Below are 118,046 nucleotides of genomic sequence, written 5' to 3' on the forward strand. Positions count from 1 at the left end.
GGCTGGGCGGGGGGGGGCTCTGTCCCCCCCTCCCCGCAGTGGGGGAGCAAGGCGGGGGCGGGCCGGCGCCCGGCGGGTGCCCGCGCCGGAGGGGGGCTCGCAGCGCCCGGGGCCGAGCGGCGGGCGCTGCCCAGCGTCCTGAGCCGGGCCCCGGGCAGGCCGCTGGCCCCGGTGCTGAAGCCCCGCCCCGCCGCGCGGCGCTGACGTGGCCGGGCGAGCAGCCCAGCCCGCCGCCCGCCGCTCCCGGGCCAGGCAGAGGCGGCGTGTGGCCGGCGGCGGCGGGTCTGCGGCGATGCGAGCGGGCTGCGCTCGGCTCCGCTCCCCGCCAAGCCGCCCCGGCCGAGTATGGGCTGCATCGGCTCCAAAGGCACCCTCGGTAAGCGCGGCCGGGCCCCGCGGGATGCCCCTAGCGCAGCAGCCGGGGCGGGGGGGCCCGCGGCCGCGGGATGCAGCGGGGAGGGGGCCGCGCCGCAGCCGGGGGGGTCGCGGGCCGGCGGGAGCCGGCGCGGTTAGCATGCAGCCGGCAGGGCCGTTGCCCCGGCGCCAGTCTCCTTAGGAGACCTTCAGCACCCGCGATCCGCTCCCGGAGGGAGGGAGGAAGCGGCCGCGGCTGCGGACGCCGGGGCGGGCCGGTGGGGAGCGATTCCCCGCCTCGGTGGAGCGCGGCCGGGCCCGCAGCTTCTCCTGGCCGGGCTGCGGGAGGGGGCTGGCGGGGACGCGGCGCGGAAGGACCAGGGGCAGGGTCAGCCCGGCCCGGCTCGGCTCGGCGCTGGTTCGGAGCGGGCTGGCCGGTGGCAGCGGGGCGGGACGCGCTGGGAGTCGCTGTGCCCCGTTGGCCGGAGTGCGGGGCTGGGGGGCCCCGGGGTGCTGCGCTGCGTCAGCCCCAGGGCCCCCATCCTGAGCTTGCACCGCTCGCTGAGTTGCTCGAAGTTGCTAGGAGGGAGGTGGGCCGGCCCCAGCGCTCTGCCTTGGCCGCTGCGGGGAGAAGGCCCCCGGCCTGGATGTGATTGACCCACCCCCCTTCCCCAGCGCGCAGCCCCGGAGCTCGCTCTCCCTTCCCTGCTTACCCGGCTCCCAGCAGCGGCTCTGCCAGACCCACACCCCAGTTGCTGGGCAGGGATGGTCCTGGTGCTACTGGGGCCTGCCGTGTTGCTCTCTGGCCAGCTCGTCCCTTCTCCAGGGGGCAGCTCCGGGGCCCCTTGCTGTGGGGGTGAATCTCCTGGGCCCTGGGATTGCGGGGAGCCCTTCCCCAGACAGGGCCAGTCCCCCAAGGGGAGAGATTCCATCAGGTGGGCCGGCCAAGGCCATGGGGAAATGCCCCTGAGCCCCCACAGCACAGGGGGCTTGTTAGCCAAGGCCAGCCCCAGCCATGAGGGCGGGCAGAGGGCGGCTGGGGCCTGTCTCTATATGGACACCCTGTACTGCAGCCCCTTCAAAACTCATCTGCCTCTGCGGCCTGGCGATCCTAGTCCCGGGTTAAACCACAATGGTTCCCAACGTCCTGGCCAGCCGGGCTCAGCTTCTGCCGGGGTTGGGTGTACTCCCCTGGGGGGAGGGGACCAGTCCCAGGGTCTCTTACCATGTCAGCATCCTTGGTGCTGCACAAGCCTCTGTCCCTGTGCAGACGCACCCAGACACCCCACTTCCTCCTCCCTGCTCTCTGAGACCCCGTCCCAAGAGTGATAGGGACTCGTGTTACTGGTGGGTTAACGGCTGCTGTGGACTGGTCGGGCACCATTACTGCCCCGGGGAACCCCACTAGTACCCCTGAGCAGCAGCTGTTCAGGGAGACTTTGTCTCCTCTCGCCGAGCCTGTTTTTGAGAGGAAGGATGGTCTTGTGGATAAAACCCTGGACTCAGACTCATGCCCGTAAGGGCCTGAGTGGGGCTTACGTGATGCCTAGGCCTCGTCCAGCTCTTTGCAAGGGTCGTCCCCCCCTGCCACTGCGTACCTGGTGCCTCTACTTTGTCTCCTGCAGAGCCCTAGCCTGGGCCCAGCAGTCCCTGCGCTCCAGCTTCCCCAGCTCAACTTCCTGCTTCGAGGGCACTGTCCTGTGGACACCTGCATCGGCGGGGGGGTTTCTGCCAATGTAGTTAATGCGCCTCTCCGGGAGTCGGTAGCCAGCTGGCTGGAAGGATTCTTCTGTTGCGTTAGCTGCAGGGGTTAGGTCTGCACTTGGGGTGCGGAGAGCTTCACAGCCCTGAGGGGGTCCCTAAGCCAATCTGTTTCCTAAGTGGAGACCAGGCCTGAGTTTCTCTCATTCTCTTTGGAGGCCTCGCTGATTTGCCACCCCATGTGCCTCCAGCCCACCAGTATCCCCATCGCTCAGTGTCCCACAGCCTGAGGCACAAAGTCTGGGCTGCCCTTCTTCACCATCCCATTTTGTCACCCCCTGGACAGCCTAGGGCCCCACAATACCCTATGCAACCGCTTCACGCCGAATGCATCCCCACCTCTTTGGATATATCTAGCTCTGATGACCTGTCCTTCGGCTTCTCACTGCCTTTTCTGGGCCTTTGTTTTGATCCCACTTAAATCAATGTGGGTTTTTGTCCAGTGACGTCAATGGAAGCAGGATCGGACCTTTTCTTTCCAGTGCGCATCCAGCCTGCACTGGCTCGGGCTGTTAGGAAGGATCCCTGCTTTGGAAAGGCCCAGCATGCTCCTGTGTCTCTCAGTTTAACTCTCTGCCTTGCTGTTTGCTTTGCTCCGAGGTCTAGGCAACCAGCTGTGCCTCTAATCCAAGGTTTGAGGTAGCCTCCAGCCTGACCCTGTGTGGTGAGCTCACAACTCAGCCTAGCAGCCGGCTCCTTCACTGGCTTTAAAATCTGCCCCTTTAAAATCAACCCTGTTTAAACACCCACCTCTTACACCAGACCTCCGGGCCTGATCCTGCACGATCCTGAGCCCCCTCCGCTCCTGTTGACTTGGGTCGCCATTGCGGGTGCACTGCAGGATGAGGTCCTAATTATATCTCTGGTGCTCAGTGGGTCTCCAACGCTTCCATCGAAGGCTGGTTGCGGTCCCCTTTGTCGGCTCCCAAACAAAAGCTGCTCTCACCAGTCATCGTCCAGTCATTTTCCCTGCTGTGCCATTCAGCCGGGTAATAGCAGGGTCATTACAATTGCCGGTGAGTCTGACTGTCCCCCTGGCTTTTGCTGCTTGGACGCTCTGAGTCCCAGGGCTTGACCCCTACCGGACCGGGAGGGTGCCTGTTACCTAGCAACTTGTAACCAAACTGTGTCGGCTTTGGTAAGCTTAGGCTGTGTAACTAGCTCCCCTCCCCATCTGTTGGTTTGTTTCACTTGTTGCATTGGGTCTGAAACCAAAGAGATAAGCTCCTCCAGGGAAGGGAATCTCTTCTACTTAGGGAGTACAGCTCCGAGCACGGTCGGGCCTGGAGCGCGCAGCTGTCCCCACCGTGGGATAATCTTTGGGTTCCTTGTTAGGTAGCGAGCGATTACCCCACCAGCCTCCCCCATGCTGATGTAACGTTTCCTTCCTGTCAAGTTTGGAGTCGTCACCGTAGCCAGTTGATTTTTATCATCTCACCACGCAGCGGAGGCATGAGTGATGAGCTTTGCTCCCCCCGGCAAGCATTCCAGCTAAGCCTTTTTTTGGCCTTAAGCTTTTACTCCAGCATTAGCATCAAGCCGGTTGTCACTCCTTGCTATGAGCTCCGTTTAGCTGACAGCCGGCTTTCGCTTGGCACAGGGCCATGCCTCACCGTGTGCTCTTAGCCTGGCCACTGGAAATGTCACGCTTCCCCACACAAGGCAGCGTGCGCTGGGAGTGACACACGGCTGGCTGGGTGGAGTCTGAGGGCTGGGGCCTGATTCTGCTCCCACTGAAGTCAACGGTACAACTCCCAGGGACTTCAGGTGGAGAGCAGTATCCAGCCTGATGTGGGAGCTAGACACCTCATCTAGGGGGACCTCCAGCTGGGGCTTGGGTCGGGAAACTCCAGCTAGGGCATGGACCTTACTGGACAGGCTGTTCTGAGAGAAGGAGGCTGCTCCTTTCTCGTCTCCCTGTCCCACGACTGACCCAGCCCCTAACGCAGAAATGCTGAAACCCCCCGACTGGCCCAGCCCCTGCCTACGTCATGACATCCGTATAGTGTGTGCTCACACATGCCACACTCAGCCACGCTCACTAGCATGACACACTTACTGTACCCCCAGTTAGGTCAAATCCACATTCGCTAACGTAGCAGCAGCCTGGATACCCGCCGGGGGTCATGGATACATGGCTGTGTCCAGGCAGTGTTAGTCATAGTGGGTGTCCCATCCTGGGTCTTTGGCAGCTATTGGACTGGCACTGTAGTGCCAGGTCTGAGACAGGAAAGGATCCCACCTCATGTACCGGATCTGTCCCCAGCCCTGGTGCCCGTGGGTTTCGTCCACACCATCAAGGTTGCAGTTTTGTAGTCCCAGAGCAGTGACCAAGGCAGGTGGGTCCTCTGATGTGGCATGGAGACAGAGCTGTGCCTCTCCCTGGCTGAGAGACGCTCCTGGCCAGGATCACGTTCTGTATGCTTGGGGCAGTGCTGGGGGGGTCCCGGGGACAGTGCCTCCCTGCGCTCTGTCCCTCTGCCCGCCCCCTCCCCAGCATCCTGGCTCTGATATACCATCTTGGGGGCGGGGAAGGAAACCTTCCCCGTCCTCGGTCCATTCTGTGCCTCTCTTCTCCTCCCCCGGTGTTAGCAGCGGGAGGTCACCTTTGCAGGGTGCTGGGGGTCAGCCCCTGGCCCTCTCTGCTCTCCACCCTGCGTGATTCCAGCGCCGGCTGACGCACGTTGCCTCTCCCTGACCCTGCTCCAGCTGGCCACACGTGCCCAGAATCTCTGATGCTGGGGCTGTCCGTGCTGTGCCAGCGGGGGGAGCCTGTCCCGGGAGGAGGCGTGTGGGAACTGGCACCCGGCTGGCTCATGCCCGACACTGGGCAGGAGGCTGTCTCCTGTCCCAGCCCTGACGTGTGTTCATCAGAAAAACTCACTGTGCCAGAAGCACCGTCTCCCCCCTGGAATATTAATGGCTCCATGGTGGGAACATTGTGTCCCTCGAATGGAGCAGGCTGTAGCAGAATGCACGTTCCTTGGAAGGAATCTTGGCTGGAAGGCACATTTCCCACCCCCCATGCAGTGGGGCTGCCCCTCACCCCCGACCTGCGGGGCCCACAGCCTCCTTCCAGCCCCCACTGCCTTCTCCTTGCCCCACCCCACAGGGCTGTGTCTTGTCACCCCCCACCAGAGTTCAGTGCCTTCTCCCCCCCTCCCCCACTCCACACCCCCCCTCCCCCCCTCTGCCACATGGCTCAGTGCCTCCTGCCCTCCATGGCCTGCAGGGCTCGGGACCTCTCTCCTCATTCCTGCTGCCCATAGTGTTTGGTGCCTCCCCCCGCGCCTCCCCTGCATGGCCTGCAGGGCTCAGACCCTCTCCTGGAGGGAATGAACAGGTGGTTCAGGGCGCAGGATTGTCTAGGATCAAGCACACGACAAATCAAGCCCTGTCCCCAGAACTTATGCCGAAAACACCCAGCTCCCTGCGCCCCGCTCCCCTCCCTGCCATGGCAACCCCGTCTCTCTAGCCCCTAGCATCCCAGCCAGCATTCACACCCCGTGTCACGGAGTCCCCAGGCGATGCTCTGGAACTGCTCCCTATGCAGCCAGGCAGGACTCTGGGGAAGTCTCCTCTCTGGGAGCAGGGCAAGCAGCTCACCCGGCTTCCACCTTCCTGGGTCTGACCTTGGAGCATTCAGCCTCCTCTGCTCCTCTGTGCACAGCCAGTCCGCCCAGGTGGGGTCCTGGGGAAGCCAGAGGGTCCTGCCCCCCAACTTCGCAGTCAGACGTGACTCTCAGCCAGCCAGTAAAACAGAAGGTTTATTAGATGACAGGAACATGGTCTAAAACAGAGCTTGTAGGTACAGAGAACAGCACCCCTCAGCCGGGTCCATTTTGGTGGGCAGGGAGCCGGACAACCACGTCTACACTTCACTCGTCCCCAGCCAGCCCCCAACTGACTCATCCTCCACCCCCTCCTCCTCTGGGCTTTGTCCCTTTCCCTGGCCAGGAGGTCACCTGATTCCTTTGTTCTCCAACCCTTCAGCTCTCACCTTGCAGGGGGGAAGGGCCCAGGCCATCCGTTGCCAGGAGACAGAGTTTTGGCCATTTATGTACCCCGGCCCTTTGTCCTTCAACAATTACACCCCCTTATCCCACCACCTAGAGACTTAAGAAATGCATAGGGGAAACTGAGGCACCCCTACAATATTCAGAGGAAACATTAAGAACAGTCCTGCTTTGTCACACCCAATCACTAGTGTAATGCAACCACTGCTGGGGTGGAACAGGGGACGTGAAGAAGAATCCTGTATCCTGAGGCAGACAGGCTATCCTTACGCAAGCTGGGAGTTGGCCGGGTCTGTGGAGATACTGCCCCAATGCGTGTAACAATGACCACGGTCCATTGGGTTTACATCGCCTGTCCAGCGAGCCAGGGCCTCCTAGCACCGTGCTGGGGCACTGACTGAATGCTGACACAGATGGAAGGGTGCCCTTTGCTGAGTCACCCCTCCCTGTTTCTGCAGCTGGCTGGTCCTTGGAGGTCTCCCATCCAAACTTCAACAAGGCCTGCCGCTGCTTAGTGCAGATGGGCTCCTGGTGGTTTGGCTCTGTGCCTTCCTTCCTTTCTTTTGGGCCACGAGCCCTGTGCACTGCCAGCCGCCACGGCACCTGCCCAGGGTCCTCGGCTCTGCTCCTGATTTGCCACGGTAGCACAGAGCGGTTATGCCCCATGGGGAAAAAATACGCCAGCCACGGCCATCCGTGCCCAAAGGTCACCTGCCAGGCGGCCAGAAACTGCAGCAGAACCCAAGCCGCAAGCCCTTTGCTGCTCCTGTGGGATGCAGCCAAGCTTCTGGGAAAGGGGGAAGCACCTGGCTCTGGCTAGTGCAATTCCACCTTCCCAGCTTCCAGGCACCTCTGCTCTTCCCCGCTCTAGTACAGCAGCTCCCCAGCGGTGGGTCCTGGCCCCTCTGGGGATCGTGGGAAGAGTGGCGGTGGGTCGTGCGTGCCCCAGAGGCGCTCTCCCCCTCTGCCCCGTGCTCTCACTTGCCCTGGTGCAGCAGCAGCCCTGCAGAGGAAGTGTCCGGAGCCAGGGAGTGGACAGTCAGCAGCCTGGCAGTGATCCTGACCCAGCTGGGGGCATGGCTGAGGAGAGCCAAACACGGGGGCTTGGGCTGAGAAGGGGAGTGAGGAGCAGGGGGTTGGAGAGTGGGGGAGGGGAGTGGAGAAGGGGGTCAGGGGGCTGGAGGGCCCCCACTTTAAAGGCACTCTGCAGCCTGGTGTGACAGCTCCTAGCAAGCCCGAGTTGTTTTCTCTCTCACTGTCTCTGTATATGTCACGGGGGATCCCTCAAAAGACACAGTGCGGCTGGTGGGTCACCTTAGTAAAAAGTTTGGCAACTTCTGCTCTAAGAGGCAGCGCTGTCTAGTGGTTTGAGCACAGGACTGGAATCGGCTCCTGCTTATGCCTGGGTAACTGGGGCGTGACCCCACTGGTGTCAATGCGAGGAGCCAAGCCTGGGGAAAGAGGAAGGGTTAATAACATGGACAGAAGCAAGTCAGTGCTTGTGGGAGAAGTGGGCAAATCTGGGCATGAAGGTGGAATTGCTGGCAAAATGGAAGGGGCTGGGGTCTCGCCTCCAGCGTAGAGGGTGGCCTGTAAAGATGGGCCCGGGAGGAGAATCTTCCTCTTGCTATGCTTGGCCTGTGGGCCTAAACCCACAGTGAGGGGTGCACCTGGCTGGACAAAGAGAAAGCATTGCATGCTGGGAAATGCAGTCCCTGGGTTACAGCTCCCCATGCACACTGAGCTCTGTCATGGGCCCCGTTGGAGTACGGTGTGGGCTGCAGCTGGTCCGATGCAGCGTTCTGGGTCTCTAAGCAAGACAGGCCCAGAGCGGGAAATAGCTAGATTTTCCTTTTTCAATGTGTGCGTTGTGCCTGCCACTGGGAACTGCTGTGGTATAAAGCCAGGCCTTTGCCTCTTGGGTGGAAGATGTTCCACGCTAGCACCTCCCCAATGATTTCATTGACTGCGGGGCTGGCTTTGTGGGAGCATCGAAAGCTCTGGCCAGGATCAGCGACGCTCTGGCCAGAATCAGGGCCCCATGGTGCTGGGTGCTGCACAGACACACCGGCCCTGCCCTGACGAATTTACAACCCGGTGAAAAGCTGGAGGCAGTGACTGTGTTAAGCAAGAGGAGAGAGGAAGGGTGAGAGGGTCAGCGGGGCGTAGTGAGCTCCTGGAGTAGATCAGAGAAGGCGTTAACCTGGGCTGAATTAACACTAGGAAAACCAGACTGGTCTTCTCAGCCATGCATTGACAGGCCGTGGGGCAGGTTAACCTCCCATGGCTCATGCCTGCCATTTCTATGCCTTTCACAGGGTGTAGGTCTCTTTTTGTGGCTGCAGGGTGAAATGCACCCCTGACCCGGAGGGGAGGCACAAGGCCTAGGCACCGCTTATGACTTGTGCTGGCCCCTGTGCACCGGGTGAATTACTCCCCGAAAGAACCTGGCCTGGTTTGCAGCAAACAGCTACAATTTTCCCGGCACTTCTCCAGGGAGGGAAGCTCTGCTTGTGCTTTGGGGGCTCTGTGCTTTACATAGTGACCCAAGCAGCTTTGTAAACGAAGGCACAAAATTGTCCCCACCAGCAGAATCCACATGACGCTAAGATGCAGCAGGCCGAGGCAAAGGGCTGCTCTCGGTGCTGCCTAGGGAAGCCTCATGCTGGGATTCTGCTCCATTCCCTACCTGTGCAGGACTGGGACTTTCCCACTGAGCGGAGCTGGGAGGGAACGCGACCCATCAATCCCATCCTCCTTTACTGACCTGCCAAGTCCTTGTGTTCTGGACCCCCAGGGGTTTTCCTGCCACCTGTGAGGACATCCGCAGCCTATGCTGGAGGCTTCCCCTGGTTCATTTGAGGGGGTCTGGGTCAGCTCTTGCAGGGGAACCCAGAGCCCTTCTAGTCAGGTCTTGGCAGGTACGTAGAGAGGACATGGGTTTTTCAGCCCTTTTGTTCCGCAGTGTAACAGATGCCTTGAGAATGGGGATATTAAAATCCCCTCCCTAGGCCATGAGCAGGAACCTGTTCAAGTCACTGGCAACATTCTTAATGGGAGCAGAATCAGGGCCTTAAACTGCTAAAAAAACCAATTCCAAACCGCCCCTGTAAATAAGAGAATGTAGTAGTGTCCCCTGGTGGGAGCCCAGCATCTGACCTTGTGTGTGTGTGGGGGGGGGCAGCAGCCCAGCCCCACCCCAAACTTCATGCCTTTTTAACAAACAGCCATGAGTGTGAGGATCAGGCCTTTGGCATTTCACACTTACAATGAGTTTTGGATGGTCTCAGACACACACTAGGGAGAATCCTGGTGTCACGGAGTGTGGGGGAGTCCAGGCCCTGCACCCCTCTTCCTGGGATTCACTGAGACTCTCAGCCAGCCAGTAAAACAGAAGGTTTATTGGACAACAGGAACACAGTCCAAAACAGAGCTTGTGGGTACACCCAGGACCCCTCAGTCAAGTCCTTCTGGGGGGCAGGGAGCTTAGACCCCAGCCCTGGGGTTCCCTGCCTTCCTCCACCCAGCCCCAAACTGAAACTAAACCCACCGAGCAGGTTCCCTGCTGCAGCCTCCATCCACATTCCTGGGCAGAGGTGTCACCTCCCCCTCCCCCTCCTGGCTCAGGTGACAGGCTCTCAGGTCTCCCGTCCCCAGGGCACATTCCCAGGTCAACACTCCCCCCTCCCTGCTGCGTCACATCGTCACATCTCTCCCCCCTTCGAGACTGAACTGAGCGGGGTCACTGTGACCAGTGACCTGGGGAAGTTCGGGGCCCCCTCTCCGGGACAGCGCATCCGCTATCAGGTTGGCACTTCCCTTCACATGGACCACGTCCATGTCGTAATCCTGCAGGAGCAGGCTCCACCTCAGGAGCTTGGCGTTGGCTCCTTTCATCTGGTGCAGCCAGGTCAGGGGAGAGTGGTCGGTGTACACGGTGAAGTGTCGCCCGAAGAGATAGGGCTCTAGTTTCTTGAGGGCCCACACCATGGCCAGGCACTCCTTCTCGATGGCCGCGTAGTGTCGCTCCCGGGGTAGCAACTTCTTGCTCAGGTACACGATGGGGTGTCTCTCCCCCTTTTCATCCTCCTGCATTAACACCGCCCCCAGTCCCGTGTCGGAGGCGTCGGTGAACACCACAAAGGGCTTGTCAAAGTCTGGGTTTGCTAGAACTGGGCCACTGACCAGAGCCTCCTTCAGCGCCCGGAAAGCCTCCTGGCACTGCTCGGTCCAGACCACCTTGTCTGGCTTCCCCTTCTTGCATAGCTCAGTGATGGGGGTGGCTATGGCGCTAAAGTGGGGCACAAATCTTCGGTAGTATCCTGCCATCCCAATAAAGGCTTGGACCTGCTTTTTGGTGTGGGGAGCGGGCCAGTCTCTGATCACCTCCACCTTGGCCGGTTCTGGCTTTAGGCGGCCGCTCCCCACCCGATGGCCCAGGTAAGATACTTCAGCCATCCCCACCTTGCACTTCTCCGCTTTGACAGTCAGCCCAGCCCCCTGGAGTCGGTCCAGCACTTGTCTAACCTGGGACACGTGGTCCTCCCAGGTCTGGCTAAAGACACAGATGTCGTCAATATACGCCACGGCAAAACTCTCCATCCCCCTCAGGAGCTGGTCCACCAGGCGCTGGAAGGTGGCCGGCGCTCCCTTGAGGCCGAAAGGCAGGGTCAGAAACTCATAGAGCCCCAGAGGGGTGATAAAGGCCGATTTCAGCCGGGCATCTGCATCCAGCGGCACCTGCCAGTAACCCTTTGTAAGGTCCATGGTGGTAAGGTACCGAGCTCCTCCCAGCTTGTCTAGGAGCTCGTCCGGCCTGGGCATGGGGTAGGCATCCGATACAGTGATGGCATTGAGCTTCCGATAGTCCACACAGAACCGGACTGACCCATCCTTTTTGGGGACCAGCACCACCGGCGAGGCCCAAGGGCTGGCCGATGGCTGGATCACCCCCAAAGCCAGCATGTCCCGGACCTCTCTTTCCAGGTCCTGAGCAGTTTTCCCTGTGACTCGGAAGGGGGAGCATCTTATCGGCGGGTGCGACCCTGTCTGCACCCGGTGGACAGTCAGATTAGTGCGTCCAGGCTGGTTGGAAAAGAGCTGTCGGTACGGATGCAGCACCCCCCTGACCTCAGCTTGCTGGGCAGGGGTGAGCTGATCCGAGAGGGGGATTGTTTCCAGGGGGGAACCAGCTCTGGTCCCAGGGAATAGATCTACTAAAGGGTCATCTCCCTGCTCCTCCCACTGACCACACACAGCTAACACCACATTCCCCCTGGCATAATATGGCTTCATCATATTCACATGGTACACCCGGCGGTGGTGGGCCCGGTTCGACAGCTCCACCACATAGTTTACCTCATTGAGCTGCTTGACGACCTTGAACGGGCCCTCCCAGGCGGCCTGTAGTTTGTTCTTTCTCACGGGGATGAGAACCATCACCTGATCCCCGGTGGCGTAGGCACGGGCCCGCGCCGTGCGGTCATACCAGACCTTCTGCTTCCTCTGGGCTCTGGCCAGATTCTCCCTGGCCAGGCCCATGAGTTCAGCCAGTCTCTCTCGGAAGGTCAGGACATACTCCACCACTGACTCTCCATCGGGAGTGGCCTTCCCCTCCCACTCGTCTCTCATCAGGTCCAGGGGGCCCCTCACCCTCCTTCCATATAACAGTTCGAAAGGCGAAAATCCGGTAGACTCCTGGGGCACCTCCCTGTACGCGAACAGCAGGTGAGGTAAGTACTTGTCCCAATCCTGCGGGTGCTGGTTCATAAAGGTTTTCAGCATCATCTTTAGCGTCCCGTTAAACCTCTCCACCAGCCCATTGGACTGGGGGTGATACGCTGAGGCCCAGTCATGCCGGACCCCACATTTGTCCCACAAGCACCGGAGCAGGGCCGACATGAAGTTGGAGCCTTGGTCTGTCAAGACTTCCCTGGGGAACCCCACTCGGCTGAAAATGGTCAGGAGCGCATCTGCCACGGTGTCTGCTTCAATGGAAGCTAAGGGCACTGCCTCGGGGTAGCGGGTGGCGAAATCTACCACCACCAGAATGTATTTCTTCCCCGACCGGGTCGTCTTGCTGAGAGGCCCCACGATGTCCATGGCCACCTTCTGGAAAGGCTCCTCTATGATGGGCAAAGGTCTCAACGCCGCTTTCCCCTTGTCCCGGGCCTTCCCCACCCTCTGACAGGGGTCACAGGATCGGCAATACTGCCGGACGGTGGTAAAGACCCCGGGCCAGTAAAAGTTCTGTAGCAACCTCTGCCGGGTGCGCCGGATTCCTTGGTGCCCTGCGAGGGGGATGTCATGGGACAGGGACAGGAGCTTGCGGCGGTACTTCTGGGGGACCACCAGCTGCCTCCTGATCCCACAGGATTCCCCTTCCCCTGGGGGAGCCCATTCTCGGTACAGGAACCCCTTCTCCCACAGGAACCTCTCCTGGCAGCCTCTCCTCATGGTCCGTCCCTCACTGAGGTCGGCCAGGTCCCTGAGCTTCTGCAAGGAGGGATCTTTCCTCAACTCGGCCTGGAACTCAGCGGCTGGGGAAGGGATGGGGCCCGGTTCCCCCTCCGTGGCCAGGTCTGAGGCCGCAGCCTCTCTGAGCCGTGCCCCTCGGCGCTCCCTCCCCACCCGAGTAGGGTCTCGCGCCTCCAGTGTGGTACCCTCCCCAGGGTCAGGTCGCAGTGCCCCTCGCCGGCTCTGGCTACGGGTCACAACCAGGGCGGTCTGGGGGTCGCTTGGCCAGTCCTCTAGGTCCCCCCCATCAAAACTTCAGTGGGCAAATGGTGGTGTACCCCCACATCCTTGGGGCCCTCCTTGGTCCCTCATTTCAGGTGTACCCTTGCCACGGGCACCTTAAATGGGGTCCCGCCCACCCCCGTCAGGGTCAGGTAGGTGTTGGGCACCACCCGATCTGGGGCCACCACCTCGGGCCGGGCCAGCGTCACCTCCGCGCCCGTATCCCAGTATCCATTGACCTTCCTCCCATCCACCTCCAGGGGAACAAGGCACTCTCTCCGGAGGGACAGCCCCGCACCCACCCTGTAAACCGAGCACCCTGAGTCCAGAGCCTCCAGCCCTCTGGCGGGGCTGGCTGGGGGTACTCTTCCCTCCTGAGCAGGTGGCAAACTGGTAGCCCCCCTTTCCTGGGTCGCCTGCCCCTCGTCCAGCTGAGTCCCTACCCAGTTAACCCTGGGTAGGTTGGGTCTGCTCAGTTTGTCCCTGAGCCCGGGGCACTGGGCCCGTACGTGGCCTCTCTGGCCACAGTGATAGCAGCTCAGGTCACGTTGGTCCCCTCGAACGGGTCGGAGGGGCCCGACACCAGGCGTTCCCCTTTGGAGGGGGTTCTCCCTATTTCCCCGCTGGGAGGCCCCATGGTGACTCTCTCTCTGCATCGGGGGGGGCCTGTTCTTTTGGGACTCCTCCCGGCTACCCCCTGACCGACTGTTCACAAACTCGTCGGCCAGCTGCCCTGCATGCTGGGGGTTCGCGAGCTTTTTGTCCACCAGCCACAGCCTCAGGTCGGAAGGGCACTGTTCATACAGGTGCTCCAGTACAAACAGGTCAAGCAGGTCCTCTTTAGCTTGGGCCCCCGCTGTCCACTTGCGGGCATATCCCTGCATCCTGTTGACCAGTTGTAGGTAGGTGACCTCAGGCGTTTTACGCTGACTCCGGAACCTTCTCCGGTACATCTCAGGGGTCAGCCCAAACTCACGGAGCAGGGCCTGTTTGAACAGTTCATAGTCCCCTGCCTCTGCCCCTGTCATCCGGCTGTAGACCTCCACGGCTTTGGGGTCCAGTAAGGGGGTGAGGAACTGGAGCCTGTCTGCAGGGTCAACCCTGTGCAGCTCGCAGGCATTCTCAAAGGCCGTCAGGAAGCTATCCATGTCCTCCCCCTCCTCCCGCTGGGCCAGGAAGCACTTATCAAAGCTCCTTGCAGTCTTGGGTCCCCCCTCACTCACCGCAGCCGGGGCCCCACTGCTCCTCAGCCTGGCCAGCTCCAGCTCATGCTGTCTTTGTTTCTCCTTCTCCTGCTGCTCATGTTGACGTTCCCTCTCCTTCTCCTGACGTTCCCTCTCCTTCTCCTGACGCTCCCTCTCCTTCTCCTCCTGCTCATGTTGACGTTGTTTCTCCTTCTCCTCCTGCTCATGTTGACGTTGTTTCTCCTCATGTTGACGTTGTTTTTCATGATCCTCCAGCTCCCTCATTTTCCTCTCCCTTTCCCATTCCAGCTGCATCCGCTCCAGGGATGGGGAGCTCCGCCAGGAGGATCCCCTGCTGGCTGCTGGGGTCAGGGGGCCCTCGGTATTCGCTGGGCTTCCCACAACCCCTCCCCCAGGCATAGGTAGGAAGGGTCTCGGGGTGTCCTGGGCAGCAGTCTGACCCCTCCCAGCCTGGTCAGGCCCCAGGGCCCACGCTGCGTCCGCCGGGCGGCTTCCCTCAGGGACAGGGATCGGGTCATCCAAGCGATCCCTCTCCTCCAGCTGGGCAATCAGCTGTTCCTTGGTGGACCTCCCGACGCGCAGCCCCCTCTGCCTGCACAGCTCCACCAGGTCGCTCTTAAGGCGTTTAGCGTACATCTCCCGGCTGGCCACTCGCAGGCCGGGCAGCTGTCCACGGTTTCCAGGAAAAGCCCCTAGTGTGCCAGTCCTTCTTGAGGTCACCACCTCTTTGCCAGGGTCGAGCTGCAGACTCCTCCGCCCCTGGGACCGCTCGCTGCAATCCCCCGGGGGACCCTGTTACTGCAAAAGTCCTTCTCTCTGGTCACACACTCCCAGGGGTTAACCGCCCCCTGAAACCGTCTCTCTCTGAATCTTCAGCACGCCTGGTCCCCGTCAATCCCCCTTCGTTTTACTGTTCCCCAGTCACTTACTGCAGGAAGCGCCGTTCACGGGGTGCAGTAGATCCCACCGCTGCCACCAGTTGTCACGGAGTGTGGGGGAGTCCAGGCCCTGCACCCCTCTTCCTGGGATTCACTGAGACTCTCAGCCAGCCAGTAAAACAGAAGGTTTATTGGACAACAGGAACACAGTCCAAAACAGAGCTTGTGGGTACACCCAGGACCCCTCAGTCAAGTCCTTCTGGCGGGCAGGGAGCTTAGACCCCAGCCCTGGGGTTCCCTGCCTTCCTCCACCCAGCCCCAAACTGAAACTAAACCCACCGAGCAGGTTCCCTGCTGCAGCCTCCGTCCACATTCCTGGGCAGAGGTGTCACCTCCCCCTCCCCCTCCTGGCTCAGGTGACAGGCTCTCAGGTCTCCCGTCCCCAGGGCACATTCCCAGGTCAACACTCCCCCCTCCCTGCTGCGTCACATCGTCACACCTGGCTCCCAGGATTGCCCTAACTAGTGAGATTTCACAGCGTGCCGAGTATGGCATTCCAGTCCATCCTGACTCTGGTGGTGCCTTGTCTCCCATTGATGTGGCCACAGCTCGGAGACAGAACCCCCACCCCCCAACCAAAACCACAGCGCCTCTGAAAGGGTTCCAAGCAAGCCACATGAGGATGTGGCCGGGATGGCAGGGTGACAGAGTCTCTGCTGGAATAGCATGCTGAGGACGGGCCTGGCTCACAGGCCCTGGGGAGACATTCACCCTGAGGCAGAGGGCCAGCAAACTGCCTATTCATCACTTACGCCCTGTGGCCTAGTAGAGCGAAGTTCAGACCTGCCCCTCCTGAGATAGAAATGCACGTGACCCACTGGTGGGTGAGTGTGTGGTCAGTCCCTTTTCGTGCCTGATCCACAAAGAATGGGATCCTGTTCCAGCCGCTGCCGGGGAGCCTGGAATCCAGTTGTGTGTGTAGCTTTGGGGGTCCCAGTTGGACCCCTGGTGTTTTGACCAGGATGGCAGCTGTCACAAATGCCTTCTATGATAAGTATTACAGTAGGGCGTAGGGGCCCCAATCCCACTGCGCTAGGCACGATGCAAACATATAACAAAGGGAGGGTCCCTGCCCCCGAAAGCATGCCGAACTAAGCAGAAGAGACAACAGGTAGATGCAATAGACAGACGGACAGGGGAACAATGAGACGATTGGGATCAGCGGCGCACCAGCTGCCGATCGTTTATGTTCCATCCGGCTGAGACAAGAGAGAACAGCACAGTTAGTGCCGACAGCGTGTCTGCTAGGAAATCCGGCAGCCCTGTTCGGGTGTGTCTGTGCACGGTAGCCCGTGTGCGCGTGTGTGTGCATTTGCACGTGTAGGGCCTTTATGCTGTTCTCTTTTGCTAGAAGAGTGCAATTCGCTCCCTCTGCGTGGCAGGTTTGTTCAAGGTTCCACACACACCACCTCCCGCCGTGTGGAGGGTTTGCTGCCCTGGGGTTTACATGGCACTGCGTTGGGGTGGACTTCACTGGACGGACTCACAAAATCCAGGGGGATAGCCCTGGGGAAATGCAAAAGATTGGCCTTGGATTCCGTGCTGCAAATACTAGTGCAAAATCCCACCCCCTTTCAACACGGGGGCTGAAACCCACAGGGAGGTCCGCGCACCGAGGTCCCTCTTTGAAGTTGGATTGACATAGCTGCGTTGGCTGGAGGTCTGTGAAGAAACCACACCTCTGATGACACGTTTATACTGACCTAAGCCCCAGGGTAGATGCAGCTCTGTTAATGGAAGAAGGAAGGCTTCCATCGATTGAGGCTCTGACGACAGGCTCTCGTGGTGCAGCTGTGCTACGGCCGCGGAGGGGGGTTCTTCGGTCCTTGCTGTAAATCCACCACTCCACGAGGTGGTAGCCAGGTTGATGGAAGAATTTTTTTTTATTTTAACCTAGGTGTGTCTACACCAGGGCTTAGGTCAGCTTTATTACATCCCATTTTTCACAGCCCTGAGCGTGAGAAGTGAAGCGGACCTATCTCGGCAGTGTAGATCAGCCCGTAGCGACGGTCATTCGGGGACGTGGTGTCCCTACACGGACAGAGAAACCCATCCCCCTTCCCCAGCGCTGTCTGCACTACAGGCTTATGCTGGCCTAGCTATGCCGCTGTCGTCTCCGGGTGTAGACACAGCTGGGCCTCCATGGTGCTTTAGTGCCTGTTAATACTTGGACGAAAACATTAAACCAGCCTCTCCTCTCCCCTTCTTATTGCTCCTGTTCCCCTGGGGAACAGAAAGTAATACCCCCTCTGTGCTTTTATGGTCCCGCTGGGATGACTAACGTTAACCCCTCGTTGTCACTGCCCGCCGCCTCCTGATGGCACTCGGAGATCTTAGAAAAGGCTTGCTGGTAACAACGGGGTGACGTTTACATTCAAAGTCTGGGATTCCTTAAAGGGAAGAATCAACCCCCGCCGTTGCCCAGAATCGGAGAGATCTGGTCCCAGCAGAAAGCGCAGAGCTGGAGTTTGGTGCAGAGCAGAGGGGACACAGCCAGTGTCCTGCCCATGGCAGTCACTTTCCTGGAGGGAGCAGTGCAGTTTAGAGTCCCCAGAGGGCCCCGCAGCAGGGCTAGGCTCTTGGGGGCTGACATTTCTCTGTGCTCTCCCCACAGTGGCTGTGGACACGACTTTGCATGTGGAGTGGAATGAGGTGAAGGCCCTGCCTGCCCTCTCGCCTTTGGGGAGCACCAGGACGTCGCTGGTCCACAGGCTGGTTCGGCAGAGCTCGGTGGACAGCCAGGACTCTCTCGAGGTGCCACGGTTCTCATCCCTCTGCCTTTGGGGACGGGGGGTGCTCCGTAGGTGAAATGAGCTATGAGTGGGCGTGTGGGTCTATGGGGCAGCTGTTTGGGGCAGGGGAAGATGGGGAGGAGGGCCATGTGCGTAGCTTCTCTGCCTTTCAAATTCAAGTGAAAGCCAGCTGCCGGTTATCTAGGGGTTCTGTTAAGGCCCCAGCTGCTGGAGTCAGGCCTAAGTCTCACTTCTGCCCTACTTACGTGACACGTAGGCCTTGTGCGATGAAAACAGCACCTGGGGTTTGGCCAGGGTTGCTGTCCTCCCTACCATCAGGATAGACCCACAATAGCAACACTTCCCCCTTTGCCAGTGCCTTGCAGCTGAAGATCCCAGAGTGCTTTGCAACCCAAGAATGAGCCTCACCTTGCAACCTTCCCCCGGGACACAGGTGGCAGCGGTAGGCCTATATTGGAGGAGGGGAAAGTGAGGCCCAGAGGGAGTACGGCCCCCGTTTTCCACCGTAGCATCCAAATATCAGTGGCTTGTTTTGCAATCGTGGATCTAAGAGACTTGCTCAAGGTCAGGTCCAGCATGGGCAGCTTTGCCAGCCCAACCCCATCTTGCACCAACCCACCCTGGCGTGGCGCTCAGATCCCACAGTAACTGTCGACTGTGTGATACGTCAGAAATCTTTATTGGCATGACAGGCAAGGGTAGAACCTTTGGGCAGGGAGGAGCTGGCTGCAGGGGGACATTACTGAATTCCAGTCATCTCCTCCCCTGGCCTTTCGTTTCAGGGTCTCCCACATCTCACGGCTGCCTGGTTTAACTTTCTGCCTAAGGCTGCTGTATCCCCGGGGCTTTCTGAGGTTGTGTCTACACTGCAAGTGAAGATGTGCTTATAGCACGGGTAGGCACCCCTGTGCTAGTTTTAACCTGGGCCACGATAGTAGTGGAGATGTCCATCCAAGGCCTCATGTTCGTACCCATCCCGCCGCTGTGACCAGCTCCAACCAGAAAACTGGCTGTCCCCTTTGCCCTTGTCTGGGCTAGAGTATTTTGCCACTGTGAGCACCACTGCAGCTCCCAAGCGCACTGTGCTCCAGGCTCACGTCACCGGGCAATTGCGAACGCCCTGGGGAGCAAAGCTGCCTCCGCGGCCATGTCCCTCGGCATCGTTGCAGGGCCAGCGTGCACAGGAATAACGCATTGGTGGTGCAGTCGGTCTTCCCGCTCTGTCTGTCTCCCTGCCCGGTGCTCTAGCTGTATCCCCAGCTCAGGGCTCTGCTCCCTGCAGCTGTGACGGGTTGGGGATCACTCACGTCCGTAAGCACCGCCCGTCTTGTAACTTAGGGTGCTGTACTGCTTTGCTGCTGTGGCTCAGAACCTTGACACCCATAGCTGGTCCTTGAGTATAAAGGTCACATCGTGGCTTCCACCGGCCTCGTTACACCTTGCAGCGTGACCCCAACAGCCCTTCTGGTCCCCAGATCCGTCTAACCTGAGTTCTTAATGACCAGCCACTCGGATTTTCCCCTCTGGCTCACCGGATCAGTTCGCTTTCGGGACACGTGCTCCAAACAGTTTGCACAAAGGAGAGGTGCTAGGCGTAAAAATAAAAAGTTTACTTAATAGAAAAATCCCAGGTTCAAAGATGAGCCAGTGAGGAAAAACAAACCCAGGCAAGTAACGCAGCGAATTAACAGACACACAACTCCAGGCTTCACACTTCTGTGTTAGTTAACTTGTATTAGAAAAGGGACATTGTCTATTGCCCCTGCACGGTTTCCCCGCATGCCCTTATGATAGAAGGGATCCAGCCTTTCCCCAGCTTCCCATTTAGAGGCTGTCCCTCACCCCCATCGTTTCTGGATAAAAACCCTCAGATGCAAGCGTGATTTTAAAAGGCTTTCCCCCCTCACCCCTCTCTTTCTCCTGGCATGATGGCTCTCAGTTATTCAGAGTAAACTCCTTCCTTAGGTTTCCAAGAATGGGGGTTTCTTGTCAGTTTCAATGTCTTTCCATTAACTTTAATGGTCCCCCATTGTCTGTTCCTGGCTGGACAATGGGTCATTGCTTGGAGCCAGTTTCATGGAAACATCTGGCTTGAGAGAAACCACCCCTTCTGGGCGGTGTGTGTGAAATCGTAGAACAAGTCATGAGTTTAGTACTTTATATACAGAGATTGATCACCACAATCTGTCTCCATATCTTATAATACCCATCACGCTCAGAACATCACAGGCTTTCATAAGAGACTTCACTCGCTGCACTTTTCTAGTACGATAACGTTGTGTGCAAGACATTGGTTCAGTTACTTGCTCCCTGGAGTTCAGCCCCCCTGGTTTCCCCTTGGAGTGTCTGGCCCCGGATTGTCACAGCAGCCTCTCTGTGGTTAGAGTGCTGGGGGACTACGGCTCCCCCAGGGGTAGAAATGGGTGCCCAAAATCAGGGGTGTCTGGGCCAAGCTAGGAGGCCAAGTGGGTCTGCACACACTCTTCCCCCTCCCCCCGCCCGCCCCCCGATGCTTACACCCTCAACGTACTTACACTGCCCGAGCCACCCGTGGACTGCCTCGGCCGTGTCCCCCGTGCTACTGAGACCTGAAAAAGTAAGAGCGGGGAAGGGTCCTTGTAAATCCACCTACACCCCATGTTGCTCCAGCACCCACTTGTCCTCCCCGTCACCCCGAGCAGCAATTTATCCCCCCAGACCCGAACTGCGCTAGGTCAGGGAAGGAAGGGAATGTCTCCTCTCCAGACCCAGCGAGTGCAGATGGATGCTCTGTAAAAATAGGACACGCAGTGTGACTGCTCTGCACTGCTGCAGCTTGCAGGGGCTGTGACTGGACCAGGGCTAGCAAAATCTGGGTGTCCTTGTTCTGCTCTGGTTTCTTCCTCCATGCAGCTCCCTACCCCTGATCCAGTCAGACCCACATGCCCCCCACTCTGCTCAAAACTCTCTCCTGATTTGACAATAAAGCCAGTCCCTTGCCTTGGAGTAATTCATCAATTCCCAGGCCAGAAGGGACCACTGTGATCATCTAGTGTGACCTCCTGTATCACCCAGGCCAGAGGACTTACCGCAATAATTCCTAGAGCAGATCTTTTGGAGAAAACATCCAATAGTGGTTTAACAATTGTCAGGGGTGAAGAATCCACCATGACCCTTGGTCAGTTTTTCTAGCGGTTAATTAGCCCCATTGTCAAAAATTTACACCTTGTTTCCAGGCTGAATTTGTCTAGCTTTAACTTCCAGCCGTTGGATTGTGTTGTACCTTTCTCTGCCAGACTGAGGAGCCCATTATTAAATGTTTGTTCCCCCTCATCAGTCTGGATTGTAGGTGGCTTTGTCCTCCCAAGTCCAGACCAGGCTCAGGGCTGTAGAGATGGTAGATAAAGTGAATGCCCAAGCTATGGGTGGGCCCCAGGGGCATTCTCTGCCGCTCATGAGCACCCTGCTTCGGCCACATAGGCGCTAACTCTGGGGGTGCTCCGGGGTTGGAGCACCGACGGCCGGCAGCCTCCCCATCAGCTCACCCCCCTCCCCCAGCGCCTGCTGGCGGGCCCTGCGGATCAGCGCCTCCCCACTCCCTCCCCACGCCTTTCACCCACTGTGATCAGCTGCTTTGCGGTGTGCAGGAGGCTGGGGAGGGACGAAGGGGGAGCAGTGAGGATTAGGTACGCTTGGGGAGGGAGTGGAACTGGGCGGAGCCGGGGTGGGGCCTTGGGGGAAGGGGTGGAATGGGGTGGGGCCTGGGGCAGAGCCAGGGGTCGAGCACCTCCGCCGCTTTGCTTTGGAAAGTCGGTGCCTGTGTCCTGCCAGGCTTCCTTTCTGAGCAGGGGAGAGACCTTGCTGAGCTCAGAACATGGGTCTAGCCCCGAGCTCTGCACCCAGCAACCCCCTGGTTCAGCCCTGGGGAAAGCAACCCTTTTGCTCTCCTGTGAGGAGCAGTGCACCCAACGGGGGCTGGGGCAAACGAGGCAGAGATATGTTGGGAGTGTGGAAGCAGTTGAAGTCTGTCTCTTTCCCCCTAGGTACAGCCTCCATGATCTTCAGTGGGATTGGGGGTGCTCAGCAGTGCTCATAATCTCCCGCTTTGATGCAGGGGCCTAAATACGGCTTTAGGAGCCAGCTCTGGGGTTCCAGGTTTGCCAGTGCGTGAAGCCCCCTCAGAGCAAGGCAGAGCCTTTTAATGGATGCCTCTGGGATGGCTCTCTGGGTACCCAGGGCAGTGAGTCCCCCTGTTCTCCCTCACGCTGGAGGCAGGGGGATACTTGCTTGTGCTTAGCTGGGTGTCAGCTACCTGACACCTCCAGCCTGGTAGCCCCCAAAAGCGCCCTCCTCGGGGCAACGCCAGCCCTCCCTTTGTCTTGCAGGCTAATGATAGGTGCACCCCGCTCCCGGAGCCCCTCTGCAGGGTGTCCTGTAGTGTCCAGCCCCTTATCCACTGAACGCCCCCAGAAACACCAGGTCTCCTGTCCCCAAGGGGCCAGTGCACACACCAGTTTGTAGGATTCAGCTCAGGATCGGCTCCTTGCTTAACATCACAGCTCTGAGATAGTCAGAGTGAGCCATGGAGATGTTTAATATCAAAGATTCAAGAGGGCATGGGAAAGGATGTTGGAAACAAACTCGTAATGTGCTTTCTGGGGGGCCAGGCTGAGCTACCGGCTAAAGCTGTTTACCTTACCCCCAAAGTCCTCTGCAGCATTTCAGACAAGGCTGGTTGTGGTCCCATTTTCATGCCTGTCCCCGCGCTGCCCGTTACTTCCAAAGTGCAGGCTGACGGGGTGTCGTCTTCCTCGGTTATTTGTGTCCTCAAAGTAACCAGGGAGCTAAGCAGGGGGCAGCATCCATTGTGTTCGCTGAGAGTGCTTAATTTACAGCTCAGCAGAGAGACAAGTGAGTAAACATCCCTTGGCTGACAGAAAACCTGTTTGTCAACTCGGCTTTGAGACGGAGTCGAAACCTTGTTTGCTGTACACATCATAACTCCTCGGGTAGTGTCTGTACCTACCATTCACACCACGAGTAATGACCAGTGTGAGCCCAGCTTTCATTTAAGACCTCCCAGTGACGTTCCTTGGTGAACCAGAACGGACACACCAGAATCAGGACGTGCCTGTAACCGCTCTAACCCATTGGCATTGAGGGATTCTTGGATTACAACCTCCCACGTGGTTTATGTGCTGGTGACTCCCTGGGCCTCTGGGCACTGGCATTCTGCAGCCGACTGAGAACGCAACTCCCCCCTCACTCCAGCACCCCACATACCCTGTCCCTACACCCACACCCTCCCTCCCCTCCTTTCCCCAATGCGCAGGCCACTCTGGCCCCCGTACACACATTGCCCCGTCCTTGCCCCTCTGGGGTGATGGGCTTGGAGGCTACAGAATGTGGGGAATAGGGGGATCCCAGTCCCAAGGGGATGAGCCTTCCAGTGCCCTGCTGATCAGGGCAGGACAGCCGTGGGTTAATCCCCAGTGTGGAGTCGCACCAGCATTCAAAGCCCAGAGGAGACTAAGGTCTCGGCACCTTTAGACTTCTTGGCATTCCTCCCCAGCAGTAGCCAAGCACCTTGGTCAGCCTTGCCCACTCATTTGGGTAACCAGAGCCCTTGCTCCTGGGCAGGTGGGGTGTCTGGGCTGAGCAGACATGGGCCTTTGCACTGGGGAAAGGGCAGGAACCATGGTGAGCCCCAGGGATTCCTGCTGGCACCATCCCCAGGGATTTGGACCATGTCCCTGGGGCTTGGTTGCCCTGGAGCTCTCAGGCATTCCTGGCATCACCGTTACCCCCCAGAAACCCAGCGCTTCTCTTGTGGCCATTCCCCAGGGCACTGCTGGTCCTGACACACCCTCTGCTGTCATGGACCTGGCTCCCGGAGCACCCCTGGGGTTGGGGCGGATCCAGCACTGGGCTCGATGGGGGGGGGGTCTGTGTCTAAACAAAGAGAGAATTCAGGGAACCCCCACAAATGTGCCGGGGATTGGCACCGGGCTGGGCTGGGCTCATAATCAACAGAGCGAGTCCTCGGCAGGCTGCAAAGGGCTTCTGGGCCCAAAGAGCCCAAGGGCGGCTTCTAGACCCCAGCATGAAACTGTCCTTTGGATCATCCTTGTTTGCTCTCTTATGGCTGCCTCTGAAACAAGCCTCCATCTTCTGCATCCCCCCATCAGTCCCCTCCCCCACCCTCTGCCACCCCTCCTCACTCAGTCTCCAGCCGGTGCACCCCTTTCCCCTGCTGTGCCCTTTGAAATGCAGCCTGGAATGCGGGACACGACTGGGAGCTCTTTAGGGCAGGGCCTGTCTCTTGCACACCCGTGCGTGGTGTGCCCAGTGCAATGGGCCTCTCTCACAGCTGCAGTGATACAAGTGCACAGAACACCAGAGACTGGTCCCAGGCAGGGGCAGCGAGCTGCTGAGTGGGCAGGTTAATTGCTCTGTTCGGTGCCCTGAGCCCGGGACGGTATTATTGGGTGCTCTTAGCTCAGTGCCCCCAGCCTGCTGGCCCCTGGATGAGACCCAAGTGCTGGGCGGTGAAGTGGGGTCTGGATATTGGAGAACCAAGGAGCAATTTAGCCTTATCTCAATGAACCGCAGAGCAGCAATAACTGCCTGGCCTGTGACAGCCCCTGCCCATAGCTCAGCCAGCAAGGGCTGGGCGCTTAGCATGTGCCCTGCACCGAGGGACCCGGGGGAGCCTGTGCAGTGTCTCTCCACTGACCTCCTCACCTCCTGGTCCCTGACTCCCTGCTGGCCCGGCTGGGGTATTGATACTCCCTGGTCCCTGACTCCCTGCTGGCCTGGCTCGGGTATCGATACTTCCTGGTCCCTGAGACCCCAGCCAGGCCAGCAGGGACTCAGGGACCTGGGAGTATCAATACCCCAGCCAGGCCAGCAGGGACCGGGGAGTATCGATACCCCAGCTAAGCCAGCAGGGACACAGGGACCAGGGAGTATCGATACCCCGACCAGGCCAGCAGGGACTTAGGGACCTGAGAGTATCAATTCCCTGATGGCCTGGCTGGGGTATGGATACTCCCTGGTCCCTGAGTCCCTTCACGTGCTCGGGCCAGGCTGGGTGTCAGGGCTGCAGGATCAGCGGGAGGGGAAAGCTCAGGGCTCACTTCACACTGACCACAGCCACGGAGGGCTCCTGGCGGCAGGGGCAGCAAGGAGAGGCCTTCCCAGCATCTGTGCGAGACAGATTCACCATCACGGCTCCAGCCTCAGAGGACGGGAATTTGAACATCAGCAATGAGGGAAGAGATGTGCCCCAGTCAGGACAGCAGGGAGTATCGATACCCCTGCCAGGCCAGCAGGGAATCGATACTCTCAGGTCCCTGTGTCCCTGCTGGCCTAGCTGGGGTATCGATACTCCCTGGTCCCTGCTGGCCTGGCTGGGGTATTGATACTCCCTGGTCCCTGACTCCCTGCTGGCCTGGCTCAGGTATCGATACTTCCTGGTCCTTGCTGGCCTGGCTGGGGTATTGATACTCCCTGGTCCCTGAGTCCCTGCTGGCCTGGCTTGGGTATCGATACTCCCAGGTCTCTGAGTCCCTGCTGGCCTGGCAGGGGTATCGATATTCCCTGCTGGCCTGACTGGGGCACATCTCTTCCCTCATTGCTGATGTTCAAATTCCCGTCCCCTGAGGCTGGAGCCGTGATGGTGAATCTGTCTCGCACAGATGCCGGGAAGGCCTCTCCTTGCTGCCCCTGCCACCAGGAGCCCTCCGTGGCTGTGGTCAGTGTGAAGTGAGCCCTGAGCTTTCCCCTCCCACTGGTCCTGCAGCCCTGACACCCAGCCTGGCCCGAGCACGTGAAGGTTTTCCCACGAGCTTCGCTGAGCCTGTCCTGTGCAGCCAGCAGCCTGTGAGCTCGGCTGGGGCCTGCCCCCTCCATCCCCCACTCTGCCCCCTTTCCCACGCCCTGCTGCAGCCCCAGCTCCCTGGTATCTTTTCCTGCCGCGCTACACTGACGTCAGTGCCAAGCCAGGCCTGTATCCTGGGAGAAATCAGTCCATGGTGACTGGTTGCCATGGAAATACACCTTGTTGCAAGCTACAAGTCCAGAGTCACTTCCTAGGAAGCCACTGGCTGTGAGCCACTGGGGCTGGGTCTAGGGCTGCTGCCAGGGAGGCAGGGGGCAGCTGGCAGTGCCAGGTAAGACCACGCGGAGGCTGCGCTTCTCCCGGGTGGTGCTGGGACTGTGCCCAGGGGCCATACACGGTGACAGGAGCGGAATTGGTTCCTACTGTCCCTGGCTGTGGGAAATGCATCCCCAGCTGCTGCAGTTCCTCTTCCTTGCCCTTGCTGGGATCTGACCGGCCGCTGGGACAGCACCTGCAGAGCATGTGCCTGAAGTCCCTCTCCCATGCCTGGCACCTGTTGCATGAGTGTTTGCAGAGGCCCCGAACTGCATGTGGCTCCCAGGGTCTGTCTACGCTGCACAATAAGCCCGGGCTCTGACTCAGGCTGGAGCTCAAGCCAGTCTGACTTAGGTCAGCAAGCACTCGGGGCCCGAGTCCTAGGATCCTGCTAGGGGGGTGGGTCGGAGCCTTGAGACCTGCTGAGACCTGGGGCCAAGCTGTGGCTGCAGCTCAAGCCGCAGAGCCGAGTCTCTGCGTAATGCAGTATGGCCTCGGTAGCACAGCCTTGAGGCCCGGGTCCAACGATGGCAAACCCAGGCTTGCACGGCCGTGCAGATACATCCATAGAGCTCTGCATGGTGGGTGCAGGTCTCAGGGGAGGGGGTTTAACTCCCTGGAGCTCGCCTGTGCTGGTCTCCCCAGGGTCCGCCGTGGGGGTTAGCAAGTCCAGCAGCTGCTGCCAGGTTCCAGGCCATGTGCAGCCCCCGTGCTTCTGTATTTAGGGTGAAGAGCAGGAGGCCCAGCCCTGTCCCGCGTCAGGGCTGTTCGCTACCTCGGCTGCTGGGGTGGCTTCTCCTCTCCTCTCCTGCAGAATGGCAGGCGCTTTCAGCAGGGGTGTGCGAAGCGCGCTTCCCCGGTCCCAGCGGGTGGCTAATTGCCAGGGCGGCTGCGGGGCGTTCATGACTGAAGCATTCGGAACCATTATCCATTATCTTGCTTTTATTTTCCCTCCTGTCACTCGCGATTGCTCTCCCGCACGCAGCCGATTTACTTGTTTTCTTAGTGGTGTTGATAAAATGATGACAACGCTGCTCCCCTGCAACCCTTTCCTAAAGCTCTGGGAGCTTTCCAGGCTGTCGCTCCGGGCCCAGGCCAGCCCCTGCAATCCTGCCATGGGCAAATCCACTCCAGGGCTTAGCGGGAACCCAAGAAAATATTTATCCCGAATGATGAAATAGTCTGCAAAGTTACAGGAGCAGCCAGCTATACTCAGTTAAACAGCGTAAGGCTATCAATGCTCTCCTTCAGCACCCCGCACGGCTTCCTGCTGGGGAGGAAGAGGCAGGCGTGTGCGTGCATGTGTTGTGTGTGTGTGTGTGAGAGAGAGAGAATGTACGTGTGTAGTGGCAGAATGTATGTAGGTGTATATACAGCATGAGTGTGTGTCTATATATATGTATAGTGGGAGAATGTGTGTGTATATAGTATGAGTGCATATATAGATAAAGATGCAGGTAACATAGGAGACTGTGTATACTGTCAGTATGTGTGTGTAATATATAGATACACACAGTGTGTACGGTGTGAGACTGCATGTGTATATTTAGTGTGCGTGTGTGTAGTGGGATAATGCGTGTATAAAATATACACGTATCTACACGCCTTTGGGCCTAAAAACAGACTCGCACCATTGTTGAATTATAGACGTCAGAGGTGGACAAGGCCTAGTGGTTATTCCCCAGTGGCCAAGGCAGGTTCTTTGTCTAGTCTGGTTTGAGCTGACTTGAACGAAAGGGTTTCCATCTTCGGTGTAAAGGGATGATGTTCAGGAAGGACACTGGGAAGAACTGCCTGAGTGTGACATCACCCTAGGCGCTGACTCTGTACTGAGGGTCGCTTTCCCCTCAAACCCCAATTGTATTTCCCCAAAAGGACTCTCTGGTGCTGTTGTTTCCTGCACACCCCCTCTCGTACTATTTCACAGTCATCTGATGTTTGCAACACCTCCGGGGTGAGTGTCATTGACAAGCAAAATCTACACGCTCTTTACCCATTCTTGCAAATCATTCACACACGCTCTATGTACTACAGACAATGACGGTAAAAGAATATTAAGGTTGCAAATTGCCCGTGCAAACTTAATTCAGCCCCCTTGTGTCTATGTTTTATGAAACAGTCTTTAATGACATGATCACATACATTTTTTCCCTGCCTCATTCAATATTTCTTTTTGTCCCCTCATTCACTGTTTGACCCCCGACCTTACTTATCACATGCTGTCCAAACCCTGCACTGAATACAAGACTGTTCATTTCCTCAGGGGTGTTTCTAAGGTGCTCTCATTATAGTATCCACATGCTTCACAAACATTGATGAATTTATCTTAACCGCCCCCCTCTCTTGGGGTTACTGTGATCCCCATCTTGCAGACGGGGAGCAGAGAGACAGAGTTTAAGGCCAACTGTCCACTATCTTTGGATGCCCGACTTGAGACAGCGAGGGCCTGACTGAGAACTTAGCAGTTTTATAACACTTGATACGGTCAGAGCACAGCTGTGATCAATTTCAGTTGCAGTTGTGAGCATGCTGCATTTCTGGACAGAAGAGCCCAGAGTCTCAAGTCAGAAAAAGAGGATCACGCAATTAGTGATTTGTGAAAAGGCTGGAGTACGTGATTTGCCCAGAATTACACAGGCAAAGGCAGGGATAGAATCCACTTCTCCAAGGTGACATTCAGCTGCCTTAACCAGGAGCCATCCTTTCTCATCCTTCAGTTCCCTCTCTCTGTCACTAGCCACCTTCCAATTACTGTGACAAACGAACCAGCGTCCCGGACAACAGCCTCATTCACTATACAACCATGATTCATCCCCGAGCAGATCTATCCCCTCCACTGAGTGAGGGGGAGGGGTCCAGTGGAGAAAAGGGTATGTGATCATGTAATGAAAGACTGTGTCAAAATAATGGAGTGGCTAATACAGGACTCAATTAATAAAGAACGAAAGGACAATAATATAATGAATGCCAATAAACATGGGTTTATGGACAGTCCAGCCTATCAAACTAACTTGATGTCTTTTTTTGATGGGATTACGAGTTTGGTTGATAAAGGTAATAGTGTGGATGTAATATGCTTAGCCTTCTGGAAGGCAGAGGACTTGGGACCACGCAACATTTTGATTAAAAAGCTAGAATGATACAAAATTAAAACGGCACACATTAAACGGATTAAAAACTAAGAGAACGGTCTAAAAATGTGATTGTAGTTGGCACTGATGTGACCGCTGCTGGAATCCTGTTTCCAGTTCTGTTGCCTACAGTTCAAGTTGTTGATAAATTGGAGAGGGATCAGAGAGGGGCCATGAGGAAGATTAAAGGATTAGAAAACATGCCTTATAGTGATAGCTCCCAAGAGCTCAGTCTAAACAAAGAGAAGGTGAAGGGGTGACTTGATTACAGTCTGTAAGTATCTACATGGGGAACAAAGATTTAATAATGGGCTCTTCAAGCTAGCAAAGAAAGGTACAACATGAGTCAATGGCTGGAAGTTGAAGCTAGACAAATTCAGACTGGAAATAAGCCGTAATTTTTTAACGGTGAGAGTAATTAACCATTGGAACAACGGACCCAGGGCCGTAGCAGATTCTCCATCCCTGACAATTTTTAAATCACTATTGGATGTTTTTCTAAAAGATCTTCTCTAGGAATTATTTTGGGGCAGTTCTCTGGCCTGTGTGATACAGGGGGTCGGACTGGATGATCACAAAGGTCTCTTTTGGCCTTGGAATCTGTGAATCTGTAACAAGATCCAATGGCTGGAAATTGAACGTAGGCAAATTCTGACTGGAATTAAGGCACAAATGTGTAATAGTGAGTGTAATTGACCAATTTACCCTGGGACATGGGGGACTCCATCACTGGGAATTTTAAAACTGGATGTTTTTCTCAAAGATGCACACTAATTCAGGGGAGTCCTATGGTCTGTGTTACACAGGATGCCAGACTGGATGATTACAATGGTCTCTTCTGGCCTTCTGCTCTGTGAATCAGTGAATAATGCATACGCACAAGAGGAGGCCGAATTAAGGTTGCACAGGTAACCTAAATTCTGGCATTTCCTAGCTTCTGAGTGCTTGCCTTTGCAACCTTATTCTTTGAACATTTTAAACATAATTTCCTAACATAAAAAGCAAACAAACTAAACCCCACCATCAAACCTGAAGAAGAAGAAAAAAAAAAAAGAAATTCCATCATGTGGAAACATGCTGACTCCAACTGGACACATCAGCAGGGTTCAGACCTTTAGATCCACAGCACAGACTGTGATGACTTATGCTCACAGAGTAACTGGTAGCAGCAGTAGGCTGTTATCCTCTGTCTACTAGAGGCGGGATGAGACACACTTTGCTGATGGGTTTTATAGCTATTTTCAGACAGCAGAGGAGACTCAGGACTCCTGGTTCCATTCCAGAGTATGTAGGGGAGTGTTCGCTAGTGCTTATAGACCCTTCTGACCCATGCCCCCAGCCTCTCCCTTTCCCCTCTGCTCCTATCTAGCCCTCCAGTTCCTGCAACCCCCTCCCTCATCCCCATCTGTTTTTCATCCCGCTGTATTCCAGTGCGGCTGCTACCTCCTTCTCCATCTCCTCTCTGACAGCTGCGGGAGCACTGAAAGCATAGGACAGACAATCTCCCTTCTCTCAGTTCTGGTCCCCAACAGAGAGAAGCAATGGCAGGGAAAGTCCTGCTCAGGCCCTGCCGTGCAGCCCCTGGCTGGAGTATGCTCAGTTGCTCTGCGGGGATGGTGTGTGCATGGTCTGGTCATACAGAAGAACCTCAGAGTTACGAGCACCTTGGGAATGGCGGTTGTTCATAACTCTGAAATGTTTGTAAGCGAACAAAACTTGATGGTGGTTTGTTCAGAAGTTTACAGCTGAACATTGACTTAATACAGCTCTGAAACTTTACTATGCAGAAGAAAAATGCTGCTTTCCCTTTGGATTTTTTTAGTAGTTTATGTTTAATACAGTACTGTACTGAATTGCTTTTTTTGCGTGTCTCTGCTGCGGCCTGATTGCGTATTTCCCTTTCCGAATGTGGTGTGTGGTTGACTGGTCCGTTCGTAACTCTGGTGTTTGTATCTCTGAGGTTCTGCTGTACTTAGGAGCTGTGAGGGGATAGAGCGTGCTCAGTGCAGATAGTCTCTTCAGAGAATTTAGTTGCCAAACTCTAACAAGTCTCGACTGAGCGTGTACACACAGATTTTTTCAGAGATGTATAACTTGGTCAAATTTTGGCGGATTTGCCTGGAAACAGGAAAAGCACATCTCTGATACCAGTGTTATGCCCCGGCCAAATGTTGTGACCCCCCTGCTCCAAAGGATGGGGGTGCTGGAGCTTCCAAAGAAAACAAGTTGTAAGAAATTTTAGCAAATGCAAAACAACATATTTTTTCCTAACCTTGCTCTTGGAAATAGCTGAATCATTTTAGCTGAAAATTTAAAATATATAAATATATTCAGCCTGAGGCAGACACCTCGCATGGAAAATTTCAACCCAAACAGTTAAAGTCTGGCAAGTTATAATCAGCTGAAAACAGGGACCTATAATGATAACTGTCAGGTAAACTTAACTATACACATCACTATCAGCTCCACCTATAATATATAGTGTAGATTTTTAAAGGCAAAATGATATTTAGGCACCTAGTTCCTACAGAACATCAATGAGTATCGAGCCATCGGTCTATCTGGCCTCTGTTGCCACTGCAAATATCTGAGCACCTATCAGGATGCTCTAAGTAATCTCTTGTCTACGTGGGCCATGCCATGTTCAAGCCAGTCTGTATTAATGTTTCAAGTGAGATTTCAGGCTGTATCAAACATTTTGGGAGAATGGGGTGTGTCTTTCAAGCCCCCTGCTGCGTTTCCCTCTAGTGCTTTTACACTGTAACTGATAAAGTGCAGTGGGGCAGAAGACAGAGAGAGGGTCCCTGTCCTGGACTCAGGGTGGAGCCTCTGAGGCAGCTGGACTCAGGGGTTCCTCTGTGGGGAAGGGGGTTAATTGAGTCAGGGAGTGTTGATTGATGGCTCTATCCCTCTCTCTCCATATGGGGTCTCTGTCTCAAGGGATAGCAAATGGCAGGTGCCCAGAGTGCTGGGGCGGGGACTTACCTACTTCTCTTCTGTGTTGAAGGTAAATGTTGAAGACACTGTCGAAATGTTACCCAAGTCCCGGCGAGCGCTCACAATCCAGGAGATCGCTGCCCTCGCCCGGTCCTCCCTGCACGGTAATGCCGGGGGGCCTCGTGTGCGTCTCTCAGAGGGGTGTGTCATGAGGGTGGAGTGGGACTGGGGTGTATCCTTCTAGGAGAGGGGCGTTTCATGGGATTTGGAGTGGGGGTGGGGATGTCTCATTGGGGTTTGTGTCACCTGTGGGACGAGCTTATGGGGACAGAGGGTGTCTCATGGGGGGGTGCCCCAGGGATATCTCATTAGGGGGTGGGGGTGTCCCATTGGGGGTGACATGGGGTGTCCCATTGGGTGGGTGCTGGGTTTCCATAGGTCCCCCTCCTGGAGCCCTGCCCGCTGCAGTCCCTGATGCTGCCCGGTGTGTTCAGGTATCTCGCAGGTGGTGAAGGACCATGTCACCAAGCCCACAGCCATGGCGCAGGGCAGGGTGGCGCACCTCATCGAGTGGAAAGGCTGGTGCAAGCCCACGGACTCCCCGGTGGCTCTGGAGAGTGCCTTCAACTCCTACTCGGACCTGAGCGAAGGGGAGCAGGAGGCCAGATTTGCAGCAGGTGGGAGCGGTGTGACGGGCCCGGGCACATGGACCCCAAGAGGCTCACTTGAGAGGGCGATGGAGGCGGGGTGTTCCCCACCCGGTTAGAGGAATGGTGGGAGGGTTATTGCCAGGCATGTCACAGAAATGGGGCCCTGCCTCACAGAGCTCCCCAGGGGGACCCAACAGAGAAGTGCGGGGAAGGAGAAACAAGGACTAAGCCCTCACTCTCGGTTTGGGCAAAGAGGGGGGTTAACCCCCCCCCGATGTTGGGGGAGTGGTGGGAGTTACCACCTAGTTGTGAAGCACCCCCGTGCGGTCCTCTGCAGAACCTGGAAGTGGTGGAGCTGAGCTCCGAACAGCGTCCCCTAGCCCCCGGTTGAGCACAGCTCCCTCCCCTGCTGTGGTAGAGATGGGCACGCCCTTCCCACCAGATCCGCCCTCATGGCCATTCGGGGCCACTCCCTTGCTGGTGGCGATCCCCATTGTCCCATCCCTGCTGCTCAGACCTGGGCCGGGGAACAGGGGACAGCAGGGTGGCGCTGTCGTGTAGGGCACCCCCTCTGCCCGCTGCGGGGGTTCGCCCTGACGCCTCAGTGAGGCCTCCACATGCGCTGTAGGGATGGACACAGCAGCCAGGCCACAGCCAGGCAACATGGAGAGCGTGTCTCCCCCCGGCCACGGTCTGCAGATGGCACAGACAATAGCCAAGGCTCTGCGCTGACCCCAAGCGCCCGTGTGGGCTTTGCTCACGAGCTCTTTGCCCAGCACTGTTTGCAAGTGGCTCTGTTTAGCTGCAGCCCACAGGGGATCCAGCCTGCCAGGGAGGGAGGTGAGGAAGGGCCTGTGTCCAGGTTATCGCTCTCTGTTCCCCTGGGCGGGCTCTTCTGAGCTGGCAGGGCCCGGCAGGCTCTGTCCTTGGAGATCCAGGCTGGGAGCTGAGTCACTGAGCGAGTGGGAAGGAGAGAACGGAGCCAGAGAGGGAATCATTAACCTGCCCCACCCCAGGTAGGCAGGGGCTGAGTTTAGTGCCACCCGTCTCAGCTGACCGCCAAGCGTCCCAGCCCCGCAGCACCACCCTGGCCGCTGCCCCGGGACAGGCGAGTGCCCGCTCAGCGGAGCCCTGTCATGTGATTGTCACCCAGGCAGCCAGCCAGCCCCGCGGGCTGCAGAATTCACTGGCAGAAAGAGGGAGTGGGGGCACAAGGACATGCATGTTGCCAGATTTGATCAGCTCATTGTCTAGCACACAGTCTAACCGCCTGCCCCTGGCAGCGGGAGAAGCCAGTACCCTATCGCTTCGCCAGGAGGGGAACCCCCTCACCTGGCTGGCAGTACATGGGAGTGCAGTGCAGTGCATGGGGGTGTGCATCCTTTGCGTTTATTAAGGGCCCCATCCAGGAGCTCTGCCTTTGCTTAATCTGCTAATCCCTGGGCTCTCAACCTGGGGGTCACAAACCAGTGTAAGGGAGACACAGTTACCCTGCCCTTCCCATATTGCTGCTATGTGGGAGGCTGGCTGCCCAGACGGAGAAGGTTGGGAGCCAGTGCACAAATTATACCGACGTCAGATAACCTGAGCTCCTAGCCAAATCCAGCCTCAGTCCACTCAGTAACAAGCCAGGACCCCCATTCCACTGCAGATCCTGATGATGGGGGTGGGGGAATGGGGGAGGGAAGCATTCCTTCCCAACCCCCACCATCGCCTTCCCTGCCCTGGCAGTCTGGCATTTGCTCACCCATCTAATGCTCCTCTCTAGAGAAATGTTCCTGGTGGCTATCAAATGATCTAGTCTCTTTAAAAGTCCAGGCACAGAGTCCGTCTGCACGGCCAGAGCATGCTGCTGCCTTGTGCTGAGACACAGACCAGACGGGGCTGGAGCCGCTGTCCAGCCCTTGCCTTTGCTGCTGTAAATCACCACCGGCTTCGTCCCCACCCATAGCACCAGCCGTCTGGAATGAGGCACAGCTGGCCTGGTCCCATCACCACCCTTCCCCCTCCCAATGTGGTCTTTCCCTCTTTTCTCTCTAGCGCCTCCTCCTGTGGGGGTCTCTCTGTAAGGAGGTCTCTGGTCTTCAGTGCAGTCCCTGGGGCTGTGGGGAAGGCAGATAGGCGGGTGAGACACGCAGGGCAGGGGGAGCAGGGGCTGAGGCAGCTGCTGGCCACTGGGAGGAGGCTGCAGGAGTGGCACCCCCTTGGGTTGGAGGCCAGGGTCAGGGTGAATACCCCACATGGGACGGGTGAAGGGTAGATTTTAACGAGCCCCTCACTGCCATGCAGGCTGCATTGCAAAGAACAGCAGGCAGGGCTAGGTGGGAGGCAGGTGGGGCTGGACTTGGGGAGCAGGGGGACCCTAAGTTGTGGAGAAAGACAAGATCTGAAGGAAGTGCCATAAGTAGCCAATGTGGGCCCCAAATCTTCCCCAGAGCCCTGGTTGCAGGGCCAAGGCGGGAGGCTGAGTCAAAGGCTGGGTCAAAGGCACATTCCTATAGTGGGCCCCACTGGCTCCGGAGGTCACACATTACTGGGGAGGGGCACAGGGCTGCTGGAGGGAGCAGGGAGTCACCTTGGGGTCCGTGTGGGGGCTGCATAGGTATGTTCATAGCTGCTGGGCATTTGCCTTTCTCTGAAGTATCAGGAACTGGCTGCTGTTTGTGGGAGGAGAGGTAGACACGCTGGAGGGTAGGGATAGGATACAGAGGGCCCTAGACAAATTAGAGGATTGGGCCAAAAGAAATCTGATGAGGTTCAACAAGGACAAGTGCAGAGTCCTGCACTTAGGACGGAAGAACCCCATGCACCGCTACAGACTAGGGACCGAATGGCTCGGCAGCAGTTCTGCAGAAAAGGACCTAGGGGTTACAGTGGACGAGAAGCTGGATATGAGTCAACAGTGTGCCCTTGTTGCCAAGAAGGCCAATGGCATTTTGGGATGTATACGTAGGGGCATTGCCAGCCGATTGAGGGACGTGATTGTTCCCCTCTATTCGACATTGGTGATGCCTCATCTGGAGTACTGTGTCCAGTTTTGCGCCCCACACTACAAGAAGGATGTGGAAAAATTGGAAAGAGTCCAGCGGAGGGCAACAAAAATGATTAGGGGACTGGAACACATGACTTATGAGGAGAGGCTGAGGGAACTGGGGTTATTTAGTCTGTGGAAGAGAAGAATGAGGGGGGATTTGATAGCTGCTTTCAACTACCTGAAAGGGGGTTCCAAAGAGGATGGATCTAGACTGTTCTCAGTGGTAACTGTTGACAGAAGGAGGAGCAATGGTCTCAAGTTGCAGTGGGGGAGGTTTAGGTTGGATATTAGGAAAACCTTTTTCACTAAGAAGGTGGTGAAGCACTGGAAGGCATTACCTAGGGAGGTGGTGGAATCTCCTTCCTTAGATATTTTTAAGGTCAGGCTTGACAAAGCCCTGGCTGGGCTGATTTAGTTGGGGATTGGTCCTGCTTTGAGCAGGGGGTTGGACTAGATGATCTCCTGAGGTCCCTTCCAACCCTGATATTCTGTGATTCTATGATTCACCCAGAGCCCTGTGTCTATGGGTCTGACGTGGCACCCCAGCCCCTGAGCCTGGGTCTCACCTGCCTCCCATGCCCCTTCCACTGAGCCTGGGTCTGTCTCAGCACCCAAGACCCTGCTCCCACAGCCTTCCCCACCCCCGCCAGCCCCACCACTGAGCCTAGGTATTTCTCCTGGCAGTGGACAGGGCTTTGCAGGCCAGGGACAGCTCAGCCGACCAGCCCTTCAGCTGCATTACCTGGGTGGATGCAGAGCCTAGAGCCCGGCAGAAGCTGCAGAGTTAAGCCTGGTTCCCGGGAGAGCTGGAGCATCCAGCAGGGAGCTGCCCCCTCCCTGGCATCTGGGGGAAGGTGACGCACAGAGGCAGCTGCAGCCCTGAATTAACCAAACAAGCGGCTCTTAACAACAGGGTTTGTTGTTCGCTGACAAGCAAAATTAGAAAGAGCGGGGCCGATCCTTCATGGTGCTGAGCCCCCATTGAAGCCGATGGGCTCGATCCTGCGCTGAGCCCCACCGCAGCCCCCATTGACTCCAGTGGGCCCGATCCGGCACGGTGGTGAGCCCCCACTGACTCCAATAGGCCCAGTCCTGCCTGGTGCTGAGCCCCCTGGGTCCCCACGACTGATGGCCACAATCATGCATGGTGCTGAGCCCTCTCTGCCCCACTGATTCCACCAGGCCGGTCACCCTGTGAAGTGCTATTGGTTCTCCTGGGCCCAGCTGCCCCCACCTGGGCTGCAGTGTCAGGCCCCCAGTGAGAACAGAGGGGTGCCCTGCCTTGTTCCCGGACCACCTGTGGTCTTCCTTCAGCTCTCCCATCGGGGGACACACAGTGGTGGGCTCCCTAGCCTGCCTTGGTAGGAGGCTTCTCCCAGCAGCGGGGAGCACCGGTGCTCTGCCCCGGCCAAGCCGGAAGCCATCTCTTAGCACAGGGCTGGGCCCAGGGGGCCGAGTGACACACGAGGATCCGGAGTTACGGCCTGTGGGACCAGTGCCTGCACAGGTTTCGGTGGACAGCGCAGGGCGTGCCGGTGGTGTGGGGTCCCCCCGCTCTGGGCCGTGTTGGTGACGGGGCTTCCTACGCACCTGCTCTGAGATTGAGGAGCCAGTGATCAGGAGTCCAGCCTGGGCTGTGGCTAGGTGGCCAGGGCATGTGGTGCTCAGTCTTGCTTCTCCTGGTGCAGCAGTACCCACCCTGAGGGGTCCCTGCCCCGCATCCTGGGACGGGACACCCAGTGTTACTCTGCAGCTGCGGAGGGCCAGCGTCTCCCCATGGGGCCCCTCCTGAGAGCTCATTGGTCTCCCTCCCTGCTTCCCCAGGTGTGGCCGAGCAGTTTGCCATTGCCGAAGCCAAGCTGAAGGCCTGGTCTTCCATGGACGGGGAAGACTCCAACGACGAATCCTACGACGAGGACTTTGGGACAAACACCAACAGCACCCAGCCAGCTGGTGAGTGAGCAGGAGGCATTGCCCACATCCGTGGGGACCCAAGGGCCCCCACCTACAGACTCTGGGGAGCAGGAGGCCCCATGCATGTCAGGCAATGGGGCAGGGGCTCCCCACCTGTGTCATGTGCCGGAGCAGGGCCTACCTCCCCTCCCCCCAGGGGAGACATGTGGGGGGGCTCTGGGGCCCCTGGGTGCCGAGCTGGACCGAGTAGATCTGTGTGGGTTAGTGCCAGACACCGTGGGGCCGACCCATGGCCAGTGGGTAACTAAATATAGATACCCCCTGTCATGGAGTGTGGGGGAGTCCAGGCCCTGCACCCCTCTCCTTGGGATTCACTGAGACTCTCAGCCAGCCAGTAAAACAGAAGGTTTATTGGACAACAGGAACACAGTCCAAAACAGAGCTTGTGGGTTCAACCAGGACCCCTCAGTCAAGTCCTTCTGCGGGAGCAGGGAGCTTAGACCCCAGCCCTGGGGTTCCCTGCGTTCCTCCACCCAGCCCCAAACTGAAACTAAACCCCCTCCAGCAGGCTCCCTCCTGCAGCCTCTGTTCACATTCCTGGGCAGAGGTGTTACCTCCCCCTTCCCCTCCTGGCTCAGGTTACAGGCTCTCAGGTCTCCCATCCCCAGGGCACATTCCCAGGTCAACACTCCCCCCTCCCTGCTGCGTCACACCCCCTCTACAGAGATGGGGAAACTGAGGCAGGGAGCCCAAGGCCTCGAGTCAGTGGCAAAATCAGGGATAGATCTCTACAACTCAGCTCCTGGGTCTTCACTCAGCCCCCAGCACCCGTTTCATACCCATAGACTGACCCTGCTATTTCCTAGACCAGGGGTGCCCCAGGGTCTGCTGGGTCTGCAGTGACCATAGCTTAACGCCTCATTCCCAGGGAGGGCGCACTGTACCGCTGGGGGCTCTTCCAATCGGCGCGCTTGGTGCTTTGCAGGCGAGCAGAGGGGATGGCGCTGAGCTGTGGCGGACCGAGCATGTCGTGCGTCATTCCCACTCGAATCGCCCTTGTGGCCTTGCAGAGTGTTTGTGAGCGGGAGCTGAGTAAAGCAGGGAGAGCTGGGTTGGGTGGGCATTCGGCACATGGGGAGCAAGGAGAAAAGCATGCAGGCAATGGGCCATGGAGGCCAGTCCCAGGGCTGGGTGCCGAAGGAGCCCCGTCCAGCCACACACCGGGCTTGTCTTATGGCCGGCTGCTGTGCACAGGGCAGGGGCTCATCGAACTGGCCAGGCGACGCCCAGGTCCCTCCCCTGAGAGCGCCAGGCGGTGCTGAGTGGTTCCCCTTCCAAAGCACCAGCGCTACGCGTGCCCTGCCAGGGCGCTGCCCGCTCTCCTGGCTCCGCCAGGGCCCGAAGACATTCTCCATAGCCTTCTGCAGCTGGCTAGATACGTGTGTCTCCCCGGCCCATGTAGCTGCCTCACTGCTCCCCCCTTTTCCAGGTCATTCATTCAAGCCTGGTCCCCCTGCAAACCTTGGGCCATGCTGCAAGTTGGCCATTGACTCCTCTTTGCCTTCTGCCCCACCGCTTGTGTCTCTCAGGCACTGCACCTCACCTCTCCCCCCTCTTGTGAGCAGTGGGGACCAGCGCCTGCACAAGTCTCAGTGGGCAGCGCAGGGCGTGTCAGTGCTCCCCCCTTTCCGAGGCTCTGCGGGGGGCCAGCCTGAGAGGGACCCCAGGGCACGTCCCCTACATCAGCCCCTGCCGCTGTGGCAAACAAGAAGGAAGGAGAGGCCAATGCACGTGTCCTCTCCAGGCGTGTAATCCGTGTCCTGTGCAAACAAAGGTGCTTTCTCACAGTCATTAGATGCCCACTAATCTCGGGCAATTTGCATATCAAAGGCAGTCAGCAATAATCTGCCCACACTCCATCCAGAGAAGGGTCTAATTGCTCTTCTGTAATTAGAGGCAAAGTGGAAGAGCTGGCGGATGGGCGCCCGCCCCTGATTGGGTTTGTGGGCATGAAACGGCACCGCGGGCATTGGTCCCATGGCACCCTCCCCCACTGCTGCTCTGAAACATGCCCCCAGCCCCTGGGCATACTGACATGCTGCATTCCCTGGGAGGGACCCTGGCTGGGGCGCATCCTTCCCGGGGGGTTGGGGCTCTGAGCCTCAACAGAAGGCGGCTTGTGGGAGAGGGAGCAACCCACTGATTACTGCTGCAGCCCCAATGTCCAAACTCGGTGCAAATTCATGTGTTAGAATCAAACGTTTAGAAGGATTATTTTACAAAGTCCCTGGTTGGATTTTCAGGAGCAGGGAGGGTGAGAGGGTGGCATGGCTGGGGAGCGGGCCCTGAGAACGCTGGCGAACGTTAGGCACAGCATGGAAAGAGGCCTCCCCACACATGGCTCTGCCCGTGCCACTCAATCCCGACTCCCTGAGCTCCGCACACACACAGCTCTGCCAGTGCCCCTCAGTCCTGACCCCAGAGCCCCTGAGCTCCCCACACACAGCTCTGCCCGTGCCCCTCAGTCCCGACCCCCTGAGCTCCCCACACACAGCTCTGCCAGTGCCCCTCAATACCGACCCCCAGAGCCCCTGAGCTCTGAGAGTGCTGCTGTGGGGTGATCTGGCACAAAGCCCCCCAGGACATGTGTGTCAGAGCCAGTGCTGTGACCCGCCCCCTCGCTCCTGGGCATGGCCTCCCACGAAGGGGCCTTCCAAGCTGCCTCTCCCTGGGGCCAGCCAGGCATCATTGAGCTGCCCAAAAGGGTACAGGGCCAATCCAGAGGGGTGGGGTGACCTGGCACAAAGCCCCCCAGGACATGTGTGTCAGAGCCAGTGCTGTGACCTGCCCCGTCGCTCCTGGGCATGGCCTCCCACGAAGGGGCCTTCCAAGCTGCCTCTCCCTGGGGCCAGCCAGGCATCATTGAGCTGCCCAAAAGGGTGCAGGGCCAATCCAGAGGGGTGGAGAGAGCCAGGCAGAGGCTACAGGGGCAAGGGGAGTCTCTGCGCTGGGCAAGCTGCAGGGCCTCTTGCCAAGTGAGCCGAAATACCCCTCCGCTCAGAGGGTCTGATTTGCAGATCCCCTGAGGCACCCAGCTAAGGGCCAGGGTTTCCGACATGCCCCACAGCTCCCATGGGGACGCTCATGGGCAGATTTCCCAAGGGTCTGTGCACCCAGCATGCTGGGCACTGCACAGAACCTGGACCGTAGTCCTTGCAGGTGAGCAGGGCTTTGGCTCGGGTCAGAGGCTGCCCAGCAGCGCAGCACTCACTGGGGCTGAAAGGCATGGGCCCTGTGGGGCTAGGGTCCAGCCCTGCCTCTAGCCCATGCTCAGGTCCTTGGGATGTGTTTGTTTCTGTTTAACCAATTTATTTGAGCATAAGCTTTCGTGAGCTATAAACACCCATTTTTTCATGGTCTGTGGGTATAAAAACATCTTCTGTATTTTCCACAGTATGCATCCGATGAAGTGAGCTGTAGCTCACGAAAACTTATGCTCGAATAAATTGGTTAGTCTCTAAGGTGCCACAAGTCCTCCTTTTCTTTTTGTGAATACAGACTAACACGGCTGTTACTCTGAAACCTTTGTTTCTGTTGCGTTTCCTTGAGTCACTCTTTTCCACAAGTTGCTTCCCAGGGGCTCGGCCTGTGGCATTATTCTAGCCATTGCGGGATCTCCAAAGGCCTCCCCCGAAGAGATCAGCCCAGCCCAGCCCTGGCTTGGGTCAGCCACAATGCTGTCACTTCCCGGCTCCCCACCTTTCATGTTCCCAGTGACACAGCTACTTGGCTGGATGCACACAGCTGCCAGCAGCCCCATCTGTCCGGGGCGACAATCTGTCCTGGGTGCATGATGAGCTGCTCCTGTCCTGGCCACAGCTCCCTCCCTCACCCATCCCTTGGCTGCAGCTGGTATCGCATCTCAGCAGTTTGAATGGGGCTGCAGGCAGCTGTTGTTGAGAGACAGAGGCAGCCAGGCTGGAGCAGGGGAGGGCGTCTCTAAAGCTAATGGGAGAGGAGGTGCAGTGCATGGGACAGAAAGCTCCCTCCCTGGGGGCCATGTGGGGAGGGGGAGTGAAAGGGCCTGGGGAAGCAGCCAAGGTGGGGGAAAGACCCGCTTTAATCCACTTCTGCCCAGCAGCAAGGATTCTCCCCTCGGGCGCATGCAGGAGGCCTGGCACTGCCTAGCCGGCTGCCAGGATACTCCCCCGCCCGGCGCTGTGGGGAGAGAGGGAGGCCAGGCCGGGAGGGGGAAGCGGTGCTGCTGAAGCCAGGTCCCCCCTTGTGTGTTGCAGATGCTGCAGGCCACCTGCCGCCCGGCTCCTTCCTGAAAGATCTCCTCCACAGCCACTCGTGCCAGCTCAGCGTCCGGCAGGGCTCCTGCGAGCCCGAGAGCGATTCCTCCCAGACCATCTCCCCGGAGACCTTGTGCTCCAGTCTCTGCAGCCTGGAGGACAGCCTGCTGCTCAAGGAGCTGGGCTCGCCGGGCGAACTGGCCACCAAACTGCTGGGCTCCATGGCCGGAGGGGAGGAGATGCTCCTCTCCAAGCTGCCCCCTCAGACTGGAGAAAGTGCCTTCCAGAGCCTAGGACAGCTGGAGTGCCAGGACTCCCTGTACTCCATGTCCTGCACGGAGTCCTGCCTCTCGCCCACGGGGGACGACAGCCTGTCCTGCAAGGACGACCACACGGCGTGCCCGCTGCATGGGGACAGCTGTGGGGTTCGGAGGAAAGTCTCCGACGTGGCCTCTTCGGGGGTGGTGTCACTGGATGAGGAGGAGGAGGCTGAAGAGCAGTGAACTGGTCTTGGTCTGTGGCATGCTTCACCTGCCATTTCTGTCCCACTCCGTGACACCCCCGCCCCCCTCCGGGCCCCGTTCCCTGTTCTTCTTGTGGGCGAGTCCTGTCTGGGGTTGGCGTGAGCCTTAGCCGGGCAGAGGAGGATGGTGGAAGGAAAATCCAGCCCCCCCACTGGCGGAGACTGGTGAAGCCTGAGGCCTCGCGGCCGGCCACCGGATGGATTTGCTTGCTGCGTCTCTCTCTCTCCCCCCTCGTCTGTTTTTTTGCATGAGAGTGTTTTGGGGATAACCAAAAGCCCTGAATCGGAGCCAACTGGACCTGACGCCATCTGAGACGGTTCTGAGCATGTTCTTCACCCCACCTCCGAGCCCCTGGGAAGGCGCCTTTCGCTGTCGGGGGGCCTGGCTAGTGCTGTTAAAGCAACACGTGTATGTTCCTAACGAAGATTAAACCCCCTGCTCCGGCCCCCCAAGCCCCAGCTCAGAGCTGGTGCCGAGGTGCACTGTGTTGGGCTGCTCTGCACTTGACTTGGGAGGCCGTTTTTCAACCCTTTGGCACAAACCAGCTCTTTGCTTTTATCGTACTGGGTTTTATATCGTGAACCGGCTCAAGGAGACGGCCGAGGGCAGAGCAGGTTTGTCGGGACGGAGCTGGACAGGAATCGCCGTCTCTGCCGGGACGAGGGGGCACGGTCTGAGTTGGTGGGAGCGCGAGAGCAGATCTTTTTCTATATTTTTGTATGTTGTCTCTGTGTGACCCTGGCCGGGAATGTTGGGGGACGCTCCAGGGTGACATGGTGCAGGGATTGGTACCACCCCAGCCTCGGCAATTAAGTATTAACTTCCCCATTGGACATCTTGGCCTCCGGAGAGCTGCCGTCTCGGGCTGGGCAGTGGGGAGAGCTCACGTTCCCCTTGCTGGAGTAATTTCGAATGATCCCAGGGATACTTTCTGCATGCACAGACACGGGCATGCACCTGTGGTCCCACACGTGTGCACACAAATGCACACAGACCCCCGCCCCTGTGCGCATGCACATGCCCCCCGCCCCCACTGTTCATGAGGGTGCTTAGCATTTTACAACCCCCATTCCTGCCTTGGAGAGCTGACCCTCTGCTCCGAGCCCCAGTGAAGCTTGGGCTGGGGTGAGATCCAGCCCTGCCCCCAGGTCTGAGTTGGGGGCTGGATCTAAATGGGCTGTTTTCTGGTTCAGCCGTGGCTGAAATCTCATGGGATTTCATGCAAAACCTCACCTCCAGCTTGGGATCAAACCTAGCCCCTAATGCCCACCCCAAATCCAGCCCTGGAGCTGACTGCCAGCCCTTGGGTCTGCCGGGGCGCACACGCAGATCTGAGCGCACACACGTACACAACAGTGCCAAGCGCCTGCCACAGGCCAGTGGGAAACAAAACCCAAGTCCCAGCTGTGGTGAGTGCCGCAGGTCCCTGTCCCTCTAGCTGAGGTGGGAGCCCCCTCCCCTCCGGCAGGGGGGCTGTGGCTGGCTCCCGGCAGCTGCCGCTTTTTGCCTTACGGTTCAGGAATGCTGAGCCTGGCACCCAGTGGAAATGCAGGGGCCCAGCGAGATCTCAGCCTCGCCCTGCAGGTTCTTCCTTGCTGTCATGGCTGTGACGGCCCCATAGCATTTGCCGCCCCACGTCAGGCTGTAGCTCCAACAAGTCGGCAGGCACCAGCCCCTGATGTTTGAGAGGCGCGGGGGGCTGGGCTGGGTGCGTGGACTATGACTCACGTCTGTGCTCCTTCACTCAGGCGCGAAATGGTGCCACATGTGACCCTGGGAGACCTTGGGCATCGGAGCCCCTGCACTGTGCATGTGCCCACAGCCTGGGGAGACAGGGCAAAGCCGGGCGAGGTGTGTGGGGGGGAGAACGTGGCAGCCACCCCCAAACTGGGCTTGTTCGTGGTTAAGGGATCCTGCAGCTTTAAGGCTCCAGCTTGGCTGCTAGCTGGTGCTCACAGGTAGGGCCCTGATGGGGAGCTGGCTAGGAAGGGATGGCAGTGCCCCTGGGCCTTTGTGGGTGCCCAGGGGGAGGGGGGGGGGGCTGGACCATACCTTGCAGGGGCAGCACCCAGGCACTGCCAGCTGGAGCAAGACTGGCTGGGTGCTGATGGGGCTGCTCGCCCTGCATTGCTCCCAGCAGTGATTCCCAGGGACAGGGCAGGGCCCCAAGCAAGGGGACTACCTTGGGCAGTGAGAGCTGCAGCTTCTGCCCCTTGTGCTCTAGGCAAACCCCGGGCCCTAGGGAGCCCCAGCACCCATGGCCAGCCTGGGCGGGCCCAGGCCCTGGTGTGCTTGGCCTGGCCACTCTTCCCACCCCCCATGCTATGGCCTCCCCCATGCACCCAATGGCTTGTGTCCATCCCCCCTCACTATAAGCTATGACTTGTCCCATCCCTTCCTCCCCCCCCCACTGGCTCATTCCACCCTCCTACAGGTACACAATGGCCTGTCATTCCCTCCCACCATGGCCTTCCTCATGCATCCAATGGCTTGTGTCCCCCCCCAAGCTATGACTTGTCCCATCCTCCCTGCCTGTTCCACCCACCCACCCACACAGACACAATGGCCTGTCATTTCCCCCTCCCGCCCCCCCACTCTATGGCCTTCCCCAATGGCTTGTGTCCCCCCTGCCCCCACACACAATGGCCTGTCCTGTGTCCCCGCTCCACAGTGGCTTGTTTCCACCTCTCACACACAAAATTGCCTCCCCCCCCACTGTAGCCTGTTCCCTCCCCAGCCCTGCCACTGACCTGTCCAGTTCCCCCCGACACACACTCTATGGGCGGTTTCCCTCTCCGCCCCCAGCACACGCAATGGCTTGTCTCCCCCCCCAGTGCCGGATTGCACCCTGGCCAGTTCCAGTGTCTGCTATGTTACGTTTACCAATGCAATTCATTAAAGCAACGGGTGGGCTGTGAGCGTTGCTGCCTGGCTGCCGGGGGACCCTCTCCTCCCCAGTCCCCGATCCCCCCCGCCACTTCACACTGCCCTGCAGTCCCCAAATGTGCCAAACACTCCTCCTGCAGGAGCCAGTGTGGGACCTGGGTGCGGGGAGCCCCTAGGATATGAGGCAGCCTGGGGCCCCTGTGCTGCCCCCCAGGTCCCCGGAGCTCCCAGCAGGGCCTGCCCCCTCCTGCTTTACTGGAATTCAACCAGGTGATCAAGTGCCTAAACTAGGGTTCAGGGCCGGCCTGTGGAGCTCCTGAGGAACTGACTCCGGGCAAGGGGAGGTTGCATCTGACCCCGGGGCTCGGCCCGCTCCCCAACCTGGCTCTCGAGCAGCCAGTCCGTGCCTGCACCTTGGCAGAGCGTCTGCCTGCCTCAGAGATGCCTGCTGGAAGCTGAGTAGCACCGGGCATTGCCCGGGACTGCCCCAGTCTCTGGCCAGTGCGTCTGCTCAGGGCCTGGGATGGGGAGTGAATGGGGGTCAAGCTGTCACCGTCTCCCTGCAGAGAACCGGGGATGTGGGAGGGTGTTAGCAAGCTCTTGGGCCAGAGAGTCAGTGTCCGGGGTCCAGGGATGGATCCCAGGGCACTGGGACACGTGCTGGGAAGCTGCCTGACCCAGGGAGGTGGGCGGTGCCATTGTCCCGTCTAGGCCATGGGCCTGAGGAGGAAACGTGCCCCTAATTGGAGGGCTGATGCTGCTCCCCTAAGGCAGCAGTGACTTTCCAGCCGGGTGACATGAGGCCAAACCTGCTTCCGCCAGCGGGCACGTGGCTTGCTCACAGCCCAGGGGCAGGCAGCGGGGCCTGAGGGCTTGGGGACGGTGTCCCAGAATGGCTGGCACAGGCTTAGCGCTTGCAGTGACCTTGTAGCAGACAGCAAGGGGACATGGAATTAGGTTTTCTCCACTGTGCATGGTGGTTTGTTATCGTAGGGTCGCATGAGTGCTGTGGGCTGTGCATGCTGCTTTGTTATTGCAGGGGTGAGTGCAAGCACTGGGCTGTGCATGCTGGCTTGTTATTGTAGGGTTGCTTGCACAAGGTCTGAGTCAAAGCCCTTTGAAGTCACTGGAAAGCCTCCCCTGGCTCCCCCAGGCTGTGGATTGGGCCCAGAGGCGAGCACGAGCGAGCTCTGTGCCTTCTCTGGATTGCTCGCCTGCGAGCCCCAGACCCTGCACCCCTGACAGGTTGGGCTGGAAGCTTCTCCCCAGCCCCTGGTGCCTGAGCCAGCCTGAGTGGGTGGCACGGTGGGCTGCTAGAGCTCAGTACTCGGGGGGGAGGTGGTTCTCGCTGGGCAGGGGGAGCAACTGGCTCTTTTAACCCGGCCAGGGAACCCCAGGATTTGGGGGAGGAAGGGGAAGCTGCCCTGCTCCTCCCCAACCCTCTGCCACGGACCCCTTCAATCTTCCCTCCCATTGGAGCCAGTGGGACCCCCGGGAGATCTGGGGCAGGCTACGGTCTATATGGGCCCTTGGCAGCAGTCTCTCCTGGGGCACTCCCCACCCCACGTTTCCCCACATAGCCCAGACCCCACTGTGCCCCACCCCAGCAGTGCCCACACGCTGCTCCCCACCGCTGTTGTCGGGCAGCCCCCCGAGCAATGAGTCTGAGTCTGGTCCCAGCAGGGAGCAGGTGTTTGCATCACCCCCCCCCCCCCGTGCCCTCACACCACGGACTCTGGCCCCCTTGCTGATGGGCTGTGGGCTCCCCACCCTCTAAGGGACTGCAACCTCCCTTGCTCTGGGAGACTCTGGCAGGTGGGCTCCTGTGACGATGTGACGCAGCAGGGAGGGGGGAGTGTTGACCTGGGAATGTGCCCTGGGGACGGGAGACCTGAGAGCCTGTCACCTGAGCCAGGAGGGGGAGGGGGAGGTAACACCTCTGCCCAGGAATGTGGAGGGAGGCTGCAGCAGGGAACCTGCTCGGTGGGTTTAGTTTTCAGTTTGGGGCTGGGTGGAGGAACACAGGGAACCCCAGGGCTGGGGTCTAAGCTCCCTGCTCCCCCAGAAGGACTTCACTGAGGGGTCCTGGGTGTACCCACAAGCTCTGTTTTGGACTGTGTTCCTGTTGTCCAATAAACCTTCGGTTTTACTGGCTGGCTGAGAGTCTCAGTGAATCCCAGGAAGAGGGGTGCAGGGCCTGGACTCCCCCACACTCCGTGACAACTGGTGGCAGCGGTGGGATCTACTGCACCCCGTGAACGGCGCTTCCGGCAGTAAGTGACTGGGGAACAGTAAAACGAAGGGGGATTGACGGGGACCAGGCGTGCTGAAGATTCAGAGAGAGAGACGGTTTCAGGGGGCGGTTAAACCCTGGGAGTGTGTGACCAGAGAGAAGGACTTTTGCAGTAACAGGGTCCCCCGGGGGATTGCAGCGAGCGGTCCCAGGGGCGGAGGAGTCTGCAACTCGACCCTGGCAAAGAGGTGGTGACCTCAAGAAGGACTGGCACACTAGGGGCTTTTCCTGGAAACCGTGGACAGCTGCCCGGCCTGCGAGTGGCCAGCCGGGAGATGTACGCTAAACGCCTTAAGAGCGACCTGGTGGAGCTGTGCAGGCAGAGGGGGCTGCGCGTCGGGAGGTCCACCAAGGAACAGCTGATTGCCCAGCTGGAGGAGAGGGATCGCTTGGATGACCCGATCCCTGTCCCTGAGGGAAGCCGCCCGGCGGACGCAGCGTGGGCCCTGGGGCCTGACCAGGCTGGGAGGGGTCAGACTGCTGCCCAGGACACCCCGAGACCCTTCCTACCTATGCCTGGGGGAGGGGTTGTGGGAAGCCCAGCGAATACCGAGGGCCCCCTGACCCCAGCAGCCAGCAGGGGATCCTCCCAGCGGAGCTCCCCATCCCTGGAGCGGATGCGGCTGGAATGGGAGAGGGAGAGGAAAATGAGGGAGCTGGAGGATCATGAAAAACAACGTCAACATGAGGAGAAACAACGTCAACATGAGCAGGAGGAGAAGGAGAAACAACGTCAACATGAGCAGGAGGAGAAGGAGAAACAACGTCAACATGAGCAGGAGGAGAAGGAGAGGGAGCGTCAGGAGAAGGAGAGGGAGCGTCAGGAGAAGGAGAGGGAACGTCAGGAGAAGGAGAGGGAACGTCAGGAGAAGGAGAGGGAGCGTCAACATGAGCAGCAGGAGAAGGAGAAACAAAGACAGCATGAACTGGAGCTGGCCAGGCTGAGGAGCAGTGGGGCCCCGGCTGCGGTGAGTGAGGGGGGACCCAAGACTGCAAGGAGCTTTGATAAGTGCTTCCTGGCCCAGCGGAAGGAGGGGGAGGACATAGATAGCTTCCTGACGGCCTTTGAGAATGCCTGCGAGCTGCACAGGGTTGACCCTGCAGACAGGCTCCAGTTCCTCACCCCCTTACTGGACCCCAAAGCCGTGGAGGTCTACAGCCGGATGACAGGGGCAGAGGCAGGGGACTATGAACTGTTCAAACAGGCTCTGCTCCGTGAGTTTGGGCTGACCCCCGAGATGTACCGGAGAAGGTTCCGGAGTCAGCGTAAAACGCCTGAGGTCACCTACCTACAACTGGTCAACAGGATGCAGGGATATGCCCGCAAGTGGACAGCGGGGGCCCAAACTAAAGAGGACCTGCTTGACCTGTTTGTACTGGAGCACCTGTATGAACAGTGCCCTTCCGACCTGAGGCTGTGGCTGGTGGACAAAAAGCTCGCGAACCCCCAGCATGCAGGGCAGCTGGCCGACGAGTTTGTGAACAGTCGGTCAGGGGGTAGCCGGGAGGAGTCCCAAAAGAACAGGCCCCCCCCGATGCAGAGAGAGAGTCACCATGGGGCCTCCCAGCGGGGAAATAGGGAGAACCCCCTCCAAAGGGGAACGCCTGGTGTCGGGCCCCTCCGACCCGTTCGAGGGGACCAACGTGACCTGAGCTGCTATCACTGTGGCCAGAGAGGCCACGTACGGGCCCAGTGCCCCGGGCTCAGGGACAAACTGAGCAGACCCAACCTACCCAGGGTTAACTGGGTAGGGACTCAGCTGGACGAGGGGCAGGCGACCCAGGAAAGGGGGGCTACCAGTTTGCCACCTGCTCAGGAGGGAAGAGTACCCCCAGCCAGCCCCGCCAGAGGGCTGGAGGCTCTGGACTCAGGGTGCTCGGTTTACAGGGTGGGTGCGGGGCTGTCCCTCCGGAGAGAGTGCCTTGTTCCCCTGGAGGTGGATGGGAGGAAGGTCAATGGATACTGGGATACGGGCGCGGAGGTGACGCTGGCCCGGCCCGAGGTGGTGGCCCCAGATCGGGTGGTGCCCAACACCTACCTGACCCTGACGGGGGTGGGCGGGACCCCATTTAAGGTGCCCGTGGCAAGGGTACACCTGAAATGGGGGGCCAAGGAGGGCCCCAAGGATGTGGGGGTACACCACCATTTGCCCACTGAAGTTTTGATGGGGGGAGACCTAGAGGACTGGCCAAGCGACCCCCAGACCGCCCTGGTTGTGACCCGTAGCCAGAGCCGGCGAGGGGTACTGCGACCTGACCCTGGGGAGGGTACCACACTGGAGGCGCGAGACCCTACTCGGGTGGGGAGGGAGCGCCGAGGGGCACGGCTCAGAGAGGCTGCGGCCTCAGACCTGGCCACGGAGGGGGAACCGGGCCCCATCCCTTCCCCAGCCGCTGAGTTCCAGGCCGAGTTGAGGAAAGATCCCTCCTTGCAGAAGCTCAGGGACCTGGCCGACCTCAGTGAGGGACGGACCATGAGGAGAGGCTGCCAGGAGAGGTTCCTGTGGGAGAAGGGGTTCCTGTACCGAGAATGGGCTCCCCCAGGGGAAGGGGAGTCCTGTGGGATCAGGAGGCAGCTGGTGGTCCCCCAGAAGTACCGCCGCAAGCTCCTGTCCCTGGCCCATGACATCCCCCTCGCAGGGCACCAGGGAATCCGGCGCACCCGGCAGAGGTTGCTACAGAACTTTTACTGGCCCGGGGTCTTTACCACCGTCCGGCAGTATTGCCGATCCTGTGACCCCTGTCAGAGGGTGGGGAAGGCCCGGGACAAGGGGAAAGCGGCGTTGAGACCTTTGCCCATCATAGAGGAGCCTTTCCAGAAGGTGGCCATGGACATCGTGGGGCCTCTCAGCAAGACGACCCGGTCGGGGAAGAAATACATTCTGGTGGTGGTAGATTTCGCCACCCGCTACCCCGAGGCAGTGCCCTTAGCTTCCATTGAAGCAGACACCGTGGCAGATGCGCTCCTGACCATTTTCAGCCGAGTGGGGTTCCCCAGGGAAGTCTTGACAGACCAAGGCTCCAACTTCATGTCGGCCCTGCTCCGGTGCTTGTGGGAGAAATGTGGGGTCCGGCATGACTGGGCCTCAGCGTATCACCCCCAGTCCAATGGGCTGGTGGAGAGGTTTAACGGGACGCTAAAGATGATGCTGAAAACCTTTATGAACCAGCACCCGCAGGATTGGGACAAGTACTTACCTCACCTGCTGTTCGCGTACAGGGAGGTGCCCCAGGAGTCTACCGGATTTTCGCCTTTCGAACTGTTATATGGAAGGAGGGTGAGGGGCCCCCTGGACCTGATGAGAGACGAGTGGGAGGGGAAGGCCACTCCCGATGGAGAGTCAGTGGTGGAGTATGTCCTGACCTTCCGAGAGAGACTGGCTGAACTCATGGGCCTGGCCAGGGAGAATCTGGCCAGAGCCCAGAGGAAGCAGAAGGTCTGGTATGACCGCACGGCGCGGGCCCGTGCCTACGCCACCGGGGATCAGGTGATGGTTCTCATCCCCGTGAGAAAGAACAAACTACAGGCCGCCTGGGAGGGCCCGTTCAAGGTCGTCAAGCAGCTCAATGAGGTAAACTATGTGGTGGAGCTGTCGAACCGGGCCCACCACCGCCGGGTGTACCATGTGAATATGATGAAGCCATATTATGCCAGGGGGAATGTGGTGTTAGCTGTGTGTGGTCAGTGGGAGGAGCAGGGAGATGACCCTTTAGTAGATCTATTCCCTGGGACCAGAGCTGGTTCCCCCCTGGAAACAATCCCCCTCTCGGATCAGCTCACCCCTGCCCAGCAAGCTGAGGTCAGGGGGGTGCTGCATCCGTACCGACAGCTGTTTTCCAACCAGCCTGGACGCACTAATCTGACTGTCCACCGGGTGCAGACAGGGTCGCACCCGCCGATAAGATGCTCCCCCTTCCGAGTCACAGGGAAAACTGCTCAGGACCTGGAAAGAGAGGTCCGGGACATGCTGGCTTTGGGGGTGATCCAGCCATCGGCCAGCCCTTGGGCCTCGCCGGTGGTGCTGGTCCCCAAAAAGGATGGGTCAGTCCGGTTCTGTGTGGACTATCGGAAGCTCAATGCCATCACTGTATCGGATGCCTACCCCATGCCCAGGCCGGACGAGCTCCTAGACAAGCTGGGAGGAGCTCGGTACCTTACCACCATGGACCTTACAAAGGGCTACTGGCAAGTGCCGCTGGATGCAGATGCCCGGCTGAAATCGGCCTTTATCACCCCTCTGGGGCTCTATGAGTTTCTGACCCTGCCTTTCGGCCTCAAGGGAGCGCCGGCCACCTTCCAGCGCCTGGTGGACCAGCTCCTGAGGGGGATGGAGAGTTTTGCCGTGGCGTATATTGACGACATCTGTGTCTTTAGCCAGACCTGGGAGGACCACGTGTCCCAGGTTAGACAAGTGCTGGACCGACTCCAGGGGGCTGGGCTGACTGTCAAAGCGGAGAAGTGCAAGGTGGGGATGGCTGAAGTATCTTACCTGGGCCATCGGGTGGGGAGCGGCCGCCTAAAGCCGGAACCGGCCAAGGTGGAGGTGATCAGAGACTGGCCCGCTCCCCACACCAAAAAGCAGGTCCAAGCCTTTATTGGGATGGCAGGATACTACCGAAGATTTGTGCCCCACTTTAGCGCCATAGCCACCCCCATCACTGAGCTATGCAAGAAGGGGAAGCCAGACAAGGTGGTCTGGACCGAGCAGTGCCAGGAGGCTTTCCGGGCGCTGAAGGAGGCTCTGGTCAGTGGCCCAGTTCTAGCAAACCCAGACTTTGACAAGCCCTTTGTGGTGTTCACCGACGCCTCCGACACGGGACTGGGGGCGGTGCTAATGCAGGAGGATGAAAAGGGGGAGAGACACCCCATCGTGTACCTGAGCAAGAAGTTGCTACCCCGGGAGCAACACTACGCGGCCATCGAGAAGGAGTGCCTGGCCATGGTGTGGGCCCTCAAGAAACTAGAGCCCTATCTCTTCGGGCGACACTTCACCGTCTACACCGACCACTCTCCCCTGACCTGGCTGCACCAGATGAAAGGAGCCAACGCCAAGCTCCTGAGGTGGAGCCTGCTCCTGCAGGATTACGACATGGACGTGGTCCACGTGAAGGGAAGTGCCAACCTGATAGCGGATGCGCTGTCCCGGAGAGGGGGCCCCGAACTTCCCCAGGTCACTGGTCACAGTGACCCCGCTCAGTTCAGTCTCGAAGGGGGGAGAGATGTGACGATGTGACGCAGCAGGGAGGGGGGAGTGTTGACCTGGGAATGTGCCCTGGGGACGGGAGACCTGAGAGCCTGTCACCTGAGCCAGGAGGGGGAGGGGGAGGTAACACCTCTGCCCAGGAATGTGGAGGGAGGCTGCAGCAGGGAACCTGCTCGGTGGGTTTAGTTTTCAGTTTGGGGCTGGGTGGAGGAACACAGGGAACCCCAGGGCTGGGGTCTAAGCTCCCTGCTCCCCCAGAAGGACTTCACTGAGGGGTCCTGGGTGTACCCACAAGCTCTGTTTTGGACTGTGTTCCTGTTGTCCAATAAACCTTCGGTTTTACTGGCTGGCTGAGAGTCTCAGTGAATCCCAGGAAGAGGGGTGCAGGGCCTGGACTCCCCCACACTCCGTGACAGCTCCCCAGGGCAGTGCTGGCACACAGATGGGCACTGCCTGCAAGGGTCTGAAACGCCCCTTCCCCCAGGAACATAAGGCAGCTCCGCCAGCCCCTGCTCCCTGCTTGGAGTGGGCGACAGTGGCCCTGTGCCAGCGTGCTGGAGGCTCAGCCATCAGAGGGGCAGCTCCCACGCTGCAGCCGTGGGGCAGAGGTGGTGGGAGACCATGCTGGTTGCTAGCCCCTCCCGTCCGAGAGACTCTGGGCACATTCACAAACACTCCCATGTTAACCCTGCCCATGCCCAAGGCATGGGCATCACCCCTTTATGACAGCTGGGGAAACAGAGGCACGGGGAGGGGACGGCCCAGATCCTTCAAGGTATTTAGTCACTGAATGCCCATTGAGTTCAATGGGAGTTAGTCTCCTTCATACCCTTGCTGATCGGTGCTGAAGTGGCTTGCCCAAATGAGGAAAAGAACCCAGGAGCCCTGACCCCTAGACATCTGCCCTACCCATTATAGCACGCTCTCTCCTAAGGAGCCTGGCTCGCAGAGGGGCTGCCCCTCCCCCCGACACCCCAGAGAACCTAATAACGCAGCATCTGGAAGGGGAAAGGCAACTAGGAGGGGGTGGCTAGCAGCGCTGGGCAATTACTAGTCCCTGGGCCTTCCCCAGCCTGTGGCAGGAGCGGGTGACTCCAATTGCACTTCACCTGAAGGGGCTATGCAGGCATGTGGCCGCGTGGTGTGCGTACGTGTGTGCTTGTGCCCACATACAGGTGGGGGGGGGTGTGCACACGCATGTGAGGGGTGGGCGTGTGCATAGGCACATGGATGTGAGGGGAGATGTGTATGTGCCGGGAGGTGAGGTGTGGGTGTCCATGTCATGCACAAATGTGAGGGGTGGTGTGCGTGTGTGTGTGTGTTGCACAGGTCTGAGGGGAGATGTGTGCATGCACACTGCTGTGAGGGATGTGTGTGTGTGTGTGTGTGTGTGTGTGTGTATGAGGGGAAGGAGGTGTGACCACATGGATGTGAGGGGAGGGATGTGTGTGTGTACTCACTGATGTGAGGGGAGGGGTGTGTGTACTCAGCGATGTGAGGGGAGGGGTGTGTGTATTCACACAGTTGTGATGGGAGGAGTGTGTGTACTCACCGATGTGAGGGGAGGGATGTGTGTATTCACACAGATGTGATGGGAGGGGTGTGTGTCCTCACCGATGTGAGGGGAGGGATGTGTGTATTCACACAGATGTGATGGGAGGGGTGTGTGTCCTCACCGATGTGAGGGGAGGGATGTGTGTGTACACACACGGATGTGCTGGGCAGTGTGTGTGTGTAGTGGGGCAGCAGGCTGGGAGTGGGGAGGAGTGTCCCATGGACCCTGTCTTGGTCCCCAGGAGCCATCCCCGGGGCCGCGTGGCCTCACACTGTGCTTGGGGACTGTGAGCCGCCGGCCTGGCCCTGTGGCCGCTGAGAGCCGCTCTCTGTTGTCCTGTGTCCCAGCTGCCTGTGGCCGTCCTGCCAGGCCTTGAATAAAACGAGTCTTGTTACTGCAGTGCCGTGTGGGCGCGTCCTTGGTGGGTCTCAGCCACTTCCCTCCATGGGCGCCTTGCGCTCCCCAGGGGCCCGACCCCGGCGGGGACAACAGCCAGCAGGGGCCAGGGTGATCACCTCTGAGCGGGCCGGATCTCGAGGGACTGGCATCCCAGGGTCCTGCCCCCTGCGCCATAGGGTCCTGCTGAAGTACCCCAACCATGGCCAGTCCTGCCCGAGAGTCCCCCTCCCTGCTCCAAAGGGGGTCCAGCCCCTTCTCCATCCCCGGGGGCTGCGGTGGCCATGGTGATGCTGGCCCCCCCCCACTCTCCACATGCATGCGGCCCTGCCAGGCGCTATCTGGGAACAGGGCCGCCTTATCTCACATTCCAGGGGCCGGTGCCATCGGACACCTTGCTAATTATGGGCATCTCCAGGCTCTGGCCGCCTTCCCGCCCCTCCCCTCGCTCCCTCTCCCAGCAGTGACCCATCTCCTCCGCGGGCCGGCACCAGCGCCATGGCGTCCGTCAGCTCGTCCTCCACCTATCGCTCGGAGCGGATCAGCACCTACAGCCAGAACGCACCCCCCGCTGAGCCCTGCTTCGAGCCCCGCGGGCGCTTTGGGGAGGAGGGGGACAGGAGCTCCCTGCGCCACGGCCCCTTCGCCGCGCGGGCCCGGGACTCTTATGGATACACAGGTGGGGGCCATGGGTGTGGGGGGACCCAACCCCGCACATGCCTCAGGGTGCTGCAGCCACTGCTTGCACAGGGGCAGGACGGTGGGGAGGGGCTCGTGGGCCAAAGAAGGTGAGAGCCTACTACTGCTACCAGCTCCCGGAATCCCTCCTGTTGGGCGAGTGGGCGAGGCCTGTGCTTTCAGCGCTATGGTCCTGGTTCAAAGCCCCTGACCACCCAGGCAGGTCCTTGCCTTTACACCCAGGGAGGGGAGGGAGATGCAGCCCCCATGGGGTCTGGGGTGGCCAGTCAGCCTCTGCAATCCCCAGAGGCCCAGGGTTGTGCTCACCCTTCGGGGTGAGGGTTCTTCATCCCATGCCCCCCTTCCAGGCCCCCCCCAGCTTGTTAGCCAACCCCCCCCACTCAATCCTCCCATCCCCCACTAGCCAGACCCCCACCCCAGCAATCATGCCCCCCCCTCCCCCGCGCTAGCCAGATCCCCTTCCAGCCCCCTGGCTTGCCAGCTAGATCCCACCCCCATCAATCCTCTGATCTCCCACTACCCAGACCCCCCCTTCCAATACCCCCCGAACCCTGGCTTGCTAGTCAAATGCCCCCTTGAGTCAACCCCGACTGCCAGCAGACCCCCTACCAAAAGCCAGAGAGCCCCATGAGCAGGCAGCCCCTCCCCCATGCCTGCTCTACAACTAGCCTGGTTGTCCTGATCAAGGGACCAGCCCCCCGCTGCAAAGGCACCTCGGGGTGACAGACCCAGCCAGCACCGGCCACACCCGCTGCACCAGCAGTGCACCATGGGAGGAGGCGGCTTGGCTTTCCCCCTGCTTGCCGGGTGCCAGCCCCTGCCTGCACCCCACCACTGCCCCCCGACACCCCACTGTGACCCCTCCCATAGCTCCTACTGACACCCCCACTACGCCGCCACGCCCCACGGCTCGCCAGGCCGTCTCAGCACCTGCCACGCGCTGCGGCCCCCGGGCCTCTGTGGGCTCCTGGGGCCTCATCCCTCCCCCTCACTGCCCCGCTCCGTGCAGGGTCTCCGGGCTCCGTGCGCCCCTGCAGCCTGGGCAGCAACGTGCGAGCCGGGGGCGACACGTACCAGGTGACGGCCGACGTGAGCCAGTTCGAGCCGCAGGACGTGGTGGTGACCACGTACAACTACCACATCATCATCCAGGCCGAGAAGGTGAGGAGCTGGGGTCGGGGGGAGCGAACCAGGCACGGCGGGAATGGGGTGGCTGGGACAGGAGCAGGGAGTTGCCCCCTGCCCCCACGCCTGCCCCAGTCCCTGTGGCGCCCCCTCCTGGGAGAGGCGGGGCTGAACGGGGCTGTGCTCAGCAGGAACGTGGCTCGTGCCCGCTCTCACCGGGTGTTTGTTTCCCTGGCAGGTGGCAGAGGACGGCACCGTCTCCAACACGTTCACCCACAAGTGCCAGCTCCCCGAGGACATGGACCCCCTGTCTGTCAGCTGTGCCCTCACCGACGCGGGCCTGCTGGTCATTAAGGCCAAGCGCGGCGTGGCTGCCAAGGCGGGCGAGACGCCCCCGCCGCTGTACCGCACCGAGGTCCAGCTGTGAAGCCCCTGGGCACATCACCCCACCCCCCCCACCCTCTGCAACCTGACAGATGAGCTGGGCAGCTGCCTCGCCACCCCGCCCTCCCCAGGGCTTCTGGGAGCTCACCCTGGCACACGTGCGCTGCTAGTTGGCCATATGTGTCGAGGGTGGGGGCAGCCTGGCGGGGCCCAGCATGCCCTGCGGTAAGGCAGGCTGGCTCAGTAAGGGGCCGGGCAGGCTGGGACCACGCGCTCCATGGGCCTGCCCGGCTGCATGGCTGGGGCACGCACGCTGCTCCTGGCATGCGAAGGGCTGCCCTGGGCCAGGCTGAGCCAGTCACTCACCCAAGCCCGTTGCACGGGGGCTCCCTGGGCCTGGGCGCCGTCCTGTGGCGGGGGGCCCGTGCTACTGGCCCGTGGCTCACCCCGGCTCCTGTTTGGAATAAAGGTTTCTCCCACCCACGGCTGCGTCCGGGCCATTCCTCGCGGCCTGCGGCTTGCCCCAGCCCCCCCCCCCAACTCTGGGCGCTCACCCGCCCCTTGGTACAACACAGCAGCCTCCTCTGCTGGTGACGCATGTCTCAGCCCCTTACCCCGACTCGCCAGGACCCTGCATCCTGCCCCCCCACCCCGTGCGCTCCGGCTGCTCCCTGAACCCGCTGCTGGCTGCAGAGCTGCCTCCAGGGGCTGCACGGTCCCACCCGCCAAGCCCACCCGGCCCCCAGCTGTTTCGGTGCAGCAGCTCCCTCCAGTGGCTGGTTGGGGGTAGGAGCGGCACGCAGGACCTTCCCCTCCCCCCCCGCCGGTCCCTTTGCTGTTGCAAGGCAGCTGGTGCCCGGCTCTGGCTGGCTCCCCTTGCCCCAGCTGGTGCCAGGCTGTAGCAACGTGCCCCACCCCCCAGCCCAGGTGCATCAGAGGTGCCTGACATGCAGCAGCCGCTCGTTGAGTCACTTTATTGCTCTATTTATAAAGTCCTTTTATTAAATTAATATAAAAATCTCTGTATTTACAGCCTGGCCCGCGCAGGGCCCAGAGAGACCAAGTTGCTGCCCCCCCTGGCTCCGAGCCCCTGGGACCCTGCCCAGGGCCAGGCAAGAGCAGCCATGCTGGGGAGGGGGGCGCAGTGAGACTGGGGGGAGTGCTTGCGCTGTTCACCCTGGGCTCCAAGCCAAACTCACCTCTGGCCTCGGCTAAGCACAGCTGCCCTCTCCCCACTGCGCCCTCGCCCCGTACCACAAACCACCCCCAGAGGTAGCATGGTTGACAGACTCAACGGGAGATTGACTAGCGAGGGGGGGCCTGAGGCTCAGGACTGAGGAGCACCGGCAGGCCGAGCCAAGGGGGAGGGCTGTGGGTTGGGATTCAGGGGCACTGGCAGAGCTGGGTGGGGGGCAGAGCCCATGGCAGGTGTAACCAGGGGAGGGGAGCAGCTGTGGGTCGGGATTCAGGGGCACTGGCTGAGCTGGGGCGGGAGGGCCCAGGGGTGAGACAGTTGCAGAGTCGGGGGCGGGGGGATTAGCACTCAGTGCTGTTTGGGGACCAAGGGGCCCCTGGCAGTGGGGGGTGGTGCTGGATATGGCATTCTGCCCCCAGGAGCCCTGCGCCAGCTGCCCAGAGGGCTGGACTTGGTTCACCCTTCCTCTTCACCACACAGGGACTGCTGGGGCCCAGGGGCTGGACTTGGTTCACCCTTCCTCTTCACCACACAGGGGCTGCCGGGGCCCAGGGGCTGGACTTGGTTCACCCTTCCTCTTCACCACACAGGGGCTGCTGGGGCCCAGGGGCTGGACTTGGTTCACCCTTCCTCTTCACCACACAGGGGCTGCCGGGGCAGCTCCTGGGGCAGGGCTGATGGCAGTGGCTTGCTGGGGCTCTGGCTCCTCCGCTGGCAGGCGGCGAGTCTGGCAGTGCAGGGTGCCAGGGCTGCAGGCACAAAGGTGCAGTGGCACCGGTGCCACCGCCGCGGGGGCTGGCGGTGTCTGTCGTGTCCATCGGCAGCCGGGGCGGGCTCTACCCGCCGGCCCCACCCCTCACGGGCACTTGTCGTCCGTCTCGGAGGGGCTGGACTCGCGGGGGATGGAGAGGCGCCGGCACCGGTCCCACAGCTGGTGGATGTCGGCGGTCTCCATCTCGCTGCTGCTGGCAGTGCTGTCCCGGAAGCTGGCCAGGGGCGGCCGGACCTTCACGCCCTTGGCAGTGACTGAGCCCTCGATGGCCTTGCGCAGCTGGGGGCAGACAAGACTCAGCCATGTGGCATGAGGCACCCTCCCCGCTCATGTCCCCAGCTGCATGAGGGCACCTGGGGCCCTTCTCCCTCACCCCCGCTGCAGGAAGCACAGGGAGGGGTGTGCAGGAGGGTCTCCAGAGACACCCTCCCTGGAGATTGGTGACACCCTATGTTCCTGGGCTCAGGGTGGGGGGAAGGCACCATTGCTCACCCCCCAGGAGGGCTCAGGGGTTCTGTTCCTGCCTCCATGTGACGAGTCCCATAGGGCTGATTCCCCCCCTTCCCGGGGTGTTTGGGAGGTATCCCAGGACCTGCTCACCTCTTTGAGAGACACCATGCCAACGAGGCGCCCAATGCTGGTCACATACGCGTGGTCCACGCCCAGGAGCGAGAAGATGGTGTGAGTCTGCAACAGAGACGGGGCTCAGGGTCTGCGGGGCGGGGAGCTGGCCAGGCCCCACTGGGGCTTGGGGCCCACAGGGCTGGGAGAGCCAGAGGGAACCCCGCACTGGGGGAGTCTGCTGAGACGCAGCCCTGCGCACGCTGCAGAGGATGTGGGGGGTGGATCTGCAGGGTTCAGAGCTGAACCAGCCATGCCAACGTGGGGAAGGGGCAATATTGATGAGCTCGGGGAGCCAGGCCCCAGGGCAGAGGACACGAGATAGGGAGCTGGGCTCGGGCTGTCAATGCACCCCTGTGCTGTGCACATGCCGCCAGCTGCCGGGTGCCCCAAGGAGCACGGGACCCCTGCCCACCCCACCTTGTGCAGGGAGGTGCTCTCCACCAGCTGGAAGGGAGCAGGGTCGATCTTGCTGTTGTTGAAGTTTACGGGCTGGTCCAGCTGCTGCTTCTCCCACTCCATGATCTGAAAGGCAGAGGGGCCGTGAGCGCCAGAGACGGGGGGAGAGGCAGGATGGGCCTCAATGGATGGGCAGGGCAGTCCAAAGCCCAGTGCTCTCCCAGTGCTCCACCTGCAGCCCCATGCCCTGCCCAAGGCGGGGGGCGTGGGGGGGAAGGGAGGGCACTGCCTGGCTCAGGGGCAAGGAACAGGACACACAGAGGTGACAGCTTTGATCCAGGCCCAGGACCGGGGGACTGGCTGGATATGGCAGGCAGGGAATGGGACATGCAGCCTTTCCCCCTAGAGGACGCTGGCTCCGATCTGGCCCCAGGGTGGAGGACTGGCCGGCTCAGGGGATGGGGAATGGGACGCCCCCACTAGGGGGAGATGGCTTGGATCCAGCCCCACGGGAGCAGGCCCCGTTGGTTCCCAGGGGTTGGGTGCCCAGCTCGACAGCCCCCCTGGCGGGTGCCCGACTGTCACTCCCTGGCCCCGCTCAGCACAAGGCCAAGGCTGCATGGGCCCATGGGCAGAGCCTCCTCGCCCTCAGCTGCACGGGGCAGCGGGCTCCCCTGGCGGGAGCGGGCATCCTGGCCATGCTGCCGGTGGCCCAGCAGGGTGGCGCATGCGGCTCCCCCCGAGCTGCAGGGGCTATTCGAGCCCAGCCCTGCCATCAGCCGCTGCCACAGTGGGACCTGCCTCCTCTGCCTGGCACGTACACAGGAGCCCCGCAGCCTCGCCCCACACCTGGGGGGCTCCTCCTCCCCTCCCCAGTGCCCAGGGCCTCCCCCTGGGCCCCGCCTGGCCAGGTTTTGCCCATGGAGGGGCAGCTCTGACAACATTTAATGCGAGGGAATTGAGGAGATCCTCTCCCAGCTGCCTCCCCCTACAGGACTGAGCCTCTCCAGCCAGTCCCTCTCCCCTCCCCACCTCCTCTCCTTGTCCCCCCACTGCTACCTCCCCCCATCCCCTTCCTTTCTCCACGGGACCCATGGGCAGCATGGGGGAGGGGAAGAGCAGGGGGCGGGACTGCCCTGCCTCCAGCCCCCTGGAGGGCAGAGCTGGGCAGGGTCACTGGGGAGCAGGACCTCTCAGCTCCTGGCAGGCGGAATGGCTGGGGCGGGAGGGGCATATTCGCTGGGCGAGTGACATGGGTGGTGCCATGAGGACTTGGCAAGGCAGAGCAGGCTCCCCAGGGCCCGGCGGCCCCCAAGCTGTGGGGGGGGGTGGTCCCCTCGCTGCGCCCAGGAAGTGTGGGCTTCAGCAGAGCCGGAGGAGCAGGGCAGACGGCTCCCTTTGCTCTGTGCCAGCTGGCCCAGGGGCAGCTCCTGACCAAGGGGTGAGGGAGACTCAGCCCTGGGCATCCCACCAGTGTGGCCCTCACCCTGGGGAGGGACAGGGCCCGGCTGGCCTGGCCCCCAGGAAAGGGCTCAGGGCCCTTCCATCTGCAGGGTGCCACAGTGGCAGGGCCTGGCACGTGGTGCCCCTGCTGGCACTCACCTCGGAGGGGCTCATCTCGCCAGGCAGCTCATACTGGTCCTGCAAGGGAGGGAGGCGGAGTGTTAGCCAGGCTGTGGGGACGTGGAGCTGGTGTGTGCCACGGAGCCAGGGTGGGCATGATCGTGCCCGAGCGGGCACTGACTAGGTGAGCTTGGGGCGCCCTCCAGCCTCCCGGCTCAGAGCACAGTGCTGATTGTGGGCAAGGAGCAACCCGGCCCACCAACACTCCCTGCTGCGCCCAGATCCCCAATCTTCCCCCTTCAGCCCAGCTCAGCTCCCTTGCCCTGCCTTGTCTCAGGCCCCTCACACTGCCCCGCTTGAGCCTGGATTTCCCCCCTCCCCATGCCCTGCATCCCAGCTCCCCTGACTCTGGCTCTGCAGGATGCTACTGGCCACAGAAGCCAGGCTTCACCCACCCGCTCAGCTCCCCCCTCGATGCCCCAGACACCTGCTCTCCACACTCCCTCTCCCCATGCTGCTCCAGAGTTCACTCCTCTGCTGCATGGAGTGGTCCCCCTGCCTGCCCTGCCCAAGGCCCAGGACCCAAGGAGGCTGCAGGGGTTCAGGCTCGAGCCTGGGAGCTGCAGGTTCTAGTCCCTGCCCCGCCATATATTCCCCTTTGGTGAGTCCCCCAAGCCCAGAGGCCCAAGGTATTTAGACACTGAACTCCCATCCCAACTATGTCAATGGAGGTTAGGAGCCCAAATACCTCGGAGGGTCTGGGCTTTTGTCCTTCTGTGCCTCAGGTCCCATCCAGTGCTCAGCTGCTCCTGGGTCAAGGGCAGAAGCAGGGGGATCTGCCTCTCTGGTTTGCCTGCCCGGGCGGGAGCTGGCTGCAGTGTTACTCCCCCTCTCAGCCGGCCGCCTCCCCTCACTCCGGGCCTCCTACACCGGGGGGGGGGGACCTCCCGTGAACACACTCCAAGCTCAGCCCCCTCCCCCAAAAGCTGGCACCGTGCCCCTCTCACAAGGGGCTGCACGTAGTTGGGGGCGCCTGGCTCTAGGGAGGGATCACAGGCCCCTTTGCGCTGGCAGCCCCTCGCTGCTCACAGCCTGGCGCGCCCTCAGCCATGTTCCTCTGCCCCTCAGGGGCTCCCAGAGCCGCCTCTGCAGTCTGGCTCATCCCAGGCCAGAAAGGCACCGGCTCCACTGCCCCGCCGGGAGGGGAGCACCCACAGGCGTGAATCGGGAGAGCTCACTGGGGGAGGGGAGGTAGATCGCCAGGGGAAGGAGCGATGATCTAGGATGCGCTAATTTCCGAGTGGATCGTCGCCGGATTGGTCGGTTGGAAGGAGCGTTAAAAGGCTTCCATTGGATCAGCTGGGAGAGGGGAATCAGATCAGCTCAGGAGGTATTGATTTCTGATTGGCTGGTAGGAGTGGATCATTGCCAGATTAGTTGGTTGGAAGGAGCATAATTAGGCTCCCACTGGATCAGCTGGGAGAAGGTGAAATGGGATGAGGGGGTCAGATCAGGGACCATACTGTGCTGAAAGTCCCCAGAGCTCAGGATGGCTCCAGGAGTGGAGCGGGGTGTGTGTCTGTGGGGCGGGGGGATGGACATAGGAACTCCGCTCTCCTTGCCCATCCTCTGCACGTGGCAGACAGGCTGTATGGGGGCGGGGCAGGCAGCGGCCGGGGCCAGTCTCTGCAACACAGGGATGCTTCTGCTTCTTGCCCCTTGGGCCACCCTGATCGTCACCCGTGTGCTGGGAATCAGGACGCCTGGGTTCTATCCCTGGCTCAGCCGCTGCCTGGCTGCCTGGCTCCCCGCCTTTGCGCCTCGGTTTGCCCACCTGTAAGCAGCTGTGGTGACCCCACAGCAGGGCCCGGGGATTAATTAAGGCGTGCCGGGAAGGGCTCTGCAGCTGGAAATCCCGAGGGAGGCTGCAGATGGTTGGAGGTGTGGGGCGCCCTCAGCACAGTCAGGGGGAGGGTGGCGGCTGGCCTGTGGTTGGCCAAGGCGCGGCACACACTTACCGCGATGGAAATGCGGACGCGCTTCAACTTGCGCTTTTCGGGTGGTGCTGAATTCTCAGACTTTTTAGCCACGAGAAAAACAGGAGAGAAGACAGAGGCATTATGGGAAACCACAGCGGCCTGGCCGGGCGCCATCGCCCCAGGGTCTCGGGTGGGGGCTGGGCACAGAGCAGGGGCCAAGGTGCCATGGTGGTGGGGAACACCGTCTGGGGGGGTGGAGGGGCACTCACCTCAGCGGGCTCCGTGGCAGTGCTGGTGCAGAAGAGGCTCTTGAGGGCAATGCCCGAGTGATCTGGGCTCCTGGCTGGGGACACATAAGCAGAGAAACCGTTAGTGCAAAGGGCAGTGAGCCGGGAGCCTGGCCGGCGCAATGGGGCCCACGGGGAGGGGCTCACCTGTGGGGCTCTCCAAGGTGCTGGGACTTCGCTTGAGTGCCGGCTTCAGGGGCTTGCGGGACTCTCCGTGTGGCGGGGCCGATGAGGATTCCTCTGTGCTGATCTGGGGGCAGCATGTACAGGGGGCTCGAACCAGCACCTGAGCCTGGTAGGGTGGGGTGAGTCCAGGGCATCCCACCCCCGGTTCCCCAGGTGGGATGGGGAACGATGTGACGAAGTGGGACTGTTCTTAATGTTTCCTCTGAATAGTGTGGGGGTGCCTCAGTTTCCCCTGTGCAGTTCTTAAGTATCTAGGTGGTGGGGTAAGGGTGTATGATCGTTGCAGAGCCCTAGAGGGCAGGTGTGTGCAGGGGTCTGGACACAGAGAATGGCCAACACCCTGTTTCCTGGCAACTGATGGCCTGGGCCCTTCCCCCCTGCAAGGTGAGAGCTAAAGGGTTGGAGAAGAAAGGGATCAGGTGACCTCCTGGCCCGGGAAAGGGACAAAGCCCAGAGGAGGAGGGGCTGGAGGGAGTTTCAGTTTGGGGCTGGCTGGGGACATGGAGTGAAGTGCAGACGGGGTTGTCTGGCTCACTGCCCCCCAAGATGGACCCAGCTGAGGGGTCCTGTTCTCTGCACCTGCAAGCTCTGTGTTAGACCATGTTCCTGTCGTTTAATAAACCTCTGTTCTACTGGCTGGCTGAGAGTCACGTCTGACTGCGGAGTTGGGGGGCAGGACCCTCTGGCTTCCTCAAGACCCCGCCTGGGCGGACTGGCTGTGGGGAGCGCACGGAGGGCAGAGGATGCTGAATGCTCCGAGGTCAGACCCAGGAAGGTGGAAGCCGGGTGAGCTGTGTGTCCTGCAGACAGGCTGCTCCCAGAGAGGAGACTTCCCCAGAGTCCTGCCTGGCGTCGTAGGGAGCAGTTCCAGAGCAGCGCCCGGGGACTCCATGACAGGCGAGTCCAGGGCATCCCATCCCCAGTTCAGCAGGGGTGGGGGGGCAGAATGTCCCACAACCAGCCAGGTGGGATGGGGAACCATGGGCCTGGGGCATCCATACCCCATCCAGCCCAGCCCAGTTCAGGGAGGCATAGTTCTGGGATGCCCCATTACCAGGCCAATCCAGAGCAGCCCAGGCCAGAGGGAGGGCGGGTAGGCAGGGGCCCAAGGTGCACCATCCAGGCCAGGAAGATTTAGGCCAGGGGACCTGCGCTCAGCCAGCCCAGACTTGACCAGGTTGAGGAACGTGAGGAACGGGGGGGGCACTCCCAGACAGAAGCCTCTCGAAGGCCTGGGAGCGCTGGGTGCTTTGGGGTTTCCAGCCAGCGGCTCCCTGCATGGCAGTGGGGTGAGGGTGCAGCGGGCCCTGGGCATCCCATCACCAGCCCAGCCCTGGCAGTCGGGCAGGGGATCCCCATGCTGCCCCCTGCCTCTCACCTGGAACTGCACTCCTGGGTGGGAGGCCCCGTGGCCGGCCTTGTCCTGGGGCTTCTCGGCGACGCTGTTCCTCCCGGCCTGCGCCCTCTCCTGCATATACTGCAGGCGGCGCTTGTAGCCCAGCTGGCTGCTCAGCAGCGCTGCCACCTGGGCCCGCTCGATGGAGCCCAGCAGGATCATGGACTCTGCAGGAGACCAGCCCCCGAGGGGCCGCCAGCCCGTCAGCTTGGGGATCACAGCTGGGAGCGGCGTTAGCTTCCCCGGGGGCTAGATCCACCCCCTCCCCAGCCCCCAGGGTGGAGACCCAAACCTGAGCCCTCAGGAGAGCTGCCATGCCTCCTTGCAGGAGGGCTCAGGCTGCCAGCCTATTGGCAGGGCTCGGGGAGGGGATGCGGGGAGGATGGGACAGGTGTACCCTGCAGGACTCCTGGCTCCCAGGCCTGTCCGTCCATCTGTCCATTGAGCAGTAGCTGAAAATGAAAAACCCCGTCCCACCCAGGCCGGAGGCACCGGGGTCCACCCTTCCCGGGCAGGGTGGGGTGTCTCTAAGAGCAGCTGCTACATGGGACAGAGCCTGCTTGGTCTTCCTGTTTCAGCACGAGGATGCGGGAGGCCCAGGGCTCTGAGCTTGGGGCTGGGAGACAGCAGGACTCCTGGGTCCTGTTCCTGGCTCTGCCCCAGGCTTGCTGGCTGACCTTACGCCAGTGCCTTCCCCTCTCTGGGCCTCAGTTTCCCCTATTGCAACCCGGGGATAACTGCTCCGGGGGAGGGGGCAAAGGCGCAGTGCCCAGAAAAGGGAAGGGACCATCAGGGTCTCCTATAGCTGGGCCTGAACTCCCCGCTCTGTGCCCAGGTCTGCTCCCTGCCCACCAGTGTGCCCGCGGGATGCTGGGTCCAGGCTGATGAGTCTGGGACCCTTGGGTCTGCTTGCTCTGGAGCAGGGCCTGGGACTCTGGGGCAAGCAGGAAGGCCCCACGGTGCCCACAGGCAAGAACTGAGAGGTTCTGCTTCAGGCACCAGCTCATGTGTGAGGAGTTGTGGGGTCTCAGCTAACAGAAGAGCCCTGAGCCCCACCCTCTGCAGTAAGGAGGCCCATCCTCCTCCCCTTCCCCGCCGCTCCTGGTTATTTGCCGTCTGGCTCTGAAGTGGGGTGAGGAAGGATCCACTGAAAAAGGCTGCACTGGCCTTCCTGTTTCCGTTAAACTTTACAGATTGCCATGGTAATGCAGCATCCTCTGTCGCCACGGTAATGGGCATGGCAGACAGGCAGAGGAGATAAACGTCAGAGTGGGCTGTCGTCTGGCACAGGGCCGGGCAGAAGCTCAGGATGATCTCAGTGCCCGGCCCCTCGCCAGGGAGACGGGCCCAGTGCCAGAGCGCTGCTGACCCGGGAGTCCGCTGGGGGCGCTGGGTGGGGAGGGGCTCCTGACGGCCGCTCTGCGGGCAGCCTGCTCTGCCCAGGAGGGCTGTGCTGGCCCAGGGGCTGGGCACACACGGATGGCACGGCCCAGAGTGAGCTGGGCACAGCCCAGGCTGGCCAGGGCACGAGGCGCTCTGGATCTCCCCCCCACCCGCGGCGTCGCCTGCTCCCTGGGCGGCCCCCACATCTCACCAGCCGACTCCACCAGCGCCAGGCTCTTCAGCTTGGTGCTGTGCAGCACCTCCTGCAGGTTGCAGTACTTGCAGTTCAGGGTGATGTAACGCACGTCCCGCACCATGATGTCCTCCACCCGCACGTTGTACTTCCTGCGGAGAGCAAGGCACGGCCCTGAGCAGGGGGCGGGAGGGCTGCTGCCGAGCGCTCAGCCCTGCCGCGTGGGTCCCGTCCAAGCTACGCTCCCCCGGCACCTTGGGGGCAGGTGAGAGGCTCATCTGGGTGTGTACAGGCTGGGTCCCGGTCCCAGCAGTCCCCCAGGCCTGGGAACCACAGCGGCTGCTGCTGCATGGTTCTAGTGCCCATCACCAGTGTGTTTAGGCTCCGAGCGGAGCTCCTGGCCTGGGTCCCTTGAGCTCCCGAGAGCTTTGGCCTTGAGAGGGGCTTCCTGCAGAGGCTCCAGCTCCCCCCGGGGAAGGGAGCCCGGGCAGGCCCTTACTCCTGGTGCCCCCAGCCCAGCTCAGGCAGGTACGGCAGCTTCTTGATGCGGATGATGCTGTCGTAGAGTGAAGGCTGCAGGCTCTGGGCCACGGCGTTGGCCAGGATGACGGCGATCATCACGGGCAGGATGTGGGAGATCTGGCCCGTCAGCTCGAAGACGATCACGGCGGTGGAGACCGTGTGGGTCACGGCGCCAGAGAGCGCAGCTGCTCCTGTGCGTGGCAGAGAGCGCCACAGTGAGACCCCGGCAGGGCTGGCATGGTCCCGAGCCAGACCCCACGGAGCTGCCCCACAGTGACGCCCCCCAATGAGCCCCAGCCCCCCCCAGCAGCCCCAGGGAGGGGGACCAGTATGTGACCCCTATGGCACAGCCCCCCACACCTCCCCAGGGAGCCCTCAAGCTGCTCTGCCAACCCATCTGCACCAGCCACCAGCCTCCTGCTGCCGCCTGCTCCCATCACGGGCCCAGAGGCGAATTGGGCCCTGGCTCCCTGGTCCTGGCGCCCTGGAGACATCCCCCTCCGGGGAGGAGCCCAGACACGTCTCTGTGGTCGTACAGATTTGGGTTCCCCTGAGCAGCCTGGCTCACTCCAGGGGCTGGCAGGGGGGAGATGCACCCTGCACCATGAGTAGATTCTCTGGGCGGTCGGACTGGCTGGAGCCCGTGGCAGCCTCTCCTCGGCCGCGGAAACGTGGCGCTTACCTACCACGGCGTAGCCCCCCGGCACGATGCGGTAGGTGTTGCTGTCGGTGTGGATGCCATCCGGGAACCAGGCTGCCATGCTCTCTCCTACCAGCCGGCCGAAGGCCGCACCTGCCCAAGGAGACAGGGATCAGAGGGGGTCTGGGGGCAGCCCAGGCAGCTTCAGGGAGGGGAGAAAATCGGTTGTATCCTGCTGCCTCTGGCACGGTGCCCATCCCTGTGGCGACGCGGCTGCTCAGGGGGCAGATGCTGCTCCGCCGGCTCTGAGCTCCACAGCAGGGCCCTGCCCAGGGCTGCCAGCTGCTGTGCCCTAGGGAGCCAGCTAAGCAGACGTCCCACCCCTTAGTGCTGCTGGGGAAGTGGGAGCCGGAGCAGCACCATGAGAGGTGGCCCAAGGTGGCACTAGGGTCTGTACCCCCTATGGCTGTTCCCTGCCCCTTCCTTCCCACCCTGGGTGGATGGGGCTCTGGAGTGAGGATGGTGCTGGCTGCATGCTCCCGCAGGGGCAGGGGAGGGGTGCTGTGCCACCCAGCGCTAGTGAACACTGAGCCACCACCACTCAGACCAGGGCTGAGAGGTACCGAAGCTCCTTCCCAAAGCCCTGAGCAGGCCTGGCACTCCGGGAAAGGGCCTGCCCCGAGGGGCAACCCCTGGCATCAGGACCCCATCACACTCATGGGGCACCAGCCACACCAGGGAGCTGCCACTGTTGCCGGAGGACAACGGCCAGCACAAGGGGATTGTGGGCAAACCAGCTCTCTCCTCTCTGCCTGGAGGGGCTGGTTAGTAGCTCGTGGAGGCGCTGCCCCTTTGGGAGCTGGGTGGCATGGCTAGGGCTGCCCTGGGCTCTGCACAGGCAGGCCGGCTCAGGGCGAGGTCAGGAGTGCCTCCGGGGCTGGTACTCACCAATGACAAAGACGGGCATGAAGGTGCCGCAGGGCACTGGGATGGTGGTGGCCAGGGCTGACATCCAGAACTAGGGGCAGAGACATGAGTCAGGGGTCATCCAGCCAGCCAGATCCTCCGCACACCCACCCAGCCAGCGCCATGCCCATGCCCACCCAGACCACACCCACCCATCCAGGGGCCTGACCACACCCCAGCCAGGGCCACACCCATCCAGCCAGGGCCCCTCCCACACCCCAGCCCCGGTGCAGGGGAAGGGGAGGAGGAGAGGGGGTGTGAGCTGGGCAGCCCCAGCCCTGGCGCGGGGACCCACCTTCATGAGGATGAAAACCAGCAGGGTGACGAAGACGTTGGCGTGCGAGTGCTTCCAGGCCTCAGAGATGCCAATGTACTCGAACTCCTCGGCCAGGCCCTGCTTGGCCCAGGTGCGGTTGTCAAACAGGGTCACCAGAGTGTCCTTCTGGCTGAGCTGCGGAGAAGGACCGTGGCAGGCAGGGTGAACCCGGGGCAGCGTCTCCACCCCATCTCCCCACCCTCCCGAGGGTGCTCCCTGTCAGGGACCTCGTGGGGGCTGGGTGCCCTCCCCAGCCCAGCCCATCACAGCATCTGGCCCTCTGGCTGCTGGAGATCTGGGAGACATCAGGGCTGACACTACTGGAGCTTTGGCTCCAGATGCCAGGGTCCCGGGTTCAAGTCACAGCTGGGGCAAGCACAGAGCAGCAGGTTCTCCAAATGAGTGCCAGTGATACCCCCTGGGCAGGGCTGCCAGGCTAGGGTAGGGGAGTGGGTTACCTGGCCGGCCATGAACTGTCCGAAGCCAGGCGGGAAGGTGAGCGTGGAGATGAGCAGAGTGACCAGCGCGGGGAAAAGCAGGCGCCTGCGTGGGAGCAACATACACAGCGAGTGATCCCACCGCACCCACCACCACTGGCCCCAGCCCTCAGGGAAGGACTAGCACCACCCTGTGCCCAGCAGCTCCCATGCCAGCAGCTGCTTCATAGGGAACCAAAGAGCCCAGCCAGCATGCAGCGCCCCACCCAGCTCAATCCCCTGCTCCCCAACCCCAACTCGCCCCAGTCTGGGTTCTCCCTCCACCTGCTCTTCAGCCAGGCCTGGTTCTGGGGGTGCTGTACTCAGCGCCCCCTGCTCTGGGATCAAAGGGCCCCTAGTCTCAGGGAGGGAGCCAGCAGGCACCACTCACTTCTTCATCAGGAAGCGGTTGATGGTCTTCTGCTTGCGCATGAACTGGACGATCTTGCGGTTGAAGTAGACAAAGAGTGCCCCTCCGAAGCCACTGGCAATCCTGGGGAGAGGGGCATCCGAGTGAGCCACCACCAGGAAGCTACTGCTGGGGTGGTCCTGTCAGGGATGGGGGGGGCACTGAGGATGCCCCCTGCCCCAGCACAGGGGGCCCAGAAAGAGGGGAGAGTCCCCTCATATATCCCTCCCCATCCCACCCAGGAAGTCTGATATCTCTCCCCCCTGCCCCGCAGCAATGCCCCCCCCGAGTGGGGTTGGAGTGACAGAGGGCACTGGACTCACCCAATGACAGCAAAGGCGGGCAGCTCCTGCAGGTCGAAGGGGAAGTCCAGCCGGAAGCGGGTTTTGAACAGAGCCGTGATGGTCTCTGGGGGGGATGAGACACCGCGGGGGGGAGCGTGTCACCCAGGGGACCTCCAGGGAGGCCTAGCACCCCGACGCCCTGCTCCAATACTGGGCAGCTGCTCGCCACTCAGAGCACTGCGGCCCCTTGGGCCCATGCCATTAGGCCGGGCCTGGCTGGAGACCCCCATGGCCTTGTGTTGGACTCTGCTCCCCCGCAGCTCTGCCAGTGCCCCTCAATCCCAGCCCCCGACTACCCCAGCCCTGGGCTTCCCCCACACCCCAGCTCTGCCAGCGCCCCTCAATCCCAACCCCCGACTACCCCAGCCCTGGGCTTCCCCCACACCCCAGCTCTGCCAGCGCCCCTCAATCCCAACCCCCGACTACCCCAGCCCTGGGCTCCTGCCAGCAGGGCAGTAGCCGGTGCAGGCTGGAGGGGCTGGTTCCCTGGGGGGCTGGGCGGGCTGTACCTTCGTCCTTGTTCCACACGGCGAGCACGCGGAAGATGAAGGCACTGAAGGTGGCGGCGAAGAACCCCCGCCAATAATTGCGGACGGCGAAGAAGGTGGACGTGACCTCGATGCTGAAGAGGACGCCTGGGGGGGCAGAGGGGAGGGGAAGAAGCAGTGCCACCATGGCCCCTTGGCACAGCCCGCGGCCCCAAGACGGGCCTCCCTGCCTGCCCACGCACAGTCCATGCAGGGGCCGGCACAGGGGGCACCAGACCCAGACACACCTCCTGGGGCATCTCCACTTCCCCAGGCTTTACATTTGTGTGCCAAGGCCTCTTGGGACCAGACTATAACCGCATGGGCAGCTCCTGGGGTTAGGTGGGCACCTTGGGTCCGTGTGGTTAGCCGCGTATGGGCACGGTCGCAATTTGCAGCTGGCTGGCTCTGAGGTGAGGATGGCAGCTGGGAGAGGGCCCCGAGCCACCCCCTGCCAGAGCCAAGCGGCCCCCTCTCCAGCCAGCTGGGCAGCCATCCCCAACAGCGAGCGGGTCCCGCCTTGGGGGCACAGGGGAGTGGTGCGAGTGAGTGGGCAGTGCTGGGGCATAAGCAGGGGCCAGCCCATCTTGGGGGAGAGGGGGCAAGGCACTGACAGTCCAGCTGGGGCAAGCAGGAGGGACAAGCATACACAGACAGATGGACAGAGGGGGACACTGCGAAGAGTTAGACACGTCACCAACCTAGGAGCGCAAAGCTGCGAGGGAGCCATGGGGCCGGAGCTGGGCCTCCCTGGAGCGCAGAGAGGAGGGGAAAGGAGGAGACATTACATCTTCTGGGGGGAGCACCCTCCACGCAGTGGCCTCTGCCACCCCCGCCATGGGCACAGAGCCTTGGGGACGCCCCTAGGCACCCGGGAGGCCAGTCCTGGCCGGTGCGTGTCTCTGGAGCCCAGGGTACCTGCAGCGTTGAGGTGGGGGGGTTCTGGGGGCTGCTGGGCTCCCTCCCGGGAGGCCCATACAGATGGGGCTGGTGCCCTGAGGCCTGTGTGCCCGGGGCATGGGCAGGGCAGTCAGGGAGCGGCTTGCCTGCAGTTGGGGGGAAAGCGAGAGGCAACACAATGGCAGAGTGTGGGGGGGATCGGGGGCTAGTCCGGGCACAGCTGTGAGGAGAGAGGAAAGCAGGGGGCTGGGCCCAAAACCCTGTGTTCATCTGGCCTGCACCCCCCATAGCATCCACCTGTGTCCACCCGCCCTGCCGCATGGGGGGTGTCAGGTGGGGACCCCAGAGACTCGGGGGGAAGAGGCGGTGGCCTGTCCCAGGCCTCGCTCCAGGCCAGTTTGGTGGCCAGCCAGGCCCAGGTGTGCAGGGCCTCCCCGGCCGTGTGGCCGTCCCCACCAGATCAGGGTCTTGGGGACGCGAGGTGCAAAGGCCTGTGAGGGGGATGGGGCCCCCTGGCCAGGCACAGCTCCCATGCTGCCCTGCTGGAGGGCTGGGTTAGCTCAGAGCCATGGGCAGCTCTGGGATCAGGCAGGGCAGGGGCAGGGGAGGGTCCAGCCCCACAGCCCGCATGGCCGGCTCTACCTCCGATGGGGGCAGCAAAGCAGCAGCCAACGCCCACGGCACAGGCAGCAGCCAGCATCTCGATATTGCGAGACTCGTTCTGCAAGGCAAGAGAGAGCAGGAGACAATGGAGGGCAGCGCCGGGACGGGAGCTCCCTGCGGGGACACGCCCCAGGCAGCCGTGGCCAGAGAGACCCTCCCGGGGCTCACCTCTCCCCTGCCATGGCTGGAGACACCCCTGAGGGGCTCACCTCTCCCCTGCCATGGCCAGAGAGACCCTCCCGGGGCTCACCTCTCCCCTGCCATGGCTGGAGACACCCTCCCGCCCCACCCAGCCATGGACAGAGAGACCCTCCCGGGGCTCACCTCTCCCCTGCCATAGTCGGAGACACCCCCCGTGGGGCTCACCCTCTCCCCTGCCATGGCTGGAGACACCCCCGAGGGGCTCACCTGCTCCCCTGCCAGGGCCAGAGCCACCCTTCCACCCCACCCAGCCATGGACAGAGACACTCCCCGTGGGGCTCACCCTCTCCCCTGCCATGGCTGGACCCCCCCCAGAGGGGTTCACTCTCTCACCTGCCATGGCCAGAGACACCCCCCACGGGGCTCACCCTCTCCCCTGCCAGGGCCAGAGCTACCCTCCCGCCCTGCCCAGCCATGGCCAGAGACACCCCCCGTGGGGCTCACCCTCTCCCCTGCCATGGCTGGACACCCCACCCCGAGGGGTTCACCCTCTCCCCTGCCTTGGCCAGAGACACCGCTCATGGGGCTCACCCTCTCCCCTGCCATGGCCGGAGACACCCTTCAAGGGGCTCATCCTCTCCCCTGCCAGGGCCAGAGCCACCCTCCCGCCCTGCCCAGCCATGGCCAGAGACACCCCCCCATGGGGCTAACCCTCTCCCTTGCCAGGGTCAGAGAGAACAAACCTCCTGCCCCCCAGCCCAAAGGTCCCTCCGCATACCTGAGAGCCCCCACCCCCCCGCCCAAAAGACCTGCATTCCCAGCCCAGACCTGCCCCCGGTACCCGTTCGGTCAGCACCCGCAGGCCGCACAGCGTCAGCCTCTCACCTTGTAGATGCCTCCAAAGAGGGAGAGGAATTTGCTGAGCAGGGTGGCGCACATGCTGGCAATGTGGACAAAGGGCCCCTGTGGGAAGAGTGCCAGGGACCGGTTACCACGGGCACCCAGCCTCAAAGCAGGGAGCCTTGTGGGAAGACTCGCTCATGGGCAGAGCTGCCCACCCACCGCACCTGGCACACGCCCCCCCAGTGCCGCCCGCCCACTGCACCTGGCACATGCCCCCCTGGCAGCGCCAACCACCCACCATATCTGGTACATGCACCCTGGTAGGGCCGCTTGCCCACTGCACCTGGCACCCAGCTTGTGCCCCCTCCAGACATGGCCCAGTAGCTCCTCTGCCCCTCTTACCTCCTTGCCCAGGGGCATCCCGCTGCCCAGAGCACAGGTCAGGCCGATGACCTTGGCCACGAAGGTTTTGAGGGTGAGATACTCCTTCAGCACCACACCCCGGAGAATGGTCTTCATCTCGGGGATGCCAGAGCCTGGGGAAGGGGATGGGTGAGCACTCAGAGAGAGGGTCCGTACCCTTTTGGGGGGGAGGGGAGATCCAGGTTCAGCCCCCCCCCCAGGCCAGAGAGCCGGGCACAGGAGGGGTGATTCCCCCAGGTGTGGCCTCGCAGAGTGGGTTGGGGGATCCCAAGGGGCAGGGGCTGGCTCCTACCCACGGCCTGCGGGGCCAGGATCTGGGTGAAGCCGGCCGAGAAGGTGATGAGCACCATGGGGTAGGTGACCCAGGCCATGTACTGCAGGAAGATGTTGGTGTCCAGGCCCCCGTACATCCACTTCTGGGCTGCGGAGAGATAGGGGGAGTCACTGAGGGGTCTTGCTGGGATCAGGGTCACTGGCTCCCCAGAGGGACTAAGCCTGGCCCAGCCCAGGGGAGGGAGGGCACAGATGGGGCCCCACTATGGGTGACAGGGCCCCATCCAGAGGGGCCAAATGCTTCCACTGCCGGGAGCCTCTGCTCAAGGTAGCCACCACGTCACGGGACTGAGCCCAAACCCACGGGGAGAGACAGCACCCCTGGGCAGCAGCCTGCCTGGCCACGCCTCGGACCCATCCCTGCCTGGCTGACACCTACCCAGCCCCACACCTGGGCCCAGCCCCCTGGCTGACAGGGTACCCAGCCCCCCACCTGGGCAATCCTGGCTGTGCCCTCAGGGTGCCAAGCGGACCAGCTGCCTGGCTCAGGTTGTGGGCACAGAGGCAAGTGGCCCCATCCCCCCTCACCTTGCAGGCAGGTGGCTATGGCGAAGTCCATGGCCCAGCTCACCAGCGCCATGACCAGCCCCAGCAGGATGAGAAAGATCCAGTCCTCGCCCACCTTGGAGATGAGGAACTTCTGGCATCGCACGGTGCAGACTGTGGGGAGAGCGCGGGAGCTGAGCGTGGAGGGGGAAATGGTCCTTCCACCCCACAGCTCTGCCAGTGCCCCTCAGTCCTGACCCACATCCCCCTGCTATCCCAGCCCTGGGCTCCCCACCCACAGTGCCGCCAATGTCCCTCAGTCCCAGCCTAAGCTCCCTCTAAGCTACGTGGCCGCGCAGAAGGCTCTCAAGGGCCACGCAGGCAGGGAGAGGCACCTCTCCCCTGGCCCTAGCCTTGGAGTTGCTGCAGCTGGAGAGAGGCGCCTTTCCCCCGGCCTCAGGCTGCGGCAATGAGAGAGGGCTGGGGGCAGTCCTCTCTCCCTGCCGCAGCCCCAGGGCAGCCTGCACCCCAAAGCCCTCATTTCTGGCCCCCTCCCAGAGCCACCCTCACCCCCCTGCACACCAACCCTCTGCCCCAGCCCTGATCCCCCTCCCGCACCCCAAACCCCTCATCTCTGGCCCTACCCCAGAGCCCACAGCCCCAGCCAGAGCCACCACCCCCGCACACCCCAACCCTCTGCCCCAGCCCTGAGCCCCCTCCACACTCCGAACCCCTGGGCCCCACCCCCGCCACACATCACCTCCATCTTGGTGCACATAACAAAATGCATTCCGCACATGGATGTAAAAATTTAAGGGAACATTGGTCCCAACCCACAGCCCGCACCGCTATCCCAGCTCTGGGCTCCCCCCATAGCTCTGCCGGTGCCCCTCAGTCCTGACCCACATCCCCCGCTGCTATCCCAGCCCTGAGCTCCCCGACCCATAGCTCTGCCGGTGCCCCTCAGTCCTGACCCACATCCCCCCCTGCTATCCCAGCTCTGGGCTCCCCCCATAGCTCTGCCGGTGCCCCTCAATCCCGACCTACAGCCCCCACTGCTATCCCAGCCCTGGGCTCCCCCGACCCACAGCTCTGCTGGTGCCCCCCAACCCCGACCCTGCAGCCCTCTGCTCTCCCAGTGCTGAACCAAGATGCCCCTGGTGCCAGTTCATTGTGGGAGCTGCGCTGCGGGCAGTCCAGCAGAGACGGCTGCAGACGGAGACCCACAGTCCACTTGTCTCACACTCCAGACAACCCTGGATGTTGACATTTACATCACTCAGGGACCTGCCACAGCAGAGTGCCCTCAAAGGCCGTGCTGGGGCAGAGTGAGAACTGCAGGGCCCCTCAACACCAAGCTGGGGTGTGGGGGAAAGAGAGGCAGGGCAGCATCTAAAGCAGCACAGCGCCCCCTAGTGCCAGGCTGGGCACGCAGAGATGGGCAGGGTGCAGCGGGGCAGCAGCACAGCGCCCCCTAGTGCCAGGCAAGGGTGTCATTGCAGAAAATCCAAAGGATGTGGGGCAAACTAGTGTCGGCATATGGAACATGATAGGTGATTATATTATATCCTGCAAAGTGGGGAGGCAAGTGGAGCATATCGACCTATGACAAGTCTGGGGGACAACTGCCCTCTTGCCCCGTAGCCAGTGATGCCACTGAGGCTGGGTGCAGGGACACGGGCTGGGGCCGTCAGTCTCATCTCTCCTGGAGCGAGGTCTCTCGCTTCCCACCGGCCGTGTTTCTTCCTCCCAGCCCTGGCACGCAGAGCACAGAGCCAAACACTTGCTAAGTGCCTGCGAGGTCTCCGGGGAGCGGGGTGTCGGGGGAAGTGAGGCAAGGCTGCTCGCAGCACAGAAAGCCCTCAGCTGGGATAGCAGCGGGGGATGTGGGTTGGGACCAATGTTCCCTTAAATTTTTACATCCATGTGCGGAATGAATTTTGCAACGGGGAGACGTCCCGGGGGGAGAACAGGGCAGAGGAGGGGGCATTGCTGCGGTGCAGAGGGTGAGGCATGAGGCAGGCCAGAGGGATGGCTTCCGGGGCTCTGAGTGGGCCTCTAGAGACCCAGCCAGCGAGGAGCCAGCCCCAAGGCTGAGCAGGTACCTAAGGGATGGGCACCTCTTGAGCCCTGATGGCTGGCGGCTCCCTGGCAATGAGCCAGCCGGTCTCCTGGCCGATGTCTGAGCAAAGCAGGGGCTGATGCCGATGCTGCTGTGCCCACAGCAAGGTGCCCCACAGCAGCTCCACGGCCCAGAGCCACAGTGCTTGGCAGCATCGTGGCTTGGCAGCCCCAGCTGGCCCCAGCAGCCAGCCCGAGACTGAGGCTTCTCTGCCCCACCTGTACCTGGGGCAGCTGCTCCGCTCAGCCTGCCACCCTAGGGCCTGGGCTCCCCCAGAGATCCCACCAGCCCCCATGCTCCTGGCCTGCAAAGCACTGGGGTCTGGGGCCGGGTCCTCAGCCTTGTCCGCCCTCTCGTGGCCACTACCATTAGTGCAGCCCAATGGATTGCTGCAGGGAGTCAGCACTTGGCTAACACCGGACAATTGGCACCAGCACTGGGAGATGTGTGGGGGGATCAATCAGACCCAGAGCCGAGAAGAATGTGGCCTGCAGTGAGCGGCCCGGGATCAGACCGCACCCCATACTGGCTCCCCCAGCCCTGGCGCCTACGCTCGGGATAAGCCCAGAGGGGAGGCTGGGGGAAGAGGGAGGTGTTTCCAGGTCACCTGTGCCCCACTCATCCCAGCAGCTCAGAGCCTGCAGACACTGTGCCAAACTAATATGTAGATCCCAGACCCTGGGTATCCCTATGTGACGTTATTGATTTGAACGGGGACCGTACAGAACATTGTTGCAATCAAGGTCCTGTAGTGGCACCAAATCTTGTATAAAGGGAATCAAATAAGGTGTCTAAGACAAGGTTATGGTTTGCTGGTTATGATTATGCTGTCTGTGTGCATGTATCATTTTTGTGGTTAAAGTTATGAATATTGGCTCTATACTGTCTGTAGTTCAAACTTGTGCTATGCTTCTGGGTGACACCCCAGACAAGTTGGTGTCAGCTCTGCCAAGCCTGCTTGATGGCCCATGAAGAACCATCAGCTACACAATTGACCCATTGAGAGAAGGCAGATACGCCTGGTGACTCAGCAAGGCACGCAGGGACATGCCGAGGGACAGAACTCAGGTTTTTCCATGCCATGTGCTGGGAAGCTTGTCTTTGGAACAAAGAAATAAAGACTACATGGCAAGAGACTATAAAAGGCTGTCAAGTATCAGGGGGTGGCCGTGTTAGTCTGTAGCCACAAAAACAACAAGAAGTCTGGTGGCACCTTAAAGACTAACAGCTTTATTTGAGTATAAGCTTTTGTGGGTAAAACCCCACTTCTTCAGATGCACGGCGTGAAAATTACAAATGCAGGCATTACATAATGACACATGAAGGGAAGGGAGTTACCTCAGGTGGAGAACCAGTGCTGACAGGACCAATTCGATCAAGGTGGATGTGGTCTACTCCCAATAATAGGTGAGGAGGTGTCAATTCCAGGAGAGGCAAAGCTGCTTTTGTAGTGAGCCAGCCACTCCCAGTCCCTATTCAAGCCCAAATTAATGGTGTTAAATTTGCAAATGAATTTTAGTTCTGCTGTTTCTCTTTGAAGTCTGTTTCTGAAGTTTTTTTGTTCAAGAAAAGCTACTTTTAAATCTGTTACTGAATGTCCAGGAAGATTGAAGTGTTCTCCCACTGGCTTTTGTATGTTACCGTTCCTGATGTCCGATTTGTGTCCAGTATTTGCAACCTGAAGCAAATACTCACCAGCAACAACACACCACACCACAGATACACTAATCCAGGAACCAATCCCTGTAGCAAACCTTGTTGCCTACTCTGTCCCCATATCTACCATCAGAGGACCCAACCACATCAGCCACACCATCAGGGGCTCATTCACCTGCACATCTACTAATGTGATATATGCCATCATGTGCCAGTGATGCCCCTCTGCCATGTACACTGGCCAAACCAGACAGTCTCTACGTAAAAGAATAAATGGACACAAATCGGATATCAGGAACGGTAACATACAAAAGCCAGTGGGAGAACACTTCAATCTTCCTGGACATTCAGTAACAGATTTAAAAGTAGCTTTTCTTGAACAAAAAAACTTCAGAAACAAACTTCAAAGAGAAACAGCAGAACTAAAATTCATTTGCAAATTTAACACCATTAATTTGGGCTTGAATAGGGACTGGGAGTGGCTGGCTCACTACAAAAGCAGCTTTGCCTCTCCTGGAATTGACACCTCCTCATCTATTATTGGGAGTAGACCACATCCACCTTGATCGAATTGGTCCTGTCAGCACTGGTTCTCCACTTGTGAGGTAACTCCCTTCCCTTCATGTGTCATTATGTCATGCCTGCATCTGTAATTTTCACTCTGTGCCTCTGAAGAAGTGGGGTTTTACCCACAAAAGCTTATGCCCAAATAAATCTGTTAGTCTTTAAGGTGCCACCAGACTCCTTGTTGTTTTTATAAAAGCCTGATGCCTCATCTCCGTCTTGTCTGCCGTCCTGCTTCTTACTTCTGGAGGGACTTTGCTACAAACGGAAGCTCTACACAAAGGACTGAATGATCCATCCCAGCTGTGGATGTTCTCCAGGGACTTGATTTGAACCTGTAGCTTATTCCATCATTGCTACAAGCCTGAACCAAGAACTTGGCCATCACTGAATGTCATTGATTCCATTGAACCCATTCTCGCTCTCATCTCTAGCTTTTTCCTTTTATGAATAAACCTTTAGATTTTAGATTCTAAAGGTTTGGCAACAGCGTGATTTGTGGGTAAGATCTAACTTGTATATTGACCTGGGTCTGGGGCTTGGTCCTTTGGGATCGAGAGAACCTTCTTTCTTTTACTGGGGTATTGGTTTTCATAACCATTTGTCCCCATAACGAGTAGCACTGGTGGGGATACTGGGAAACTGGAGTGTCTAAGGGAATTGCTTGTGTGACTTGTGGTTAGCCAGTGGGGTGAGACTAAAGTCTGCTCTGTCTGGCTGGTTTGGTTTGCCTTAGAGGTGGAAAAACCCCAGCCTTGGGCTGTAACTGCCCTGCTTTAAGCAATTTGTCCTGAATTAGCACTCTCCGTTGGGTCCCATCAGAACCAGCATCATTACACCCTATAACCCTTATGCACCTCTCCGCTGCCCTCTGCTAGCGGGCACCAACAGATCCCTAGGGCACAGACACTCCCCCCATCCAATGGTTCCTCTCTGCCCTGGAGACTTTGGTCACCTGAGCTCACCCCCTGAAAGCAGACAGCCTCTCCTCACACCACTATCCACTCATCACCTCCAGGCACACCCAGGACCGAAAGCACAGTCCCTGAGCAAGAACAGCCTGGCTTGGAGGGGTGCACTTGGGACCCTTCCACACCACACGTTGCAGCCAGCTGCCCTGGGCTCGGTTATAGTCATAGCGAAGACAAGGCCCTGGGCAGGCTTGGCGAGAGGCAGGAACTGTCCCCATCGCGGCCTAGCCAGCGCGGATCCAGCCTAAGGATGCCAGCGATAATTGGGGCAGGTGGTTCGGCAGTGCCGACGCAGGCCCCAGGAGTTCCTGGCCTCACGTTTGCCCATGGAGCGATGCTCCGCGCGACAGTAATGAGAACTCTGAGCTTGGGTACTGCATCAGGGCCCTGGCAGCAGGCTGGCAATGGTTGCCTGGAGGAGTGATGTGACTTGGGTTAGGAAATCCCTTTGCTGAGCCTGTTCTTAGCTTTCCTGCCACGCTGTCCCTGAAGGGGGGAAGCCCGGAGCACCCACAGCCTCCACAGAGCTCTGAGGGAACATGGGAGATCAACTGGGGGGCTCAGACACTGGTGCCCCTTGTCCTAACAGAGGATGTCAGACAAAGGTCTTTGCCCCGGGGTGTGTCTTAAGGCCCCAGAGCTAGAAGCCAGTGACAGGACTCCACCCAGGCTCACTGGGCTTGGAAGCACATGGCACCCCGCCACTGGATCCACTTGCAGCAAACTGGCGACTGGCTGCCTGGGATTGGCCCTCCAGGGTCTCCTCCTGTTGCATGACAGTAATCCCTGGATTGTGCCAAGCTGGCATCGTGCCAACCGCAGCTGCTGCAGCTGGTCCCTACCAGCCTCACACGGCCCAGCCTCCTGCAACATTCACTGGGGAGGTGACTGGGTCACCAGCATGTGTTGGACTCACTGGACACAGCATTCCCCAGAGCACTGTCCCCTCTGGGCTGCCCAGCATGGCCTCACGGGGCAGCTTCAGCACCCAGCCCTCACGACTGGGGCTTGGAAACAGACAGCAGCATCCAGGGCCCTTCCCTCCTGAGCTGGGGCCCGGGTGCTTGGGGGAGCCCACTTGTGCCCCCCTTCTAGGAGCTCTGATATGACACAGAACTGCTGGGCTGAGGATCATGAGGGTGAGGGGGTATTTGACATTGCCTATGGGCTAGTCCTGAAGTGTCCATCACCCTGGTCTCCCAGCTGCTGGAGTCCCCTATTACCAATTGCCCAGATTCAAATGTGGGGGGTGGGGGGTGCAGAATAAGCTCATACGGGGTCAGACCAATGGTCCATCTAGCCCAGTACCCTGTCTTCTGACAGTGTCCGGTGCCAGGTTCCCCAGAGGGAATGGACAGAACAGGTAAACACCAAGTGATCCATCCCATCGCCCATTCCCAGCTGCTGGCAAACAGAAGCTAGGGACACCCAGAACATAGGGTTGCATCCCTGCCCATCCTGGCTATCCTCCATGAACGTGTCTAGTTCTTTTCTGAGGCCTGTTATAGTTCTGACCTTCACAACATCCCCAGGCAACAGGTTCCACGGGTTGACTGTGCATTGTGTGAAGAAATACTTCCTTTTGTTTCTTTTCTTTTTTGAGGTGTGGTGACCACACCGGCCCGCAGTATTCAAGATGTGGGCGGACCACGGATTTATAGAGAGGCAACATGATATTTTCTGTCTTGTTATCTATCCCTTTCTTAATGGTTCCTAACATTCGGCTGCACATTGAGTGGATGTTTTCAGGGAACTATCCATAATCAGTCCAAGATCTCTTTCTTGAGTGGAAACAGCTAATTTAGACCTCATCATTTTATATGTATAGTTGGGATTATGTTTTCCAACGTGCATTACTTTGCATTTATCAACATTAAATTTCATCTGCTATTTTGTTGCCCAGTCACCCACTTCTGTGAGATCCCTTTGTAACTCTTCGCAATCTGCTTTGAACTTAACTATCTTGAGTAATTTTGTATTGTCTGCAGATTTTGCCACCTTACTGTTCACCCCTTTTTCAAGATCATTTATGAATATTTTGAACAGCACTGGTCCCAGTACAGACCCCTGGGGAAACCACTATTTACCTCTCTCCATTCTGAAAACTGACCAGAATGGAGAGAGGTAAATAGTTTCCCATCTTTCCTACCCTTTGTTTCCTATCTTTCAACTAAAAGAAAAGGAGGACTTGTGGCACCTTAGAGACTAACAAATTTATTTGAGCATAAGCTTTCGTGCGCTACAGCTCACTTCATGAAAGCTTCTGCTCAAATAAATTTGTTAGTCTCTAAGGTGCCACAAGTCCTCCTTTTCTTTTTGTGGATACAGACTAACACGGCTGCTACTCTGAAACCTATCTTTCAACTAGTTACTGATCCATGAAAGAACCTTCCCTCTTATCCCATGACTGTTTACTTTGCTTACGAGCCTTTGATGCGGGACCTTGTCAAAGGCTTTCTGAAAGTCTAAGTACACTATATCCACTGGATCCCCCTTGTTCACATGCTAATTGATCCCCTCAAAGAATTCTAGCAGTGCTGAGGCAGGATTTCCCTTTACAAAAACTATGTTGACTCTGCCCTAACAAATCATGTTCATCTATGCGTCTGATAATTCTGTTTGGTACGACAGTTTCAGCCAGTTTGCGCAGTACTGAAGTCAGGCTTACCGGCCTGTAATTGCCGGGATCGCCTCTTGAGCCTTTAAAAAAAATTGGCACCACATTGGCTATCCTCCAGTCATCTGGTACAGAAGCTGATTTAAATGATGGGTTACATACCACAGTTAGTAGTTCTGCAATTTCACATTTGAGTTCCTTCAAAACTCTTGGGTGAATCCCATCTAGTCCTGGTGACTTATTACTGTTTAAGGTATCAATTTGTTCCAAACCCTCCTCTATTGACACCTCAAGCTGGGACAGTTCCTAAGATTTGTCACCTAAAAAGAGTGGCTCAGGTGTGGGAATCTCCCTCATATCCTCTGCAGTGAAGACTAATCAAGGAATTCATTTAGTTTCTCCGCAATGGCCTTTTCATCCTTGAGTGCTCCTTTAGCACCTCGATCGTCCAGTGGCCCCACTGGTCGTTTAGCAGGCTTCCTGCTTCGGATGTACTTAAAAATTCTTTGCTGTTACTTTTTGAGTCTTTGGCTAGTTGCTCTTCAAATTCTTTTTTGGCCTTCCTAATTATACTTTTACACTTCACTTGCCAGAGTTTATGCTCTTTTCTATTTTCCTCACTAGGATTTAGCTTCCACTTTTTAAAGGATGCCTTCTTCCCTCTCTCTGCTTCTTTTACTTTGTTGTTTAGCCACAGTGGCACTACTTTGGTCCTCTTACTATGGTTTTTAATTTGGGGTATACATTTAATTTGAGCTTCTATTATGGTGTCTTTAAAAAGTTTCCATGCAGCTTACAAGCATTTCACTTTTGGGCAGAGGTGAAAGTAAGCCAGTATGCCCCGGTACGGCATACCGGCAAGAGCCGGTGCACCGTACTGGGGCAGCCCAGCTTCCCCAGGGGGCAATTTAAAGAGCCTGGGGCTCCCAGCAGTGGCTGGAGCCCCAGGCCCTTTAAATTGCCTCCAGAGCCCTGCCGGAGCCCTCGGGTAGTGGCTGCAGGGCTCTGGCAGCTATTTAAAGGGCCTGAGGCTCCCCTGCTTCTACCGCCCGGGCCCTTTAAATAGCCACTGGAGCCCCGGCACCGCTACTCCAGGGCTCCGGCAGCTATTTAAAGGACCGGGGCCTTAGAAGCAGGGGAACCGCGGGCCCTTTAAATAGCCCCCGGAGCCCCCGGCTGCTGCTGCTACCTCGGGGGGGGCGGGGGACGTACCTTACAGGGTGGGCTGGGGCTGGCTCTGACCCCCTCAACCCTGCCTCTTCCGGGGGCCAGAGCTGGCCCCAGAGTACCCTCGACTTACTTTCACCCCTGCTTTTGGGGCTGTGCCTTTTAATTTCTGTTTCACTAACCTCCACATTTATGTGTAGTTCCCCTTTCTGAAATTAAATGCGACCGTGGTGGGCTGCTGTGGTGTTTTCCCTCCCACAGGGATGTTACATTTTATTGTGTTATGGTCACAATTACCAAGCGGTTCAGTTACATTCACTTCCTGGACCAGATCCTGTGCTCCACTTAGGACTAAATCAAGAATTGCCTCTCCTCTGGTGGGTTCCAGGACCAGCTGCTCCAAGAAGCAGTCATTTATGGGGTCAAGAACATTTATCTCTGCGTCCCGTCCTGAGGTGACACGTACCCAGTCGATATGAGGGTAGCTGAAATCTCCCGTTAGTATTGAGTTTTTTATTTTTAAGATTTTTACCACATTTGACTCTCTCAGAGCAGAGCCTGCCTGCAGAACACCCCCACACCCCAACTTCCATGTCCTCCCCGCCCCATGCCAGCACATAGCTCACACTCCCCCCAGCCATGGGGGCATTCAGGTCCCCTCCCCACCCATAGAGGCTCTGTAAACACTGTGCTCAATACACACCTGCCCAGCTCGCACCCCCCTGCCCGGCAGCACTCATGCCCCCTGAGTGCATCAGATGAGCTTGCCAGGGGCATGAGACCATAGGGAATCTGGGCATGGCAGAACCCTAAGAGACCCCCGCAGCTCAGCAGGGGCCAGGAGCCAGCTGAGGGGCTGAAACAGAGCCCCCAGCACCCGCCAGAGCAGCTAGAGAGGCCTGCTCTTTGCCCAGTCTCTAGTAGGTGGGAGCAGCTCCTCTGATATCTGCCCTGGGCAGCGCCAGGGCAGCACCCCCAGACCCGGCCATGGAGCCAGGCCTGGAGCAAGCACATGAGGGACCCAGACCCAGAGCCAGGAAAACACATGTCACAACATTGACACCACAGCCCTCAGCGGCACAGCGAGCCAGCTGGCCAGGGGCTCCACCCTGCCCAAGCAGCCGGGCAAGGAGCCAGCGGGGCAGGGGCCTGCTGGGTGGGGCCCTGGGACACATGGGGCCATCGGAGCAGGCTGCGCTCTGACGGAGAATGTGCCTCAAGAACAATGCGAGTCAGAGCGACGCCAGTTGTCAAGGGGACTATTTTAGGGCCCCCAAGGGGGGGGGGAGGTGCCAAGTGCCACAACCATGCCTGGGGGAGCCAGGGAACAGAACGTCCCAGTGCTGGGAGCCCACGAGTCAGCGCAGCACGGGGATGGAGGGTAGGTGTGGGGGGAGGACCCCCGCTAACCCTGGCACTCAGAACAGAGCCCCCCTGCAGCAAACACCCACACCCCTACTTTCCATGCCCTCCCTGCCCTACGCAGGCACACAGTTCATACTCCCCCCAGCCATGGGGATAGTCAGGTCTCCCCCCACCACACACATCCAGGCTCTGTTCACACTGCACTCAATACACGCCTGCCCAGCTCGCCCGCCACCCCCTGCCTGGCAGTGCTCTTGCCCCCTGAGTGCAGCAGATGAGCCTGGCTCACCCGGCTGGGTGAGGAGTCACAGGACTTCCCATCACAAAGGGAAATGCGAGTAATCAAAACGACCAGAAGAAATCACACATCTTCCCTGCTCCGACACACATGGGGATGGGGATTGGCCCTGTGTGCTGAGAACAGGGGATCTGGGTCCCTCTCGTGGGCACAGGCAGGGAGGGGGAATCGTCCCATCCCCACCCCGGCGTGGGCACAGGCAGGGAGGGGCCGCTAGTTATTTTTGGGAAGGCCACGTTTCTGCGGGTGCCCAGTTGGGCGGGTGTTGCTGCCCTCATTTGTGAGTGTCCAATGACAACGTGTGAGTAATTTTCTCTCCAGCGGCCCGGTTTGCGCCAAGGACACGGCCCAAATCCCCGTGTTGCACAGGGTGAGGTCACGCATGCTTAGCCTATTGTTACGGGTCACTGGCTGCTCTCCCTCCAGGAGGCACGGCCCAGCTCTGGGTCTGCGGGGCGGGCAGGGATGGAGACTTGGAAGGAGACCCAGAGCCAGGGAGCGAGAGAAAACAAAGAAGAAAGGGGACTGGTGAGCTCAACGGTGCCCGGCTGGGGGCTGTGAGCCCCGGCACAACCACTGAGCCAGCAGCACAGCGCGGGCCAAATGGGACGAGAGAAGAGAGGCAGAGAGGAGAGGGAAGGGGGGCGGGCTGGGATGGGTGGAAAGAGGGAGGTGCAAGGGGGAGTGATGAGTGTGCACGAGGGCTTGGGCATGCACTGAGGTGTGCACCAGGGTATGCACGGGGGCCCAGGCATGCACCAGGGAGTGCATGAGGACCCGGGCATGCACCGGGGTGTGCACGAGGGCCTGGGTGTTCACCGGGGAGTGCACGAGGGCCTGGGTGTTCACCGGGGTGTGCACGAGGGCCTGGGTGTGCATGAGAGTCCAGGCATGCGCTGGGGTGTGCGCTCAGGCCTGGGCGTGCACTGGGAGTGCACGAGGGCCCGGGGTGTGGTCGTGTGTACACTAGGCCTGAGCGCGCACACCCGTGCAGCAAGGACTCCCTGCGTGAGGCTGTAGGGAGCTGGGAAGGCTGTGGTCTCACTGGGCTGGAGGCCCTTGGGAGTGGGTTTCACAGGAGGCCCCCCCATCCCCATGCGATGGGGCAGCCCGGCCCGGGTGTCTGGCCCCGGCGGGCTCCTTACTGCGGCAGCGGGCGCAGCGGCTCTGGTCGTACTCCCGCAGCTCCGGCCCGAGGGCGCGCTCCTGCGGGAAGGCTTTCCAGTGCTTCTGCTGCTGCCGGATGCGCGCCGCCTCGTCCTTGGCAAAGGCTCCCAGGTCCTGAGTGTAGCGGCCATACATCTGGCAGAGAGAGCGCGGCGTCAGGGCGGGCGGCAGGCCAGATGGCGGGATAATCCGCCCTGTAGGCCCCCACCCGCACCAGGGCTCGGTGACCCTGGAGAGGAGCCTGCGGGAGAAGACGGGGGTTTGCCTCTGGCTCCCCCTCCCCCCCCCCGGCACAGGCAGAGCTGGGGGAGCTGGCAGCTTGGGGGGGGGGGGAGAAGCCCATGGCTTAGCCCTTCCCCGAACGTCCCAGCCCAACCCCACTGCAGCCGCTCACACCAGCACCCCACACGCTGGGGTCTAAGGGCCGGCACACCTGCCCCCTACGCTCCACCTCCCTGACTGCCCTGCTTCCCAGCCCCGGGCTCCATTTACCTCTCAACCACCCCCCACCCCCCGCTGGGTTTCCTTCTCCTCCCCCTGCATGGTGCCTTTACCCCACACAGCACTGAGGTCACACATGAACAGCCCTGGGCCCATGTAGTGACGGGCCGCGCCGCTGGCAAGCAGGGCATAGGCCAGCCCAGTGGGCAATGGCCCTCTACAGTGTCCCAGCCTGCCCGGGGCAGGCCTAGCCCAGATCCAGATCTAGGCGACCCCGTGCAGAGGCAGGGCCCCCTGGCTCCAGCCCTTTCCCAGCCGCACGAGGCAGGGGGGCCGAGGGACGAGACAGCTGCAAGGGAGGGGGAGCGACAGGACAGCAAGGCCGGGCGTCCGTATGGGGCCCTTCAGGCTCCCAGCACTGCATGGACACAGCCACCCTCCCCCGCGTGGATGGGGAAACCAAGGCTGGGGAGCAACTGGCTCGGGATCAGAGTCTGTGCGGGAGCTGGGAGTCTCGAACCCAGGAGTCCCAACCCCCAACCCCGTGCTCCTCCCGTTGGGAAACGCTGCCAGGAAAGCAGGGCAAGAAGCAACAGGAGCAAACAGCTCTGCGTTGGCTGGATCCAGTCCTGGGGCCAGCCTCCAGGTCTCAGCCCCCCCTTTCCCACAGCAGAGAGGGGAATCCACAGGCAGACAGAGGCAGGGGTAGGCGCTGGGCTCCCAGCCTGGCCAGAACAATGCCAGGCAGATAAGGAAGCTTCACAATCAATAGCAATTGTTCCCCCCGTGCAATGCGTCTCCCAGCACCAGTGCCCAGCTGGGGTGGGCTGGCACCAGCACACAGCACCGCCCACCCAGTGACCCGCCGGTGGCAGCCTGACATCAGTGGCGGGCGTGTTCCCCACCCTGCCAGCTCCAGATCAGGGGGACGGCGGATTCCAAACAAGGGGGACAATCCCAGGGCTCATATCCCCCCCCCAGTTACCCAGAATGCAGCAGGGGCAGCTCACAAGAGGCCTCCCCACCACCAAGGGGATGGGCAGCCACTGGGTGCCAGCGATGGGCCAACCAGGCTGTTCTCAGCCTGCTCCATCGAGCTGGGCACAGCCTTTCAGAGTGGGCTTCCAGACAATTCCCTGCCCCTTAGGCCCCACCCTGCTGGGCCGCAGGCCAGGTGCAGGCCCAGTGAGGGGGCTCTGCAACACCCTAGACTCTGAATGTGCCCACTGGGAGCGGGGCCCGGCAGCTTGCTCCTTTCAGCCCCAGCGTTGGTGAGCTCTCAGGCTGCCAAGGCTCTTCAAGGGAGAGGCTCATTAAAGCTTTTCTCTTCTCTTAGATAGGGGATTCCAGCTCCCCCAGTCAGGGAGTCCCTGCAGGGGCAGACCAGGGGGGCAGATGTAGAGCAGGGTGGGTCCCCTGGGCTCTGGGGGGCACAGAGCAGCAGGGGGGCAGATGCAGATTGGAGGGACCCTGTAGGGTCTGGGGGAAGCTGCAGAGTGATAGGAGGGGAAGATGTAGAATGGGTGGGGGATTCCCCATGGCTTATGGGGGCAGGCACAGAGCAGGAGGCGGGGGGAGGGTCCCTGCAGAGCAACAGACTTGCATCGTCCAGTGGAGCTGATCCCGCTACCTGCGCCTGAACCGGTGGGTGAGCAGGGGCGCAGGGACGTAACCCGGTGCTGGCCCTGCTCAGGGGATGGTGACTGAGGACCACACCCAGAGATGGAGCCTTTCACCTCGAGGTCATTCTGGGAGCTCAGATGCAGCCCCAGTCAGTTACTGGAGAGCCACTGCCAGCCACCAGCTGCCTAGAAGCCTGGGTGAAGTGACCACATGGATCCAGCCAGGGCAGTGAACCAGCTATCGCAGCCTTCTGGCTACAGCCAGGGCTGACGGTGCAAGACAGCGTGTGAAGGACTAACCCGCCCCGACCGGCAGGTCATTCTAAGCCTGTCAGTTGGGGGTCTGAAGCTTCGCCCTATCAAGTGTCCTTGCAGGGAGGTACTAGCTAATGAACGGCCAATCCTCCACTTCAAGCCCGCCAGGGTCTGGGCCTCACCGATCTGGTGGCAGGGAGTTCCACAGGCTCATCGTGTCTTAGGGACAAAACCCATTTCCTTTTATCATTCTGAAATACAAGAGCTGGGTCCCAGGCCAAGGAGCTGACAACAGGAATTGTCCCTCTCCCTCCCCGAGATTCGCAGAGGGCTGAGGCCAGGAGCATTGTTCACAGACACCCTGAGGGTGGAGAGGGCCAAGCCGCGTCTCAGGGGAAACTCCCCGACACACAGTGGGACAGACACGGGGGAATTACCCCAGTAAGCAGGGGCAGCTCACAAGGGGCCTCCCCACCCCCAAGTAGATGGGCAGCCACTGGGTGCCAGTGATGGGCCAACCAGGCTGTTCTGCACTTGAGACTTTAAAAGTGAGGCTGGCTGGAGCTGCGGAGACAGGAGTCCGGGGTCTGAGGCTGGCACGGCCCCTGCTGCGAGCTCCCTGTGCCCTCTCTCCAGCAGGAGGGGTGCGCAGGCAGGCATTGATCCTGTACTGTAAGGGCACTGCCAAGGACTTCCTCCCCCATGGCAGGGCCGGAATACAGAGTGCCAGGAACAATGGGAGGCTTTAGCGAGAGACGGCCCCTCATGGGAAGAAAAGCCGAGGGGCCTGACAGTTCTGGCACCAAGTGCACTGGAGCCTCAGCACAGGAGCTCCGTGAGGGCCATGCCGATTCCCCCGCAGTCCCAGGGCCAGGCTGGACGGGCCTGCCTGAGCCGGCGCAGCCTGGGGCCTTGTCCGACCCAGCCCCAGCAGCCCCGGACACAGCTCAGCCCATGCGGGCCGCAGGGCTCGGCTGTGCTTTCCCTGCAACCTAAGGGGTGATGGAGCCCCAGGAGGCGGAGGTCTCGGGGTCCCCTGCAGAAGGCAGGCTAGACTTGCCCCAGCCTGCTCCTCGCTGGCCCATGCAGACTCCAGGCCAGAGCCGGGCTCTGCTTAGCGTCTCCCAAAGCAGCATTGCAGGCGGGGGCCTAGTGGTCTGGGCAGGGCAGGTGCGGCAGCCCGGCTGCACTCAGCGCCGGCTCCCCGAGGACGCACCAGGACACCCAGGTTCGTCTCAGACCCCCTTTGAAAAGCACCAGATCCTTTGCAGCCCCCTTGGAGAGACAGAAGTGATGCACTGGGGGAGGAGGGGGCCTGCACTGGGGATGAACCTGGCTCCAGGGCTGGAGTCCAATCTCAGCCCTCTTGCCCAGAGACATATGCTCTGAGCTGGCCCAGTGAGCAGGGAAAGGGGTGGGGAGAGGGGAGACCCAGAGACACTTTGGACAGGACGGCAGCTTAAAGCCCCCCTCGATCTGCCCCCCTCCCCCGCCGCTTTCCCCACATCCCTTGTCTGCTTCCAGAGAGGGCACTGCTGGGGGGGGGGTTGGGGGGTGCAGAGACACAGAGACAGCAAATGTCTGGGCTGCACTCAGAGTGCTGGGGGGGGGGGGGGGGGCTAGCAATGGGGCCAGACCCAAAGGGATTCCTGATGTGCTCCCTCAGGAGTTAACCTGGGAGGCACCCGGAACTGGCCTGACTTGGCAGAGTCCTGCCCTCCCCCCCACCCCCACACCACCAGGGCAGCTGAGGGAAACATCTGGTTTGAATGGAACTGGGTCCGCCCCCAGTCTCAGCGCTGCCCCTCGCCCCGCAGGGGAGTGCAGGCTGCCCCCAGCGCAGGCTGGCAAGTGGGGAGAGGCGAGGAGGGGCGTGGGGAGCAGAGGCCCACGCTGCATGGGAGGCAGGCAGGGAGCATGCACTGTTGCCAGAGAACCACAAGGGGGTGCCAGGGAGAAATGGAAGCGTTGGGCCCCGTGGGTAGGAAATAGGCATGGCAGCAGGGGGTAGAAATCCCCAGAGCGCAGGGGGGTGGGGGGAGCAGGATGAACCGGGCCAGTCCCTGGGGCTCCAGGGCCTGAGCATGGGATCAGCCCCATAGCTCAGCAGGTCTGGTGAGGGGCCCTGCAGGCCGGGTTCCCGTGACGCACGTGAAGTGCCTTTCCCCATAGCGTGCACTAACCCCAGAGCTCGCCCTGCAAGGGCGGGGACGGATGCTAAAGGGGGTCAGGCACTGACCCAGGAGGGCTGGGTTCAATTCCCTGCTCCGCCACAGATGCCCTGTAACCTTGGGCAAGTCACTCAGCTCCCCATCTGCCCCATGGGGATAACAGCTGGCCTGGGCGGGAATCTCTGTCCACCTAGGCCTGGCTGTCCCCAAGGAGGCTGCTGGCAGCAATACTGGGTGGGATGAGGCTACTTCCCCACCAAGACCTTGGCCTGGGACCTAGCACTCATGTCACAACCAAGGAAATGTCTTTGTCCCTAACCCAAGGTGAGCCTGTGGAACTCCCTGCCACCAGATTCAAGCCTAGTGAGCTTGAAGTGAAGGACTGGCCATTCCAGTGGGTGACATGTGCAGTGGCACCAGTGAGGATAAACACATTAAACTTTTCACGTCTCCATTAGGGAGATGGGGGCTATCGAAGTACTTTTGATAGAGGCTGTTACAGCTTCCTGCTGCTCGGCCTGCATCCCCTCAGATCAGTCTAAACAACCCCTCCCTCCTGCCGCTTGCCCGTATGACCTCCCCCAGGTAAATCCAGGTCCTCTCAGTCCCTCCTGGTACATCACTCCCAGCTCCCCCAGCTCAGCTTGATGCCAGTCTCTGAACTCCTCCCCGACAAGCGCTATTTCGTTCGGGTGCCAGCTGGTGGCTCAGGCAGGAAACGCCAGCGATCGGGGCAGCTGCACTCCGGTGTGGAGAAATCAGCGTAGGAACCAAGAGGAGCCTGCAAAGCTGTCCCTGATCACCACAATGACAGGCAAGGCGGGGTGCACCTGCCGCCAGAACTTGACCTTTCCTGAGCAGCGGCAATGCGGCATTCACGGAGCTTCGCTGGGGGACATTACGAGCGGGTTTGTCCTCGTTTAAAAGGGAAGTAAAATGAGAAACGCCTATGGGGAGAAGAACCACACTCCACCCCGGGCTGGGTATCCTGCCCCAGGCGCTTTACGAGCCCTGACAAACACATGCCCAGCAGAGCCACGCGACAGCATCGCCAACGGCTCATCACTCGGTCGAATCAAAGCCAGCTTCCTCTGGGGGAGAGCCGGACCCCTGCTAAACTCCAGCCACTTCAGCTACCGAACTGATCAAGGGGAAAACAAAGCCGCTGCAGGATCTGAGTGGAAGGCAGCCCCCACCTGAGCCCCCTTCTGCTGGCTGAGCCGTTTCTGTTCAGACTTCCCTTCCCGCCAGTGGCCAGCCCTTGGAGCACCAGCAAGTGCCACGGCAGGGGCTTAGAATGGAAACCGTTACGCACCCTCGACTCTAGCTGCCCCTCCAATACCTGCTTTCTGGGACTGGGGGGCCTAAGCTGAGCGCCGCATCCAGGTGGGGGTGGGGGGCATGTGCAGTTCATGCTTAATGCAGGCACCAGTGCAGCTGGGAAGGGGACAATGGGCTTGTGATTCACACAGTGGACTGGGACAGCCGAGCCCGGGGTTCAGTTCCCTGCTGTGACACAGCCTCCCTGGTGCATCTTGGGCTAGGCTCTGTGGGCTTCAGTTCTGGGGCTAATCCTTCCTTTCTCCCAGGCTGTCAGTCCACGCTCTGGCCTGTCCCTCTCCCATCACGCACCAAGCTCAGTCAGACAAACAACCTTGTCCTACGGTGGGGCACGCAAAGCTCGGCCCTGAAACTGACTCCCCGGCTTGGCAACTCAAACCTGCTCCCATTCTCTGGGAAGGCAGTCGTGTGCCCAGGCAAGGCACGGGTCGGGGGCAGTGGCAGAGCACGCCCCACTAAATACACTGGAACCTCTGCCCAAGATATGCCCAGCTGCCGCCCTCCCACCCCCGTCACTCACTTGTGCACTGGCTGACCCAGACACACTCTGGATTGCGCCCTGTTCGGACTTAATTTGTTTTGTTCTTTCCCAAGTAAAAATATTGATACAACTGGGGCTGCAGTGATCCCTGTGTCCGGCCTGCCGGCTCGCCCCAAACAGCAGGGTGGGGGCCTGGCTCACAGCACCCCCAGGGGGCACTGATCCTCTCTGAGAAGGGGGTCCCGGGCGAGCCTCGCTCCCCTAAGGACAGCGGATTCTCCTCTGCGGTCTTGGCAGTGTCCAGCCGCATCCCCGCACTCCCTGCTCGCTCTTCCAATGGCCGGGTGCTTTGTTTGGGCTCCCAGGAGGGGTCTGGGCACAGCTCGCTGCCTTCCCCCCGGCTTATTTTTCAACAAAGGCCTTTTGAAAACAAACAGCAGTGAGGCTCCAGCCTCCGCAGAGAAACAGCTGAACAATCACAGCTCTGGGAGGGGCAGGGGGAGCTGGGACTTGGGGGCAGCGGGTGGGGGTCTCTTTCCTGGACCTTTCACTTAAATGTCCTGCCTCGGGTGCACTCAGCTCCAGGCCCCAGTTACCCCCCTTGGGCAGTGCCTGAGCCCATTCAACGCGCCCCACCCCATGCCCAGTGCAGCGCAGCGAAAACGCCCCAGATCTCGTGGCCCGGGGATCAGAGGACTGAGGGGGTTGTCAGTCACCCAGCCACGGAGTGCCCCATCCCAGGGACAGAGGAATTCATCAAGATGCCCTGGCATTGATAGGGGCATGGAGCACCCTGTGTGGCCAGGGAGAGGGCGCTGGGCTGGGCATGCATTTGTATTTTCCTGCTTGCCTGTGACTCCCCTCCCAGAGCTGGGATTTGCATCTCCAGCTGCAGGAAGTTAGGCCTCGGAGATAAACGAGAGGGGAGGGTCTGGGCACCGCTGCTCCATGGCTCTTCCTCCAGTGTGGCAGGCTGGGCAGACTAAGGGAGGGAGCTCTCTGTAGCTGTGTCCCAGGGCAGCGCCAGGGTGAGTCTGGGTTGCAGGGATCCTTCTCGTGCCCAGGTACCCTGGCGCAGCTGCACCCAGGCCTGCTTTTCTGGGCACCCGGGATGGTTACACTGGCACATAGTGTTCCATTACCGATGCCCCACCAGCCTGCACTGGTCCATTGTCATGGGTACCCCTGTGTGCCAGCCGTGTCCGGTCACTAGGGGCTTCACAGCCGCCCAAGGCCCTGCCCCAAGCTCAGCCACGGCACAGAAGGCGGAGCAGCCGCCCCCCGCCTTGTCCCTGATGCCACCATGTGAATGGGCAGCAGGGAGACAAGAATCAGGCACCAAGCCTCCCCAGTGCCCTACAGGAAGGAGCCAGCCCTGCGGGCCCCAGCCAGGCTGCGGGAACCAGAGCCGGGCACAAGCAGCAGCCTCCTGAATTTGAGGAGGGCTGAGCGATGGTGGTGGGGAGATCTGGGGGTGCTCAGCACCTCTGCATCAGGCCACCGCCTTATAGGTGCCTGCCACAGGCTCTAGGACCCTGATCTTGGGCACCCAGATTTGAAGATGTTGGTCCCTCCCCGCTCCCCAGCCTAGATCTCCGGGACCCATAGGGGGCTGTAAAAAGGATCAGTCCCAAGCCCACACAGACTCGGGGGCCGTGGGGCTCAGGCGGGAGCGCCAGGGGTCCCCGAGGGGCTGGGGAACCACGTGAGCATGGCGGGGCTGCTCCCACCCTCCGCACAGGGACACTCGGCTTCTCACAGAAAAGGCCTTTTCTTCTGGACCGCGCTGCGTCCCCAGGCGCCAGGAGCGTCAGGGACAAAGGGAACGGCAGCAGCAATCTGTGTCACGCTGCTTTTATTACATGGAATCGCCCTGATCTGCTACGACGACGGGAACAAGAGGCACTTGTGAAACGTAAGCCCCTTCGTCCCAGAGCCGCAACTCTGAGCAAGGGGGCTGGGCGTGAGCCGGGCGCACGCCCTAGCCAAGGGGGTTCCATGCAGCACCTGCAGGAGGGCTGGGGGAGCCTGTCCATGTCCACACCGGGGGGAGGAGGGGTACAGCCGGGCGGGCTTCTCTGCCAGGACACCGGGTGGAGATTGTGGCAGCCCATGGGGGCACGTGCGTCTCCCAGAGCCAAACGTCCCTTTGCCCGCTGTAACCTTGAGCCACCCCCCGCGACGGGTTGCACAACACCCACAAGGCCGGGTTGGGGCAAAGGGGAGAACAGCTTATCCATTGAGATAAGGAAGGTGGATAAGAGTTCAAGGCTATCGGAGAAATGGAGAAGGATGGAGCTGTCAGCGGTGGCAGAGGGGGACCTGTCCCAGCTGCAAGGAGGGAGACTGGGGCCTGGTCAGGCCACTGGGTTATTTTGGGGGTGGGAGATTAGGGGAGAGAGGACAGATGGGGGGACAAAGCACACAGACTGTTTCCTGAAGGAGCACTTTAAACCCCAGAGCGATTTGAAGGGCACAAGGGGGGTGGGGCTGGACCAGGACGGCTGATCCGCTGGGCAAGCACAGGGCACGGAGCGCTGGGAGAAGGCCCCTCCTGGGAGCCATGGACTAGCTGGGAAGAGAGGGTGCAGATGAGAGAGGGGTGGGGGGTACTGATCAGCTGACACCCTCCTGCTGCCTGCTGGGGGCAAGTGGAAGTGGGACTGGGATGCAGCTGGGGGGGGGGGGGGATTCCCACCACTCGCTTGTTCAAACCAGCCGGGCCCGGCTGGAGCTGAACTTCCCTGCTCTGCAAAGGAGCCGGTTCAAATCACCAGCCCGGGTGTGAAATTTCTCAGAGGAGGAAACAGAGAGTCCGTGTCATGCTCTCGGCCGGCCCCGTGCCCACAGGCGCTTCCCCCAGCCCGGCACAAGGCAGCTGCAGCGCCCCTCCGCTGACCACTGTGCCCTGCCCTGAGCCCAGCACAGTACAGGCCGCTCCCACAAAGGCAGAGAGCACACGTGGTGGCCCGGTTACCCTGGCTTTCAGAGATGGAGCCGGCTGAGCCGGAAAGGGGACACATTGTCCCCTGGTCAGCAGGGAAGCCTGGGGCAAATGTACCATTTCACCCACGCTCACAAGAGGGGGCACCGCGTGGCTCACGACTGGTGGCCTCGGCAGAGACAGGGTGGGCACCACTTGTCTCCAGAGCACCCCGCCCGCTCCATCAGCTGGGCCCAACGTGCCGCGTGAGCAAGGGATTACAACTGCCCGTGGGCTCCCGGGTGTACGGCGAGGAGGGAGGCAGCAGTGTCTGTGCAGCACAGGGGCCAAAGTGCTGGGGGCCACGTGAGCACTTGGACTGGTCGGTGCCACTACGTCTCAGGGGGGTTCACACCCCACACGCCCCCGGGTCCTCCCACCATGTGGATTCTCCCACAAGGCGGAGGGCAGCTTGGCCGCTGCTGCACAGACGCCGACCCCATCCCCCGCACAGCGGAGGTGATCTACACCCCCCTTCCCCGTCTCTAGTTTCACAAGTGCAGCCCCACCTCGCCCCACAATGGGTGGGGAGCCCTAGGGAGCTGCCCAGGGATGGAGGGGCTTGCAACAAGGTGAGCTGGGGGGCAGGGAAGGGCTATTCCAGAGAGCGCCTCCACTGATTGGGGGGAGGGATAGCTCAGTGGTTTGAGCATTGGCCTGCTAAACCCAGGGTTGTGAGTTCAATCCTTGAGGGGGCCATTTAGGCAAAAAAAAAAAAAAAAAATTGGGGATAGCTCCTGCTTTGGACTAGATGACCTCCTGAGGTCCCTTCCAACCCTGATATTCTATGATATTCCCCTCCTTCCCCCATTACTTGGCCCAGCAGTAAAGCTACACAGGGTCCCAACGCCTAAGGAACTGGGCCCTGCCCAGCCGTCTGCCGAGGGAAGCCCACTGGTGGCATCACCCACCTGTGAGTTTGTGGTGTGCCCCTTTCTGTGCCCAGAGGAGCTGAGCCTGTTATAGCCCCCGTGAAGGAGCCCAGGCTCTTTAGCTCACGCTGCTGCAGTCCCCGGTTCAATCCCTGGTGTGTCAGCCAAAACGCAGCAGGATGAAGGCAGTCTGCCCTGGCATAGGATCTTAGAGTAGTCAGCTGCACTCCCCAGGGTGTTTGGTACCTGCTGCCCAGCATGCCTGGGAAGAGCCCCATTCCCCAGAGCAGCCTGCCCCACCTGCAGATGTGCCAGGAGGCTATTTAGCCCCTGAAAAACAATGGCTGTCCTGCCCTCATGGCTCCCACCCCACCTGCCTCGCCCCAAGACTGGGCTATAGTGCCCTGGGAACTGCACCAGCCTGCGTGCGTGTCCCGGCAGCTGACCTCTTCCTAGCAGGGCATTGCCGGGAGAGACCCCGGGGCCCACGAGATGAGATGAACGGGGCCATGTCCCCCGAATGATGAGCATGGTGGGGATTTGGGGCTTGGCAATGCAGGTGCCCCTTGCAAGATGCCATCCTGCTCCCCATGAGGCAGCTGCAAGGTCTCCAGCTGGTCAGCACGAGCCAGAGTAACGACACAGCAAGCTGGGAAGGAGAGTCCGCAGGGAACTGCTGGCCTCCTCACCATGCCACCTCCCCAGCATACAGCAGCGGCTGTAAACCCGGCAGCCTGCGCCAGAGACCAGTACAAAAGATTGGGGAGAGGGTGAGTCAGTGTCCAGGGAGAATGGCCAGGGGAGGCCTCTCCCCCCACCACTGAACGGGGAGGGGGCTGCTGGGATCCACACTCGGTGCTGCCCCCAGGGCGGCTCCATCTGCCTCCAGCTGGCAGGTGTCTGAAATCCGAACTGACTGGGCTCCTGACCAGCCACAGCAAACACTGGCAGGGGAGGCTGTCTTCACTGTGTGGCAGCTCGGCAGGGCTCTGGCCAGCAGCAGAAGCACGGGGGCTGCCTGCCTGCAGGCTCATGCAAGCGGCAAGGCGTCGGTTAAGCTCAGGGTGCTTTCGGAGGACTTTCTTCCCAGCCAGGAGGGCTGGAGGCTTGCGTGCTTTTAATCAGAGCTGGGATAGTGCAGGAGCTGGTGGCTCCCGCCCACCCTGGCCTGCGGGCATGTCGAGCCCTGCCCTGCTGCCCGGGCCACAGAGCAACCCAATGCACAGCAAGGGTTATCAAGATAGCTCACCCTGATTGCCCAGCAGGCTGGAAAGGCCCCTACAGAAGGGTTAGCTCAACACCCTCCCCTCCTCCAGGGGCAAGCCGCAGGGACTTGGGCCTCCCTAGAGGTGGCTGCAGCTTCGTTTGAGAAGGGATCGGAGAAGGGATCGGAGCTGGCACAACCTCGCACTCCTTTCCTCAGATAACACCTGGCACCCGCAACAGCTAGTCCTGCAGAGGGGCTCAGTGCACGACACCAGCACCGAGGGCTTCAGCCAGTTCACAGGGCAAGAGCTACCTGGCCTGGCTCAGATGCCCCTGGTTTGCCCCACATGGGAGTGGGCCCCCAACCCTGGTGCCTGCTCCTCTCTGAGCCACGGTCCCCCCCCTCCCCCCAACACTACCTTCTGTGCCCCTTCCACTCGGCAAGGCCCTCAGTCTTGTGCCCCCACAACCTCCTTCTTCCTTCTCGACATCTCCCAACTGCACCTCAGAGGGGTCCTCTAACCCCTTCCTTCCTGAGGGACCCAGAGACGTCCCTGCAGAAATGCAGCCAGCTCTGGGGTGCAGCGTGAAAGTCCAGTTCATGCAGGGCACAGCACAACAGCAGGGACGCCGGTGAGCTGCTACTTCGTCCCTTGGGGCTCGAGCCTCCAAGGACCATCCAGGCACATGGAGTTTCAACATCTCAATAGCTGAGCCTTCCAGAACCCAGGGGGCAGCAGAGAGCATCCTGCCAGTGGCGCCCCCTGCAGGGAATGTGCAGTGCCGCAGGCTTCTCCCAGCTGAGAAAGGGCGGCACGGGCGTTAGAGCAAGGAGGGGAAAGTCCCCTCTCTACACAGCTCTGGAGAGATGCCACCGGGGATGCTGCACCCAGCTCGGGGGGACCCCGGCCTGGGGGAACACAGAGCCCCTGCCATGTGGGGGAAGGGGTAATGGGAGACAGGCCAGGCTAAGCGTGCGGGAGGGGTGAGGGGAGCCCCTGAATAGAGGGGGATAGGAGGGTGGCACACAGATGTTGTGGGGAGGGAAATGGAGGGATGCAAGGAGCTCCTGGTGTGTCCCATGAGCTCAGCCTAATCGGACTACGGCGTGTGAGGCCCTCGAGCAAAGCTAGATTCACAACTGCATCGCGTTGGGTTGTTTATGGGAAGATGAGCTCACGGGGCACAAGACGAAGCCTGCAGGGTAAATTATCAGCTCCCCGAGCCACCGAGAGCCAGCCCAATCCCACCCCTGGATGGAACAAGTCTAGGGACACAGAGGAGCACATCTGCCCTGGGAGCTGGAGGAGGAAGGGGTTGATGCGGGGCACGTGGTACCCATGGGGAGATGGCAACACCATGCTGAGGTCTGGAGGGGTGGGACAGAGGAGGGAATTGCCATGAGGGAAGCAAGGGGCATGGCTGAGCATTGCAAGAGAAGTGGGGACAGGGAAGTGCTACAGGAGTCGGGGAAGCTCCAGGTGAGGGATGTTCCATTCCCAGGTTTCAGGGAAGGCAGAGGGAGGAGGGAAGAGAGGGGCTGGACCTGGGATGGAGGCTGGGTCCCTTCGCACTTTGGTCTCCCAGACGTTCAGCTTCAAGGAGCTGAAAAAAGCTGCTTGTTTACTTGGTGAGTAGAGGCAGGAGTCATTCCAGGAATCAGGAGATATGAAGACATCTAGGGTGCAGGGCTAGCACCATAAACATGGGAGCTAAGGTTAAAGGCAGAGGCGCAAGGAGGGAGCTGTGTGGAACTTGCTGGAGAAGGGGTCTGGATGCAGAGGAGAGGCACCCCCAGAGACAGGGGCGGTAGGAACAGGAAGGCGGCAGCAGGAAGCCAGGGACCCACCACTACGCAACAGCAAGACCCTTAGGGGCTCGGAGGGAGAGATTACAGGAGCTAAATAATCCTCCTCGCTGGACTGCACACGCTACTGGGGGTGGGGGAGAAAGGGAACAGGCTGCAGGTATTAGCGGTGTTAATGGGGGATTGTAGAGGGGACACAATGGATCAAATGACAATTTAGGCTGAAGATCAGTGGGAAACTCCCTGTCAGGGACATGAATCCGGCCAGGGATTGCCCACAGGGCAGGGCTGGCAGCCCCGTCGCTCCCCAACAGGGGGTGGACGTGGCCAGAGAATGGTCCCCCAAGGATGAAGGGGAAACCCCATGACTTGTGACATTTAAAATTGTTACAGACCTGGGGAATAGACTGCAGGGAGCAGTCCTGCCCTGGCCCTGGGGAGGGGAAAGGGGGAGAGGGGACTTAGTGTGGGTATGTGTACCTCAAGTTTCTATGAAGGAGTGTCTGGAGGAGCACAGAGAGCCCCCAGTTTCGCCCCCAGGTCAGGGCCAGCAAATGACATGCCAACCTCCCACAGTAGCTAAGGTCTGGCTGGTGTGAAAGCGCATGGTGGGAGCGCAGCTCCGGCATTGCTCTCCTAGAGGCACCAAGCCCCCTCTGCCCCTCGCAGGCCCCCGAAGTTCACACACACACACGGAGAAAGCTGAGCCACTAGACGAAGTTATTCTGCTAACAGGACTTGGTGCCAGAGGCAGAGGTAGCGAGTGGGGAGACGAGGTCCTGGGCACTGACAGAGCAAAGGTGGCGCGACCGGCACCTGAGAAAGGTGCAGCCTGGTGCCAAGCGCAGGCATCGAAGGGCCTGAGCCCCTGCGGGTAAGGGGAAAGCAGCTGAAACTTTTCGGAGGCAGAGCTGGCACCGACCAACCTACCGACCGGCTGCCTACCCCCTGCCCCACTATTCCAGTGCAGGGCTGGCCCCGAGGGGTGCGGGGGGGGTCGATGCCCAGCACAACAATTCACTGAGGCAGCCACCAGAGTACACAGCAGCCACATGCCAATGGTGCATGCCCACCCCCCACACATCCTTTCCTAGAGGGGCCCAACACACGCCCAGCCCCGGAGCCTCCTCCTGGGGGTGCCTGCAGCCCTGGCACCTCCCCGTTCCCAGTGTACCATGTGTTGGGGGGGGGCTTGTCCACAGAGCGCACCCACGCTCGGGGCCCCCTTCTGAGGGGTGCCCGCAGCCCTGGCACCCACCCATGCCCAGTGCCCCGGCACCCACTCATCCCCAGGGCGCTCTCCTGGGGGGCCCACACGCCCGGCCACAGCCCATTAGCCGCCAGCTCTAGGGTGCCCACCCTGGCATCTCCGCAGCGCCGCGCCCCTGCAGAGCCCAGGCCCCCGGCCCGGGCAGGGCTGGCAGGGGGAGCCGCAGACGGCTACACTCACCAGGGTCTGCTCATAGTGCAGCGCCCGCGCCTCCATCCCGTCCGCAGCCATCGCGCCTCCCGCCCCGTCCTCTGCCCCAGCAGCGCCCCGGCCCCGCTCCGCTGCCCGGGCTGCAGCCGGCGGCTCCTGCCCGAGCCCCAGCGCTCGCCCCGCCCTGGGGCGGGCCCGGGGCGCTCGCTCCGCCTCCGGCGGGGCAGGAGCTGGAGCCGAGCGGGGCTGCCTAGGGCCCGCGGGAGCGAGTCCCCCCCGGGGCCAGGGCTGAGCGGGGCGGGCCGGCCAGCACTGACCCAAGCAGCCCGGCCTGGGGCTGGCACAGCCTGCCTGGGCAGAGCCACTCGCTGGTGACTGCTGCGGCTGCTGGGCGCAGGAGAAGGGGCCGTGGGACCCTTTCCCCGGGCCGTCTGCCCCCTAGGGATGGCACTGCCCGGCCCCGCCCCTTGGGGTCACCGCAGCATCCGTGCCCTGGCGTGTCCAATGGGCCTGGCTCCATCCCAGCTGCTGAATCCTGTTTCCCACCTAGCCACCCCTGGGTGCTGGGGACAGAGAACGGGATGGGAGCAGGGCGCTGGCACAGGGAGGGGTCGTGGCCAGGAGACCTGCTCTCTCTTCCACGCTACGTAGAGTCCCCCCAGGGACTCCTGGGCTCAAATCCCAGCTTTGCCACTAAATCACTGGGGCAAGTCACTTCATCCTTTGCCTCCCTCGGCCCATAGGCTGGGGCTGCTGAGACTTGCCACGGGGCCCCTTCCTGGTGCCTTCAGTTTGCTCAGTGCTCTGTTGTGGGCTGCCCTGGCTGGGACAGGCTGGAAGGAGCCCAGGGCCATTTCAGAGGGGAGCAGCAAGTCACATGGCAGGCGCAGCGTGCAGGAGGGATAATTCCTGAAACCGGGGGGGGCTGGCGGTTGGGTTGGCAGTAGCCCTTCGCAGAACAAGGAGCTGTGTGTGAGCTGCTCATTAGCGAGCCGTCCCAGGTTAGGGAGCTTTGCTTGCAGGCAGCAGAGGGGGCCCACTGGCCTGAGGACGGCGTCCTTTCCCGTGTGCCCTGACAGCCAGATGTGAGGGGGGCCTTCCCCTGAACAACACCCCCCCACACACACACACAGGCCTTTAGACAGCTAGAAACTGGTTGTTCTGCCAAGGCCAGTGAGTGTGACAAGCCTCCTGTGGCCGGATTTAAAAGGAGGCCCTCAAGGATGGGGCAACAAAGGGAAACTCATGCGCCAGGCTGGGAAGTCTCTGTAGTGGGACAGCAAGCCTTTGGCTACTCCAGACACGCATGGCGAGCTCTTGGTGTTTTCCAGCCCTTGTCTCTAATGCTATGCTTTGTTCCTTGTGTTGACTAAACTGAACTTGGGTTCTGAAGGCTGTTGGCACTGTATTGGATAAGCCAGGGGAGAATTGCAGGTACCAAACCCAGTAGGATCTGCTGGGGAAGCCAGGTCAGTACACAGGGTGCTGCAGGCCTGGGTCCAGTCTAAGAGCAAGAGAATCATGGGATTCCAGCCCAAAGAGAGGGGGTGCACTCAGAGAGATCAAGGAGGGGTGCAGCTAGCCTGGAAGGGGCTCAGCAGGATCCTGATGGTTGCAGCGGTTCCTGGCAGGGTCCCCACTTGGTATCGGCACTGATGTTGCCCCTGCAGGAGATGGGAGGAGCAGGGGTGCTGGGTGCAGCCGGGACATGGCTGCATTGGTCCTGGAGGCGGCTTTCTCTCTGTGCCCTGGGTCTGGTCTCTGGGAGGCGGTTTGCTGCAGCGTTGCAAGGGAGGCAGTGTCGGGCAGCCAGGCACGGGCAGCAGGCAGCATCCTACAGGCAGGTGCAAGTGTGAGAGGAAAAAGCTGGTGTGGACACAGCCCTGGCATCCATCTGGTGGGGTGGAGCGGGGCAGAGGGGATTTCATCGCTCTCCAACTGGCCACTGCCTCCGTCCCAGTCTCAGTTAACTGCACCTTTGACCCCTCCCGGTTTTCTCAAGAACACCCACTTGTGGCTTCCGGCGCCCAGACATCCCCTCTCTTGGGCGGAGACCTGTCCCTCTCTCCCTCCAGAACAGGGAGTTAGGTTGCGGTCCCTGTGCACCTCACTGGGGTTCACCTTTCTCCAGATGCTGCCCCTGGGTACCCCAGGTATCAGCCAGCCTGCCCAAAGCCAAGGGTATTTATTCTTCGGGTAAGAGTATTACAGTGACAAGAAGTTCCTATCCGCTTGCTGAACATTTCCTGGAGGTCACCCGCCATCTTACGGGACCCGAAGTCTGACCAACCCTTCCCTGTGGGCAGGCTCCCCTTGGACAGAAGGTCCTGTCCGTTTGCTGGATCGAAAGAAAGGCTTGAGTTAGTTTCAACTCAGCCTCTTTATGCCCAAATCCCTTTCTGTGGGTGTTGATCTCTGGAAAAGCCAGTTTGACCCCGTATATGCCAGCCTCCCCGTGGGGGTGGCACCTCTCTGCAGTGTTTATAAGCTGCATGATTTGCCTTAACCACCCCCCACCCCCTACACTCACACACATATTGTTTTTGGTTCCTGGAGGAGCCTTGCAACCCTGGCCCATGGTAATACGTCAGCTTAATACAAGATGGTCCCCAAAGGGATTGCAATGTCTGTCGCCTCCTGTCCTCAGGCTCCTTCTCCATGACCCAGCATGCCACAGCCATGCTGTGCCATCCCTTTCACGGGCGCTTTCGCTTCCCAGCCACCTCCCCTCCCCCAGCCCATTCACTGGCCCCATCGCTATCCAGCTCCGAAGCCAATATGCACTTACCTTCCTGGTCGGCTTGCCAACTCTGGTCGGATCTATTCTGGGAGGTTTTGTCACATGACCTAATGGCACTAATGACTGACCGACTGTACTCTAAAACTCATTCACTGCAGAGCCATTATCTCACCTTGGGTGGAAATAAGGAGTGTGATATATGAATCATCAGGTCACATTTGAAGCCTGTTGCATAAATAGACAATATTGCAAAATCTCCAGTTGTAATATGAGTTATTTTTAAGTAGCATGATTGGATTTAGGTGACGGGGCTTGTTGATGTGTTTAGACGTTTGGGTGCATGGGCGCATTAGTTAATTCCATTATGTAAAAAGACGGAAAATAAAACAGCATCTCATTGGAAACGTCAGATCCAGTGAAAACTCACTGATGAGACTTATTGAACGGAAGATGCTTGATGACACAAACGGCATCATTCTGCTGTAAATTCATCAACGCCGCAATGCCGGTTTTCAGAGTCAGGGTCTTTGCACCTGTCGGTATTGTAACGAAAATACTTTTGTCTGAAAGTACCTTCAGAGCGGCTCTGTTTCGAAGAGCCCACCCCATCAGCCAGCGCTGTTCCCTTTTTTGGGAAGTGCAAGGCAGTCTCAGTGCAGCGTGGACTAAAGAGACAATGCGAACGTGTCTGCGTGCGCGTGTGGATCAGTTACGGTGCAGACTTTACGTGGTGACATAAAGCCGCAGCCGCGCAAGGTAAAGAAATGCATGCGCAATGCAACTGTTGGGCAGGCAAACAGCTGAATTTTACACACCGCCTGGACTAGCTAAGGCTCCATCCACTAGCTGTATAATTCAGATTCAACATTCACTGTTCCTTTGGGCAACTCTGCTTCCTGGCTGTCCAAGCATCCCCTCGATTTGCTCTGGCCTGAGGGCCACACTGTCATGTGACTTCCCTGCCAATGGGGCTTCCTCTCTGTCCCCGCCCTAGGGCTGGAGTCGGGGTTAAGTTTCTCTTATAGTTGTGGCCCGATCCCTAGCTGGGAGCACGTGCTTGTGGGGGGAGTGTGCTGTGAGTCTCCTCAGGCCCCCCTCTCCCTCGCACAATCCCAGAGCAAGGAGATACATGACAGTGCTGGCATGTGAGTGCCCATTAGGCTCCAGAGTCAACACCTCACTGAGGTGAATGGGGGCTGCTCATGCTCGGCCCTAGCTCAGCCCTGATGAGTCGAAGGGGGGCAGACGGTTGTGCCTCCTGGAGGGCTCTGGAGTCGGAGAAGCAGGCGCCCATCCTGACGGGGGCTGGGGTCTCAGAGGGGGGAGCAAAGCCATCTCAGCACGTTCCCACTAACCACTGGGAGAGCAAGACTCAGGGACCAGCGGTGCCAGATGGTGCAGCAGGAGGGAGTTCCCAGGGAAGGCCCTGTGACAAAGTGGGACTGTTCTTAATGTTTCCTCTGAATAGTGTGGGGGTGCCTCAGTTTCCCCTATACAGTTCTTAAGTATCTAGGGGGTGGGGTAAGGGTGTATGATCATTGCAGAGCCCTAGAGGGCAGGTGTGTGCAGGGGTCTGGACACAGAGAATGGCCAACACCCTGTTTCCTGGCAACTGATGGCCTGGGCCCTTCCCCCCTGCAAGGTGAGAGCTAAAGGGCTGGAGAACAAAGGAATCAGGTGACCTCCTGGCCCGGGAAAGGAACAAAGCCCAGAGGAGGAGAGGCCGGAGGGAGTTTCAGTTTGGGGCTGGCTGGGACATGGAGTGAAGGGCAGACGTGGTTGTCTGGCTCAGTGCCCCCCAAAATGGACCCAGCTGAGGGGTCCTGTTCTCTGCACCTACAAGCTCTGTGTTAGACCATGTTCCTGTCGTTTAATAAACCTCTGTTCTACTGGCTGGCTGAGAGTCACGTCTGACTGCAGAGTTGTGGGGCAGGACCCTCTGGCTTCCCCAGGACCCCACCTGAGCGGACTCGCTGGGGGAAGCACACGGAGGGGCAGAGGATGCTGAATGCTCCGAGGTCAGACCCAGGAAGGTGGAAGCCAGGTGAGCTGTGTGTCCTGAAGATGGGCTGCTCACAGAAAGGCGACTGCCCCAGAGTCCTGCCTGGCTTCATGGGGAGCAGTTCCAGAGCATCGCCCAGGGACTCCGTGACAGGCCCCAGATAAGGAACCAGTCCCAGCGAGAGCAGCACCGTCTCTGCCAGTCCCAGTCTGAGACCCCACTGGTAGGGGGCACTGGCTGAGGGGAGGGGACAGCTTGGTTAACCCACCCTGTCATAGGCTGGCAAGGGTGCCCCATGCAGCAGCTTTTGGAGTGTGTCCGGGCATGTGGCATTCCCTCCTGGCAGGAGACGCTGACAGTCCCAGGTGCTCCTGGCTCAATCTGCCAGCCAGGAAGGGCTGGGGCCAGAGCCGGTGCAATGGCTGGGGTCTCCTGAAGTGCTCCTAGGACATCTCGTTGGCTGAATGAGCCCAGCTCTGGAGGCATCAGTTTGCTAACAATCCTGTGCTTGGTCCTATGGGCAAACTTTAGTGCCAACCCTGCCTCCTATCCCTGGCTGGGTCTCGAGGCATCCCGCTCCTTGCCCTGCACCCCTCATTTCCCACCCTCCTGGACTTCGCTCCTTCCAGCAACAACAAACAGATTTACATTAAAGGAAGGAAAGAGCTGTTTGGGCACAGAACTCGCAGCTCGTGAGCCTCCTCCACCATAAACCCAGACCTGCCCAGCCCCATCCCCTCCCAGCAATGACTGCGCCCAACTTGGGAATGCTTTCAGAGCACCGGGCTAAAGAACACGCCACCCCCTGTGTCAAGGCTGATTCCCCATCCTGGCACTTCGAGGGCAGAAGGTGGGGGCCCGCAAGGATTCTAAAAATTAATACTGGCCACTCCAGGCTTGTATTAAACTCCCAAGGTTACAGCTTCTCGGACCTTAGATGGGTAGATGCTGCCACCACCCAAGTGCAAAAAGCCCCTTTGGAACCCAGGAAGGCGCACTTGGGAATTCCTTCCTGTGGGGCACCCTCAAGCCCTTTCACCCCCACCCCCCCGCCCCGGGGCAGAGCTGAGAAGAAAACAAAGGAGATCAGCTGTTGCCACCAGCTAATTACATAACGTGCAGAAACCTTTTAGGGACACAAAAATCCAATTCTGTTCTTAAAAAGTGTAAATTGTATTAAAAACAGAAAGAAAGAAAGAAAGAAAGAAAGAAAACACATCTGGAACGTAGGCTTGTTGAGTCAGCAGTGTGCCCTTGTTGCCAAGAAGGCCAATGGCATTTTGGGATGTATAAGTAGGGGCATAGCGAGCAGATCGAGGGACGTGATCGTTCCCCTCTATTCGACACTGGTGAGGCCTCATCTGGAGTACTGTGTCCAGTTTTGGGCCCCACATTACAAGAAGGATGTGGATAAATTGGAGAGAGTCCAGCGAAGGGCAACAAAAATGATTAGGGGTCTAGAGCACATGACTTATGAGGAGAGGCTGAGGGAACTGGGATTGTTTAGTCTGCAGAAGAGAAGAATGAGGGGGGGATTTGATAGCTGCTTTCAACTACCTGAAAGGGGGTTCCAAAGAGGATGGCTCTAGACTGTTCTCAATGGTAGCAGATGACAGAACGAGGAGTAATGGTCTCAAGTTGCAATGGGGGAGGTTTAGATTGGATATTAGGAAAAACTTTTTCACTAAGAGGGTGGTGAAACACTGGAATGCGTTACCTAGGGAGGTGGTAGAATCTCCTTCCTTAGAGGTTTTTAAGGTCAGGCTTGACAAAGCCCTGGCTGGGATGATTTAACTGGGAATTGGTCCTGCTTCGAGCAGGGGGTTGGACTAGATGACCTTCTGGGGTCCCTTCCAACCCTGATATTCTATGATTCTATGCTTTTTGCTAGGTTTTAAAAAAAAACAATTACAGGGATTAAGCATCAAGAATGCTTTTCTTGAAGTCTAGCTTAAAGGTTACAAGCAAAACAAAAGCACCTGGGGTTAGCACAGAGGAGTCCACAAGCCATAAAGAAATAAAAGAGAGAAACCGAATCCCATCTCCCTAGACATTCCTGGATCTACTTCCATTTCTGGGGTTTCAAATGGGTAGTTTCTAGGTAGGATCTGGTGATTTTCATACCTGACCCAAAGCTTTTTACAGCATAGCTCCAGCCCTGTCTCTACTCTGTCCCCTCTCTCCGGAGAACAATAACAGACAGACAAAGGGGGCCATTTTCCCCCCATTTTAAAAAGTTCTAGCCCTCCCATTGGCTCTTTTGGTCAGGTGCCCACTCCCTTCCTTTTACCTATGGACTTTTTTAACCCTTTACAGGTAAAGCAAGTAGAGAATAGCTACCAACAGGGATTTCATAGCTAACTGGCTGGCTGGGTGTCCATAAAAGAGAGCTACCTCCCCCCTTCATTTCTAACACCCTGCGAGCCATTTCCTCCCCTCCCAGCTCAGTCTGAAGTCCCCCCACACCTCTGTGCAGTGCATTGTGGGACACTGGGATTGGGATGAACTGGGACCATTTGCCCAGTCTCCCTCCAGCATTAGAGCAGCCAGGGAACATGCAAGGGCTGGAGGAACAAGCAATCGGAGGGCAGATGTTCACACACCCGGCACCCACAATGAGAGACAGTTTCCCAGCTATCTCCCCTGTTCTAACCCATGCCTCTGAGGCCCTTAGATAAGGTGTCTGGGACACTTATGGCCAGCAGGCCCATGCTGCCTACAATAAGAAGGGGTCGGTCTCTCCCTAAAGCGTCTCCATTCGATGGATTAGCACCGCGGGAACACCAGGCTCTTGCATGCAAGCTGCGCTCAGGGCCTTGCCCTTGTGTTGGTGCACCCAAGCCGTGGAGGGAGGGAGGAGGAAGCCGGAGGCTAGGATTGTAAGGTACAGGCAGTTCTCCCCCGCAAGCTAACAGTGTTTTCCCTGTTTTGATTCAGGTATTTTATTGTTGAGCATAATCTGGTTTATGGCGAGGGTACAATAAAATCCTCACACATTGTTATACCCTAGAACATAGTTCATTTCCCTGGCTCAGGCATCTGCTCCCCCAGGTGTGTTCAAGAAAGACAGCGCCTCGCTTGCTATAAATCTGGAGGAAACAGACCCCACGCGGGTGAAATCCAATGCCAGCGGGCGCATTCCTGCCCAACCCCGTGGCACGCAGCAGCAGACATGCTCATGCCAGGAACCTGGCATCCAGGAGGGATGCTGCCAGATCAGAGCCCTGGCCTGCCAAGAAACCAAACCAGGGGTTGCCTGCCCCAGCGATCTGGACAGCAAAAGAAGGCAAAACAGACCTCCCAGGCCCACGGAATAGGATCCCTCCACTGGCAGGTCACTGTCCCCAGGGGAGAGTTGGTGTTTGCTAGGGCCACGCTTGGTTTAACGGAACTGGTATCACTGGCAAACTTTGGCCTTGTCACTAGGATCGTTTTGTTGGTATAAGGCAGCTTGGCCACACTCCAGGACTTTCGGTCCGCTGACGCAGGGTCCATGCGAGACGCTGCTGCCCAGCAAGCCGGTGTGCTATAGATTCCCACCTCGGCTTGCCACGCAATAACTCGCCATGTAGACGGGCCCCCGGGTGGGGAGCTCCATGAGCCCCTCTGGGCAATGGACAGGGGCAGTCACACAAGGAAAGCAAAGGCCAGGGGTGGCCTAAGGGGGTGGGGAAACCGTCCTAGCTCCATTGTATGACTCAGCTGCGTGGGCTGGCTGGGAGCACCGGCGGCTGCCCATATCAGACAGGCAATGGCAGCAAGAGATGGGGATCGGCGACAGGAGACAGCACGGACAGGCGCAGGCTCCAGACAGGGAGAGACTGAAAGACCTGCGGCTGTGTAGTCTAGAGAGGAGGCGAAGCAGTGGGCACCCGACCTGTGAGCGGTGGAGGGAAGGGAAGTCGGGCCTCCCACTTGCCTTCACTCACTATACAAGGACACAGGGCCACTCAGCAGAAGTGACAAGCAACACTTCTAAAGCAGCCAGAGGGACAAGCCCTTTTTACACAGCACTCAATCTGCGGAACTCCCTGCTCCTGGGGATCATTGGGGCCAAGCACTTAGTAGGAGTCACGCAAGTGTCAGACTGTGAGACCATCCATAATTCCACTACAGAGGATAATAAGACAAGGAACCCCCCCCCCCCCCACTTCAGGGTACAAGTCGCTCACGAGCTGATGGGGTAGGAAGGAACTGCCCCGAGGGGCGGGTTTGTCCATTATGGCAGTTCTTGTGCCTTCCCCTGAAGCAGCAGGAACTGGCTGTCGCCAGAGACAGGAGATGGGACCAGATGGGCCCCTGGTCTAATAGCACCTGGCAATTCCTCTGTCACGAGCCAGAAAAGGGAGTAGGAAGAGGTGGGTTCTTGGGCCCCTCCTGCCTGTCCTGTGCGGGGCCCCTGCAGGATTGAGCTCTCCCCGCCTGCAAATGGCCCCACATGCTGCCAGGCGTTGGGGCTCTGCACAGGGCAGACGATCCCGTGGGGCTCAAACTCATTGGCAGCAAGTTTCTGCCTTTCTTCCTTTCATTCCAGCCCTGCCAGTGAATACCCCTTGGCCCGCCCTCCCCAGCCTTCGGGATAAGGCCCCCTGCAGCCTCCTTCCTTGTGCTAATCTTGTGTCCTGAATCGACCCCCACTCCCCCAAATAGTTTTGCTGCTCTTCTCTTCACTCCTCCCCGTTAATCAGCCGCGTTCCGGCGTGGATGTGCCCAGGACTGGACGCCGTGTTCCAGGCACGGGCTCACCCCCTCCCCAGCATTGCCTGTAATCTCCCGACCCATCAGTGCTGATAAGGGCCAGCCTTTGCTTTTGAAGAAGCCCCGTTATTGGCATACCAGGGACCTGGGCATGGGGAAAGGAGGGCTCCCGCTAGCTGCCTAGGGCTGGTATGTGACCATGTAGATCAGGGGCAGGCAGGTAGGCCACAGCCTCTGGGGGCCAACTCCCCACCGGGTGTAAATCTGCATGGTTCCACTGATGTCCATTTGCACCAACTGAGGATTTGGCCCTGCACCTCGATTGCATCGGGGGGTCACCCCACCACTCAGTCTCCCCAGTAATACACACCAGAGCTATTTCTGTCTCGCCTACATGGTCTTGGGGTCACTGCTGACAGGCCCAGCAGCACCACACAGCATGTGACAATCCCATGCATCGGGGGGGGCACTCCACTGGGGAGACAGGCTGCAGGCCCTACCCAGGTCTTCATTGCCTCTGGGCCTATTTCAGTCTCTCTCCCTGGCTTTCAGGGCTCCGATCTCCACGTTCCCAGCCAGATTCTAGCTGCTTTGAAGCGACAGGCCATCTGGGGAGAAGAGACCCCCGGGTAGGTCGGGGCGGGCTGGGCCCCAGGGCATGGTCTGTTTCAGACTGGGAGGGAGGATTTTAGGCAGAAATGCGTGGGCTGCCCAGATGCCTTCTGTCCTGGGAAGCTGGCACGCAGGGTTGGCAGCAGCCCGAGCCCATTTCATGTAAATGGCAGCCCGCCCCCGGCAGACAGGAATGCTCCTGCTTTGCATGAAGGTGGGTTTTGCCCTGGCCCTGAGTCCCAGGCTCTGCCACCTCCACCACTTTCCCCGGGGACAGACAGCGGCACTGTTCCCAGTGCCAGACCTGTGGGTGCCTCTCCCCTAGACCCGAGAGGGGACCAGAGCCAGACACCGCCGGCACTGGGTTCCTAGAAGCATGAGTGCCCAAAACAGAGCAAAAGGAGAGCGAGAGTGAAGGGCTCCTGGCAAGTCTCCCTGGGCTGGGCACAGCGGGCATACCTCTCACTGGCCCCAGGACAGGCGGGCACCTGCTCCTTTGCCCCAGTGCCACCCCAAGGCACAGCTCTGGATTTCCCTCTCCTCCCAGATGGTTTGCTGGGTCATCTCCGGCCATGTGAAAGCCTCCCCCAGGCCAGCGGGAATGCACTAGTGCAAAGGTTGCTGCCCAGCCAGGCCCTGTTGCAAGCACCGCACGCCCTGCTTCAGGGCTGGTGTCTGAACACTCCATCGAGGCCCAGCCTGGGTCACCGGGGGAGTGCTGTGAACCCCCCAGACCTGGGGTCTCTCCCATTGCAGGCTAGCTGCTCCTTCCCACTGTCCCAGCTCAGTCACACAGGCCGGTGGACAGGCTGCCCTGACAAACCACCACACCAGCAACGTCACCCCAGGGGCCCATCTGGCCCAGACAGACCCTGGCAGGGGCCAGTGCCAGGTGCTGAGGGGAAAGTGCAAGAACCCCCCTAGTGGGCCATTAGGGAATAACCTGCCAAGGGAGAAGGTGTCTTTCTAAACCTGCCAGGGTGGTTAATTTGTTAATTAGCCCTGAAGCTGTATCATGCCCTGAAGCTGAAGGGTTGTATCCCATCAAATAGAACAGGGGATGGTCTCATTCTCCATAGTAAATGTCCAAGCCGATCCAATTTCCTGTCTTAATTGATATAGAGTGGCAGAGAGTTCCACAGGCCTTGTCTGCACGCTGTCAAAAAAGAACTTTCCTTTCATCTCTTTACCCTGCTGCTCAGACTCCCCGAGCCATGCCTTCAGCCCATTGGCTGCCAAACAGCCTAGCATGCAGTGCAATAGCCGGCCCCAGCCAAAGTCCTCTTGCCCATGGGCCACTCTCCAGCTGACAAGCACGAGTACCAGGTGTGTCTTGCTGTGCTTGTAAAGCTCAGCGTAAGGGCAGTGCATTGAAATGATTCATTAACAAGAAGACGCTGGCAGGGCCCAGCGGCTCTCCTCCCCAGGCTGCTCGTCTAGCCCCACGGCCAGGGCCCCATCACCTCCCTGTGCTGATCCAGCCCCGGCCCCTGCCCTGCCCTGCCCAACCCAACCCAACCCTCCATGGCACCCGAACTGGGGAGTGAGCCGCAGATTTGGTGGTGGGTTACATTGGAAGGGCTACATGTGTGTGTGAGAGAGACACACTCTGGGTGTGTGCACGTGAGCAATAGGGAGCAGTAGAGGTGAGGGTGGGGCTGTGTGTGTGTGTGTGTGTGTGTGTGTGTGTTTGTGTGGAGGGGGGTGTCCCTGGGGTGGACAGTGAGGGGAGATGATGTGAGTGTGTGACGAAGTGGGACTGTTCTTAATGGTTCCTCTGAATAGTGTGGAGGTGCCTCAGTTTCCCCTATGCAGTATCTAGGTGGTGGGGTAAGGGTGTATGGTCATTGCAGAGCCCTAGAGGGCAGGTGTGTGCAGGGGTCTGGACACAGAGAATGGCCAACACCCTGTTTCCTGGCAACTGATGGCCTGGGCCCTTCCCCCCTGCAAGGTGAGAACTAAAGGGGTTGGAGAACAAAGGAACCAGGTGCCCTCCTGGCCCGGGAAAGGGACAAAGCCCAGAGGAGGAGGGGGTGGAGGATGAGTCAGTTTGGGCTGGCTGGGTGTGTGGAGTGAAGTGCAGACGTGGTTGTCTGGCTCACTCCCCCCCCAAAATGGACCCAGCTGAGGGGTCCAGTTCTCTGCACCTACAAGCTCTGTGTTAGACCCTGTTCCTGTCGTCTAATAAACCTTCTGTTTTACTGGCTGGCTGAGAGTCACGTCTGACTGCGGAGTTGGGGGGCAGGACCCTCTGGCTTCCCCAGGACCCCGCCTGAGCGGACTCACTGTGGGAAGCGCACGGAGGGGCAGAGGACGCTGAATGCTCCGAGGTCAGACCCAGGAAGGTGGAAGCTGTGTGTCCTGCAGACAGGCTGCTCCCAGAGAGGAGACTTCCCCAGCGTCCTGCCTGGCTTCATGGGGAGCAGTTCCAGAGCAGCGCCCGGGGACTCCGTGACAGGGTGCGTATGAACCGTGGGGGACAGTATGTGTGAGGGCATGGGGGGCTGTGGGGTCATGGGGTACAGGGTGGGGGGCCATTGTGTGGGGGCTCATGGGGGCGGTGAGTGTGTGTGTGGGGGGCAATCCCTGGGCCTTCAGAGGTGACCACCCGCTGTGCCCCATGCTGCTTGCTGCACGCTGACTCTGCTGGATTGGCCCCCTCAGCCTGGAGGGTCCACACCCCTAGGAGCTGCTCCTCCTGGAGACACACGTGCACCAGTCACAAGTGCACACACACACGCATACATGCACACGCATCCAATGAAGTGAGCTGTAGCCCACGAAAGCTTACGCTCAAATAAATGGGTTAGTCTCTAAGGTGCCACAAGTCCTCCTTTTCTTTTTGCGGATACAGACTAACGCGGCTGCTCCTCTGAAACACACACACTGTTACCCTTTGACTCCTGACCCATGTGCAGGTGTTACAACCATTTGTATCTCAGGGTTGGGACGCTGGCTACCTCAGTGCAAATGACACTACAGCGCCACCCCCTCAGCACCCCCATGAGCCCCCCCAAAACTGCGTGAAGGTTGTTCTAAAGGGAGCGTTGCAGTGAGCCTGAAGTCTGGTACGTAGCCGAGGCCCTGTGCTGGTAACAGCCTAAGGCCACACTAGGGCTGATTGAAGTTAACCCAAGTAAATAATCTCGGTTAGAGGATTTAGTCGTATCCCTCAGGTGAGCCACTGTCTGGCCCGTGTAGGCTTTGTTTGGTCAGACCCTGTAATGGCACGGCCCAGAGAGCCTTTGAGCTGTGCAGACACGTACAGTTGTCGGGCCGCCCAGCACAGGGGGCAGGAATTGCCAATCTGGACCCAAGGCAACAACCTAATCACATAGGTGGGTGTAAGGAGGCAGAGAGGGCATCAAAAAGGGACCTAACCCTAACCCTCAGCAGGCCTGCGGGCTGGTGACAACCTGTGCCCTCATCGGGGAACCAAGTGGGCACGTGGGGTTCCGTGAGGCGCGTCCGGCCACTCTCCTTAGCTGGTTGTTCTTGTTCTGGGATGTCGCTGACAGCAATCGTGGCAATAATAAAACTCCTCAAGACTCTCGGTGGGTCTCACTCATCATCGTCCTAATTCTCCAAACAGCCCCCCGAGACCGACCCTGGGATCAGTGACAAGTGCAATTAGTGCCCCACATTAACCGTAAGGCCACAAGGTGCTCACGGTGCCGAGACAGGCTCCATCTGCCCCTCACTCCGAGCTATTTGGCTCTAGACATACTTACAATGCCATCACGCTGCCCCCGTGGGCATGAAGCTCTGAGATGCCACGTCCCTCCCCCTCCCACATTCCCTTCCAGCTCCTTGGCCTCTGCCCAGCTCTCGTCTCCTGGCCATGGCACGCGTGCGTGACGTTCGCTGCCTCACGCAAGGCCTCACGTGCTGGTTCCTTCCCACTGTGGCAGCGAATGTGCACAGGAGTGCCCAGAGCTATGGGGCAATCACTGCCTGGACTTTCAGCTGGGGAGCAAGGTCCCAGTGCACAATACGGGACACAGCAGCATGGCACGGCCCAATGTGGGGCGCGCAGGCTCGGGAGGGTGGAAGGCAGGAGTGCTGGTCGGGGCTTGCTCGGACACTGGCTCCCTCTGCACTCCCCGGATCTGTGCCCTTTGGCGCCTCGCCACGTGCCTCCCCACGGGGCGCCTGAGGCTGCCTTAGTTAAAGCATAGGGGGAGGTGAAGCAGCCGGAGTGGTTCCCGCTGATGTGTTGCCAATCACAGCTGGTGCTTTAACTCAGTGCCAAGGTGCCCAGTCTCCCCGCCCCTGCTGGCAGTGCACAGCAAGGCTCTTCCTCCAGGCAGGGTGACTATTGCTGGCAGGCATCTGGGGCTGCTCCGGCTCACCAAATAACTCCCCACCCCCAGGGCCCAGGCCTCCAAGCTCCTGTAGAGGGCACTGGCAGCCAGGCAGCGTTCAAACACTACAGCCCTAGGCACTAATCATCATCAAAGTGGGCCCAGCACGGCCCAGCGCCAGGCGCTATCAGCGGGGAGGGCAGGCTGGGCACTCAGGCTGTCACCCCCCCGCTGAGCATTTCCAGTTCTCTCAGGGAGCTCGGGGAGGGCAGTGCTCGGCTCCCAGGTTTCGTAGCCTCCTGGCCCTGGGGTTGGGAGGTGACCGGGAGGCTGGCGAGCAGCGCTCGGCTGGGGCTCAGCTCTGCGGGAGGGTCGAACGTCTGCATTGGCCGAGCACATATCAAATGGGCCACAGGGCAACTCCCAGCTGATTCTAGCCTTGGCTTAGGGTCCACTTAGCCAGAGCCTTGTGAATGGCCCCCAGGATTAACCCTTTCCTGGAGGATTTCCTCTCTCTTCTAGTGGCCTCGCTGGCCTGCCCTAGAGCTGCAGGCCCAAGTACTTCCCAGAGCAGCCAGCCCCAGGGTTGGCTGAAGCATTGGACCTGCCAGCCAGGGCCTTCTGCAGGGCTCAGGAAGAGAAGGAGCCTGGGGAGCTGACACGGCCGCGTCCCCCCTGGAATCCCTACACCTTTCCAAGGCCCCCCAAAGGGATCTGCCAGCCATGACCTTGCTGGGGTCCATATCCCAGGAGAGGAGAGCCTGGACTGGCCAATGGGCCCTTCTCAAAGGCTTGGCCTGCAGCTGCCGGGGGAGCAGCACAGCTCAACAGGGACCATTTAAACGGCTGCAGTTTGGCCCTGCAGACTTCACGCAAGCTGGTACGTGGCTCCCGTCCTCACACAGAGCCTCTCCCCCGAGCCTGGTGGGATGTCACGCCCAGGCTAGCTGGTCTAGGCTAGAGCTTGGGTGCTGCTTACACTCAGCTGGTAACCAGCCCTGGGCCCTGTGGCCGCTGGCTAACCCTGCCGATGGGCCAGCAGCGCCCTCCCACAGTGCCCCAGCCACCCAGAAGGGCGGACAAGTTCTCCCCCTGTTCCTGGGAAAGAATCCGGGGCTGGCTCGGCTCGCTGCCGCACTGACAGACCGGGGATGCACCTCCAGAGCGCTGGGTGACCCGGGGGGTGAGCATAGCGCCAGGGAGGGCACAGCAAGCAGGCGTTGCAGGGTGGCTGCTCACACCCACGTGAGGCCAAGGCAAGTGGGCTGCCCTGGGTGCCAGCCCGAGTTAACTCTGCAGCGAAGACCTACCCCGCCGCCACAGGCTGCGGCCACACGTAACCCTGCGCCTACAAAGCTCAGCCCTGTGCTGGGCCTTGGTGGGGGAGCTGGGGGCTGACTGCATGGCCGGCCACCCGCCTCCTTCACAGCAGCTGCAAGGACTGAGACCACCCCGTCTCCAGCCCTGTCCAGCTGAGGATCTCAAAGCAACTTACAAGGGTGGGGAGGATCATCGTCCCCATTTCAAAGATGGGGAAACTGAGTCACAGAGTAGGAGGGACTTGCCCACGATCACTCAAGTCAGTGGCAGAGCCAGGGAGAGATCCCTGCCTCCCTCCCATGAGCCAGGAAGCAGCAGGGTCCACGCAGGGAAGTGAGACCCCATCACAGGCTGGCAGGATTGGAGAATGCAGGGGGTGGGGTGGGGTGGGGACAGGCAGCGTTCTCCAGGAGGGACAGGGACCCCTGCCAACCCCACCTAACCCAGACAGGGAGGAGCAGGCCAGTGTTCTCCAGCCAGCCCATGTGCCTGTGCTCTGAGCCTGTCTGTATCTCTGCTCCCACTCAGCCCTCCATGCCTGGTCACCCCAGCCCTGCCTCCCTCCCTGGCCGTTCTTCTGCCCCCGCCCCGCCTGTCTCTCCCCCTCGCCCGTCTCTCCCCCTCGCCCAGTGTTTCAGGAGTACTCAGGGCCCAGCTTCATGGAGCAGCATCTCTCCCTTATTTACCTTCAGAGCCTTTCCCTGGCTGGGAGGGACAATTGCTTTCTCACTGCAGCTGCTCCCTGCCTTGCCCTTTTCTGCCTGCTGCCCGGGCTGGGAGAGCTGCCCTGCCGTCCAGACCCCAGCAAAGCATGGGAGCCCCTAGTCTAGAACATCCCCTGCATGGAGCCCAGCCCCGTGGCTGTCCAGTGACCCCAGCCAGGGGGGTGAGATTCCTTCCCCACCGGCCCAGCCTCCCTCCTTTGGGTCTTCAAAACACAGCCCAGAGGCAC

General features: G+C 60.0%; 3 protein-coding genes across 7 annotated transcripts; 2 read left to right on the forward strand and 1 right to left on the reverse strand.

The window, feature by feature from the left end:
* The first annotated feature begins 255 nt into the window (after positions 1-255).
* Positions 256-44,873, forward strand: FAM131A (family with sequence similarity 131 member A). 4 transcript variants are annotated; one of them, XM_074962892.1, is made up of 6 exons: positions 256-376; positions 17,627-17,766; positions 32,041-32,134; positions 32,465-32,647; positions 37,479-37,607; positions 41,864-44,869. In XM_074962892.1, the coding sequence occupies exons 1-6, from the start codon at positions 346-348 to the stop codon at positions 42,364-42,366; spliced, it is 1,080 nt and encodes a 359-aa protein (XP_074818993.1). In that variant the 5' UTR covers positions 256-345; the 3' UTR covers positions 42,367-44,869. The 4 variants fall into 4 exon arrangements, with proteins under 4 accessions (XP_074818993.1, XP_074818994.1, XP_074818996.1 ...); XM_074962893.1 differs by lacking the exon at positions 17,627-17,766 and having other exon boundaries at positions 257-376; positions 41,864-44,871; XM_074962895.1 differs by lacking the exon at positions 17,627-17,766 and having other exon boundaries at positions 359-376; positions 32,476-32,647; positions 41,864-44,873.
* Positions 44,874-55,137: 10,264 nt separating this feature from the next.
* LOC141993357 (heat shock protein beta-7-like) lies at positions 55,138-57,455 on the forward strand. The gene is made up of 3 exons (XM_074962896.1): positions 55,138-55,400; positions 56,430-56,581; positions 56,784-57,455. The coding sequence occupies exons 1-3, from the start codon at positions 55,220-55,222 to the stop codon at positions 56,970-56,972; spliced, it is 522 nt and encodes a 173-aa protein (XP_074818997.1). The 5' UTR covers positions 55,138-55,219; the 3' UTR covers positions 56,973-57,455.
* A 472-nt stretch (positions 57,456-57,927) lies between these two features.
* Positions 57,928-101,560, reverse strand: CLCN2 (chloride voltage-gated channel 2). 2 transcript variants are annotated; one of them, XM_074963467.1, is made up of 24 exons: positions 101,449-101,560; positions 86,798-86,954; positions 74,935-75,066; positions 74,366-74,494; positions 74,053-74,186; positions 73,693-73,770; positions 72,646-72,724; positions 71,086-71,211; positions 70,556-70,640; positions 70,215-70,316; positions 69,806-69,890; positions 69,327-69,482; positions 69,014-69,083; positions 68,108-68,218; positions 67,403-67,616; positions 66,922-67,055; positions 65,310-65,494; positions 63,893-63,995; positions 63,728-63,801; positions 63,498-63,557; positions 61,519-61,557; positions 59,938-60,042; positions 59,497-59,583; positions 57,928-59,175 (listed from the first exon to the last, which is right to left on the reverse strand). In XM_074963467.1, exons 1-24 carry the CDS (start codon positions 101,497-101,499, stop codon positions 58,981-58,983), a joined length of 2,691 nt encoding a protein of 896 aa, XP_074819568.1. In that variant the 5' UTR covers positions 101,500-101,560; the 3' UTR covers positions 57,928-58,980. The 2 variants fall into 2 exon arrangements, with proteins under 2 accessions (XP_074819568.1, XP_074819569.1); XM_074963468.1 differs by lacking the exon at positions 63,498-63,557.
* Between the last annotated feature and the right edge of the window lie 16,486 nt (positions 101,561-118,046).

Source organism: Natator depressus, chromosome 9 (genome assembly GCF_965152275.1).
Source record: "Natator depressus isolate rNatDep1 chromosome 9, rNatDep2.hap1, whole genome shotgun sequence".
NCBI lineage: Eukaryota > Metazoa > Chordata > Testudines > Cheloniidae > Natator > Natator depressus.

Bases quoted from the DNA above. Each gene is read 5' to 3' on its own strand.
- CLCN2 (XM_074963467.1), bottom strand. From the start codon at position 101,499: ATGGCTGCGGACGGGATGGAGGCGCGGGCGCTGCACTATGAGCAGACC. The intron at 70,641-71,085 runs GTACAGCCCGCC...CATCCCCCCCAG, and splicing joins CGTGTGGAACAAGGACGAAG to AGACCATCACGGCTCTGTTC. The intron at 59,176-59,496 runs GTGAGCAGGTCC...GTCTGCCCCCAG, and splicing joins GCATGGTGTCTCTCAAAGAG to CTGCGCAAGGCCATCGAGGG.
- LOC141993357 (XM_074962896.1), top strand. From the start codon at position 55,220: ATGGCGTCCGTCAGCTCGTCCTCCACCTATCGCTCGGAGCGGATCAGC. The intron at 55,401-56,429 runs GTGGGGGCCATG...CGCTCCGTGCAG, and splicing joins GGACTCTTATGGATACACAG to GGTCTCCGGGCTCCGTGCGC. The intron at 56,582-56,783 runs GTGAGGAGCTGG...TTTCCCTGGCAG, and splicing joins TCATCATCCAGGCCGAGAAG to GTGGCAGAGGACGGCACCGT.
- FAM131A (XM_074962892.1), top strand. From the start codon at position 346: ATGGGCTGCATCGGCTCCAAAGGCACCCTCG. The intron at 377-17,626 runs GTAAGCGCGGCC...CTCTCCCCACAG, and splicing joins CGGCTCCAAAGGCACCCTCG to TGGCTGTGGACACGACTTTG. The intron at 32,135-32,464 runs GTAATGCCGGGG...CGGTGTGTTCAG, and splicing joins CGCCCGGTCCTCCCTGCACG to GTATCTCGCAGGTGGTGAAG.